Source organism: Haemorhous mexicanus, chromosome 8 (assembly GCF_027477595.1).
Source record: "Haemorhous mexicanus isolate bHaeMex1 chromosome 8, bHaeMex1.pri, whole genome shotgun sequence".
NCBI lineage: Eukaryota > Metazoa > Chordata > Aves > Passeriformes > Fringillidae > Haemorhous > Haemorhous mexicanus.
The window spans coordinates 17,946,395-18,090,573 of record NC_082348.1 but is presented as its reverse complement, the minus strand read 5'-3'; the positions used below and the strand labels follow the sequence as shown (position 1 = coordinate 18,090,573).

The following is a 144,179-nucleotide window of genomic DNA, read 5'->3' as shown; positions in this document are numbered from 1 at the left end:
TCCATTACATCCTACAGGTATGTGGATTTGGTTAGCTCTTCTGCTATATTCATACAATACCACAGAGCATTTAGGAGTTTCACCACTTACTGCTCTTTGTCCAAGGTTTCATCATTATATTGTCTCTATAAATCATATTTTTAAATAATGAACAAGTGAAAACGTATGGGGAGTTCATAGTTTCCAAAAGGATGTCAAAAATATTCTGCTCCTTGGTACCTAATAAATAAACTATAATCAGTTTACTGATTGTAACATTTCACACCATAACTAAGCCAAATACTTACATTGCATCATTCAAACACCAACTTCCTTGATCAGATTTGCAATATTTTATCTCACCGCTCTGCATAGAAATAGAGAGAAACATGAGTTTGAAAGTGGTCAAGACTCATAACTGGACAGGCAATTGTAAGGAATGCCAACTTACAAAAATGGTCCTGAACAAAAGACAGGAGTTTGACTAATCTCTGACACAATCATCTTAATTACTCTACATAAGTTTTGTCATGTTTTCATAATACAACACTCTATCACTTGATTCTTTATTTTCCATCCCTGATAAATCTTTTTGAGCACGGCAAAACGCCCACAACGGATTCAGAAGCTGCTCTGAGCACTTCTTTGCAGTTGCCAGTGCGTCGGCGGAAAGCCCTTCCCTCCCCTGCGGGGGCTCTGCGTGGGCAGCGCGGGGCGGCGGCGCCCCCGGGCCGCGGCCAGCGCGGTGCCGCAGCGCCCCCTGGTGCCCGGCCGGTGCTGCTCCTGCCGGGCAGGGTCTGGCCGGGGCGGCAACGCGGAATTGCGAGGCCCAGCAAAAGAGCTGTCCTCCTCTACCCTTGCGGGGTGAGCTCCTCGCGGTATAGATAGACATGGACGGTAAGAGGCTAGACCTGAGCAAGAACCACTCCATTATGCAAAGAGGAGTTAAAGCAAAGAACTTCAGGAAAGAATCCGTCTTGTGTATTAGGGATACAAGCGATTTGCATGACAAAAGATCAGGAAAGGGGTCTGTTGATACTCAACGGTATATTGTGTTCTAAACTAGAAGAAAAACGTTGAGTAAATTGACCTTAGTTTTTCAAATAAACCAGGAGCTTACCATATTAAGGGCAGCATTTTTATGCTACTACAAGTAATCAGTTCACCGTCCACTTCGGAAAATACAGAAAATATATTCCCTTAAAAGGAAGAGAATCATGCCATTGACTAGGATTTGTTCTGAAGACATTCAAGTATGAAAGAAGAAAAAGCACAGCTGAAACAACAAGCATGAGTAACAGAAATTAATACTATAACACCTAATTTAATCCTTTGAAAATAAAAGCACATAAGCAGTTATCAAGGAAACTTGGTTTACTTCTGGATAGGATCTGCTAAGGCACTGGAAAAATGCTATAGTGAAAGCTCTAGGATTGCACATGGCTTCATGTTCCCAGTGAATCAGTAACACCCAGCAGAATACCAGCACGTGCAATATTAGCAACTTCTGCTACAGATCAGAAACAGAACCGAATCAATTGGTAACACAGTGCCATTACACTCAGCATAAATCAATACCATGCATGAGGCAAAGAAACTACGAATACTTCACAAAAACACCTCTAAATATAACGTAAATATAAATATAAGCCCGCCAAACATGCATCTGTGGCCTTACCTTTTGTTCTCTGAACACGGAATGCCTTCAGGCAAGCTGATGGCGAGTAAGTTATCAGTCACTTGTGTCTTACTTGCCTCTAGTTCTACTACTTCTCTTTAGATCCTTTAATCTAAAATCTTTCACAGCAACACTTCAAGCAAATCCCAATTTTAGAAGCTTCCTCCTCACTCAAATTCTAGCTCATACCCAGTGAACAATCAAGGAAACACAACTGACTCCTGTTCCACCTCTTTTCTCCCCCAAGAAGGGTAGTCCAGCAGGTAAAAATGTGGTACCCCTTTAATCCTAGACCCTTAGTTACACACAAGCACAGTTAGCTGCTAACCCACAGGCTGTCACAGCACTCACCTTAGAGTAATTGGCATATTAAGCAACGATTTATTCTCTTAATTACTTTTTCAATTATAGTAAAGAAACAACAGTAGAGCTGCTGTGATTCAAAAGCAGACAAGGAAAAAACTTCCAAGCTTCTAGACAGATGAAAGAAACTTCTAGGAAAGAAAATAACCAGTTCTCTTTGAACTCATACACTTTAGCTGAAGAGTTACAGGGCATAACACAGCAAGGCAGTTCCCACTTCAGAATCATGAGTTCTTAGTATGGTTCTCCAACAGTAGTATGCCTCCCCTCTAGGTTTCATTGTGGCTATTTTGAACTAGAAGAATTTCAGTTTTGATTTTCCCAGCTACAGATCTCATAAGTTAATGAGTCAGAGAGACAAACAGTGAGTTTACATTTCAAATTTGCAAAAAGAAAAATTCATATGTAAAACTTCAATTTTTCCTAGTAGGTTTTATGTGAGACTTAAATTACATAAACAGTATCAACTAGTAAAGGCATAACCAGTTGGAATTCAAGATTTTGTTTTCCCTCCATGTGCTTCCTTTGACCATAATAGTGCAGGACAGGAGGCAGCAAATGCTATCACATAAGACTGAAGCCTCAGGATCCACAATGAGAACCATCAACAAAAGGTTACCAAACTGCCTACACAAGACTTATCAATAATTAGCTTAAAGACTCTGTTTCTCCAAAACAGATTATGGTACCTTCAACTTGCAGGAGAGGAAAAGCTGTACTGATAACTTCCAGGTCAGTTATTGAGCTTTTGTCCACTAATTTCACAAATACTACAGATTCTTATGAAGACCAGCTTAGAAGTTTGAGGATATAAACCTAAAAGGAGTTTAAGAGAGAGTTTGTTGCTCTAAAAGGAGTTTCTGAAACCATAATTCTTTTGAGTAGGTTCTGTAAGGCTCTATACACCCTTACAGGAGACCAGGTGCCTGGTATATATGAAGCTCATCAGCTAAGCAACACAGGCAGACTGCCTAGAGCTGTCATATTGGAGGTTGCATGCCCCTGTAGTCCTGATTGTCCTTGCAGGGGGCACAACATAGCCAGACAGTTTCCACTCATTGCTCACATGCATCACCAAACATTTCTCAACAAAATCTTTTTTAAAAATGGTCCATAATCTCTTTCTGGCAAACTGTTATGTATCTCACAACTAAATTAATTTGTTGTTGAAAACATGAGTCCTTTTTTAATATGTTTGCCTCAAACACAAAGACACTATTAAAAAGTAAAAGGTTACTGACCTTTTTACAAAGGACTAAAGCATCTGACATTAAAGTGTCATGTGATTTTAACAATCATTCCTTACAAAAAATGCTATTTTTTTCTGTTTTATTCCTTCATTTAGAGATAAAAGGAAATGTAGTCTTCTTTATATGTCAATTTGCATCACATGACTTATTTTTCTAGGCCTACTTTGTGTCTAATCTTATGTCTTTGATCTTACATGGTTTCAGATGATACAGACATTCTTGGAGTACACAAAGAGCTTATAGTATTGACTCTTCTTTGGTTTTTGTTAATGCCTTATTATATTTAATGCTTGTGAAAGATGACAATGGTTTCATTGGCATTTAGAAATCTAGTTCTCAAGCAGTAACACTGGCAAAGCAGAAGTTCCAACAGTGTAGGCTTCTCCACAAAGCTCTGCCAACACCGTTCAATGCCACCTCATCCTATTATTTATTACAGTGTGTTCACCTTGCCCAGTGGGGATGGCAGGCACATTTGTATGTAGTCTCCTAGATCATTCTTGGAGTTCTTTCAGGCATCTATATTCATGTAACATGTGCCATTTTCCAATACCACTAGTACCACTGACATGAAGCAAAAACTTAGCACTACCTTCCCCAGCCACAAATTAATTTATGATTTCAAAATGAATACATCTGATAATCCCAGATCATTATTGCTTATATTTTCCAGTCACTCTATTGATAATTCAATTTCAGGTATATTCTTTCTCTAGTCCTCCTTGTGGGAAGTGTTCTGCCATGGAAAATTTCCAGAGATACTCCCAACTAAACAAAAACCACCCCTGTTTACTTTGTCTGTTCTGGTTTTATTGTGATTACTCTTCCCACCCAGCCTCACATTTCTGTGGATCTCCAGGATTCTCTTGCAGAATTTCTGTTCATAAGTACTAAAGGTACTAATAAAGATTCCTTTGTGGTGTTTGTTGCTCTAACTAATTTTGGCCTCCTTAGTATGTTTCCGCATTTCACAAAAATTTATGGTTCTTTCTGTTTCCTTTTTTAGGCACAAATTCCTTTGTGCCTATCTTTTTTGAATGTGCCATCAGTTTGTTTTGCCTTTTTTATAATTGTCTCCTGTGGTTTAATTGTGTTGGCATCCTTCAGAGCTTGATCCTGCCCCAAAACCAGAGGGTAAACAATGGTACAAACTGTCCTACAGCAAACTCCCAAAGAACTTAGTGCAAACAGTGGATTATGGACTTGCAGTGCACCCTGGAATTTTATTCTCAATGTACTGCAAGTCTTAAGGCTAAGACTAAAACCAGTATTAAGCATTCTAGACAATAACCACATTCCAAAGCACAAGAAGCACAGAGCAATCCAAGAAATCAAAAACTACTCCCACAATATAGGAAAAGCATCTCTGCACAATCTTTTGGGAACGGTCTATTTCTTCCCCTAATTCACTGTTACTATACTGAATTAAAACTATAGGTTTATAAACACTACTTGGAATCATGCCAGTGTGACCAACAGAAGTAAAATTTTAAATAAGTGGATGCCACATTCAGGCACCAGCCCCCTTATGTACTAAGAGCAGCATAGTGAGAGCTTGACTTAATTTGTCAAAAAAAGCCTGAAGGGTATGTCTGATTAATTATAAGGTTATACAGGAGAAAGTATTTGCACAAAACAGAAATTATTTTCTAAGGTAACTAATACATACTCCAAACAAGAATTAAAACAAAATCACATTATTCAGGGCACTATTGTAGAGCATGTGGGTGTTAGATACAGAGGCCTTGTGAGGAAATTGCTGCAGTACTAAACATAGAGAGTCTGTTAGAAGACTATCTTGAAAACCTGCTATATGGTTTATTACACTCTGCTTTAAAACAGCTTAATTCTCCAGTTTCACACAGAATCCTTTGTACAGTCCAAGAAAGAAAATAACATTGCTAAAAATCACAGGAATTGCATCTTAGGCCTCCCAAAGTTTCTTTGCTGAGTCATGTCATCTGACTGACTAGTCACACAAGAATACATGTCAGTTTGTAGCTTGTCATGGAGATGATTAGAGATTTTTTTGAAGGAGCTGAAGCTAATGTGCTTAAGCTATTGAACAAAAATGTCATATATGCTCTTTATGTGCACTTTGTTCTCCATATTAAATCATATGCATCATAGATCTTTAAGGACAAAATTACTGATGCACAGCACATGTGCTCCTTTAACCACCACAATTTACCCTAGCAAAGAATTATCAAATATAGGAGTTCCTAAGACTATAGAAAGGAAATTAGCATGCTCTATTTTCTCTGCTATTTAGTTGTCATGTCTCAGGCATTTCTTCCCCATCATGATTTAATCTTGTTGAAAATTTTGGGTCCACATCCTGATGATGCCCTCCAGTAATTGGAATAAGTTCCTAAAGTTAGGTAGATTTTTTACTCTTATAGGCCCTATATTTTTTGTTCGGCAATACTTCACAAAATTAATTACTGCCTCCAATTTTTTATCAATGTCTACTACTTCCTATGGGTTTTGGTTTAAGATGTATGTTTCTTTGTGTGGCTTGTTCCACATTTCCAAAGCGTATTTCTGCTGGATGCTGCTTGGTTTCAGCTCGATATCTAGCAACTAAACTTTCAGCACTGTCATTCTGCATCTTTTCATTAGTTGGGCCTCTTCCCCTACTTTGACTAGAACCTCAGTATGTTCTTTATCGGATCACTCTTTACAGCAGATTACCCTCCCTGAGGAGAATAGCGAGGCCTCGCCAACAACACCGATATTGAAAAGCAACCACAAATTAGCAGCTGCAACATCGGACCTGGTTTTTGTTACATATCCCACCGAGAAAGCTTTATTGGCGCTCTTGGGGTAAACAAGGATTGAGTGAACTCGAAGTCTTGGAACTTGAAGGCAGAGAAACGCTTACTTTCTGGAATGTTTCCAGTGAAGGGGCCGCCCGGAGGAGGGGCCGCCGTCTCACAGCCCCCGCCCGCCCGAGCGAGCCCTCGGTGCTCCTCCCGCACCTGACCGCGGTCCAACAGGTCCCTGCAGCCGCGGATCAGGTCGGGCCGGGCGCGGCCGGACAGGCGCACGCCCGCCTTTCCCGCACGGCGGAGGCGCCGCGGGACCGCTCCGACCCGCCTGAGGGGAGCCGGTGCCGGGCGCGCGGGCCGGGCCGCACCGCCGCCCCCCAGCCCAGCGGCGCCGCGAGGGACGCGGCGCGCCCGCCCCGGGCCCGCCGGCCATGGAGCCGCCGCCGGCCGCCGCTCGCCAGGTACAGGGCGGACACTGGGGGCAGGCCAGGTGTGGGACTGTGCGCGGTTCAGCGAGCCCGCCGGCACCCGCCCGACTTCGCTCTGAGGTGGGGATGGGTGTGAGGGGCACCGCGGCCGGTTGTGGCGGCTCAGGACGACCGGCCGCTGGAACGTCCCCGCTCCGCGGTCGAGCGGGCGGCAGCGATGGCCTTTTCATCTCTGTTCAGTTGCCCCCGAATTCGTAGGAGGAAGAAAGAGCCCTAGGTACCACGCAGGGGGAGAAATGCGGTCTCGAGGACCTCACCTTGTGAGGCAGGGGAAGGGCGAATGCTCGGCACGGCTGAAATGCGGTGTCGCGTGAGCACCGAGCGTGAGCGCCCCATCATCTCCGGCCGTGCCCCATCATCTCCGGCCGTGCCCCATCATCTCCTGCCCTGCCCGCTGCTGTCGCTGCCGTAGCGGGTGGCCTTGGCTGGCTCGCAGGGGGCCCCAGGAGAGGACCCTGCAAGAGGCAGATGCCTCGCGTTCATGTCTCCCGCGTTGAACAGCTCTCTGGCCGGGCTCCCAGCTGGCATCCCTCCCTGTCAGCGGGCCAGGGACACTCTTGGGAGCTCTGCTCTTCGCACAGGAGCCGTTTCACCTGTGTCACAGCTTTTTGTTGCCTTTTCTTTTTGACAATTGAAAAATGTCCCTTCCAACTGGGAAAAGGGACCAGGGCTTAGCAGCGCACATTGTGTTAATTTCGTGTAACAACTGAAGAGAGGGAACTGGATTATTCTGTTCAGTGCAATTTCACCTGTACTGCACTGTTAGCAGAGAGCATTAGAATTTCAGGAGAGAATGACAGTGATGCTTCTGTTGCTGAAATCAGTATTGAAATAAAAATGTAGCACAAGTCTAGATAAGAAACAGCTGAGGGAGAATGTTACTTATGAATACATGTGATATGAAGAAGATAGGAAATAGTGGTTTGTTTCTCTGTGATGACACAAAAGACTTGGGGACACCCAAGTGAAAATACTGAATGGTAGGTTCAGAACAAATTAAATTACCTGTCTCTTTCTAGGATGCATAATTAAAACGTGGCATTCACTGACACATGATATTATAGATGCCAAAACTTATGCACAGTTTCTAAAAAGGGAAAAATCAAGCAGCTGTCCATTTAGAAGTGTGGTGCACCAAGAACACAACCATTTTGGGAAGTCCAAAATACACAAACTGAGGAAAGCTGGGAGAGGAAAGTTATTTGCTAACTAGCTATCTTCTATGGTCATGTGCTTTTCCCTAGGCACCTTTCACGGTCATCACTCAGAAATGGGATACCACACTCTACTGGGCTTTGATCTGGGACAGTATTATGTTAGTGCTGCTTAAGGATTAAAGGTTCCACTTAAATGTGTAGCCTTACTAGAGGCAGGCAGTCTTATGCTTGTCAGTTTATGTGTCTATCTACAGATGACTTAGATTTTTCTGTAATTTAATTTTTTTCCCAGGAATATTAGAGGCAAGCATTTGAGTTTGTACTACCTGCTATATATGTTAAACAGGCTGCTGCATCCATGAAATAGTGGTGTTACCTTCATACTTAGTACACAGAACACAGGCAAGCATTTTTTTAATTAAATGCTTGTTCCTCTCTTGAATTTCACAACTTCAGGTAAAATATGGTCTTTCTGATGAATAATTCTGAAATGTTCTCTGGCAGCATGGTGATGATCTAAGGAGAGGATTACTGCATGTTTATTAAAAAGTTCTTTTATGAAGATACAAACATTAATTTTTGAAGCTACTGGCTACATATTGTGCTCTGAGCTTTGGTTCTTTCCCACAGAACCTTTCTGGGACCAGCTGATTTTATAGTGTCATTAACTATTCATAATTAACTAAACCATTGAATGGCACAGAAATATTTAAAATGCTGGATAAAACCTTGGATTAGAGTATGTTAAGATGTTGGCATACTCTACTAGTAAGTCTTGAAATTAATTTAATTTCCCTGATTCAGGAACTTCTTTTACTGAACAATTGTATTAGCCAAAATATTTTCAAAAATAATTGATTCACATTTCTGCCTTTGAAACATGACTAAGAATGTCTTTGTTTAGCAGCCTACCTCTGAGTTTATATATATTTCTCTCCTTCCACTTACTGTTTTTCAGAGAATTACAGAAGATTATGGGTCAGACTTATACAGGAATTAGCTGCTTAATGCCCCTTTGATTTCTCACTGAAAAAAATGGGATTTATGTATCAAAATACCTCTGCAAATCTGACTCTCTGACAATTTCTAAAAAATCTTTAATAGACTATGTGAAAAATACTTGTTCTCACCTGTTTTTATCACATATAATGTTTTCCTTGTCTTCCTGAAATAGGTAGAAACAGATGACCAAATAGCCCTCCTTAGTAAGCCCAGGAATAAAGGAGGAAACAGTGATCTGGCATCAGCTGGGTTTAACATTATTAATTCAATCATAGGATCAGGCATTATAGGTAAATCTACTTTTCTTTACTGTCTTGTATTCAGCCTTGTTTATTCATGCATGACTATCCAGCTTGGACAATAACACTGATTCCTTACTTTCTGCTGCTGTTTTTAAAGATTTTTCTCTGTATTTATTTACTTTGCAAAAATGTTGAGGTGTCAGTTGAGCCCACACCTTAGCGATAAATACCCCTGAGTTTCTTGGCCATAATGGTCAGACAGGTTGGGCAGGTGCTGACAGGACTTCATACTTAAGCAACACTTTGTCCACTGAAAATTATGTTTTGGAGGTTATTAAGCATGCTGGTCCAATTTGGGAGATTACTAGCATTTTTTAAAATCTGAGTTTTTCTTTATTTTGATTCTCACAAATAAATATTTGGAAAGAGTCTTATAGAATCTCTCCTTTTCTGCTTTGCAGGATTGCCATATTCGATGAAGGAAGCTGGTTTCCCTCTAGGAATACTGCTTTTGTTTGTGGTTGCCTTAATCACAGGTACTCTAAAGGCAGTTTCTGTTGTAAAGATAAAATTAGCCATGCAATATTTTAGCTTATCTTGAGCTTAATGATACCTTAAACAAGTATATCTATGACAATAAAAATGATTAATTTTTTCCTTACCTCACTAATCTCTTCAGCAGATTAGTAAAAGTAGAGAATTACACTGTATGGCATATGAAGCTGCTTTTTGACTCCATTTATTTTCATGAAGCCTTAGTTTCCTAATCAAGGTTACATTTGAAAGAATGTTCTTATTTGTGCCCTCATAATCACCTGGTGGAGTCCACTGTTAAGACTGGACTAATTACGAGACTGAATCCTGAGAGGGTTGTATATGACTTTTAAAAATAGATCACAAAATGAAAACCTTTGATTGTACTATGATTTTAAGTATTTTTCTTCTGATGTGAGCCTATAGCTCCTGGGTTTAGTGGATTGAGAGATTTTGTGAGATTTCTCATCCCTGCTCTTCCTAGTGCCACTGCTTTTCTTCTTACAGCCTTTTTTTTGGTTAGAGAAGTGAAAGAAGGTGAAAAGTAATCAACCACAAGTTGGATCATGTTGTCTTTAACAGTAATTTTATGTTTTAACAGATTATTCCATTATATTACTGATCAAAGGAGGAAATCTGTCCCGTACCAAAACCTATCAAGAGCTGGTCAAAAAAACGTATGGTCTTGTAGGTTATCTAATCCTTTCAATTCTCCAGTTTTTATATCCATTTATTGGTAAGATCACATAAAATATAAATGTTTAAGTTTTTTAAGTAACAAGCTTTATTACATTATTTCATTGTTTCACTGATTGAATATTATTACCTATATAAAGAATGTACTGTATATGCTTCTTTGCTATTCAAAAAAAATTAAATTCATTTTGTGGGTTCTGAAGAATGACTGAGGAGTAATTCAATGAATTAAAGATCAGAATAATAGAAATGAACTGAAATGTTTTAGAGAAATTTATGATCACATGAATGAAAGTTAATGACAAAAGTAGCTGGAAAATAGCAAAGGAGATTCTGTTCTAGACCGAGTTGCAGAGCACAAAGTTGATGTATCTGAAAGAAAAGGAAAATACAAGTTTAGGAGTATACTGAATTAGTATATTTTCAGAGATGCAGTGTTACTGTAATTGGAAAAGCTGCTGTTTAGGTCTTGCTAGGATATTATGTGCTGTCATTGCTCTTCAAAAACATTAGTTCAGCCTCATACCTAACGAAGTACTAGGAAATTAGGCAGTGGAAGAAGAAATAGTAAATTAACCAAAAGGTATAATCTTGGCAGGAATTCATTAGACCAGAAGTTTGAAATAAAGTTCTGTTCTGAATCTGTCTCCTGCTGTAGCAACATAATTAAATCAAATCTTAAATAGTCTTGATATTTTCACATGTGGGGCTGCAAGATATGATGACTTGAGATATCAAGAGTCTGGACTTGGTGACCACAGAGTCCCAGATCAAAATTCCTATTTGGGTCTGGCTACAGATACCTGAGAATTTTAAGGGTGGCAAGTTGCTGTTAGTGCAAGCAAGTGTTACACATTTAATTATACTGCTTTGTAAATCAAGTACTCCCTTGATAATACAGAAAAAGAACTGTAAAGGTCTTACCACAGAGCAATGGTTATGCTCTTGTATGTGTTTGCATTAATGTACATAAGTAGAGTTTATGACTTAAAATTTCACAGCACTGAATATTTATGTATAGTTAAGGTCAATACCTAAATATGTGCTGTCTAAATGCTGAAGACCATGAGAGTGTATAATTGTATTTTGTGTATGTATATATATATATATATGTGTGCACAAATTTACGTGCTCTTGGTGTAGAGTTAGATAGGAATGAAATAGGAGTGTTAGGCCACAGCACTTACTAATGCGAGGGAGGAATCAAAGTCCATATCCAATATCTTAATCTATTTTCTCCTTTTTTCTGGTTTAAAGAGTTTGCTAGCTTCTTGCATGAGCTAGAAAGTTCTTTGCATTTAATTGCAGAACTGATTGTTAGACTAACACAGGAAAGATACTAAATAGAAACAAGCATTTGAAAGTAAACTGACAAAGAATTGCTATTTGAAACAAACAGTTTTAGAGAGCCTTTTTTATCCTCTTCTGAAGGAAGTTTATATGGCCACTCAGCACAATGGTCTTGCTTATCAGGCTTCATTAATGCTTAGGTTGTACCTGTTAAAAAAAAAAAAAAAAAAACAGAAAAGGAAGTGTTAAAAAATTATTTTTTTAAACCTGAAATTTTCAACTTGTTGCTGCTAGCAAGAATTCATATTAGAGGGCTAGTGGCATGTAATCCTGAAGTCTGCAAAATGTGTGTATTCAGTGTTAATCAAATATTTTGGATATGACTTGTACTAACAAAAAACTTATTTTCTTTAAGCTATGATCAGTTACAACATAATAACAGGAGACACTTTAACTAAAGTTTTTCAGAGAATTCCTGGAGGTAAGATGCATTTAAAAATTTTATAATTAGGGGATTATGGATTGGATAGAAGAGTAGCATAAGTATTTTGCAATTACCTGTAATATAGCTTCTAAATTACTCTTAAGCTTAGTTCAAATTAAGAACTTGAACCATATGTCTATGAGTGGGGATTTTTGAGTTTGTTTTTTTTTCTTTAATAAGCCTTTCCCAAATAAAAACTATGAATCCTAGTCCTTGGCTATCAGTGGACTCAGTGTCAGTGAAGAGACCAGATGCTTCAGTGAAATACTAAGCAAATAGAAGTGAGTCTTCCGCAGTTGGGTATTTAGAAGATTATTGGGTTTTGTACTTTTTATTTGGACACATATAATAATAATAATTTAAATAGTGAAACTGTACTTCATCTAGTGAAAAATTCTGGATAAGTTGCAAATAATATAATGAATATAATTTTTTTAAGTCATGGCCCCTTGTTTCCCTTCATGTGCTCTAAGTTTTCACAGCAGCATCAGTGGAGCAATTTATGTACGTGTTTGATATTTACTTTAGCACAAAAGCAGTTAAGTTAAAACATTCTTCACTGGGAGATTAAACTGAAAGAAAACATGTCTGTAATAAAGTGGAAATGTGAATTTGTATGAACTGTTTCATTTCCACAGGAGAGCTGTAATTTTCAGCGTGTGAAACCTGAAAGGTGTGGATGTAGTTTTAACTGTCACACTGTGTTGTTCTGTGAATACCTGATCAAATTGATAGTGACAGTGAATATCTAATACTTTATATATAATATGGCTTCTGAAACGGGGGGAATCCCCAGCATGGCAAATCTTAACTGTCCGGTAGAATACCTTCCTGGAAAGAGGTGGGAAAGCTTCATAATCTCCCAAAGAAAAGAGAGAACAGAACACTGAATTTTCCATGTCATTTGCCAGTCACTTACCAGCCATAATTTCTCATCAAGTCTTCATTCAAGCCAGTGATTTATGGTGGCCTCACTGAAGCTTGGAGATGTTTTATTTTAAGTTGTCATTGGCTTGAAAAAACCCACCAGTTATGCAAACAAGTCCCTCTCATTGCATGGAATATTATGACAGCATTGTTGCCTTCACAAGGTAATCTACTTTTCAAGTGGAAGCCAGCTAATGGCAGGAAAGGAGGTGCCCAAAAGAAACCTCAAAATTAACTTATTTTAGGCCATTCCTTAGAGAACAATGCTATCCTAAACAGCACAGTAATTGATGTCAACCCAGAGTATCAAAAAATTCTCAGGACTAAATGGCAGAAAGAAGTGGTAGAATTTTTTCTTGCAGTCTCCCAGCATTGACCCAGACATAAAGACGTTAATACCAATCTATATGTAGGAATCCAGACTTTGCAATTTTGATTTAATATATCCCATATGTTATGCGTTTGGTTTGAATTTGCTGAATTCTTGTGTTTATGCCCATGCTGTGCATGGCTTTCTCAGTATTAGTTAATGCCTAGTTTTCAATATTACTTAGCCTGAGTAAAGGGAATAAAAGCTTGATCACCAACAGTTTGTTACTTCTAACCTTTCAAATGTAGCTAATCTTTTCCTCAAGTTAGTCTCTTAAAGAAATAAATTATTTTCTTTTTTGCTTTAGTTGGGGTGGATAACATGCTTACCGACCGTCACTTCATAATTCTTCTTACCACCGTCATCTTTACCTTACCTATATCTTTATATCGAGACATAGCAAAATTGGGAAAGGTAAATCATAACAGCAGTTGATTTTTGGTTTATTGTTCTGTATGCCATTGAAAATAAGTGCCAGTCATAACTTTGTGTAAATAATTAACAACTGCATTATGCTGCTCAAAAGACCACCTTTCAGCAGCTTACTGACTGAAGTCTTTTTTTTACCTTTACAGGTATCTCTTCTTTCTCTGATTCTAACCATTGTCATCATGGTTGTTGTGATGGTGAGAACAGTAACCTTCAGTCCACAAGTGTGAGTATTCTTACACTTGCCACAAAGTGAACTTCCGCTCATATATAATCTGTTTTTTCCTTGTTGCATTTACCTGCGTAGCTGTGGAACATACCTGCTTTTGAAAAATCTCTATCAACAGCAGTACAATGAACAGCTAAATATACTTTATTCTTTTTAATCTTTTCTTCTATTGGGTATAAGCAAATTTAAAGAAAGTCTCAAACCCCCTAGAGATAAATGAGGAATTATGGATGAGCAGGTGGGTCCTGAATTGGCATGTGAGATTGTCAGTCATTTGGGTTTTTTTTATTTTTTTCATTATTGTCAGACTGCCTATATTTACAATCATTAAAATAGCTAATATCTTAGGAATATTTCTGATAAGATAAATATAATAATTATAATAATTTAATAATAAAAATAAAATACAAATAGTAGGAATTATTAAAAAAACCACATAATAAAATCTTTATTTTGTCATTTGAGAAGACTATATAATGTGAAAAACTCTTATGCATACTCTGAAAGTAGTATTTAACATCGGACATTGGAGTGTTCTAGACAATTTAGTGCACATAAGTATGTGTTGTAACAATATTTTTATAATTATATTGTAAGAAAGTGCTATGAATCTGTTATTTTTCCTTAAAGGCTTAGAAGGGCTGTCTTTTTTCTCATCCTTTAAATATATAGATATATTAATAAAGATGACAAATTCAATTCCTGAATGTGCCTTTTTATTTATTGGAACAGGTTTATGTGCTACTTCTTATGTTTCCCTAAGCAGACTCTTCCACCAGGCTTGTTTCATCAGTGTTAGGCACAATTGTTCAGTTGTATTACTGCTGTGATACATGGGTTAATTGCAGGCTATTCAGCTTTAATGGTAGGAAGATGCCTAGAATAGCACTTTCTTAAGTTGTACCACATGATGTTGTCTATCATCCACAAAATCTCTCTCTCAGGACAGTGTGGAACTTCCCTCCTCACCATATTTCTGGAGCAGCATGTTTTTCACACTGTGTGTCAAAGGGGTTTTTAAAAGGTTAATCTCAAAACTCCCTGTTAAAAAAGGAAGAAGCTATATATAATACTTACTGATAACCCTGTTACTATGGTAACATTTCTTCTCCACAGTTGTGATGCACTGAAAAATATGGAATGCATGGTTTAATTTTTTCTTACAATACATGCTGTTTGATTTTGAGTGATTCTTGAAGTTTTACTTCTTAATTCTTTAGAGACTTCCATTTCTGCCCTTATAGTTGTTTTCAAAAATGCATCTAGCAAGTTGATAAACAGTTGGTAATTTTTTTTTCCTCACCAACATTCTGTTAATGTCTGTTTTTACTGTCTTTGCTATTTTTATTTTACAGTTAGACATAGACATATACTTTAATTATTAAAGCTGTCTTCTATTTTGTTGGATAATGGTATGACTTTTTTTTTTTGCAATGAAAATAAAGAATAATGCTATATATTAATATGGGTCTCATCATATTACAAGTGAAGAAATTGAATGAACACATTTACTTTGAATGCTTATTAAAATACAATAGAAGTCAGAGCTCCCAAAGAAATTTTTAAAAATCTTTACTATGAAAGCACAGTCCTTGTATTCGTCATACAGGAAAAGAATTTGTACAGTCCTGGATAAAGGCTCAATGGGGACAAGAATATTTAATCCCTACTACTGTTATATGGCAGAACTGATTATGTGCCTGCCATTTATGACAGGTGATTGCCAAGAACAAACTAGACAATTCCATGGTTCCCCATCCTTAGCTAGCCTTTTCTTGCAAATTTTTCCTGTGTATGACTCCATTTCATATTGGTTGCTTCTTGGCCTAACCACAGTGGATATAGACAGCAAACTATTTATGCTTTTTCAAGTGCTTGAAAAACACCTCTAAAAAAGCTGTAATTTGACCCCCTTTGGGGATCCTTTCTATAGACTAAATAGGCACAGTTCCTTTAGGGTTTCTCTCTTTGTCATTTCCTGTGCTTCTAATCATGCTCAATGGCTGCCTTAAATCTTCTGCAAATTAAAGTGGAATTGTGGTGCCCCACCTGCCTGGGATATTCCCTCCGAGGAGCAGAGTGTTATAAGATCTCTTTCAACTGTATCCCTTGGGGATTGCCATGCCTCTGTTTATATAACCTAGTTTGATGTTAGCCTCTTTGGAAAATAGCATGATATCATGAATGTGCCTTGAGTTTGCAGTCTAGTGGAACTACCAAGCACGAGATACTCTGCAGAACTGTTTTCCAGTGATTTTTCCTTTTTTTGATACTCTTCTCATGAAGTTTGGGATTTTTTTGTTTGTTTGTTCTCTCTGCCTTGTTCTTGTGAAGCTTTTTTTATCCCCTGCATAACTGTAGAATTTTTCATTACAGAATTGAATGCTGTTTTATCAGAAGATTTCTCCATTTACTAACATATTTATGATTTTCTTTTTTCATCCCATTCTCCAGCATGATTGTGTTAATTGCACATTTCATGCCTTCTGTCAAAGACACTTTTTGCTTTTTGTTCCATATTCAGCTCATTGCTGAATACATTCTAAAGTACTGGACTCAGGTCAGGTTCCACTGGAATCCCATTTGGGTATCTTCCTGCTTTGATAATTACTTTCTGAGCAGTAATCAGTTTTCATTTACCTTTAGATTTTTCAAGGTGAATACTTCTTCCCTTTGAAAGGTTCAGGATCATTATGTGGAAATGATAAAACATTTTTTGCTTAACTGCAATCCATGCTCTAGTTGAAAATTAAATTTTACTTGGACAAAAAAAGCAATAAAGGATATCTTCTGCAATAATCTGAAACTTTCTGCAATGTTTTAGACCATCAAAGAAACAACAAGATTATTACTATTTTAAATAGGAATTAAAAGGTTTTGAATGTTGCTTCTTTTTTTTTTGTTTGTTTTCCTCTTTATTTCTTTGGGTGTGGGGCTGATTGTCCAAGGACATTTTAAGAATGTTACTGTCACATTCTGATGAGAGAAACAAAATGTATTTAAGATGCAGGATTACTTGTTTTAATTTATTTCCACTTATGACAAATATAAAACTGAGGTACTTCTTTTTTTTGGGCTTGATAACTACCATCCATTTGATTATTGTTAACTGAATGACACAATAAACCTGCAGATAGAATAAAGTGTTCTGGATTATTGAGAGTTCGTTCTCAGTATTTTAAAATGTTGGATAAAAATACATTTTGACCTGATCTCTATGGCTATCTGCTTATGGCTGGGTATTCATGTACTGTGATCAGAAAAAATAGGTAAGAGTTAACTCGAACTGTAACGTGAAGCATGTTAATACTGCATGAAGTAACTTCATGCTTCCAGCCTGAAAGTAACATTCCTTGCTGTAAAAAGAAATATTTTATTTAGCTTATAAAGAGGGATCATTTCAATTTAATTTGGTGTTCTTTAGCAAGAATGTTATGATGTCAGTGTCTCCATAATACATAAATGTCTATGAAAAACTTCAAGAGCATCTGCTACACATAAAGAGGATGTGAGAATTACTCAACTGGCAGCTGATTCCAGGAGTAAAACACCAAGGGCTCAGGAAAAAAAACTTGAAAGTAAAAAGCTGATTCCTTCCTTTATATTAAAAAATCCAGTAGTAAGCAAAGGTAAACTTAAATGTGTGATGAAATGTAAAAAAAAACAACTAAGCTACTTTATATTTACAGAACTGTTAAGTAATTCATTAAGGAAGAAAGAAGAGTAGACATAGCTGTATCTAAGTTGGGCTGACATAATAGCTTTGCCTTGTCTGTGTTCTTTCACAAGGTGACTTTGATTAATATGAAATCCAAGGCTAATGTGAGCTGTACTAATTTTCTTTCCATTATATTGATTAAAGTTATATTCAGCATGTATGAACTTTTCAGTATCTTTAAACTTCTAAAGTTCAAAAATACCTAGAAAGGTATTTTACTTTAGAATAGAATTAAATTTAAATGTTACAGGTAATTTCCTAAATGTTTAAATCATTGAATTCAACCTGAATGAATCTATGAGATGATTCTGGATTATATTGTCAACCACTTGTTTGCACCTAAACTTGGCAGTTTGACACTGATCTTCAATCCAAAACAATGGAAGTCTCTTGCTCATTCCAACATGTAGCACCTCTGTCAAAAATACGACTGTTCCTATCTAGAAATCACCTTTCTTTTTTCAAGTCAGTGTTGCATAGCCACAAGCTGGTTGAAATCAGGGATATTTCTTTCTCTTGCCTTCATTAAAGATGTTTTGCTTCTCATGCACTCTTCTACTGCCACATTTCTATATAAGTGACAGAAAAGATTTTTGTATAGCATCACTCTTAAAATGGGGACAATTATGCTGCAAGTGTTTTGCAAGTAAAAGAGAGGCCATCTTAGACTGCCAAACAGATTTGCTCAACTCTTACTCATGATCTGGATGCTTACCCTGTTAGGATGTCTTATCCTTTGCCTGGTTCATTTTTTCTTCTCAATTTCCCTGTTCTTATGTAGATAAACGTGAATATTTTCAAACCTTTTTAGGACTCATTAATATGTTTACTATGGTATATTTTCACTTACATATATTGAAAACTCAGTTCAGTCTTATTTTCTTACCTTCTAGGTCTTCTTCATTGCTAGGCCTCACTACCTTCAGTCTGTCTTGCTTTTGTCTTATTTTCAGCTAAGACTTTTTCCCTGCATGGGAACTCTCTTTGACTGTCTTTTTACTCAATCTTTTACTATTTTTGTTCCAAAACTACATGTAAATTACATCTCAGGTTTTGCTTTGGGTTTCAGCTTCTACTATATATGATAGACAGTACAGCTGTCAGCAAGTGCATTTTTCAAAATTGTATTTCCTCTCTTACCTTTCATTGTTTCATCTAACTAGTAGTTCTTCAGTGTGAAAAAACCTTCCCGTTCATGCAGGCATAGCCTATGCTTTTATACACTGAGTGAGAAGCAGAGCTAGCTGATTTTTTCATTCACGGATTTTCACAGCTAATACTATTCTTGTATAAGCAGCAGTTAAAATCTCCCCCTAGTAACTCCTAACAAGAATGTAGGTCAGAATAAAAGTCCCCTCAAAAAAAAAAAAAAAATCTTGAACAGTAGCAGCAGGATTGAGAAACCACAAGTTATCCTGTATTCTTGTGATATTCTTTCAATGTGTGCATGCATCTGCCTACAGAGATGCATATACTAAATCAATTTGTGTATGTTTACTTTGACAGATGATGTTTCCATTAGCTGCCCTTTGCCTTGTGAATGATTTTCTGTGGTTGTTCATTATATGACTCTTCTTCAACTAACACCTACTGTTTTCTGGCACAGTTTTCTCTTTCTGAGAAGTCTTTCTATGAAGTCTTATTATATGTAGACACTTTCAAGTCACCTGTACCCTTTCCCAGGAGCTTTTCATATGTCTGTTTGTTCTGCAGACTGAACTTGGGAGTAATTTCTTACTGATGTGATCACAGTTCTAGAACTGTTGACTCTCAGTTCCAAACACTCAGAAATGAAATTTCTGGCTGTGTGCTTTCACTGCATGAGGTCCCCATTTTCATATTCCCACAATATGAAAAAGTTTTTCAAAGCACATGCAGCAGTATACTAGTTACTGAAGAAAACAGCACATCTGTACCAGAATACATTGTAGGACATTACAAGCTGCTGGTAGTGTTCAAATCCGGGATCTGAAATTCTTCCTCTATTCTGCTACTAGAGTGGAAGGAATTTGTCTTATTAGGCTCTTAAATAAGCAGGATTTTGTTCTTTTGGGTTTTCCCCCCTAATAATACTCCTAATCTGATTTGTTTTTCATAGGTAAAGCAAAACAATATCTTGGTCTTTTGCATATTTCTAGTGCATGAGCTAACACTGTGCAAGGGAAAAACCAGCTCCTGTGATTTTTTAAAAACTAATTGGCCACTTTATTAAAAGTGTTTCAAGTGAAATTCATATGCTTTCTGAACTCCCTTTTTAAATCTGTATTTGTAGGACCTCATAATATAGATATAACATTGCACAGGATGTACTGTTTTTACAGAAATTAAATGTGTTTCAGGCAAAAGCATTCTTTATTTCTTTGCATTTGAAACTATTTTTGTTTATAAGGTATTAGATAATCTAACTTTATTATTAATAAGAAAGAGCCAAAGAAAACTTCTGCTGTCAAAGGAAAATAAAAACCACATTTTCATTTTGTATGTTTAGTATCAAAGCTGACCTCTAGTGGTTACAGAGTGGAGCAGATGGAGTGTTAGCTTCCTTTATACTCTTTTTATTTTGAAATATTATTGCAATTTTTCCAATCAGATGTGAATGTTTTCCTTAAAAACATTACATTCAAAAGTATTAATATTATTTTCAGACACATCTCTAAGTGTAGTGATTTGAAATCAGTGGCACTGTAATACTAAGGGAGTTATATAAGGATCAACAGCAGCTATAAAGAGTCAGAACTCCTATTTCTCAAGACAAATACCAGATAGCTCTGTTTCATCCATAGTACTTTTCATCTACTTCCTGAATCTGAGAATATTTTAGGAGGGCCATATTCAGCTGCAGTATGTTACAGCAGTTCAAGACAATATACTGTACCTGAGGACAAATAAAGGGAACTTGGTTTTATGTTCAGTCTCTATTAATTTCAAAGTTAAGCTTTGCAACCACAGCTTGAGAGCTGAAAAGCTGCTCTAAGTCTGAACTGAATGTGCATTAGTTACTTTAAATCTGGGTTTTATTAATATGAACAAGGAAGGATTGACTATTTGAACTCAAGAAACAGTAAGATAGGAGTTCTGAAAGAGGAAACTGCAACATTTTTTTACCTTTTTTTTTTTTTACTATTATTTTAATCTGTTTATTTTTAGGGGCTGGAGGTGTAATTTAAACATTTGAAAGCAATGAAACCTGGCATAGCATATGCCACTGCAGCTGTCAAAACCAGCAAGAGGGAGAGATCACCAAAGAGAGGGAGAGATAAAGCTGCCATTGTTACCTTCACAGAACTGGCCTGAGTGCCATACTGCTTCCTAGGGCAGTAGGAAAAGAGCATCTTAAGGCCTCAGGTGGCAGCAGCTTTCCCTCTAAATAAAAAGAGAGCAATCAAGGTTAGCAGTAGCCAACTTTTTAAGAGCAAGCTTGATTGTTTTTCATTGTCTGTGCTTTAATATTATAAATTCAATATTTAACTAGCTTGTGAATTTCATTTGATCTTTTTAGCAAATTGTATTTCCGGGAAAGATGTTTTGTGTCCTTCCCTGTTTTTTCATTTTGGCTCTTTATTCCGAGATGAAGTTTGTGCAGTAAATAGTTTTTAACAAAGTTTGCTGATGGTCCTCCTCCAAGCATTGCAATTACCACAGGTCCAAATCTGTGAGCATATCTGGGGAGGAGGTGTGGGGAGTATTACATTTTTGCCTGACTGTAAAAGTCTTAGTGTATTCTCTTAGAATTTCTTTTATGTTTTGGGAAGTAGCATAATTTCTTTACTTTGAGGAACAGTTGGAAGAGGTGTAAAGAAAGGCAAACTACCTCACTTGATTTGTAGCCTAGTAAAATGGTATCTCTAGACTGCATCAATTGCATGTTAAAATTCAAAGGTAGAAATTGCCTCTAAATAGTCAGAGGACATTTTCAGTTGAGATAACCTTAGTCAGAATCAGTAACAGCTTTTACCTTCCATCTTGCTGTTTCTTGGTATATGCTGACTTGAAGAGTTTAGTTAGAAAACTGAAACAGGCTGACATTTCTGGCTGTAAACACTCATTACAGAAATACTTGAATCAAAACAAGGGAGATGAGAAAGGTATCTCCCTGGTTTTAGCTCGTTGATAAACACTGGGGCTATGTCAGAGAGCAATAACTGATATTTGAAAAGAGGTAACCAATTTAAATGTCTGTTTTAGACCCAAATCAGAAAACGCATGGATATTTGCAAAACCAAATGCAGTACAAGCCATTGGGGTGATGTCATTTGGTAAGTGTTTTTTGCTGTTTGAGGTTTTTTTTCAATAATCAATTGTAGGAAACTATTTAATATTTTGAAATTAGATTTTTTTTTTTAGATTCATGTTAAACTGGTGTTGAAAAAAAAGAAATTGTGTCAATGATCCATATGAATATCATTATTATTTTGTAAGACATTAACCTCATCCATTGTCCATTTGGCCCTGGAGGCTTGCCACCATAGCAGAGACTGTGAGTGTGAGTGCAGCTCACCTGTGCAGGTCATCCTAAAGCCCCTGCATCAGTGTGTTTGTCTGACTGATAAACTCAGGGGGCTGGGATCATTGTGCATTCCCTTGGGTAACCTCTTACAGGAAAGTCCTCATTCTGAAATCTGTTCCTGCCTGCAGGATCTGCTATATTATTTCTTGTTAGCATTGTGATAATCTGAGGCCTTCCAATGATTGCTGCTGCCTAAAGTGGATGCAATATGAAGTCTGAAGGTAGCAAATGGCTCTGTAGATTTAAAAAAAAAAAAAAACCGACTTCTCAAATCTGCTGCTGGGTTCTTAAAAGAAGAGCAGGAGGAGGAAATAGCTGTGGAATGGAGATGTGGAGGGTGGGAAATGGCATAGCATTTAAGTATAATGTAATCAGAATCATCTCAGGATGAATATAAACCTTCCTCAAATCAACTAAGCAAGCAAAGGTTCAAGCCATTTATCTTTGCCACTCATTGCAAGATTAATGTTTGTATTTAATAATGAGTGAATTCAAACTGTGCTGTGTCTCTATGCATTTATGCATGAATTCATACATTTGCTTTAACTGTCACGTGTGTTTCAGCATTCATCTGCCATCATAACAGCTTTTTAATATATGGGTCTCTAGAAGAACCCACATTAAAGAATTGGTCTCAAGTCACACATATGTCCGTGGCCCTTGCTCTTATCATCAGTGTAGTGTTTGCTGCCTGTGGATATATGACTTTTACAGGATACACAGAAGGTAAACTGCTTGATCCCTCAATTTTTGGTGCTTGCTATAATCCTATGTGTCTGCCTTCCTGTCTGATGTTTTCTGCAAACATCTTGGTGACTGTAAAAATGCAAAAATCATAGTATATTTGGGCAGAAATAGGACATTCCTCATAGTTACCCAACAACCAAAACGTCAGCTACATGCTGATAGCTGTCAGATTCTTAAGCATATGCCTCACCAGTGGAAGTCCCATTTGAATACTTCCATCATTAAAACACTTTGAGGACTACACAGCTATGATTTACCCACATGATCTAGCAGCAGAGAGCAGTAAGAACAAAAATTTCCTACAGGGTATCTGGAATATATCTGTGTATATTTTCTTACATTTTTTCTTGTCTCTACTAATACAGCATCTTAGAGTTAGAGATATTTCCTATCTTTGCAACAGCTGTTCTGGTGTTACTAATCCTATTGTCCCCTCTGTGGGTATATGAATACACATAAATATATAACCAATGTTGCATCATGCTATTTAACATAATTTTGTTGAAGTGAAAAAGGCATATTAGAACAAGTTATTAATTGGTTTCGGTGCATTACTTTCTTCAGGGAAAATACACATTTCACAAGCAAGCATAATTTCTGTTACTTAATAGTGACATTCTGGATTGTAGGAGGAGGCTTCCAAACTTTTTCCTTTTCTGGTGAAAAACTGCATTTAGTTGAGAACAGAGAAATTGTAAGATGGGGACTCCTGGTTTATCTGTCCTTTTTTCCTGCCTCCAGTGCTTATTCCAGCAGAGTAAGTCACTGTCGTGGATGTACTGTAGGTAGACCAAATGCAGGCTGGCTGAGAACTTTCAGGTACAGAAAACTCAGCCTGCAGCTCCTCCTCAGTTTATGACTCATGTGTTAGCAGGTTCCATCTCACCTTCTGTCTCCCCTGCCAAAATCTTTGGGCTGTTTAAAGTACACTTTATTGCTTCTTCAGTGCCATTGTGATTCCTAAAGTAGTAAATCATGAGACACTGTCGTAACCACATAAAAGAGAACTGATAGGTCATCTGGTCACTGTCTTGCACTGTCTCTTTGTGCTTCAGAGATCATTGTTACAGATTTGTTGTGGTAAAAACCAAGCAAGATGATTTGGATTTTATAGTGATGCTTTTTTTTTCAGATACAAGATTATTTTCTAGGTAATAATCCATATGTTTATAATGGGCCTTTGAGGTCAGAATATTTAAAATTCTTTCCTACAGCTTGTTAGCTGTGATTAGATACTGTCAGGGAAATGCAGTTATCCACAGGTAACTCTCACCTTTTTTTATGTAATTGTTGTTCTAGGAGTTTTCAATGAAAATTTTATCTTCTACACATAAGCTTTCTTTCTGAATCTGTCACATACTTAATCAAACACCAGCATCTCATACAAAATCTATGTAATGGGAAAGAGATGACAAAATCTGATATGTATATTTTAAAATATTTTTTGAAGATAAATGCTACTTGAGGTAAAAACACTTCTTAACCAGCAGGATAAGCTGAAAGTTGCTCCCGGACATAACTTGTGACTGCAACTAGTTTCTAGTTACATGTCAGAATAGGGGATCAGAAAATCTCAATAACTCCAGTAACTCCAGTAACCTGCACTTCAAGTTGCAAATACAGGTGAATGATGTGAGGTTCAAGCTAATTGGTGTTTTGCTATGCCCCAGGAGATATATTTGAAAACTACTGTAGAGATGACAACCTTGCTACATTTGGAAGGTTTTGTTATGGAGTCACTGTAATTCTGACCTTCCCCCTTGAATGTTTTGTGACCAGAGAGGTAAGAATTTATTACATTTTCCTTTTAACACTGTTGTTATATATTAATAATATTGTCACATTCTTAATACATATTGTAGCTGAAGTCTATGGTTGATCTGTGATAAATAGCAGCGTATTTTATCCTGCTATGTTCAGTGAGTACAGGGGACTAGTTTTACTGGTTAGATATTGGCCATATAATGTTGTTTTACATTTACTATAGTATTAGTCAACATTATATTAATAATTACTTAGTAATATCAGGACTGCTTAAAATTTCTATTTTGGCATAAATGACACTGTTGTAATTGTGTTGAGAATAGCCAAAAAAACATACTTTTCAATCTTAATAGTTTTTCTTTTTAGAAGTATCTCCATCTAGGAAATTCATCAATTTAATGAGTAATTGTAAGTGGATTTATTCTGTAATAGGCAAATGGGAAAAGAGTAAATTCTGAAATCCTACTGGTATAACTAAGTCAATTTGGGAAGTATTCTGCAATTTTAGTAATGATTATTTTGAGTAATTTTTGGAAGCAGATGAAGATGTTTTCTTGAAGCCAGGTAAGTAAAATTACTTTTACTCACATTCTCACCCATTCCTTTAGTTTCCTAAGGTTAGAAGGTTTGGAGTAAGTTGTTTGATAACACAGAGAGAAAAATCAAGGTTTAAAATTGTGATTCTGTTTCAGGTGATTGCCAATGTGTTTTTCCATGGGAACCTCTCAACAGTTTTCCATATTGTTGTGACAGTAGTTATCATTGCTGTGGCGACTGCTGTATCATTAGTGTATGATTGCCTTGGAATAGTTTTAGAGCTGAATGTAAGTGAACCTGTCTACTCTTTTATTTAATAAATCACTTATTAATAAATAAGAACTTTTTAAAATCCACAGCTCTACTGAAAAATCTTATGTAATTTGACATAGTCAGTAGTAGTGTTAGAAGAGGGAATTACTGCTTCAAAAACAGATAACTAAGGGTGAAAGGAAGTTCAAGAAGTAAAATTCATATGGTTGGGAGAGGGCTTTAGAACTGTTTTATAGATAAGGCAAGTGGCTATGACCTACAAAATGTGTTAAGCTGCAGCAGAAATCACTGAAATACTCATCCAAACTGTATAGTGGTACTGAATTTAGCATTTCTTTCTCTAAGTCCCTGCTTCTGATTAAGTTGGCAAATTACTTAGCACTGGGGCAGATTCTAGTGACTGCCTTGTGTCACAGGGGCAAAAAACAGAGGAAGGTAGAAAGAAAGAACCAGTAGTAGCTGGTTCCACAGCTACTGCAGTAGTGACAACAGAGATGGTCGGTAGAAGTATACAATCAAAAGCAAGCAAAAAAACCAAGCATTCCATCAATGCAGTGTTTGGTTTTTTTTTTTCCTAAACAGTAGTCAAGCTGATAGCTTTATTCAGTCACAAATAGAAGGTGATAGCCAGGCGTTTGCATGGGTAGCTACTGTCTTGTGGGTTTTTTTGCTTTTCCTTTTTAAGAGAGAATTTGACAATACAGCTGTAGGTATTAATTGGATGTAATAATTGTGCTCAGAAAGATTGTTCACTCTTGATATCTAGCAGCAGGGAAAACTGAATAGACAGAGTATTTACATGTGAAAGAAAGGTGATCTATCTTTTCAGCTGGCTTTCTGTCCAGCAGAAGAGCTGTCTTTTGGCTCTTCTCCACAGATGGCATTTGATACTATTTCTCTGACCCTGCTTACTCTTGCCCTGCTTTCTGGTTTTAGAACAAAACACAAGCTATTGTGTTTGCCTGGTGGTAATTCCCCAGGGAAACTATTGGATCATATGGGAGTTAAAAGGCCAAAGAATTTTCTTTTACTGGGATGCTGGTTTATGTTACTTCACAGACTTAAAGCTTAATTTTCATGGAGGAGGTAGTCTGTGCTTGTACCTATTTCTGATGTCTGTACTGATCACTGTTAACAGGTTCTACCATACAAATGTTGGAACTTTTGTACAAATGATGGTGTAAAGTTATTACTTAGGCTGGATTACTATCTGGCCATAATTAAATTGAAACAGTGTTTGTTAACTATGTAACTAAATAAACATTCAAAATTTCTACATAAAATTGCTCCCTTTTGGCATGTAACTCATATGCTAATATGCAATGGCTTTACTATAAATAAAAAGAATTTTTGAAAGTGCTTTTTGTTTGTTCCTTTCTAAGAGGGCATTTAAAGAGGAGCTGAATTTTTAGTGTGAGGAAAGGTTCTACTCTGTCAAAAGGAGCTTTGGTTTCATAAGGAAGTCAACCTAAAGCAGGTTATAAATGTCAAAACTGATCAGAATTCTTTGAACTGCTACATGATGCTTCCACTTTTCAAAAAATTTTATTCCTTTTAAAGGCAGTGTTATATCTAAACTCCTCCAGGGAATTATCTTAAATATTTTAATGAAATTCAAGTATTGTAGAACTATGTTTGGACTTTTACTCTATCTCTTAAGCTGAGAAACTTTTGGTAATAAGATTAAATGCTTCTTGCAATGTTAAAATCTTATTCTGTATCAGCAAAGCAAAAGTATTTAAATAAACCTTAATTATTAGAAATAGTTTAACAGATATTTTTGCATAATTTTGGGACCTTTGTTTTGGAAAAAAAAGGTGTTCCATATAGCAACACTGGAAAAGGCTTTTATCCTCTGTTTTTATTGTTGCATCAGTCACAGCTGTTAAAAAATTTAGGTTTTTGTTCTTTACATCAAAATATAAACATGCTTATGAGGTTTTTTCTGTTGCTCTTTCCCACACACAGGGAGTTTTGAGTGCTACCCCACTTGTTTTTATCATCCCATCAGCGTGTTATCTAAGGCTGTCCAAGGAGCGGTGGAACCATTCAGATAACCTCATATCCTGCCTGATTCTTGTTCTTGGTGTGCTAGTGATAGCAGTTGGGTTTGTCATGACTGTCTTGGATCCCCAGGAATGTAGCCATGGAAAAGAAATGTTCTACTGCTCCCCTAGTAATGCTTCTTTACACAACAGCACACTTCCACCGTAGGTACTTATTTACATACTTGATTTTATGCTGCCATCCTTTTTCAGGTGAGACTTCAGTTTTAACTGTCGAAACACAAAATCTCAGAGGTGCCTTTCAGTAGACATTACTTGAATAACTTGCAAGCCTACCAAAAAGATTGCATTTTTTAACCTTAGTCTACAATGCTGTTTAAAAGCTATAAATTAAATGTTTTGGAAAACCTTTCCCATGTTTCATTGATTTAACTTAGTTTTTATTAATTTTATAATTTTTCATGTGTATTTATTAGCACACTATGGTATGGGGGTTTTTCAAAGTCCTGAGAAAAAGTATTTCTGGATCTCTGTGTACTACAATTCTGCCATTAATTCTTATTAATTCTGTCTTTGATTTTGCAGTGACTGTCCTTTAGAGCTGAAAGCTTCCCTTTTACTGGATCTTGAGTCAAAGGAAATTTTGTATTCTGACTGAACTGTAACAGATACAATTTAATTGTAACTGTTACAATATATGGTCTTGCAATTGAAAGATATTGCACAAATAAATCCACAAGAGTGGATTTCAAAAGATTCAACTAGGCAGTCTTTGTAAAAATTTCAAGATTGTCGAAGAAGGAAACTACATTGCAGCTCAATTCTTACATTTATAACATTATTCATTATTTCTGAAACTGAATTTAAACTAACATTCTAAACTTGATTATCATTCTAGTCCTTTGTTTCTTTTCAGTATATGACTAATGATTTTGACATGGTTTGTCAAATTTTGGTGATTTGTTACATTTTCCAAAATTTGTCTAACATCAAGGATTTATGTATATATATATGTATGTGTATAAATATACATATATACATAAGTATAGATAAAAATAGACTCACATGCCTATAGAATAGGACTAATTTGAGGTTGAGTAATATGAGTATCCTCAGTCATATCAATGCTGTAATTTTGAAAATGTTTTGTTACCGAATCAAAATGTGTACTTGAGTTAATTTTTGCATTATTGTGATCCTTGTGGTTCTTCATGCCAGCTAGATGTGTAATGCTACTTCATTTTCATGGTGCTTAATGAGGATGGATTTTGTCTTCATCTTGCATGACAAAGCTATGTCATTCAAGACTTCCAGCTAAACAAATGTGTAAGCAATGGTCACTAAATGATGGTAAGACTTGTACCATCACTCGTAAGAATAACACACTTTTAAAAAGTAGTGCTTCCAAAATAAATACTTTAAATATACTGGGGTTTTTTGTTGTTTCTTCGGGATTTTTTTTTAAGTTTTAAAGCAATTAGAGAGAAGCATGAGTATTACTCTGCTTTCATTTCTCTACAAAGTGTCAACTTTGAGGGTGATAGTTTATTTGTTCTCCAGGTACCTGATACTGTTCACCAAGAATATTTCTCACCAGTTTAGATTCAGTAATAGCTGATTTTGTCTTAGCTGTGGGTAAATTGTTACTGAAGAGATTCACTTTCTTCTATGCCAAATGGAGTCAAACTCAAATAATATTTCTTTGTGATAGCTAAGGAGATCTTTTTTGATCAATCATAATTCTTTCATGAGCTTTGTTGTTCTGTTGTTCTTTTTTTCTGATTTTTTTTTATTTTTTTTTACTTTTAAAGTAAGCTACCTTGTTTCAGGTATTAATTATAATCTGTCTTTGCTATAGAGTGTTACTGGAATAATTTCCATCTCATTCTACTGAGGCTGTGTTGGTATTAAATCATGTTTGCATGTCCTTTATGAAGGATGAGTCTTTATATGCTTTCCTACTTCATAAATTAAAATGTAAAGAATTTTTTTTCACTGTTTGTTTTATTTTTGAAGTGTAAAATCTGAAGTAGTAATGGTCAGTTAAATGTTTTCATTGCTGCTAAAGCTTCTCATGCTCTTAGAAGTTTCTTTTGCCAAAATTAATTGAATTCATGTAATCATATGCTCAATGGTTTTCATTTGTGAATTTCTCAGGTGATGATGGGGTTCTCTCAGCCATAAGTATATTGAAAACGGGAGGTTGGTGTCACAGAAGCCAGAATTTAAAGTCAACTGCTATTTGCCTAAATATAAAAAATTACAACACCCGTGATCCCTTCCTTTCCAATATTACATAGTGAAACTTACCTTTATTGAAATGACAAATAGCAATCTGGTAAATTCTTTCTTAGAACCTAGGAGGTCTAAATACAGAAAGATAATACATCTTGACAAAAATTGTGATAACCATTGTTTTTTGCAAACACTTAAGACTCCCCAAAATAGAATTGTAAAATCTATTGGGAACCTCTCACTGGCCTCAGCATGTGCAGGATCTCACCACAATCTTAGTGCTTCAAGCAGAAGTATGCTGGGAGTAGCAATATCCCCAAGTCCAAATGCTCTGTGGTGACAGAACTTCACAGAGTGCATGGAGGGAGAAGAATGTTCCACAAGCACTTGCTGGCAGGATTTTCACATCAAAAGCTGGTAGTGTGACTCACTGTTTCTCCAAATTCCTCTCTCCAGCTGAGAAGGCATTTCGGGACACCAGATGTACAATTACCATTCTCACAGGAGCTAAGCAGACAGTTTATGACTTTCTAGAGCAAAGTGCTTCTTACCAATCACAGAATTCTGAGCATTCACAAAATGCTTCCTCCTGAAAGTTTGTCAGATGACCAAATCCAATGTACTACCTGAGACTTCCTGGAGAATTTTCCTTCCTCCTCAAGTTTCTCTCTGGAGGGGGAAGCAAAATGGCTCAGGTTTGCTAAATGGACATATTTCTGTATATTTTTCACACACAAAATCTTTATAATCTCATATAATATACGTACATTACGTATATTTTCTGCATCTGATAGGGGAAGGATATGTATTTACTATATACACTATTTAGTATTTGACTGACTGGAGAACAAAACTTTAATAGTGTGAGGATTTTTTTAGAGTCTGGTGGGAACATGGGGTAAAAGGGAGAAAGTAAGAAAAGCGGCAGAGTAAACAAATGTATTGGGAGTGCAAAACATGAGATTGAACAATTCAAACATAATTCACAGAAGAGTTGTACATCTAGTAGTTCTGTTATATGAAAATCTAATTTTAAAGTTCTTGAGTTTTGGATTTTTAAGCTTTTTTAAAATTAATCAACTAAATGTTGATTTTAGGTGCTTCATAAGGCAATACCATATGGAAAAGCTATAGTTGCTGTATGGAATTCCAAAATAGCATTCAAGAAAAGTTCAGGAAGGTCTGAATTTTCACATGTGATTTCCTAAAAGAGACAGTATCCACTAAACACTGGAAATTCCCAGCAAGATTCATGGACTTACTGTATTAATACAAATACAGAAGTAATGGACCAAAGACAAAGAAAGTTAGAAACAAGTGAAAATTACTATAAGACACTGTAGGAATAAATGACAGATGTCATTCTATAAAACCTGCATTGAGATGAGGTCATGTAAATTATCTTTCAGGGAGCAGCTTATGTCTGCCACAAGAAACACACTTGGCAGACTCTTCAGCAGTGTCCTTTGTCTTGATGGAGGCAGGACAACTGACAGCGGTGATTTGTGTCTCGCCAAGAGCACCTGCCTGAGATTGCATGGTGGCATGTTGTAACCACCTCTTGGGACTTCTGTTTCTAGAGGCAGGGGCTATTTTTCTTTGTATTCATACACTGCTTAGCACAGTGGCTTCTGATTGGTGATAGGGCCTCCTAGGTGCCTCCTAGTTATTATACTATGGCCATATTTTGCTGTTTCCCTATCATTATATCCTGTTGCAGTCATCAGTTGATGACATAAGTACATCACTGGGTAACAGAGGGTCCCTTTGCTTCTAATTTTGGTTATATTTGGGAGAAAAAAGGTTTAGAAGATACCTTCTCAATGTTTGGTTCATTGCATTTTGTGGCTCTTCAGGAAAGGACATGGGTGTCACATGCCTTATCAGTAGTCAAAGTATTTGACTAGGTGCTCGCATTAAAAAAAAAAAAGAAAAGAAATTATAAAACATGGTCACATGCAGACAATGTTCTTGTCACCTAAATTCACTTCGGCTTATTTGCTCCTTCTCTTTCTAGTTTTTCTGTGGTCTGTTTTTTCCCAGGAAGGATGTCTGTCTTTTGAATCAGGTTCTTTTATATCACAGCTCAGTGTTCTGATGTGTGAAGTGCAAAATATTTTCTATTTTTTTTACATTAATATTCTTATAATCAGTGTACTATAGAATAATAGACATCTTAAAATAACAGGAGTTTTCATAAAAGGGTTATTATCTTTCCTGAACTATGTAGTTAGCTGTCTTCCAGAGAAGAGAGAAATCCCTAATGAGATGGATCCCTAAAATTAAATTCTGAAGGGGGTAGCATATAAGACAATACCATAACACAGTGTTTTCCAGCATTTTAAATTAGTGGCGTGCTCTGTGTTGGTAGCAAACTTTTGTGACAGTTCTAGTTGGCCTGCAGTGTGAGACAAATGGTGTTCTCAGACTCCCATTCACTTATTTAACAGTATATATTAAATCTCTTCCCCTTTACTGACTGGGCAATGGAATGGAATATCAACCTACCTCAGAGGACAGTAATTCTTAAACACGGCAAAATTATTATTACATAATTTGTTTTGTGCAGAAATCTTACTATCCAAAAACAATCTGTAGTATGCTGGTCCTTCCAGGGACTTCATAACCACCATGAAGCCTTCCTGGAAAAGTGGGACAAGTGTACAGTTTCCTAGTTACCACAGGATAACTGACATTTTCCATCCTTCAGAAATAAGATGTAAATTAATCCAGATTTTATAATAAAAGAGTGGGCCTCAATGGTGAAATGCAAATACAGAATTGATGGCATATCAAATTGTTGCTGGTGAGTTCTGTATCAAATTGTTCTGGTGGGTACCTGTCCCAGCTGTGGAAAAAGCACGTGGATGCAGTAATCTTAAACCAGCCCATGAGGAGAAAGGAATGGGAATCTAGATCATAGAGCTATGTAGCACAGTCAATTTTCTTGACTTCAGCTACAAAAGCAGTGGAAATCCCTGGCAAAATGTACATTTCTTCCTCACAGTCTCTCCCTTCAGCCCTGCGTTTCTAATCTATTGTGTGAAGTGATTTACAGGGCACTGCAATAGGAAAAGACCATAAGAGTGAGTAAGCTGGATCAGTATTGTGACTTTGTACGTAGAGAAGAGAGTGTGAGAAGCTTGAACAGAGGGAATGGTGTAGCTGTGGATCCTGTGGATCTGCAGGTGCTCTGAAGGCCCATGCCATTGTACTTATGGAGAAGTTACACATTGTGAAACTGAACAAGGGAATACATTTAATTTCATGGATGTAAAAAATACAGATAGCATGGCAGAGAAAACTTGTTATTTTAAATAAAGGATGAATATTTTTACCTACTTCCTGTGAATATCCAACCTTGTATTGCCTAAGAATAACAAAAGAAAGATAAAAATAATTCTGCTTGCTGTAAACAAATTCAAGCATCTGGGATTGATTTAGGTACCTCTGTCTACTCTGAAGTCCACTGCAACCATTGCCTAAAAGGGCAGGGAAATGCAGGAAGATGCAAGGAAACTTGAAACAAATCTTTCATTTTGGCAGTTTCTGCTGGTATTAAACACCAGCTGAACCAGGATATCAATATGAGCATTCAAAATGCAATAGAAAATAGACAGAAATAATAGATAGTAATACTGTTTACTCTAATGCACACATAATCTGTAAAACTAAAGAAGTCTGGACTTCTTAGAGCAGAATTTATTCTGTAAGATTTTCTGGGTTCTGTTGCATGCTTCCTTATATTATTAATTACTGGTAGTCTGTTCCCACGTTCTTTTATGAAAGTTCACTTCTTCCTTAGATGGATATTCTGTTGTAATTTTTTCCCTTGGAAGACTGAAACTTGTAGGGTGCTTCCAAAAGGGCTTATATCTTGGAAGTAAAGCAGGATGTAACAAGAAAAACATCCTGAAATTTTAGTAGGACATCAAAAGAAGAGTCTCCTGGAACTGAGTAAGGAACTTTGTTGAAAACTTGCAAGTAGTCTCAACTGATGGTTCAGGCGTTCAAAACTAGAGCAAAAAAAACCCCAATATTGTTCCTATTGTTCTTTAGTTGGATGTAAACTGCAGATTCAGAATGTATTTTGTAACTTCAGGCATTTTAAACTTCTCAACATGTTCTCTCTATAGCCATTCATTATTACATGAATTCTGCTGTTTCCTCTAGTATGATGCCAATGATTGATGATCCCACTTGTGGTAGCTTTTAATAAATATGTAACAGGTAAGTCAATACAGACCTGATGGTTATCCAGGTGTTACCAGTTGTTGGGAAATTTGGTTGTTGTTTAAGAAGCAGACCAGCAGATGGTGCTCAAAAATTAGTTGCATCAGAATTGAGTGGTGCATTTTCAGTTCATTTTTGTTCATTTGCTTTTGTTTGTTTGGGTTTGCTTTTGTTGTTTATAGAATGGCTATTACACACATTTCTTCATTAAATGAAACTGTAAATAAGGATGGAAGAACAGAATACCCAGCAATTTGTGGAATTCTGTCTCTGAATTCTTACTGGGTTTTTTTTTCAATAATTTTTGGGTTTAATTATTATCTTATTGTGTTACTTAATTTCAGTTCAAATGCTAACAGCTTTATCTGTAAACTCTGTCTTTTCTCATAATCAGACTGAGATGTTTTGTCTTGTAGATTTAAGCATAAATGTAATAATATTTGGAGGAGTGATGATAGATGCAGATGGTGGTTATTAACTTCTTTTAAAAAATAGAAAAATTCTCTGTTTGAACTGAAGTTTAGCTGTAATGATACACAGTATTCTTAAGAGCCTTGGGAATTTTACACACAGTCCATTAAACATAAAACTTTCTGCAAATCAGAAAATCCAGTGTTAATGTTGTATTCAGAAAATTAGCGTTGGCCTGTGTTAAAATGCAGTAAATTCAGCATACTCTGCCATCCTGCTAACTCTCAGTCCATGGCTGTGACAACCTGTTGACATGCTATATTGCAGATTCTGTGGATGGTATGCCCAGGTGCTTGGAACTTGGCAGCTTTACAGTCCCTGCTTTCTTGGATGTTTCATGTGCAGACACCTTAATAAATTCCCAGTTCAGTTTATGTTTCAGAGTGTGAAGATGAACCTAACTTGGGAGCTGTGTAAGCCTCGCCCAAGGCATATAGTCTATTTTTAATTAAATATATTGGCAAGTTAATGAAGATGTTTTGCTTGCATATTAAAAGCTTAATATTGGCAGTGACTGCCTTGATGTAGTTATAGTGGAGTGGAGAGTGAAATTTGATGAAAAATAAAACAAGTGGCAAGTGGTGTAGTGGCAGTGGCATTTAAGCAGGAGGGATGAATTAGATTGGTGTTTGGCAGGAAGGGCATGTTGTGTACAGTGCTAACTTGCATATCAGTGGAGACAGCTATAGAATTCACAATTCATGTGAGAAGTCTATGACATGTAACGAAGTTTGGGCTTCATCATTTCCAGGAAAATGCAAGTAGTGTGCACTACACTGGATTTTGGGTAGTACAAATTTTATATGGGCATACACACAAAATCAAAACCACCTGTGCATTCTTTGGAAAGCAGAACATGTAGCTTAGAAACAAGAAAAACCTGCAAAACAGCATACAAATAAAATAAGGTACTGGTCTTGTCTCTTGCTGCTAAGCCTATTGTCATACACTTAATCTTAAAAATAATCTTTCCATTAGTGTTTCAACAAATGTGTCAGAGGAGAAAAAGTAAGGATTTATCTGTTCTCTGTTAGGTTGCACATAAGAGGAGGGATTTTCAAGTAATCACAGCTCTCATAGTTGATCTGCACTCGCCTTGGTTAGTTCTTGGCACACCTGCAGCATCCATGAGAAGCATGTCTCTCTTAGGTTTTCTGATGTCAGCTATGGAGCCTGCTCTACTTCCAGCATAAAAAAAAAAAAAAAAAAGCTGAAATGTACATCAGGATTCGATTCAGAACTGTGTACACATACAGACAATGTGATTTTCATGGAACTTGAATGTGTGACTCAAGACCTTTGATAAACTGAGAATGAATCAGACTACCCAGAAAGTCCAAAGCAATGTTAATGGACCTGACTGGTAAGCTGTAGGTATAGACAGAAAAAGTATTTTTGTAACTGCCATGTCACAGTAATCCGGTTTGGAAGTTACATATGCTATGGCATGTCTTTGAACTCAAAGCTGATCAAATGATTTTCTGTTTCTTAGTTCTTACTCTACTGGCAACTGAAGCCCTGGTATGTAGAATACCACTCTGCTTTCTCAAATACAGGAATTAGGTAATTTATTCATTTTTAGTAAACAAACAGGAATTGTCGTTGTGTGTACTGATTTTGTGGACTGGATGAATTACCTGAACTTCCATGGCAGAGTTCAGCGACAAGTACAAGCAAGTAATTTGTCTGTACATCTGGAGTCTTTGAATACAGGTAATACTGCACATGAAGTTAGAGCTGCAGCTCATGTGCAGCTGGAAGTCAAGGCTATCCATTAGAGCCAATGTACCCCAAGGCAAGCTGTTTTGGGCATGTTCTTATAAAAGAGGTCAGAAGCTCCTGTGAAAATAACAAAAATTATGGTGACTGAGTTAAGCATAGCCATAAATCTTTCTCTTGTCACACTCATCTTTTTCTGGTTTTGATTGTTAGCGCTTTTGTTACTTTGTTACTCTTGCTGCATTTCACATTTACTGTGCTCCACATGATGTTCATCAGTCTTCTTGTTCCAGTAAAGATGGTGTTTAAAACCTTGTTTTCTGCTCTGATTTCATAATTGTCTTCAAACAGTTTTATTCACATTCATCTTTGGCTGAGTGATGAGATCATCCTTCTCTTAAACTGAGTGCATATATTTACATTTCTGTAGACCTCAGTCAGAAAACCAGCATGGATATGCTGAGATGGAGATCATGGGGCTGAGGGTCATGGAGTTCAGGCATGCAATTGTTGCTGACTGCTGTTTTCCTGTAAAGAATAGGAGATTGCTGTGACACAGGCTCTGAAACCTCTGGCAACATGTAGTGGACAAAGACAGCAGTAGGCTCAGAGCAGGCCTATACAAGCATGTTGGTTTAGCTTCTGTTTTGATAACAGCTTCAACAGGAAGCTCTTTTCACCTGTATCTTGTGTGCTACCTAACATATGCTGTCCCCCACACTAAATTGGCCTTTCAGGAAAATGCAGTATTGATTATTTCAAAACCTGGCTCTTGCAGTCAGTTATTGAGGCTTTAGAGAGGTTATATCCACAGTATGCATCGGTTGGCCCTTAATGTCACCTGGACAAAATAGAGCGCTGCTTTGGCTTCAGGCATAATTTATGTATGCAGATATTTAGAATTAAGGGAAAGATGCACAACACCTCCTGTGACTGATAAAGGCTTATAGGTAGCATTGTACAGAAAGTATGGGAAAGAATAGTAGCTGGTACAGTCAAACCACATGAGGGCTTGATCTGGCTCTATGTTCCTGTCTAATTCAGCAGTATAGGCACAGGCTGCCTTGGTGACTGGTGAAGTGTGTGATAGATTAAAAACGGCCTGTCAACAGTACCTGGAGATGTACCATTTAAAATTGTCAGACAGTGTCAGAGCAGGCTGGCAAAGACTAGCAAAGACCTGTTTATGTAGCTCCCACTTAAACAGGCAGATGCAAATGAAGTCCAGAATTACGGTGGTTTTGTGTTCTACCTGCAGAGGGCATTCATACCGTTCAGTACATCATTACTGTCCAGTGGATAGTGAAAGGATTGTTTATGGTTATCTCAGTTATGGGTGCATGAATCAGGAGCTTTATGATAATTGCTTTATTGAGCATACCTGTCTTTTGTGAAGATTCTGAGAACCTCTGGATGAGTACATATGAAACAGATCAAAACTGTGGTTGTGAGAAGAGTGGTGAAAGCTGGTCAGAGATTTTCCTAAGCAAAAATACACTTTGCTAGCTGAACTACTTTTTCATTTTAGTTATAAAATGTTTTAAATTAATATTGTTAATTTCTAGCTCTTTTCATTTTAATAATTTTTAGACATAGTTTGTGCACAGTGCAAAATGCTTAAACTCCTTTTCAATAAAGCTACTCCACAAAGCTTGTACCGAACTTGCAGAGAGTGGCAAAAGTTACAAATATGAAAATTTTGGAAAAGACATAATGAAATCAAGCTGGAATGGAGAAAGCTGATATTTTATTTTCATGGAACCAAGAAGTGTAAGAAGAAAAAGATAATTATATCAGGGCTATTAATCAAATACTTTTCAAAGCATTTGTTTCAGTTTTAAATTTAGTATGAAAGTGATTCTTGTTTTTGAAGGGGGGAGCATGCCCCTTTAGCAGGCTCAGGAAGTATCTTCATAAAGTATCTCCCAATCCTGGAAGTGGCAAGGACAAGGAATGTAGACTAGCTGGAAGAACAAGTCTGATAAATGGTAACCCAGGCCCATTGTATCAGACAATGGCAACTGCTGAATAAACACTGGCAGAGCAGTATTAGTCTGCACAAGAGACAAGCTGAAGCACAGAACACTTGAGAACCTATTCATAATATAGCTGTTGATCCTTGGATGCTTCTGGAAGTGAAGGTGACTGTTAGAAAGTTAGCAGTCTAACAGTTGAGAATAGACTTCCAAGAAACAAAGGAACAAGAGCGGTCTTGGCCTCTTCTTGAGACCAGGCATTCTATTTTTGGGGATGTGCTCTTAGGACAAGCTATCAGACAATATTCTAGGAAGTCTATATTCATTATGTCAAAGTGAATATGAAGTATGTAATTGAGAATCCAGGGCATTGAGATGAAAATAAGGTGCTTGTCAGGAGGTCATCCTTGGCAGAAAATGCACCTGGATTGCAGTACACAGAATTGCTAGAACTGCAGTTTCCTTTCATGTAATAAGTTAGTGTGTATTCATGAAACTAAGAGTGACTGAATGCTATATTTCAACTTCCACTGCCTGAAAGCTCTCCCCTTGGATGCATATATTTCTGTAGTCTCTTTATACTGTCACAAGCTGCTTGACACAGCTTTCTCCTCTGAACCCTCCTCAGCTCTCTGACAAACCTCATTGACTATTCCTTAGTGGAACTTCCATAATAAATATTTGAGTGTGATCACTGCAGATGGTGTGCTAAGACTTGCTGCTCTTAATCATATTTTTAATACTGAAACCTTTGAAACCTTTCTGCTTATTCACACTTCCAGTAAAAGAGTTTATGAGCCTTATTTGAGAAGTGACTAGGGTTACAGTGAATGCCAGGTGGAAGAAATTCAGGAAAGCTTTTATTGCTGACTGACATAGATAATTTTCTGTAGAACCTATCCATCCTTACAATGGGCTCTATAATACTGGGTTTATGGTGCCTAATGCATGTATTTAGTTATGGGAATACAAAAAATACTCTTAGGACTGCTGGATCAAATGTTGCTAAAGAGATTAAATTGCAACAGTTACCTGACTTTTGTATGCCTTTGGGTAGTGAAAGTGAGGACTGGAGGACCTGTTGGAACTTGCTGTACGTTTTCTAAGTTTGGCAAAGGATTCTACCCAGAATCTGTATTGCAGATTAAACATGGGTACTTTTCAGGAAGGATCTGCTGGTGAAGTAGATCTTGAAGCAGAAGAGGAATGAGATTTTTAGCATTACCACCCCAAGTTTTTACTATGAGTTCCCGTGCTTTTACTGCCAGTTCCATGGTGGCAACCATAAAAGCTAAATAGATTAGGTTATAATTCCACTGTTTCAAATAGGTCATATTTTTCATCGTGCCTACTATATAAATTTGCGACTTGACTTCAGAGGCTTTGAGCTGACTTACAATTCAGTTAAATAGCTATGTTTTTTCACTGAACAAGTTAATAATCTCTAGAAAGTATATTTGGTCTTGATGAAATTCTCATATAAAAATGATGAACTTTGCAAAGGCTAAAACATAGATATAATCAAGTCCTGTGGTTCCCCTATAATTTCCAGTATGCTTTTTTCATACCTTTCTTTTACCAGCTAATAATTTTCTCCTTCAATAATTTAAATCCTTTCTGTTAATCTGTAACTGAAATAGATTTAGCAAATGAAATGGTACAGTTCTAATCAGATGGAAGTCTGCTGTGGCATTTTGCTATGTGTGGTACTCGCTGCTATCTGGTGCAACCTGGAGAGATCTCTGGAAAGGCCAGATAAACACAAGATAGTAAGCTGGATAAGTATTTTAGCTGGATAAACACAAGAGGTAAGCTGTGTTGCACAGAAGGATTTAAGAAATACTATTTCACTTTCTTCTTTCTAGCATCAGGGTAAAGTTCTTATGGCTTAAGCACAGTACAGATTCCTAGTGTTCTCTGTCATATAATAGTCAACTTGGATACCTTTTCTGTGCTGTACTCTTGGTTTTTACTTGGATCATATTTGATTTCACAGTCATTAGTCATCAGGGCGAGCTTCTGGGTTTTAGTCTTTTAGCTACACATAATTGCCACAGCTCTTAAGAGAGGATTCTCTCTGCAGCGACTGTGATAATGAATTCTGAATGCTGCCCTCACTATCTCCCCCATATTCTATTTTGCTGAAGATTGTAAAGGGCTTCTTCTCTTATCATAAATCCCAGACTCCTAGGGCTCTTAAACAGAAGTAACTTTCAGTATATACCTCATGATTTAATTCAGAGTTAATAGAGACACAGGTAAAACTAGAAAAATGGACATCTGTAACAGTATTGAAGTTCAACTTCAATACATTGCAAAACTGTTGCTCTGAAATTCACCTCCTGGCTTCTTTCTCCTTCGATATTGTGATTCAAGTCTTTCTCTGAACTTAGAGTAAACTGTGGCATGTGTTCAAAAATTACATTGAAAAAGCCATCAGTAAGGAGGGATCTTTGCACTGATCAGTGACTTTTATCAGTGGCCTTCCAGGCACAGATATATTGCACATATGAACATCCTAGTGCATATTCACTCAGAAGACAGGACAGCAGTTTCCAGCTGTCTGCCTTGTGCAGGTGAACAAGCACAATTTTCTGGTTATAGTCTCAAGTCACAAACTGCATGAAAAAACCTGCTATATGTAGCATTAGGACATAAATCCTTAATAAAATAAAAAGTATGAAAGACAGTATTATGCCATATATAAAGCAAAGTACATGTTGTCCACAATAATAAAACTTATTAGGAAGAAGAAAGAAAAAATTAAAAGCTTCCTTATGAATTTAAAATAATTTTAAGGTATTTCCCCCTTCCTCATTATTCTCCAGGTGATCCTTAAGTCCAGTCTTTTACCTGCTTTTGTGTAATTTAAAGGGAATAGGAGATTTCAATATCTGTGGCCTTTGAAAAATCAGACTTTAAGCAACCTTGAAAACACTTCTGCACACACCTTGCAACATCAGGTAAATTTGCACCCTTAGGAATCAGATGATCTTGATCTTGCCCTTGAATCCAGTAGGCTGGAGTTCACCATGGTGTGTGTTTGTTCTGAATTGGTGAGTCGATGGAATAGCGCAGGTGAGGTTCTGGTTTTTTTTCAAGAGTAATTTCTATTATGTTTAACTGGAGAAGCACTACATCTTTCTGTGATGTGACTTAGAATAGAACAGATTCACTTTTGTTTGCTTTGCTTTCAACAGAACACATACTTAGTTTGATTTGCAATTCAGAAGCATCATAATAACTGCACAAATTGTATCCAGGTTAACTCTCACTGGTTTAAGTCTTGGAGGAATTAAAATATTTTATTGAAAGATACGGGGAAAAAATATATTCAGTAATTCCAACCAGAAATTACAGTTGTCTAGATATTAGAAATGTAGCAGTTTCTGCCATTTCATTTTGAAACACATAATTCACATTCACATTCAACACCTTTCAAGTTTACATAGGAATGATAGCTACTTGATCCAGCTGCATTGCCTTGCATCTGGTTTTTTCATATATTGAGACAGTAACAAATCTGGTTTTCTGAAGACTGTTGATCAAAGTCGTTGAAGCACAGATCTTGATGACTGCTAGCATTAAGATCTTTCTGTCTTGAAGAAGGATGAAGTTGTGGCAAAATTCAATAGCAATTTTCTTTATGCACTCAGCACGGACTCACTTTTTTTCATCAGTGGCACATGAAGTGGAAAAAAAGGTGATTTGAATAAGTTTAGAAAAGGAACAGATTATTATTATAGTTGTTATTGCTGCTGTTGTTGTTACTTATATAAATATTATGATAGTTATACAATCTGTCCTAAGAGTCACTCTGATCTAAAGAGGACAGAGTGACTTGGGAATAAAAGCCTCACCATGTGTCCTGCTCAAGGACATTACTCTTACCTGTGTCATGAATTTGTTCCTATACCTTTGTGTTCCTTAACCATGTAATCTGTCCTTGCCAGACATTTTAACCTGTTGATTCTCTCTCTTATCTCAGTCTTCATATTTTATGCTGAAAAATGTCATGTTTTCTTTTCTTTTAACCTTGATAGGCACAGTCTATGTTTTAAAACTATTTCCTTCTACCCTCACAGAAATCTAGCTTCTGAGCCACTGTGCAGCTTTATATTCCCATTCTTTTTCATTCACTTTGAATGTTTCCAAAATTTTCTGCCCTTAGGCCAAGGATTTTCTAAAGTGCATCTTGAATTACTTAAAACGGGTTATGGAGCAGGGTTCTGTCTGTAAAACCAGGAGACAAGAGTTCACTTTAAACGTGGTTGTGTGACTCAGCTCAAATTTATATAATTTTGATCAGTCTACAATTGCTTATTTCTCAAATGCAGTTTCGTAAGTGGTAAAATGAAAAAAAAAAATTACAAACTATTTAGGGTGACTCTGTTTACCCTTCCTTTCCTCTTTTCCTTATTCTACATCTGGGCAGCTCAATTCTGTTTCAGTCTTTTCTCTTTAACTGTTTGGCCTAAATACACTCTGATGCGTTAATTAGCATATACATGTTTATCTTTGTGAATCTTAGTCTGGAATGAAGCCCATGAACTTGTATTTGCCTATAATGGCCTGACTTTTAAGGTTCAGCCCAGTCAATAAGCATTTCATACACTGCTAGAGAGAGATAAAACGTCTCCTTGTCCTGGTGCCATCTCTCAGGCACACGGGCCTCAGAGTTGTTAATGAGGCCATTCAGCATCGCCACTTTACACAGCATCTAAAGTCAATACCCAAGTAAGTCATTCAGCAGAGCTGTAATTTACCTTCTAACACCACGAACTGCCTTCACCAGCTCTTTGAATGCTTAAGTGCTTGAAAGGTGTGGTGCATTACAATGTAAAAAATAAGACCGAAGGCAGAATCTTGAAATAATAATTACAGTAGGTTCAAAGAAACAGCCTACTTTAACTTTATTAAAAAATGAGGTCCTGCTGTTTTAAAGTCAGACTTCCAGATTATCTAAAGAGCCACAAAACGTGAGAATGGCCTCAGTGTCAGACTGAATGTCTTATCTAACCTGGTATCCTTTCTCAGGCAATGTCCAAAAATGGATGTTGAGGGAACACTAGAAAAGGAAGGGAAAACATATATACTCCCACAAATATTCCTATCATCGAGTACTCTGTGGTTCAGGAACTTCCTGAGCAAGAGATGGTGCTTGTATTTTAGAACTCTTGATGAATTTCTTTACTGGTAACTTTCACAGTCTTCTTCAGGAAGAGACAGAGGAGATAAAATGAGTGCTCTCTTCATTTTCTGACCTTTATTTCTGAGAAAAACATTGGCCCCGTTCCACAAAGTCAGAAGTAGCTGTAGTGCTGTTATAGCAGCTCAGTGGCCTATAGCTCGAGTTAGAATGATAATGGCAATTTCACATCTCCTGGCATGAATGCATGACACTGGAGCTACACATTGGTCATGGAGTGGGACTGACTGATGCATTCAAAATATTTTTGCTGTATTTACTTGGGTTTTTCTTTCAAAGGAAAAGCTTAAAAATACCTTTAATGAGCTACTTAAATGTTGAATCTTCAGTTGTTTCAATTGTGCAGTCATACTGCTATGAATAAAACATTGCATACTCTTCTAAATCTGGCCTAATGCCCGAGTCAGATTGGGTGAGCTAAGGGCATTTCTTTTGCAGGTTCCATATGGAGCCTATCCCAGCTTTATTTTTATATATATGATATTTTTATCTAATATTTTTATATTATATTTATATGTTATTTTTAATGAAAATATTTGGACAATTTCACGCAAGTTTCATTTCTGATTAGTACCCAATAACTGGAGTGAATTGACAGATGTCAATGTACAGTAAAAAGCAATGTAAATTGCCGCCCGTATATATAATAATTAGCACGTGAGAATTCTAAGCAGCATTATATTCATTTTTATGCCATAGTAAACAGAATAAATCCAAACTAGATTGTTAAGGCTTTTTTTCCATCCTGATTGTGGTGGGATACAAATTAAACGTTCCAAGCTATGCCTTACTTAGTGGATAGTAAGCAGTGATTTTAGTACAGCAATTTCGAGTGAAGGAAAATTGAAAGCACAGCATCTCTGGTGCCAGGAAGAGTGCACCCGATGGCACAGCCCCTCCGTTAAAAACAAATGGGAAAATTAGTGGTAAACAATGCTTCAAACATTTCTTCAATAAAATTAAACTTAGCTAAAACTTAACTGCTTAAATTCGAAGCATTTAATGATGCTGAATAAATACACTGCAGTTTGGTATATCAATAGCAAATAGGTATGGATACAAGTTATGTTTTTATACACCATCTCACAAAGGCAAGAGAGCTTTCTCAGTCTGTGTTGCCAGGGGCATATTGCTATACGCAAAACTGCTTTGCTGCTTAATTACCATTTTTTGTTTACAGGGCAGATATAGTGATATATAAATATATTTATATATACTGGTGGATTCTTACCAGAGAATATACCTTGAGCTATTCTATCCCATGTACTGCTGTTAAGCATAGCCAAGGAGAGAAATTATTTCACTTCTACATTCTCCAGAAGCCTGGCTCTGAAACTGAGCTGTTAGCTTGAGCTGAGCTTCACGCATAAGCTAATTTAAAATTGTCTTTGACATGCCTGCACAAGCTGTGTTGACTACACATAGGTGCTCTACAAGGAGACTATGGCAAACTGCAGAAAAGAAGCAGTCAAAGCTGGGCTTTGAAATTACTTGAAATTATTTATGCAAGCTCTCAAACTCAGAGCAGTAATAATTTTCAGATTAAAACCTCAAAGAATTTCTGTAACTAATGTTTCATCTCCCTGTGATGAATCTTATACTAGACTTAAAGCCATATTCAGTTGTAATACACAGCCTTGAACTCCTGTCCAGTGTGTTTAAAAAAGGTTGGTGAACTCTGTCAGGTACTCTAAAACCTTTGTGAAAGTATATATTCATGACTTCTATTCAAATGTTTATTGGGGGAAAAAACCCCAGCTTTCTCACAGCTTAGAACACTAATAATTTGTGGATCTATGAAGCAGAAAATGTGCCTACAATGTGACTTAAATGTAACTTGGTGCAGTGTTGTATTCTTGAAACTGCCAGCATATGAAAGTGGGATGAGCTTTTTCCCAACAAATACATTCTTCCAGGTCCTTAGAATTCACTGTGTGCAGATATGTGAGGAAAATGATTTTTGATTTGTCTGTGCTGAACATCTCAGTACTATCTTGTGTTTAAGATAGATGTGATGTGTCCCTTTGGAGCTCGGTTGTGGGGCCTTTTTCAGCTGTAGGTCCCTAAAGCACACCTGAATAAGCACACTGCGCACAGAGCAACTTCACTTTCTTAGCATTCCAGAGGAGGAGTGTCTCTTCCCTCCCTCCTCCCCATTAATTCAGTTGTCTAATCAAAGTACACAGTTCATATCATCCAAGTGAAGCATTTAACTCCCTCTCCGTGCTTCCAAAGCATCTTAATATATGGCATTTGATTCCACTCTATGCACATAGCACCTCAGGGGTTGTCCAGAAAGCGTGAGAGCTTTAAAGCTACCCAGGCTAGTTCTGAGCAAGCTGGCTAAGTACCAAGAGATACAAATTTGTGCAGCATAAGGCTTCTCCTTAGCTAATATATCTAGTTTTCATGACACAGTACAACCAATAGCAATACAGATTTTGGATAGCTTACCTATTCCTACATTTTCTCTATCTTTGTAGAAGAAATCCCCAATTCCCTTTGTATCTAAGTGTATTTTTCTAATATAAAAAGGAGATTCTGTTTCTTGTACTGTTATATGATACAACAATTACTAATCAATTGAACAGATATTTCTTTCCAGAGGTGATTTTCTTCAGAAATATTTTTTACTGTTTAGGCTTTGCAGACTTTAGTGTTAAGGATTTTGCACACTCTGTGCATTCAAAATATGGAAATTTAGTGCATGAGAGTAAAGTAATGAATTTGTAGTTTCTTCTAAACTCCAGCTAAGACTGACATTTAAATTAATTCTCATCTATCTTTCATTGCAACTACTGTGGCTAACATGATTTGAACGAATTAGACAAAAGTGTTTTAAAAGATAATTAACTTTGCAAGGATACTTCACAGCATATGTGATTCTACACCTTATATCACTCATTATTCAGCATTGTCTGAAGCTTTCTAATATTACTCAATTCCAATGTTAATCCAAATGAATACCTCACTAATTGTTATTTAATGCATCCCCAAAAATACTCCTCAGCAACAAAATAAATTAGAAATTACGACTTGTAAGCAGTAAAACATTTACTTTCGTGATCCAAAGGCAAAATAGAAATACTATCAGAGTGAAAACACAGTGGTAGTAATGAGAGTACATCACAGTATCATTATGCAGGTCTTAAATATGACCTAAAGGGACAGTGTATCCTTAAGGAAGTAAATGCCTGTAATACACATATAAGGAGCAAAAACTATTGGGGTAGTATTATGTGTAGTCTTGGCTACTGGGAAAACCTTATACAAAAAGCAGAAATTAGTCCTGTATCTGAAAGTATATGGGGTGGTTTTTTTGTAGCCTTATTTCTACTTTTTCTATCAGGCCAAAGCTGGATACGCCGCAGCACCTCAATGTTTTTCTCAGAGTTCAGAACAGAGCACAGTACTTGAGCTGTGTCCTCAGCAGAGCTGTGTACGAGGGACAGAGCTCCTCAGCTAAGTGCACAGCTTAAATGGCTTCCCAAACCTGTCCCTGTGCCTGAGCAATGCTTTCAGCAGCTATGTGCGTGTGTGTGCACGCTCCCAAAACCTAACCCGCATTCTGGAATGCAAACACAGAAACAGCAGCTGTTCAGCAGGATGCAACGTAGGCTGATTGACTACTCCATGGAAAAAGAATGACATATGGGTTTAGTTCTCATTTAAACAAAATGAAGAATCATTTAATATTTCCTTGGTTCATTTTTTATAGTATAAGTCATACTTAAAAAATGAACCAAGGAAATATTAAATGATTTAATCAGGTAAAATCCTGATTTTTATCATGTCTCTTATACATGATAAAAATCTCAGCTTTTTAATGTATTTAATTATGCATCAGAAAAGTAATTTTAAAAGCCTATTTGACACCTACTTTGTACAAGAATATTCAAAACAACTATGCTGTATACACAGTATGGTTTTCCACGTACAAAACCGCATTAGGAGGGCGTTCAGCTTACATCCTTAAATCACAAAATGTCACTATAACCTGTTATGTATTAGGAAATTTAAAAAGACCTTGTAAGCACACCTTCACAATACCAAAAAATACTGTAAGGCTCCTGTGGTCAATTTAACACTTCAAAAAGCTTTCACCTTATGCAATAATGGGCATTACCTCTTTGAAAATCATACTGTCCCCACTACATTTCTACAGCATCTTTCATTCAAAAATATTTGTATTCACATTACTGGCAACCTCTTGAACAGAGGAGAGCAACCAGAAGTACTGAAGCCATCTGGGACAACTTCTGACTGTTATGAAAAATGCCATGGGATATGGCTGCTTTTTTAGAACAGGCAAGGCTTTGTTTTTAGTAATTTAACTTGTATGAAAATCCCATAGTTAGTAATATACCTGGAACTTCATGTCTCTACCTAAGACAGAATTTCTCCTTCAAATATCAGTTGCAATTAGCAGTTCTCACTACTTACAAAATTTGAAGGTTATGCTAACAGCAATCAGAACTGGGTATTAATCTGCAAACATTTATACTAAATATACAATAGCATTGAGTACATTCACCAAGTGCAGTGGGTGGCAGCTTGCCACATGGATTAATGCCTCCAGATAAATGATTGTTTTACCTCAAACCATGGACAAAAGATGACATGATTGCAACAGTGTAATTAATAACCTACCACTTCATTAATTGTTACAATCATATCTTCATGGATCAGCTTGAAAAATCTAGGGAACTTGAAAGGTTTTGTTGTGGTTTTTCTTTTTCCTTTGGCTATTCAATAGAAGAGACAATGAATAGTGTATTAACTTGGTATTTTCTGATGCAGCCTTCTGTTTATTGTGTATGAGAGTTATGATTGATTTGTATGAACAATGTCTTGAGCTCAGGACTAAGCTGGAAACTTTATAAAAATAGAAAAATTTTAAAAACAGCATTTGATTCTGTCAACATCTTTTGAAACTCAAAAACAGAACTGATTTTCTATTGATAAAGAAACAAACTGCCATAGGAGAGAATCTGTCCTAAACAAAGTGCCACAGGGCAGAATCTGTCTATAAAAAACTGAGACCCCAAAGAGAAAAGGTATCTCCACTACCTCAAAACTCAACTATTTTAAGCCTAGTTGTTGTAAAGCTGCCACTGCAGAACACGGCCTGCAGGCACTCAAGTTTAGAGCCTACAGTGTTTCTAGTGATCAGAATTTCAGATGTGTTTAGTTAACAACTGAGATAAGAATAAGACATGCAGTAGTGTAAGACTATTATCATAACCTCTCCCCTCTTAAAGTGAGATTGGCATTATTCAGTGAACTGCTTTTTTGGATAATCCCCCAGGCTCTATTGGAAATTGTCACCACTAATAGTTTTTTTATAATGTTATTTCCCTAATGTCACTTTTCTGCCTGGCTTTGTGGAGTTTCTATTATGAGCACATGTGAGCTATTCAATAGATTGCAATCTTTGTGGCATTAATACTTGCCAAAAGAATTAGACTATAGCATATATTGGTTTCCAAATGAGATTGTAAAGGGAGTGGTACAACACCTCCTTATTTATTGGTGGTGACATGACATCAACGCCTGTAATTATTCTAAGGAATACAGTCAGCTACAGGGTCTTCAGCTGAAACATCATTATACTGTTAAATCATCTCACACCTTTGCAGCATGGGAGGTTCATTAGTTTAGAAGGTGCTGTCACATAATGGTTTGCCCATGAAGTTGCTGGTTGGAAGCAGAGAATTCTTTTGTACTTAAACTAATGCTACAAACTGAATGCAGAAAGTTACCGTGCCCTGATTGCAGGAACAGTCAACATATAAGAATTTATCAACCTTCATCCTAACCTAGGAAGTAGCCAAAGAATTTGAGGAGTGTGGGAATAGAAAGTGGACCATCAAAAGAGAAAAGGGTCCAAAACTTACTTAAGCTCCTCAGCGAAATTTTTCCCGAGAGTCTTAATGGATCAATTAATTGAACACTGCCTCTCTGAAAACTGGACCACGGAAAATGCATCTGACTCACCAGTGATTAATTTTTTGGTTTAAGAAACATACACAGATTAATGGGTGTGCCTGATAATGGCATGTGGTTATTCAGGGTGTGAATAACCTCTAAGGTCTGTCAAAACTGGTGGCTTCAGGGTTAGTATCCAGTGAAAAAGCAGAAAAAAAATCTTTATTGAAGAGGCACACTGTAGATGAGAAGGGCATATGAGGGAGAAGCAAAATGTTATTACAGTATCTCTACAATGCTGTATACAGTATTACACTAGCTATGAAGAATATTAATATCAAATGGTCAATTATATTAATTTTTCCAAATATATAATCTTAGAACTAGTCAGACAAAGGACTTTATACTTGAATGCAACTTTCTAATTTTTTTCCTAGGGAGAAAAAAAGAAAGGTATAAATGCTTTGACGATGGCTAGTTTTCAACTTTTGTTAAACACTGGGCAAAATATTACCGGTATAAAGAGTTGCATGTACTGGCCAACGCCATCTGGTCCCGCAGCACAGCAGGAACGGCGCTGTGTGCAGACACAGGTATGCAGCGCGTTAGTGCCCGATCTGCTCAGTTATTGCTGCATAGAAAAGCTGAGGTGCCGTCATGCTCAGCGAGCAAACTTCAGATCAGCCTTAAAACACTCTTGGCGGCGGGAGCTCGTCACCCGTGACACGGTAGGGCTCAGCCGAGTGCCGGGCGCGCTCGGCAGCGCCCGCATCCCGGCCCCGGGCTCCGCGCCTGGCTCTCCCCACCTGTGGGGATTTCGCCTCGCGCCCTGGTGGCTGGAATGGGAAAGGGCTGAGCCCGAGGCGGCCGCCGGGACGTTTCGCTCGGGGAGAGGAAAATTCCAGCCGAGAGGAGCGGCCCTGCCCCCGCTGGCCGCTGACAGCCCGCGGCAGAGGCCGAGCGGAGTCCCCGCTCCGGCCGCAGCTGGAGGGACAGCCGGGTGTGTGGGGACAGGCGGGTGTGTGGGGGCGGGCGGGACGGAGGGAGGCGCTGGGACGGGAACAGGGAATCTCTGTCTCCGCGCTTGCCGGAGCGGAGAAGGTTCCGCATTTCAAGTTTCTCGCCGCGAAGTTCGGTTTTGCCTTTTTTTTTTTTTTTTTCCACCCTTGCTTCTGTGTTTTTTTACTCCTACGGCCAAGGTGTGGTTCCGCGATCTGTAGGAGCCTGGCGCAGGCCGTGACCGCGGCCGCCGCCCCAGGCAGGCGCCCAGTGTCCGCGCCGTAAACAGCGGGAAATGCCCGGGCTCGGGGGCGAGGCGGTGCCCGGGGCTGCGGAGCGGGGCCGCCTTCCTCAGCCCGCCCCGAGCAGGTGAGGCGGGGAGCCGCGGCTGTGCGGGCGGATCCCCGGCTTGCGCCCGCCCTGCGCTCCCTTGGCCGCCGGTATGGACGGCCGCGCTCGGCCGGGGGCCGCCCCGCCACCCTCCGGGTAAGCACAGCTCCCGGCGCGGGCGGGAGCGCGGCCGCCCCCGGCTCCGAAGGGACAGCCGGCGGGAGCCGGGGCCGTGCCGGGCCGTGCGCGGGGCTGGGTGAGGTGAGGTGAGGTGAGAGCGAGGGGGCAGCTCGGGTCGGGGAGGCCGGGGCTGAGCGCGTCCGGCTGTGAGGTACGTTGCTTGGGACGCAGCCAGCGGCGGGAGGCGGCTCCCCAGCGCTGGGGGCGGGCGTGCTCCCTGTGCCCCTGCCCGGGGCTCCTGCGGCGGGGGGAGGCGGAAGCCCCGGGCGGGACCGCGGGCAGATGGAGCGGCGCGACCGTTAAACGGCTGCCTCGACGGCACCGGTGCTGCCGGCAGGGGCTGCGGGACCTGCCCGTCGGGCCGCCGCCGCCCGCCCTGGCCGTGCCCGGCCGAGCAGCGGCTGCAGCGCCAGCCCCGCGCCGCGGGCGATTCCCGCAGGGACGAGCCGCGACCCGCCCGCCGGCGTTGCCGTCCCGGTGCCCCTGCCGGGCTGCAGCGCTGCCAGCGCGGGACCTGCCGGGTGCTCGGCACTGCCGGCATCGGCGCCTCCGGCAAATCACTGCAGGTCAGCACTTGCCGGTCGGAGCATCCTCACGTTGCGGAGTCAACTTTCAGCTCTGGGTGAGAGTGGCGGCGGTTTGGGAGGGCTGCGCCCTCCTCGGTGCTCTGGGAACTGCCGACGCTGGGGAAAAGAAAACAAACAAGCAGCATCTGTTTGGAGTAGTAAAAGGGCTGGTTCTTTTTACGTGTTAGGCCCCTCCGTTTTTATTTTGCTTGTAGTAGAAAATCTAACTTTAAAGATAATATTTTTAAATCCTAAGTAAAACTATCCCAGTTATAGATCGGGAGGAGGAGAATTTTTCCTTAACTAGTCAGGTACGTTTGAAGAAAATTAGTTTACTCAGTGGCTTCACTAGGAACTGGAGTGAATCAAAGCACTGGTAAGACTGCTCAAGCTATCTGTAAATAGAATGGACGAAATACATGGTGGGTGTGTTTTTTAACATGAACATTTTTGTGAAGCTTCCATACTATTTGTAAAAATGGTTTGCTGGGATTGCTGACCAAGTGGCTACAGGATAAACAGGTGCCTATGATGGCAGTTTATTGTAGCATTTGCAGCAGTAATCGAATCAGTTTGAAGTCATGGCTGTAGTGAATATGGAAGACTCATAAAGGGTGTTTATTCACTTAAGGCCTTGTCACCATTCCACATTTATATGTAGCTGTTGAGAAATTGACTTTATGTTGTTAATCAGTGTAGAAGGTATAATTATAGTATAGATAATTATTGCATTTTGAAAACAGTAAGTACTTAAGCAGACTTGGAAGGACTGCGTGTAGGATATTAGGTTTCTTTTCCAGGTTAGGGAGTGGCAAAAACAGTATGTCTTGAAAGTCTTCAGTTTTACTTGTGAGTAGGAACCTAAAAACAAGCAAAAAGACACAATTAAAACTTTGGCTGTTCTGACAGTTCCTCTAGGGCTGTTGCCTGCTATAAAGCTGTTTGGTATAGTGAATTTTGGGTGCTGCTTGACATCTAAGTTCCCTTTATGTGACTTCAAGCATCTGCCAGCATCCACCTCTCAGTTTTGAGATACATGTAGCTAACAGTACTGCTCATTGCATTAGCTCTGCAGAGAGATTTTCAGGCCTTTTATTTGCTGTTCACGTATAATTTAGTACTTAGAAAATCAAATTGCCATGCCTTTCTTGCTACAAAAGTTCTTTATTGACAATCTTAACTATTTCTGAAAGATGGTCTCATTTGCTCGTGAAATGCTGGATTTGAGGAAAAAAATGTGAATATACCAGAAAAGAAGGCAACTCCCAGTTTTACTGAAAATAGTCCACAGATACATTTTTGAACAGTATGCAGTTACTGTTCCTTCTCTGTGATGATAGGAAAATGTGTGCAATCTGGGAAAAATTTCAGTTGAAATAGCATTTTTCTTTAAATGTATTACCAAATGATGTAATATACTGCATTACATCTCTCCTTTACTTGTTTAGCCAGGTTGAAAATGTTGTTAATCTGCAGCTGAAAACTTTACCAGCCAATGTGTTCTTAAATTGCTGTTTGAAGTTCTATGGAGTAATTGCTGGTAACTCTAAACAGCTGAGAAAGTTTGTTTATGCTAACTGCTAAGAAGGCAGTGGTTTGTAAATTTTCAAGCACTGATGTTAGTTAAAGCTTGGAACTCCTTTATAACTTGATCAGTGGTGGCTCTTTAATACAGAATTTTGTTATCAGATCTATGGGGACAAGCTTTGAGAAAGGATCCTGTCGTATCTTTTTTTTTTTTGCATGCAGGATTATGCTTTCCTATTGAAAAATTGTTTATTTAAACTGGATGTGGATGAAAATATTTGTGTGAATTTGTTGAGAAGCATGCCCTTGTTATTTTCTTTGTACATTCAGGGTAAATAAGAAAAGATTTTTTTAAAATGGCCTCTGCTGGATTTTTTTTTTTTTTTTCTTTATAATATAGTGAATAGAGACTGTGCCCAGCAACTGGCTGGAGTATTTTGGAATATGATGAATAGGAGGTGTGACCAGTAACTGGCTGGCCATGACACACAGTTTCTTCTCCTGGCAGGAGAAACTTGGCTGGACAGTTAGGGAGTTTTATAGCTCATCTGTCTTAGCCCGAGCCTGAGCAGCACTCACAGCATAGAGCTCCCGCCAGGCCGGTTGACAAAGTCTGCTCCTGTTCATCACAGAGCTGAATTTGCTTTATGAAATTATAGGAAAATGTGTGATTTAATACTTATAAATAAAAAAAAGGAGTGGCTGTTGTTGGTATCCTGCCTTCTGAACACAATTTTCCTACTGTTGCTGGACAGCAGTGCCATAACCTGGAGTAAATACTTTTTTTTCGTTACAAGTAGATGTCACTGGTTGACACAGGATTTTACCATGAAGAACTGTATTATGGCTTAATATGCTATTAGAATATTGGAGCAAATGTGAATTTTGGTAAATGTAATATTGATATCCTTTGAAATACTACCCTTCCTGTTGAGATCCACTTTTAATTCAATTGTAAGGTTTCTAAGAATTTTGTGTTATTTCATTTCTTCCCGTAAATCATGTTTAAAGCTGTATGCTTACATACAAAATAACAGCTTCTGACCTGCTTTACCCAAGCAAACAAACTCCCTTTGTTTTTATCATTGTCATTGTGTGTCTAACAAAAACATGCTTAGGAGGAGATGGAGCTGCTCTCCAGGGCTGAAGATAGAGCAGGTTGTGTGGGGAAAGGGGCAGGGCCAAACAGCTTTGATTATCTTAGTGCCAGAAGCTTCTCCTGTGTGGCTTCAGGTTCCTATTCACTGTTGTTTGGTGTAGTGGACGCAATCGAAAAATATAAGGAGAACATGAGAAATGTCTTTTTCACATGATTTCCAGGGCTGTCTCAGGTAGTAAGAGATGTTTTCAGAAAACCCAAGAACTTTACCTTTTCTCTTGCATGTAACTGAGTTTTTATCAAATCATTTCAATCACATTACGGAGACATCAGCTGTGGCGCAGGTTTGGCAAATGTCTGGTGTCAAGCTTGGAATACTGATTTGAGCTCTCTTCCTTCTCTTTCTCTTTCAAGTGTTCGTTTGAGTCAGCTCACAACATAGCCACAGGTTTGGTCAGGTATAAAGTCCTTCCCATTGTGGAGTGTGGGAAGGGACAGCAAGTGTAGCAATAGCTTCAAACCAAGCATTCTGTGCCTGAGCCACAGCCCCAGAGTGGGCGTGGGGACTTGGGTATGTGTGGGAATTTGCTCAGTTTGGTGAAATTTACGTAAGGGTGGAACTACATTTTTCTCTTGCAATGAACTGTCTGTTTCCATTGCTCTGTGTATTGTATACATGTGTTTATCCTTAAGTACAAGACCTTTTGTACTCGTGCTACTAAGGGGGTCTGTCTTAGATGTGAGTCTATCAAATGGGTCAATTTTTGATGTGCTTCATTTCTTAGACCTGGGACTTCAAGATAATACTTAGCATGTTCTTCTCACCCCCATGACCCTGGTGAAGAACAAGTAAATGAGCAATAACAAAATGGAAAGAATTTTGAGAATTTGGGGCCATAGAACTTGCTGGGTGTTTGAAGCAGGGAGTTAGCTCCTTTGTGGGTGGATGCCTGTCAGGAGCCACTTGGATGCTAATCATTCCAGGGGCCAGTTTGCTAGCTGAGTTCCAAATGTACTCCTAACATTTCTTGAGGTGATTATGTTCTTCTTTATGTATCTGCCTTTAGCAAGGCAACCTCAAATAGTGGAATGACACTGATGCCATTAACTGAATGTTGCATTTAAAAGCAGTTTACTCAAACTTTGTCAAGTCTGAAGTCATAGCTGGGTGCATATGGAAGAGTTACTGGTAATGTTCCCTGTTGGAGTGTGTTGCTGTGGGAATGAGATCAAGAAAACATTAGGGGGTGGAATGCGGATACTAGGGAGAAAAAATGTGTAGGAGGCTAATACACAAATAGAGATTAGCAGAGTTATTTCCAATCTTTGTCCAAGTGTGTTGGTATCCTGTGAAAAAGAAAAATGAGAGATAGTGAGGTATCAAAAGCATTTGAGGGGAAAAAGTTCTTGAGACTGGAAGGTGGGTTTTGGTGTTACCTTATGGTAGGTTCTTTTGTTTCTGCGGTTGCTGGATTTTTTTTAATCTACTTTAAATGGGACCACAGTGTTTTCCTAAACCTGAAGATCACTATTTGTTTTGACTAGGCCCATCTGTGTTGAGTGGAAGAAGAAAAGAGTTCATTGTAGTGGACCAAAACCTTAGATTCCAGAGGAAACTGAAAGTCTTTACTTTTGGGACTTCTGTCATCTGACAGACAAAATAATAGAGTAGGAATATTTTAAAGTCACAAACAAGTTGTTTCTCCTGTTTCTCCCCTTATAAAGTACAGTACCATTTCTGACTATCTACACTGTAGCTTGGAAAAAAATTTCTGAGCATGCTGGATTTTCTAGCCTGACTGCTGTTCTGGGCTGCCACTGTTGTAGTTTTATGTGTGCTGGGGAACAGCAGATGCCAGATTATCCAGCCAGCTCTTTGAGCTGTAGCAAGGTTAGCATGCTCAACTAAATATTTATTCTTTTTTTCTGGAAATTAACAAGTCAGTATAATGAGTTGCTGTGTTAATGTAGTGGGACAAGGAATGCCAGGTGTTCTCTTTTGTAGCTTCTTGCAAGTTAAACCAGATCTGACTGTGCACTTTCTTTTCTTCTCACCTGGCTCTCACTTGCCCAGAAGCTGCCCTGCTACTCTAAGTTCACAGAGCTGTCTGCAGTTTGGGGAAGTTGCTCTTCACTGTGAGTATCACTGTGTGCAGCTCTAAAAGAGCTGACGTCAGGGCATTAGAGGATGACAAGAGGTTGAGATGTTGGCTCCTAGATTCCTGTGGAGTTCTGTGGCTGTGCCCAGCGTTAGCACAATGAAGAGGAAACTGACTGTGCAGCTTGCAACAATGGAGGGCTCAAGGGGAAAACCACCCATGCTGTTCTGAGCTGTAGCAACCAATTAAAAACCTGGTGCTTCACCTGAATTCTCTCCTGAGGTAAGATCCCACAATTAAAAATGCAGCTCTTTATGAAGTAAATTTAAACACTAACTGGAGTTCCAGTAGATGTGTTCTGACTTAAAATCTTCATGTGGTAGACTGATGGATATAACTGCATTTTTTTCATGGCTTAAGAATTGGAATACCATGGGAATTCTTACAGAATTCGGAGTTCCTGGATTTGTTTTTATTTGCTAGTAGGTTATCCAGTTCAGAAGGGGCATGTGCATTTGTTTGGTTGTTGTAAATGATCAGAGTGCCATAGGTGGTTAAAGGATGAGTCCCTAATTTATACATCAAATATCTCCCTTGGGAACTTGTATTAATGTCAACTCTGCTGCATGCCTATGGTTGTTAGGATTACTATTTTCAGTTAAAGAAAATAGAGCATGTGAATATTTTTAGCTGGGCTTAAGCTCTCTTCTGTGAGAAAGCATTGGTTTTGCTGCAAGCTTTAGCTTTACAAAAGTTCTTATTGAAGAAATAGTACAAATTGGAAGCTTTCTTAGCTGTGTTTTAAAAATACTTTCTGCCTGCTTATTTGATTTTCATTTCTCTTCTGGAAACAGAGCTTGGTTTGGAATCTTATTTATTATATTAATTATCTTAAATTATTTTTTGATAATAGACAAACAAACCTCTCCTTCCCAGACAATGCAAACTGTTGCTCTATGTTAAACAAAATTGTTGTGAGGTTGAATTTTCCTCCAACAGAAAGAGACAAAAAAATCTCCAACAAGGAAAACAGCATCCTGTCTCAAAAGCAGAGCATTAGAAATATGTTTATTTTTCTTTAAAATCAAATCTATTTTCAATCTAATATTCCTGAGTTATTGATGTATTAATTTAACAATGTTCTTTTTTGTTTTCATGGGCCTTGGTTTTCTGTTGATTAGTTTTCCCTTTTGGTGTTTTACCTTACTTTAATGTCAGGCCCTCAGATTTTTCTTCCAAAGCTTTTCTGTACCCAGGGTTTGACAGGTGACTTTTAAACCTTGTGCAGTGGGAAGAGCATAAGCATTTTCAGCTCTGCCCTGAATACACTTACAATTGACAAAGCTGTCTGGAGGAGCTGCTTCTTCTATTTTTATTTATATTTTTTTTTCCACAGAACAAATTACATTTTTTTGTTTCATTCAGTTTGACTGTTTGCTTGTTTTGTTTGTGTATTTTGTCAGTCTGAGTCCCCCTCCTCCCCACCGTTTGATGTGCCGGGATCTTTGCTGAGTTAAGTGAGTTAAATAAGAAGGTACAAGGAAATGGGACCATCAGTAGAGTAGTGTTACTTTTGCCCAGAAACTTTTTATATGTAGGTGTCAAAGTCATTTGAAGGGTATTAGGGAGGAATATGGTGTGCCAAGTTTGGTTTGTGATTTGTTTTGTCTTTCACTAGTTTGCCATTTGTTTAAGTATCATTGTATTGCTCTTGACTTTTGTAAAACCAAGCTGTCCTTCTGTACTGTCAGACTTGACTGACAGAATAACTGGGCACGATATTGCAGGTATAGGATAATCTACTGAGCTGGCTATTGTTTAACTATTCTTGTTACAGTAATGTTGAAAGCTCTTTTTATGTGGGAGGAATAATGCTATGTCTCTGATCTAAAAAAAAAGAGGAGCCAAAATATCTGTTAGTAACAAAGTTGAAAAAATGTTTACAACTTGTCTGCTAGGTGTAACTCTTTGAGGCAAAGATGAAGTACTTCTTTCTTTACTAGTAGCTGCAGACTTCAACATTCGGTCCTTCTCATTAAAAAATAATGTTATGTAGAATTCAAAATGTAACCATGCTGGCTTTGAGAGCTTGGAAATTATTTGCATGGATGGATGAGTTTTTTACTTCTGTAGTTAGTAAGACAAACAAGGTATGTGTTAGTTGATGACAATAGTGTAGTAGGTGGAATTTCTGATAATTTTAAGGCAATTGTGTAAAATCAGAAATTCAACCCATGCCAGCAATTCAGGCTTTGATTTTAAAAATTTTAAATTAAAAAAAAAATTAAAATTCGGGATATTTAATGCCTCCTAAGTAAGGTATCATTATATGTTGAAAGTTGTTCCCAGGTTCCCAACTTTCATTTCTGAAGAGTTATTGCTTTTTCCATTTGCCCTCTGAAGTCTCCAGACCTAAGCTTTTCTGTATCCTCTGCTGGTCTCTAATTCATGGTCTCTTACTTCCCCTTGCCTGCAATTTTGATTCTCTCCTTCCAACCACATTACAAATCAGCCTCACTAATTCCATCCTTGGCACCCTTCTTGAGCTGTATTTACCTCATTCACTTTTTAAAGTACTCACTGCTTGGAGGAGGTTCTTTTTTACTTAAACTTAAATAAGTTTTAAAGTCTACAGCTACTACTAAAGAAAGATGTACTTTGTTTTTGCCTGAAGGGGTAAGAACCCAGCAAGTTGAGAGGATCTTTTAGCATTCTGGCTTTTTACATTCTTTTAAATCTTCACATTTAGAAAAAAGCCTGGCCTTGCAGCTTGGTCTTTCCTATGATTTTTTTTTTTTTGGTGGGGTCTTTTTTTTTTTTGTTTGTGTTTTTTTTATTTATTTGTTTTTTGTGTTTTTTTTTGTTTTTGTTTCCCCTCTATCTCATTCTGCCTGTATCTAATTTCTCTTCCCCATCTTTGCTCTGAAACTATAAATTCTTCTTTTTATAAATAGTCCTTTGTGTTTAAAAATTATGTTTTCCTAGCTCAATGCATTCTTATTCCCTTATACTTATATAGGCATTGAGGATATTTTTCACTACACTGTTGAAGGGGAGAAGGGTTTCCCAGGCCCTTTTATGTGGCATTTTAAAGTGGGGTTATTGACTGTCTTTGCAGTTGCTGATCTCATCTGCTCACTTATCTGTGGCTTAGTAATGCCTTGGACATTGCAGGACTTGAAGCTGAGGTCTCAAGGCTGGCAGTGATAGCTACAGACATGAAAACAGGATTTTTTTTTTCTTTATTCAAGCAAGTCAGAGTTTACCTATGACTTTGTTGGGCTAGTAGCAAAGTTTTATTCATGTACTACATGCTGTCCTTTCTCAGAATTAGATTTATATATATATATATATATATATATATATATATATATATAATTTGACATCTCCATGATAGATTATCAGAAATTTGTTGTGGAAATGCACTGGTGGAAATTGGTCAGATGTCATTACTCCTTCAGCTTCTTCACGATTCTCTCTTGTTTCCTGATGGTTGATTGGGGCTTTTTTTTGGAGTAGGGAGATGGATCTGGTTTTCTGCCAAGTGATATGTGCGGGGATCAGAGGATTTTGAAATCTAGATAATTTTTGTGATTTGTTTTGATGGCTCTTTTGCAGGGCAGGGCACAAAATTCCCCCTATCCTGTCCTAGGTATTGTTGAGATATTCTCAATACACCAGGCAATGCTTGCTCACTTTTGTAGAAAAGCAAGGTGAAAATGTAGAAGATGAGGAAAACCAAAGCATTTTATAAGCACTTCTTCAGAGCTGGTTGCCAATAGTGAGGGCTGTAAGAGAGTCTGAAGAGGCTTATTTTGGAAAAGTAATAAGGATCTGACATCACTGTCTGAACTGTTGGAATCTCTGTCTGATTTCTAAGCATCTTTCTTTGACTGGTCTTATATTTCTGCTGCCCAAACATTCTTACAAACTTTCCAGTCTTCCTCCCAAAATACACTGCTGTAATGCATCTTTGTCCATAAATCTTGAGTTAATAAAGGAGGAGAGAAATGCAATGAATTGTAAATGTTGGATGAAGCCTTAAAAGTATACAATGATTTATTTTCGAAAAAAAATAGGGATGTGGTACTATGATAGTTTTAGAAATATTCAAACAAATAAATTGGTTCTCATTGGGTGTTTTTTGGGTTTTTTTTCTGATGGTGTTCTATAAGATACTGCTTATGGGTTCCTGTTGTTAGGTTTTCTGCCTGCTTTTACTTGCCCCGAAATTTTCCTGGATTTTGTAGTTATAATATGTAGAGCCTAGCAGCTAACAGATTTACAGGATTTTTTTTTTATTTTTAAGACTGCTTGCCAGTACTTAATCCAGAATAAGATTTTATGTTAGAATTGAGACTGTTTGGAAACAATGACACATAAGATAAGTGCTGAGATTCCATCCTATACCATCCTACTCCTATAGATGGAGTCTTTGAAATGGCTTGGTAGCCTGACTGAGTGCTCTTGTGGAAGGATCTCTGTAGTGTTGGTCAGCACTCTGCCCCTCTTGCACAAGAGGCAGCTGTCCTGCATTCTGTCTCCACTAGAGAAGAACAGCTTGACATTTCCTGAATGAAATCTGTGTGTTCTCTGACAGGCTGATGCTGCCTCTTCCTGCTCATGGTGGACATGGACAGTAGGAAATGACGTGTCCAGTGAGTTGTTTATTTTGTAAAAATGTTTGTCAGGGCCACTTGGAAGAGCTTTAACAACTTAATGTAGAAACACTCTTGCAGAATTCTACCCTAGTTCATTGAGAAGAGTGCAATTAATTTGCTGGCAACATACTCTCAGTAGGGAAAAATGGTTAAGTAATCAAGGAGTCCTTCTGGACTCTTGGAAAACAAAAGCTCCAAGTTTAGAAGTACTTTATAATGTTTTAACTTTCATTTAAAAATAATTTTAAAAGCTTAATGATATCTGGAAACTTATTGGCCTTTCCCACATCCTGTCACATCATATTTCACATCTCAGTCATACACTGACTGTTTCCTTGAGTCAGTTTGTGGTATCATGTGAATAAATGCTCAACACGGTCGAAAGATCTCCCATCTGTCTGTAAAAGACCATGTGATCCTTTATCAATGACAAAAGGGCATGGCTAAACACGGCATAGCATTGGTTGGAATTGTAAACACTCATTTGACTGAACTTAAAAAGCTTTTGGCTTCTCATGATAGAATGAGATCCATCAGAAAACGTGAGTCACATTCTCAAGCTGACGTAGCTGTACCACTACTGTGTACCATTGATTAACAAGTATTTTTAGCTGTAGCTGTACCACTACTGTGTACCACTGATTAACAAGTATTTTTACTTAAATATTTAAGTGATAGCAAGGAAGAAGTGGCTTGGTCACTTGATCTATGAGAGAGGCTGATTCAAAGATCTGATGCTGGATGTGGAGATTATTTCTTCCTCCTCCCCCTGTTTTTTTGTTTCTTTGTTTGGATTTTGAATAATTGACAGAAGTTGCATACCTCTCTCCCTCCCTTGTGGACTCTCCAGGTAGAAGGAAGTTTCTGTGTCTTGTTCTCAGCTGAGTTTGTTTGCTGCTGCTGTTGAGCTGGTAGATTCAGTTTGTTGCAACTTCATGTTCTCTTCTTCAGTCACTAGAAGCCTGTGATAAGTTGCTGGTAATCAAATCATGGAAGTCTGGGATAGTTCTTTTTTCTGTTTTTAATGTTAGATAAGGCTTTTGTTTCTTTGTTTGTATTCACCTTAGGATATTGTAGTTTGTGACGTTTTTGAAGTGTCAGCTTTGAATTTCTGCATCCAAAGAGCCTTTCTGCTTTAAGCTAACAGCATTATGCTAGTGACTTTATATCTTATTCTGTGTAATAAGAATTTCTAAAATTCTGATCATTGTCATTTTATGTGTGTCAAAAGAACAGTGGGATGGCCATTAGTCACAATTTCAATCTCTTCTCTGATATGAAGCCAGAGTTATTTTCATGAATTTCCTCTTTTGGGAGGCATTCAAAACTCAACCCATACTTACTGGGAGAGAGAAAATGTGGTACTTGGGGGAGGTCCCCAGGCTTTAGGTTACTGACACTTAGTTTTACTCAGCAGGGTGAGGGTGAACTTCGGAAAAGTTCACAGATTTGCAGCTGAGTGCAAATTAGTGCTCCCTTATGTATGTCTTGTTCTGCTTCTATGATCTGCATAGAGAGTTGCTCATGAACTTTTTCCAAATTGACTGTTCTGGTTTTCCACTTGTTAAATTCAGTTTTATGACAATGAGTGAAGCACTGATATGCTGCAGTTGGTTAATTGTGGGCAAATAATGACAAATTTTGGAGATTTTAGCAAATGAACTATCTGCATCTCATCCTTGACTTATCTACTACCACTAAGGACAGGAGTAGACACTCTGCTCAAGGTGATATTCTGACCTGCATTCTTGTCGCTTTGTCTTCTGCTGCACAGTGCTGGCAGTAATTTTGCCTGTTCTTTGCCCCTAACACAGGCTGTTTTCTGGCCAGACAAATCCAAGGTTCTCTATTGCTCTTGAATCAGGGCCATCAACTTCCAAATAAGAGGTTTGCCCTATACTGGTACTAGTAATTGCCTCTTTGTTTTCACTGCAATTGTCCTGATATGCAGCTTACCACTTCACTTGCTTGAGCATAAATGGGTAAAAAATGTGGATGTCTTATAGCTAGAAGAAGTGTCTTCATTTTATAAGTTTTTAGTGATTTAATGTATTCAATAAGCAGCAATTTCTTCTAAACTTTTGAACAAATAAAGTGGTAGAGTTAAATACTCTTGGTCTTTCTATTTCTGGAGTGTGACAATATGTGAATGGCATGTTCATCAGTTACTGCATGGTTACAGAGTATGAGCATGTAAATAATTCAAAATGCTATTGGCTGGTTACTTTCATGGGTAAGAATGTGGAAAATACTGCATTTCTGTCAGGATTCTGACTGTTGTGATAACACAGGATACAGAATTATTAAATAATCCATGCTATGTCTGATCAAATGTTTTAGACATATATTCTATTAGGCATTTTACAGAGATTTGCTGTTATATTCAGGGAAAATTTCTAAATCCAGGATGAATTTACGGAGTTGGTTTCAGATATCAGGAATTTATGTGTTTTACAGGCTTTAGGAGATCTGGCAGCTTAGATATTTTTGTCCTTTCCTTTGAAATCCACGAAGTAAGAAAACCCTTTTTGTCTGAAATTTCTTGGGTGGATTTTTTACATGACTTTTTGGGTGGGAGAAGTGTGTTACTGTATTTAGTTAACATTTATAAACTTAAGTCACATTGTGTCGAAGTTAGCAGTAAAGCTCTATTTGCTCTGTAGGTCAGGTTGGTACTATGTAAGAATTTTCATAAGGAAAAAGCCAGGAAGATAAAATACTGCTAAGCTGAAGGGTGCTGTTTCTTATAATGACAAAGCACTCAGTTATGGGGACTCTGATAAATAAAGCCTGTAGACAAAGTGCCCAGCTGTACTTTAAGATGAAAACAGGATGTTGGTTGTATTGCTGCAGGACTGCTGTATAAATCAAAGGATATGCTGTTATTGCTGTTTAAGGAAGCTGTACTCCCTTAGAGTGGTTCTGTATATAAAAGAATGGTAATTGCTGTGCTTATCAAGGACTGGCAGTTCTCCTTTTCCAATTGTGACCTGGTGAATCCACCTCAAGCTCATGACTTAATGCCTTGCTAGTTATTTTAATCTCCTATTCAACAGGACAAACAGAATGGGGTTATTTTTACCTCTTTATGATTGCTTAGAGCAAGTAGAAAACCCCTTTGCTCTATTTAAGTCAAAGGTGATTTTACTGAGGAGAATGTGAAATATTTCCCCCGTGCCTGTTAAACCCTGTTGGTTCAAGCTGTGTCCAGTTAGTCATGGCATCTGGAAATGGCCAGGTGGCTTTTTCCCTGTGCCAATGTCCTTGCTGGGTTGTTTGGTTTTTTTTTTTTTTTTTTTTTTTTTTTTTTTGCATTCACTTGTAGCGTCTTTAAAGTTTTGTTTGATAGCCTAAGCCATTTTTGCTTTGTTCTCATATTCTCTTTTAGAGGACTTCTTTGCTCTGTTTGTATGGTTCTACTGTTTCTTAATGCCAGCTAGAATGGTGTTGCCTTTGTTTTTAAATTCAATAGTTTTTATGCTTCTAAGCACTACATGCAGTTATACTTTCCCTCCTCAGGAAGAAGGTATCCCAAAATACTTTTCTGCTTTTGATTTCTACCAGTTTATTTTTTGTCTTCAGGGAAATCATAGAATTATTTGGCTTGGAGGCAACCTTTGAAGACCATCTATTCCAGCCTGTGGTAGATCTGTAGTGCCCTGTAGAATGGCCTAGATTGTTATTTAGGAAATATAAGTAAGTTTTTCTTAGGCAGAAACAGTTTACACTAATTAGTAGGGTGTTGTCATCCTCTTAGCATTTGTACTCCAGTGCAGAGTTAGCCTCCCTGCAGTGAGAATCCTGAGCATGAATCAGATGGGAAACCATGGATGGAAGCAGAGGAACAGAGGAAGAAAGAAAGAAAGGGAAAAGGCAGTACTCTAAGGGAAAGCAGATATTCACTCCTTAAAGAATATTGACACAGCATAAACTTAATATTGTTTTAATATCAATTGTGTTTTTTACTGGAACATAAATTCATCTTTCAAATGCATATTTTTCATGAAGTTTAATGTTCATAATGACTATTCCATTATGTACCATCACTTAGCTACATTTCACTGAAGTTCTGTGAGGGAAGGATATTGCAGGAACTCTGTAGGCAGCTGTGTTTAGGCTCTTGATACCTATTGGTATCTCTTTTTCATAATTCCTGATTCTTTATGGTACTCACTTTTCAGTATTTTTAAAATTTAAAATGTTGATAAAATAACTTGATATTTAAAACTAGGATTTGACTATATTCTAATAACAAGTCATGGTGTGTTCTTGAAGAAGCAAGGCCTCTCTAATCTACTTCTTTCTGCTTTTTCACAGGGGAAGCAGAAGTCTCAACATCTTGACTATGTCTCATTTCTTTACTAAGCAGTTGTAGAAATAAATCAGGTGTGAAGTCTTTTTTTGAAACACAAGGAGTTTCTGAAATACTGATCAAGTTATATTGGGTGTACTTGGGAGGATACAATATTACATGCAGAGATAAAAAACTTCTGTGAAGGGGAACTTTTTCTGGGGCCAGAAGCTAATTTTTGAAAACATATTTGTCAGTTATCAGATGTCCTAGTGTCTGTAGCACCAGTTCATTAAACAAGGATAATGTTTTAGGGTTGAACAGTGATTTTGGAAAATGCGCATGATATCTAAGGAGCCATGCTCTCTGATTATTAAAGATAAACTTTAAATTGTACCTGGCCATATAAATATGTGGTTCTTTAACAAGCCAGAAGCATGGTTATCAAGAGCCATGCTGTGGAATTACCCTGGTGTGACCTTGTAACTGATGGATTTGAAAAGCATTAAGCATTATTTGAACTGGTTCAATACTCTGAAGGCCTCTTAATTGTACTGCTAGTATTCTTTTTAAAACTTGTAATGAAGGGGGATGTATTCTGGACTGCTTGTCTCAGTTACACACTCACACAGGCAGCTCTCACACTGCACTTGTGTTGTACCTTAAAATAATTGTGATTTGTTTGCTTGTTTGATTTATTTTAATTTTGAGCAAGTGCTATGACTTTTCATCCACAAAGCAAATAGCTGTTGCTTTTGATTAGTTACTTAAACCTTGGCAAGTACGTAAATTCCTCAGCAGGGCACTGGTTTTGAAGAGCTGCTTATGTTCCAGGGGAAAACTTTTGAACAGATTGTTTCAGAACATGTGATTTTTATTTTTTTAAATTTTTTTCCTGCTTCTGTACTACATTATCGGCACTGATTTACTCCTTTCCTCCAGGAAACACATTTGCATTAAAGATCCGGTCTTCTGTTTATTTAGTTCCTGCTGCTTATTGCTTCCATGGGGTCCTCTTTGACCTTACAATTAACAGAAAAATAACTGATATCCATGAATTAAATCAAGAAGAAATTAAGTACAAGGAGCTGATTAATTCTGATGGATTCTTTCACTGATCAAACTTCTCTTTTGACATGCTAAGATACTCAGTAGTAAAAATAAAGAAAAAGATTAAAAAAAAAACATAAGGAGAATGTTTTTCATAGAACCTCTGATGCTTCACTTAAGGCTTTAAACTGCAGGAGTCAGGGATATCACTGGTTCCTATTGTTAAATGTTGGCTTTGTCATCAGAAAATGTCAGTATTTTCTGGAAGGTACTCTAACATGGCCTGAATCAATTGTTATTGATCTGAGCTGTTTTCACTAACTGACTTGTAAGTAGAATAGTTGCATTGCACCATAACATTTCATAGTCCCAGCTGATACACCCTGAGTTCTCTTTTAATTTGGTCAGCAGATGTAAGGACTCCTGCTGCAGTTAGTGCAATACTGAAGTAATAGTGAGTATGAGAGATCACTCAGTTTGCTTTTAAGCTTAATGGTAAGCAGCAAATTCAGTGAAATAACAGTGAGGGTTCTCCTTTGTTGGTTTATTTAAATTGTATTATGTTATTATAATTTTGTTGGAAATAAGCAAGATTCATGAGAGATTAAGCTGTCATCAAAGAATTGAAAGGCTTGACCCCAATGTTGTCTGCTTAATGTCACTTTAAATGTCTAGGCTTCCTAATTTAGTCTGATTTGAACATAACAGTGTCATGTTAGGAGACACAGGATGCCAAGAAAGGAAGCAGATGATTTACATCCCTTGAGCTTCCCTAAGTAGGAGTTTCAGATTTGAATTTGGCAATAAAATGATGAGATTTTAAATGATGAAAGGTGGGGTACCAAGGCCTGCAACTGAATGCCTTGGCAACTAAGCTGGTATGTACTTTTACCAAAATGGAAGGGAGGATTACATTTAGTCTTTTTATAATTAAAAAAAAAATTAAAATAATATTAACAGGAGTGGACAACATGAAAAGGCAGTTTCATCCCTCCAGTGGAGAAGATAAGAACCTGGCAGTTTTAAGTTTATGACTGGACTTCATGATTTTAAGGGTCTTCTCCGGCCTAAATTATTCTATTCTTCTCTTGTTTCCTTCACCCAGTTACTTAGCTTCATCACTTAACATCAATGGTGATAAAGTTATGTAGTCATGTAATTGTAGAAAGATAGAGAGAAATGACAGCTTGGCCTAGCTGTAGAATTTTTCTTGCAATTTTTTCAGAAGTTTTTGTCATTGCTACTGTTCTTTGCTTTTGACAGTCACCTGATATCCTTATTAGCCACCTTTGACACCAGAATACTTTTAAAGGCTGTTGGGTCATATTTGCAGTCTGAAAAAATGTTTCGCACAGTCTGCAATGTTACCATGGCAGATGTATCCCCCTTTCAACCCTGTTTCACATCGAAAAATATGCAGAAAATGGAATTGTGGGAATATAGATGATGGTGAGCTTGAGAAACCATGTGACCTTAGGCACAGGAATAGTGCATTGGTGTCAAGTGTTTGAAGAACATCCATTTTTTAGCCAGGTTAGGGTTTTTTTTGTTTAGCAAAGAGATTCAGCTGGGCTGCTGGTCAGTATTTAGAAGATGTGGTCTGGTGATTTGCATCCTGATTAGCAGTGGGACCCAGTGAGGTTGTGTAGCCAATGGCTGGTCCTTAGATCGAGAACATGATGAGAGGCTGGTGGACCAGCCTGAGAATCGCCCAGTTTCCTCTGTCTTTACCTACTCTAACTCCTGATCTGACAGGTGAATTCTGCTATCTCTTAGCAGCAGGTCATGCCTTGTTTGAGGCTCTTTACATAAATTAAGTGACAAAGCAGTATCCTATCTTCTGCTCCCTATCAAAATGTCTGATTCAATGCTAGACCAGCTTTGTCCAAAAAAAGTCATTTGTGGCTGTCCCTGAACTTTAAACACAGAACCACTTATGTATTATGGTAGTGGCAGTAACATGATGGCATCAATTTTCCATCCACCATCACTCTTCAGTCCTACTGAAATTGTTAAAGAAGTGGTCAGGACTTTGGGGTGGAAACTGGGACAGGGACAGGATTGTCAAAGTGTGATGGGGCTTCTGCATCGTAAGGTTTGGACTCCTCCTGGGAGGATTATGATGATAAAGGTCAGCTGTCTTAAGTTCTTAATTTGGCAGAGTTGTAAGATGGTTTCACTGAGCATTACAAAACTGGCTTTGCATGTGTGGTTAGCTTATGCTGTAAAGCATGCCATACAGATAGATATTTTTATCTCTTCTGGATTTTTTTTTAATCATGTAGTACTTGGTTGTTCATTCAAAAGAAAATATTTGTGTTCTAAAAACAAATGACACACACACAGCTGTGTAGCCAAGTGATCCAGAGAAAATGAGTTCCCATGATCTATGTGCAAGTGATGGGGACCAGAACTTGTTCTTTGTCCAGTGGTTCAGTTGTGCCTGGCCTCAAGGGAGCATGGAGCCACGCTCCTCATCCTGTTAACTTTCCATGGGAATGTAAGAATGTGCCTCACAGTGCTGGCTAGGAATAGTTGTGTGCAGGGTTTTGTTTGGCTTTTTAAAATTTCTTCTATCTAAATTCTTATGGGTTGTGTAGAAATTTGGACTCAATATTGATTTAGGAAGAGTGTTATATTGTGTTATACTGCAGTTTTTAAGAACTGGACATAAATGTTTTGCATTGCAATGACAAGAGCTATACAGCCATTTATTTTCTGTCCTTTATGTTCTTGATAAAATACTTCTGTTTAAGGATAGTTGAAAAATGAAGGGAAGTATTTAGTCATCTGCATAAATAAATAACTTTGAAGTTCTGAGATATCCAAGATGTGAAAACATACATTATATTTGGTTGGTTTTTTTTTTTTGTTCCACATTGGGTGAGACAGGACTAGGGTTGGTAGAATCCTTTCTTTCATATTTGATTTTATGAGTCAAAATTTGGCAATCTGTTTTTCCTCCCTTGGTGGGATTGTATGTGTGTGTGACCAAAATTCTGTACTGGCACATCAGAGACCAAGTGCTGTTCCAGTTACTAATGTCCAACTAGGAAAGCTTAATGCATTGGCTAGTTTCTGCTGTCCAGAAACATTATTCCAAAGCTGTGAAAAATAGGTACAAGTTAACTATGAGCACTAATGTGCCTTAAATAAGGAAATTAAAAAGCAGAAGAAAACATAATTAAAACAAAAGATGGTTACTTCCATATGTCTTCTAAGACACAGCTTCCTCAAAGTTCATACTTTTAAGGATATGGCCTTGATGAACAATGAGCCCATTTCCCAAATTTGTCCACTTTCATTTAGCTATTAATAATGGCATAAGTGTCAATAGAGGGGCACAGAGTAATCTATTGGAAGCATGTTAGATTTCATCCAGTGTGTCTGTTTTTTGCTTAAATAGTTACTTTATTTAGAATTGATGAAGTTTGCTTCCATTAGTTGTATTCAGCACATGACCTTGCAGTGCTATATGTAAACAGTGTCATAGTTGATGTTGAACTGATGAACTGGGAAGTTATTGTTTGAAGTGTTGGAAGTGCAGTTACTCTGTGTAGACACCAACAATTCAATAGAAGTCCTTGCTCTCCCATTCCAAGTCCAAGCAGAAGAAATAATAACAGACAAATCTTGATAGTAGCAAGAATTTTCCTTTGAGTTTTGTGGTTGGTTGGTGGTTTGTTTTGGTTTTTGGTGGGTTTTTTTTTGGGGTTTTTTTTTTTTGTGTTTCTTTTTGGTGTGGGTGGTTTTTCTCTTTTTTTTTTTTTTTGAGAAGGTGCCTTGATTACTTTTGTATTAAATACATGATTTTTAAGCAGTATTGACACCAGGCACTGATGTTTTGGTACCAAAATTAATTTATTTTTTCCAGGTCACTAACTTTTTAATTTGGTCTTTGTCAGGCAGAAACCCTTTATTAGCATGCAGAGTGCTACACAAAGTAGGCAAATATGTGCTCAAATCAAATTTATATAGCTTTGGCAATCTGTGCTTATCTCATGTTAAAGTCACAGCTATATCGGCATATTTCTTTGCCTATATATTAATGTTATGCTATCTAATAGCAAAATAATCTCAATATACAAATAGTTTTAAAAATACAGGGGGCAATCTCCTAGCAGTAGGAATGTCTTGGCAGTTGGAATAATTGCCAGTCCACTCTTGAACTTCTGTCTGAAGTGAAAAAATTAAAACTTTCTCTTTTTTTAGAATTCTTGTCATCTGGAATAAGAAAAATCATAGCAGGTGAATTGGTGTTCAAGTTTATGTTATGATGCAACTGAACAAAAATACAGCTTTGTTTCTTTTCGTTTGTTACTGATTGTACTTTCCAACTGAAAACTTAAATTGATCTAGGACTTCAGCAACTCAAATGGTTGTGCATAGTCATATAGTGTCTGTTGTTCAGAATCTACTGAAATATCAAATTTATACCTTGAAGGGACTTTTTGTTTTAGAAAGTAGAAAGTAACTTGTGATCCTGGATGACCTCCAACTCTCCTTTGAAAATTGGTTAGTTCACCAAATGAACAGGAATAGCACTTTTTGCAAATGTTTCTGCTTTAACTCAATGGCAGAGATTTGAAATTTGGGAGAGAAGAAGCCAAGAAAGCAGATTAAATAGACTTCTAAATTTAGCTGTGAAATACTACTGTACTAAGTCATCTAGTTTGGATAAAATGAAGTATGATTTTTTTATGTATGAGAAGGAAAGTGTTTTAAAGGCATATGATAGTATTGAATGCTGTGTTAAGAGTTTTTCATATACTTTTTTAAAGTTAATACTGTCCTTCTTTTCAGAGAGAGATCTGTTTGAGATTGTGCCGTCTTAACCTTCATAAAAAGTCATGGTATGAAAAAAATTCTTTGGCTTTTGTATGAAACTGCACATGCTTTGAAAAGATTTTTTTTTTTCTTGAATTGTTTCAGAATGAACTGACAAACCCAAAATAGGTATCAATTCCTAGCCTGTCTTTACAATTCCATTCTTGTGTTAATACTCTTAAATACTATTTTATTAATTTATAAAATACCCTGACATTTCTGAAGTAGGTGCCTCTTTTATGATGTGATTTGTATTCTAGGGATATTTGTTCGTGGAAAATACAACGTTTGAAGAAAAAGTACAGAACCACTCCTGTTTTATACAGACGGGATTAGATATGCTCTGATTTGTCTGGAAAAGAATTAACAGCCAAGTAGGTTCAAAATACAGCCTACATGCAGTGCCACCCTGTGGCTTTCTTCTTCATGGCCTCTATTAAAGCAACCGGTTTCTGTTGCCTCATCCCCAGCGGGAAAGTTACTTGTGAACTTATAAAAAGTCTGCAGCTCCTGGCTGCAGACCTGGTCTAACCAGGATAGTACAGCACTTTTTTTTTTTTTTTTTTGCCTATCTTTAGCATTATTTGTCCTTGCTAAAACCTGCTTAGATTAAGAACCAGAAAGAGAATTTCTGAGCAATACCAGTTCATTCACCTCCTGGATCAAATCACTAAGCAATGTCTGGTTTGGTCATTGGAAAGGAAAAGACCACACTGGAGGTGGAAAGTAAATGTGTCACTTGTCAGCAGTAACTTGAAGGACTATGATAATTGGTCTTGTTCAGTTCCAGCAATGTTACATATGCAAATATTTTATTTCCAGGTAGTCAGTTTTCTAGGCAGGTGGTTTAACTTTAAAATTAGATTGTCTAGGTAGACACAACACTGTTTATGGAAGTAGTTGATTTTATTTTGTATTCAAGATGTCTGCATTTTTGTTGACTAAACTGAAGGATGTCAGAGAGACTGTTTTTTTTTTTACAGAGTTGCTCAAATCTTGGTGGGATAAGTACTTGAATGTTTAAGACTGGTTTTCAAATACAGGAAGTAATATAATGTGGAAGATATTTCGCAGCAAGCACATACATAGGAAGTATCTTTTCAGCACTGCACCTGCTTGGCATATCTTGGAGAGGAAAAGCTTACCTTCCTCACAGCCAGCTTAGGTCTAGTAACATCTCTGAATGAAAGGCAGGGTTTTACCTGTCTGTGTTTTCTTACTATTATTCTGGCAGGGAACAGCAGAACAGCCCTTCTGCCCAGGTGGGAGCAGTAAGATCCCTGCTCAGTTGGGCCTCAGCAGCATTCCCAGGTCTTATGGCCACTGCCCACCACCTCTCCCCCATACCGCAAAGTCTGGCCTGCCACTCCCTAGCATTTGGATACGTATTTGAGTCAGTGCCCTTAGTGTTGTAAGAGTTTTTATTGTAGTACTTTGACCACGCTTTCAGTATTTTCTTGCAGCAGAAGTGTTTGTTTTAACAAAAGACACTTCCCACGCGTGCTCTGCTGCCCAGGTTTCCTGCCTGCCCCAGAGCCGCTCACTCCGTGCGGAGGCAGGGCGAGTGACTAAGGGACAAATCAAGTCTGGGCTAGCAAAGCCTCAGCAGGCATTACTGAGGCACCTCTGGGCTTCAGCGTCCTCACTGAGGGCTTCGTATTTTCCAGCAACAGAAATGAAAAATGTGAGAGCATGGTAAGTATACTTACTGTATATACTTACTGTGTCTAGGCTTTTCTGATAAGCGGGTGCTTACATTTACATTTGTCTCCTAATTACAAAAGTTATACTTGGTCTTTTTTGGGAAGTGGATGCTTCTTTTTCCAAATTACCACATTTTGAGTGTAAGTTGTAAATAGAGCTGTATGAACGTGGTATCTGAGTTCTTGCAGAATCTTAAAACCAGCAGTGGAAATGTGTGATGCTACAGTCCATACTTGTACTGTTTGTTGGAAAGTTTTGTAGTAAAAGCTGGAAAGTCTTACATAGTGAGAGATAAAAATGCAGTTTTCTTCTTTCAGAGTTGTCAGCATGATTCCATTCTTTGTCAAGCAGGTTTGTGCTTTTTTTATTTATTATTTTTATTATAAATGCAGTGTGTATCTAAGCAAGATGACGAACAAAACGCTTACAAAGAAACAGTTTAAAACTGAATTTTTGTCAAACAGTTTTGAGTGCTGTAATACTTGCAGTTAAATACACATTTTGGTAAGTCTAGATTTCCACACGGGAACAACCAAAGGTAGAAGTGGATTGTGAGTAACACGGACAGAGAAGTTTCTGATTACTTGTCTTTATTTAGGAAACTTTTTTGGTCTTTTTACTGCACATCAGGCTTCTGAGGTACTGGTAGTGTGTAAACTTAAGTGTCTGTGATTGGAGTTAGTTATAGCAGAAATCCTTCAGGCTGCTCTAAATTGCAATGAAAGGAACAAGTTAATTGTACTTTAGATTTTGGGTTTTGTTTTTAAAATGACTCAGGTATAAGTCATGGACAATTCTGATTATTCCTTAAAACAGAAGACAGACTATGGAAATGTACACGTAAATGTACGTTCTTTTGTATCACACGTCCTCACTTGAGTCCTTCCTGTATTAGAATTTTGCCTGGCACAATGTTTCCTTCAATACCACAGATCACAAAAGAACTGTAATTGCATCTTAAGAAAATGTATTTCAGAACTTGTATAAATGTATCAAATTCTCATTAGTCTTCAGCATTTTAAATAAAAGTCTGTTAGTGTTGCTGGTGGCTTTTTGCTAGGAAAGAAAATTGCTGCTTGCTGTTGAGAAAGTGAAATTCATGACTGTACTGCAAGCCCTGCCATATCCTTTTGAAAGGTACTTTTGTTTTTGTCTTTCTTTAAGATAAAATTTAGAAAATAGTCTCAAGAGCTCACATCTGAAACTTTCTGTCTCTAGGAACCTTTATGAAAAGATACATTTTGGATTGTACACACAGCCAACAAGGGGAAAGGAAAACAGCAAAAAACCCAAAGAAAAAAATTTTATACAATCTGTTCCTTGAGTTCTGGGATATGCTGTCTCTAACTTGGACTGTTTGGTGTTTTATAGGAAAAAATATTGCCAGAAATAGTAACTTACTGTAACTGTTTGCCTTTCTGTTGGAGGCTTGCAATGTTTGCAGGGCTACAGTAAAACACTGAGTCATAGAAACTTGGTATATTGTATTCCTAAGTTTAAAAGTAGATAATGCAGATAAAGCAGACCAAATGTTCTGTGACTGTAACCATAATAATGTAATGCTTTTCTAGCAGCTCATCAAGACAAAACTCCTAGAAACATTGGTGAACTTGCTAAGGTATTAGAGGCCTATTACTGCTACTGAGTGAATATATTCCTTTCTCTCTATTTCTCTCTTCTTTTTCTTTTTTTTAACATTTGGTAGAATTTCAGTGTTTGTAGTCCACACAAAGAGAAGTGTTTGAATATTTGTATCAGCTCCTCTTTTAATCTTTTCTGGGTAGGTAGAAAATCAAGGGCATGGTCCAGTTATGTGAAGAGCTTTTTAAGAATTTGGAATTTATTAGTATGCAAAATTTTGTTAAGCATTTCTATGCTGTTATACAGAGCATACTGCTCAGGCAGAATGGCACTGTGTGATGAGCTGAACATCCCATGCAATGAGGGAAGGTTATGGAGCAGATTATCTGGAGTGATACCATGTGGTATGTAGAGGACAATCAGGGGATCTGTCCCAGCCAGCATGGTTTTGGTAAAGATAGGTTCTGCTTGACCAGCTACTTGTACTCCTATGACAAGGTCTAGTGGATGTTGCTTGCCTGGGCCTTAGTAAAACTTCTGATACTATTTCCCATGGCATTCCCTTGGAGAGTCTGTGGCTTCTCATGGCTGGGATGCGTATACTCTGTGCTGGGTCAAAACCACATGTAATAGTGACTGAATGCACTTGCAGTTCTGAATATTAATCTAGAGTTAGGGTTTGAAGCAGAGAAAACCTAATGAGCCTTTTAAAATATTTTTTGGTACAAAGAACATTTTAATCATACTGACCTGTTACATTTGACCTTCTTTTGAGATATTTTAAACTGTTTTGTAATGGTATCATATAATCTCTGCTTTATCTAGAATAAAGTCTGTATTTTGGAAGGCATATTTCCTTATCTTATATTTTTTTGGCTTTCTTGATTTGAGCTTTCTTATACAGAATGATAGAGAGAATCCCCAAACATAATTAGCTGCCCCTTCCAGAAGCTGGTGTGATACACTCCTGGTTCTGTGATACAGATTCCAAAGATAGATGCTTATCTGAATTAAGAAGGTTATGTGTGTGTGTGTTAAGTAAGAAAGAACACTGTATTGTTCTTCCTCATTCCTGTCTTGTGGGTAGCAGGGAACCTGAGGCATGTTCCTTCCCACGTGCCACCTTGATAGCCATGGACTTTTGCTCCCCAGACAGCTTCTTACCCTCTGGAATGAAGACCCTCTTTTAAGTGAGTTTAGTTTCTGTAAAACAAAACCCTTATCTGAGTTGTTTGATGTCATTATTAAAAATGGGAGGACTTTCTATACAGATTTTAGTACTTATCCTTGTAGTACAATTAACTGTATAATTTTTCCATTGTCTTGTGTTTACTCCACTTTGAAGAAGTACCTGAAACTTGCATGTTAAAGTTTATAATTGTAGTATAATAATCTATTCTTTTCTTTTTTTCTTTTTGTCATCTGATAAGCACAGAAACTCAAAATATTAAGAGAACTGTTGCACCAGATGCACTGTTCTGAGGAATGAAGTGAGAGAGTGCTGGGTGAAGCAAACACAAGGTGTCCTTGCTTCACAAACTGCCATTTAGGATTGAAACAGTGCAGTTATTTTTAACATTTTCTTTTGGAAGGAGATGAGCGAGTGTTACTGAACTTGACCAGTGTTACAGGTTTATAAAAACCACATTATACCGTGTGTAAATATTCAGAACAAGAAACTTGTTGAACTTCTTACTAAAGCTACATCTAATTTTTTCACTGCCATAGAAAGATCTGTCACAGTACAGACTGTTCTGTCAGGGAATGGATATGATTATGGAAACTGGATCTGAAATTTTCTGAATTAAAATACAGGATTTTTCCAGAAGAAAATCATTGCAGGAGCTTTATTTTTTCTGTTATGTATTTTATTGGCTTTCTAGGCCTCTGAGAGTGATGTAAGTAAGCACTGTAACTCTGTTTTTGGAGCTGTAATTCTCAGATCTCTAAATACACTGTGGATTTTTTCAGTTGGTTTCTGGGTGTACTTGACTGTTGAAGCCAGTAGTGACATTTAATGTTCCAGAAAGTCTTTGCAGTGCATGACTCCTGCTGGTTAAGGAAGATAATAGTGCTTCAATTCTCCTTAATGTCAAAATAGGTTTTGAAGAAATGTGAGGGCTGAAAAATATTAATAACGGCAATAACAATAATAATAATGTGTTTCTTAGAGAATCCAAATTCTCTTTCCCTGCCGTTCTTTGTCATAAGTCAGTTTGCTGGGCTTAAAAGATATTTTTAGCATTACAACTTTTAAATATTTGGGTGCTGTCTCTTTTTAACTATGTAACTTCAGTTACAAGTCAGGTTTTCCACATTATGTTGCTTTCATGGTGGTTTGGCAGTGGCTATCTTCTTTTGAAGCTCTAGCACTTCAAAGAGCTGTATGGTTATTTCCATTTTACTTGGTAACAAGGGTGTGACAATGTCTCCATTTAGTTTTTTGGTGATGGCAGTTAAAAAGGAAAAAAATCAGCAACACCACTCGATAATATTTGGGACCTAGCTGTGGCAAGGCAGCGTGTTCCCAGTTGTGCAGCTCCGTGTGTGGGTGTGGGCTGCCCGGAGGTGCGGCTGCTCCGCCCGGCCAAGGCACGGCCGGGCCAGGGCAAGGCTTTGGCTGCAGCCTCTGCCTGTCAGCGTGAGGAGCGCCGTAATGAGGGCACAGTGGCACCAGTTTGTAACTAGTGTGCGGTTGCTGAAATCCACAGGGGTTTCAGGGCTGATTTCCACGTCGTTCACTACTATTTTAACCATACTGATGAATAGCACAACTTACAGCTGGCAGCAGCTTAACTTGTGGAAGGAACCTGAGCGCAAGATTTGTGGTGGTTCTGTTTTATTTTTCCTCTTTCTAGACCAGAGATTTAGGGATAGCTCAGTATGCTGTTCACCATATGTCATATTTCAAGCTTTGATAGATGATCATAAACTGGGATTTAAAAAAAGTAATTATTTAAGCATTAATCAATGATCTTCTGATAACATTGTAGCAATAGATCCATAGTTGTTGATCCTACCTTTTCTGTAGAGGGTGTTGGGTGTAATGTGTATTGGCAGAATTCTATAAGTTCGTATCTTCAAAATAAAAACAAGTTGAAACTTCCCAGAGGCAGCTGAATTAAGTCTGTTCATGGCTTTCCTGCCCATAAAATAATACAGTTGTTTCACAAAACAAGGTAGCTTTACTGTGATCTTAAATCTGTCTTGAGAGCTTTCCCAGAAATGTGAATATAGTAATTATATGATTAGAAAATAAGGAAACTTTTTGGGTTGTGCACTTCCTCAGGCTATTAACCTAACCACTAATTAACCAACAGGAAATTCCAGACCTGAAAGTTTCATTATTGCTATACTGAACTGTGAAAATATAAGTGTGTTAATGAGGATTTCATTATAGCCATCTGTAACTTGTTTTTAAATTGTGTTAAGGCAGGAAAAACATAATATACCATCTGTTACCTAGCTATATCAAATTGATATGAAAAATATTGGGAAATAAAAAAATAAAAAAATCCCCCAGTTTACAACCCTGGTTGTCTCTTATTTCTTATCTTTTATTCAACCATTAATCCTATGTCAGTACTACCTAGCAACGTGTAGTAACATGTCTTTTACTCCTTAAATGATGTATTTGGTTCACTTAGACATTTCTGTAACGTGTGTACCTGGGGGGAGGAGATGCTGACTTCCCAAAATTATAATTTCTGCACGATTAATGACCTCTTTATTTTAGTGTCATGTTCTCTCAAGTATGTCTGAATCACCAAAACTCAGAAGTTGAGAATTGTCTTGCAATTTGCAGTTCTTTTTGATTTTAAGTGAACAAAACTTCTGGATAACATCTATTAGTATGCTCTTATTCTCTGACCTAGTGAGCATGAATTGAAGCATTTTGCTTATCAGATGCTGGGGGTTTTGCAACTTTTACCTTAACCCTTGTGTTCCTCTCTAGAGCTTAATTGTCACAAGCTACCCCAAGTCCCTTGATTTCTGATTCTCTTTGACCTTAACAGTGAGGGAAGTTGTCATGTCTTACCTTGCACTTATGAAGAAATATTATGGATTCTTGATTGTCAGATGTTTTTCTGTGTAATGCAAGTGGAGCCGTAGGTGAGAAGAAGGTGGTGGTCCCATGGAAAAAGTTACAGAACTTGTTCTTGGAAGGGTGGGACAGAGAGCTGGCACAGAAGAGAATACTGAAACAATTTTGGAGTAGTGAAGCAGATCCTTTGCACCTGTGACGAAATAATGACTCAGTAAGGTCAAAAAATGTGCTAGTGTTTGCATATTACCTTTTGTGTTAGTTGGATCTATAATGTTAAAATGAGGATAAAAAGTTGTAATAGAGGTAGAGAAGTGAAAAGGTCAGGCATGAATTTATCAAAGTCATACTGTCAACAGGCAGCTCAAAATACAGGTGTGTCCTTTGGTCCACAGGTGTTTTCTGAGTAGGCACTCTCTTTTTTTGTTCTGGGTTTGCACAGCAGCTAGGACAGCTTTGTTGCGGGCTCTTACCTTATTTGGGACAAACTAAATTTGGTGGCTGAATTTAACCATAAAAATCTGTTTCTCTGCAGACTCATGCAACAAGCACTGTTAGAATAAAATGAGGAACTCTTTGATGTAGCAATGTATCTACAATGTAAATGTCTTAAGGCTGTGGAAAGAGAAAACAGTCTAAGGGCTGTGCTGACCAAATGTATGGGGAGAGGCCTGCTGGTACAGTCGTGCTTGTCCTTCAAAAGGCTTCTCCTGGTCTCTACCCCAAAGCTTTTTAGGAAAATAAGCAAGCATGGCATAAGACAGTAAACTTTGCATGGTTGTATAATTTGCCCCAATAAGAACAGTGAGATGGGAGGTGTTCTGCTGTGAAGGTGAGGCCATGCCACCTTGGAGTTTCATAGAGATTTGTGCTGGAACTCCTAGTTCAATATGTTAATAATCTAGGAAACCAGCTGAATAGTAAGGTGACACTTTGATGACAGTAAAAAGCTATTACTCATTGCAATAGCAGGAGATACGACTCTGAAGACTTGCAAAAAGGTTTTTCAGAAGTAAATAAATAATAAAATGAGATTAAATTCACTTTAGATAGGCTTACTACAAATCAGTTTGCCATGCGCATTAGCAAAGGAACAGAGAACAAAAGGGAAACCAGGATTTTGCCAGTGTATAAATCTCTGATGACAGTAAAGTGCATGGTTCTGGTCTCTGCCATATCCACAGGGATGCAGTAAACAGAACCTTCAGAGAGAATCAAGAGAGATGGTCTCAGCTCTCATGTTCCTTAAGCCATATCTCACCTTTGACCATGTCAATGTGTTCTTGCATTTACCTTTTGTCCATGTGCCAATTTGTCATGTTCTAACTGTTCCCAGTAAGTGAAAGGAGAACATGCAGCAGAATTTTCTAATGATGATACATGAAATCCTTAAACCAAATGTTAACTAATGGTAAAATAATTAAGTCCCACTTATTGTTGAGTGATGATACAATCTAAAATCAACTTTCCTTGCTGATGTATGACTTGCATAAGAAAAAGAAATTCTTGATTTGTTTCCAAGTCTTTTGGAAGCCTCTTGTCTATGTTCTCTTCTCCAATTCTTTTTGATTTAACAAAACTCTTTGCCTTTCCCTGGAGACTTGACTGTGTTGGTCCATCACAGATGAGATGTCAGCTCAGTAGGTACAAAGCAACTGAAGAAAGAGAGTATTTAATAAAGCAAGAATTTAATCTGGAAGAATGCCATTCTTACCCTGGTAGTCTGTGTTTCCTGCTATTCTTGCTGCTTTCAGACTTCAGTTTCTCATGGATATTATTTTAAAAAAATAATCATTACTGTTTCAGGATTAGATGAAATATCAGATAGTTTTAAAAAACGGTCTTTTGTTTATAGCAATAGAGACAATAGGTTCAAAGAGGTCCAGCTTCACAGACACATCCCTATTGGGCATTTTTAAAACCAGATAATTCTGGGAAGCTTTTGCATACACACATTATTGATACACATCCATTGAGTTCTAACAGTGCATTGGGCTTCTGGAGTTGTAGTTTGGGGTTTTTTTTCCTCCCTATCGCAAAGATACTAAATGTTCTGGGTAATCACAGTCAGATGAATCTGAAAGTATTAAAGATCTAAGAGTGAATAATGGGAAGGTTTTGGTTTCTTTTCCTCACTAGTACATACGAGTCTTAACTTTTTGGTCTTGGAAATAATTCTATGATTAAAAAGCATGAAAGATCTGTACTCAGATGTGGCCTGTACAGGGACCTCTTTGGGAAGTGTTTTGTATTTAGCCCTATACTGTCATTCTATTTAGCAAAACAGAATTCTTTTGCCTCTTTTAAATATACACATGAGAAATTATAAAATAAATTGCAGTTTATGGTGCATTCACATACCTTGTCTTTCATTGCTGATACTGTTCAGTTGATGTTTGCTTAGGAACTGTTTTTACACAGCAATGCCAGGATTTGTAATTTAAGTAGATGCTTCATGAAAAAATGAGAAGCACTTTAAAATTCTAAACCAAACTCTTACAAAACTTTTAAATTCCATTCCTTTATATGGTAGTTTTCTTTTTTTTCCTAATACCTTGTATAAGCTCTCCTCCTTCCTCATCTTTTACTATTCTTCCAATTTTACCTTCAACAAGTATTCTGGGAACTTAAAAGACAAAAACAAAAACCCAAAAAGCAAGTAATCTATTCTGAGTGATACTGGGGAAGAAGTAAAAGTAACCTCTGTCAGATGAAGGGAAAATGGCCAGGTACATGCTCATAGAAATGGGAAACCCTTCTGTCCTTTCAGGTTATCTGAGATGTTGGGCACTTGCTTGTCGTCAGTAGTATTAAAGTATTAAATTTTGTTGGTTGCTCCCGGAATGAAAGCCCTATGATTTTTCAGCAGTCATAAATTTACTGCTTAATCTACAAAAGCCATAAGGAGCATATTGCTAACTAGATAGACTGCATGTAAAATAACCACAAGCTAACAGCAGGAACAAAAAAAAAAAAAAAAAATCAGGGGATTTATTACTGTGAGTATTAATTGTATATTTCTAGCTGTAGCCCTTAGACCCAGATAATAATTAAAGCTTCCAAGTGAGCATCTCAAATGCTGTGTCCTGTGTGGGACATAGCAGCCACAGGAAATGTGTTGATTTAGCCAACACTGATACCCTGTATGCACCAAACCTTTCCTATAGGCAGTCTTGTCCTGCAAGCCTGCCTGCATCTGCATTGTTGCCCTCTCCAGCTTATCAGTCAAGTGAAAGGATTTTTATTCTTTTATTGTTAACTATTGAAGTTTGGTTGCAGAGTGCATTGGACTTGGAACACAACTGATTCATCTAATTGTTTCATTCAACCTTACACACATTTAGGCAAAGCTGACTTACATTTCTGTTTTGTCTGGCATCAGTGTGGGATGGATGCTGGTGATAGAACTTCTCAGATAGGAAAGGTTAGGTAAGGAACTGTCAGTAATGTTGTTTACTCAGCACACAGGCACTCACACAGGTGTTTTCCTCTCATTGAAACACTACTCTGTGGCCTGATACCGATCTGGAAGCAACATTTACCAATGATAGAAACCTGCAGGATGTTGCCAGTGATGACAGCACTTGCCCTGAGAGTTTGTTGACTGCATTCCTTCCCAGTCCCTGGGCAGACTCAGCTGCAAGCAGCCCTCCCATGGCTGAATACATTAGGGCTGACTTAGGGAAGAGGGAACTGAATCAAGAGTTGCTTTTAAGCTGCTTTTAAGCAGCTTCTGGTTTTAATTGACAATGAGGTCAAGCTTCTGTAAATTATTCTACTTTAAACACTTCTGAGTTGTTTTTGGTTTTGTGATAGCATAAATATTGTACTTGGCTTGTGAAATTGATTTGTGAAAATCTTAAATTTCAATAATTTTGTAGGTAGTACTGATGATGAAATTAACTGGATGTAAACGGGTATTTGTCTCTGTTGTCTAAAGGTTCCATTAATCCCTAGAATATGCTTACCTGAGGTGTTTAGTTGCATATCTCACATGCAGAGAAATGGGGAAGGCTAAAAAGCAGGGATGGAAGGACTAGTCCTAATTCTAAAAATTACCATTAAACTTGTTCTGTGCAAATAAAAGGGGTGCGGAAAACAGGATTGGATTCTTTTTATGGTATAAAGCCACAGAAGACATAACAAAGCTACTTAATACTCTCTTTTGAATTGGCTGAAGTAGATATGTTGGGATTACAGGCTGTACAAATCTCTAGATGTACTCTGAGGGCTGTTTGGTCAGGTGGTGGGATTATAAATAGGTAGGCTTACTGATGTCAGCAGTAGCAGAAGGGAGCAACAGAGAGCTTGCCATGCACACACACACACCCTCCCTTCTACCTCCATATGCTATTGAAGGAAACTCACCTGATATTAATGGGGAAGAACCACCTGTGCTATCTTGGAGGTAAGCAGAAAAGTAGTGTAATCAATTTTAGCTCTTATTTTTCCTTCTTGTTTAGAGGCTGAGCAGAATGGCTTTAAAGTAATATTTGTGTTGTGTTGTCCTAACACCTGCTGTGAGGAAAAAATATTTACCAATAGTTATATATCTTCAGTAGCATGTAAGTCCTTGCTCTTGGAGGGAATGCAGAATTCTGGTGTAGGGCAGTTCATAAATTGCCAGAACTTAAATATAGGCCTGTACGAAGGAAGAAGAATTAATGTCAGTTGTAATTTTTCAGATAAAGTATGTAATAATTCTACAAATGCTTTCTAAAATCCCATCTCTGGCTAAGAGGTGAGGGTGTGTAAAGATGTTTATCCATGTGGGCCCACTGCTGAAATTTCAGTGGTACATTTCTGTGTATAGAAGCTGTTGCCTATTTTCTTTTAAATTGATATTTGGTACTTAGAAACTCAAATTAGGTTTTTGAGATTATTTTAAGTGAGGAGTGCTTTTATTTAATGCAGACTGTAAGGCTTTTCTGATTTCTTTGAATTGCATCACATTTGATCTAAAATTTTGTTGGGGAAAAAAGCCCCACTACTTGCTTGTAATACCTTGTAAAAGTCGATTCTTTTAGTGTTTAATATGTCAGAGTCCTTGCTGTGTATTCTGTGTGTTCCTTGTATGTTATATACTGATTTCATTTGCCAAGGAAAGAATTAAAATATTTTTTAGTACCTAAATAGACTAAATTCCTAAATAACTGCTCAATGCCAAGATGGACTTCACTTACAGCAACAAAGAAAGAATTTAAGAAACAGTGTTCAGTTGAACTTCTTGTAGGCACAGTGTGCTGCTGGCACTGTGTCATCTGTCAGCATGTTAAAAACTCAGCAGTGGAGTATACTGGCTGTAAACTGGCTGTGGTAGGGAAGGTTGGAAAGGATGCAGGGGTGAATACAGAAGTGAATTATAGTAGTTAGAGCAAAGTATTCATTAGGAAAGTTTCTTTACACTCCCCAGAGCACACTGATGATGATTTTAGTCATTATTATATAAATAAGAATTTTTCCCTACTTTATATTTAATGCTGAAGGCCTGTGCATTTTTACAGAAAGCACAGAGGCTTTCTAATGAAAGTGGTTATCCAAAAAAGCTTTGGTGTTACCATCATGCAGGGAGCCAAGTTTCTTCAAAGAAATATCTTCTTTCTTCAAAGGAATATCTTCTATTTTCCTTGCCTCTTGCCCGTTGCAAGAATCCAGAAAGGAGTGGATGCAGGGGAATTTGAGTGTGCAGATACAAGCAGAGAAAGGGGATAATGACAGCTCTTGTGTGTAGATGGGGATGAGTTGGGAGACAAAATAGGAGCATTCATCTGGGGCCCTGAGCTGCCAACCAGTGAGGGAAGTAAAGTTAAAGTAGGACAAAGGGGAGGGAGCTCCTGCTGTCAGTGGCTGCAAAGGTGGCTGTGAAAACTGCTGGTCGGGTTTATGCTGTGCAGAGAGCTGGGATGGGACTTGTGGCTCTGCTTCGTACCACACGTTGCCCCTCACAGAGTGCCTGAGATGAGGCTGGGGCTCCAGCAGCAGCACTGGCATTTGGGGAGGTAGTAAATGTGACCCTGTTCCTGAAGGTAAAAGGTTTTTCCACTTTGCTTTCTGAGGAAGATGTAGGCAGGAGAGTGAATGTTGAGGAGGCAGCTGTAAAGGATGAGCAGGAGAATCTGGTGGCAGGTGGGTGCTCAAAGCATTTCTTAGTTTTGCAAGCAGTGTTAGCCAAAGAGGCTTGGCGTTTGTTTGGGGAACTGTAGCTATAGTCTTCAAACCTCTTCATTTCATCAATTTTTTCTGGATATTAACTGCCAAGATGCTTCTCTTTAAATCTAGTGAAGAAAATGCTTGTTTTAGTACAATTTCTCAGCCTAAACTTAACTCTTTTTTTCTCTTTCTTTCCTGTAATGAGCAAGGGTGCCTTATTTGCTGACAGACCTGGTTGTCTGTGTAGGAACTCTCTTTACATTCACCATGTGTCTCATAGCATCTGTGTATAAGTGCATACACACAGATATTTCTATTTAATCTTGCTCAAGATAGGAAAATTTTCCTGTGTCCCATTCCCTTCCAATTCTTAACATCATCTCTGTTCTTCAGTTTAATAAGTTCTCCTATTTTTGGGGTTTGTGAATGTACAAAAGATTTTAAGTGTTACCAAACTCCAGATGGATAAAAAATATAACTGCTAAGAGAGAGTTTTTGGTGACCGAAGAACTTTCTAAAAGGGAGAAAGCTTGTTCTATTCAAAGCATTTGCAGGAAAATGAAAATAAATTGCAGTGCTTTCTGAAGTTGCATTGCTCTGCTTTCTCAATTATTCTTCCTGTATCTGTGTTTTCAGCTGGGAAGTGCAACTGTTGTAGTTGAGTCCAGCCTTCTACAGCAGGTAAAAGGAGAGGGGTTGGATTTTGTCTTCCCTGTTAGTGGAGAGCTTCTTGGCTGCTGTCCTGCAGCACTTCATCTGTTACCCACCTACACCTACACCCACGTACCTGTATTTGAGGCATGTGTGTCTGTGAGGGAAAAAGGAAGGGTCTGTACTAGCCTCTTTCCTGGCTGCTGTGAAACTGAGCAGCTCTGCTTTTCTCTTCCTTTCCTTTCCCAGCCTCTGAATCTATCCAGTCCCTGCCTCCAGTGTTACTTCAGAAACATTATTTTGAGCAGGAGAAAAAAGCACCAGCAGCAAAGCTCAGATAATTGACAATTCTTACTTCTACTGATGTTCAGAATAGCAGCTGGAAAAACCACGAGCAGAGCTAGGTGCTTCATCTGCAGGCTTTGAAAAGACAGTGGCATTTTACCTGCTTTCGTGACTGGGAGTAACGACCAGAAGGACAGATTCAGGTTTTGTTTTGTTTGAAAGCCCTTAATTGAACTTTCTTACTAGTGATGGAAGAAAAACAGCTGTTTGAGCAACCTTTTTAGCAGTTCTTGACAAAGATTTGAGGGTTTATTTTTAGTGGAGATAGCATACGTTTGCTCGAGTTTTAAGTATTTGTTAGATTTATTAGTGTATCAAAGGTTAAGCTCCCAATTCAGATCAAGCTGCTCTTTGTTTTCTTTTCCTGTTTATTCAGCCAGTTATATATTACTCAATTACTGTTACAGATTTACTGCTTTTTCTTCCCTGCTCTCCTCCTTCTCTGTCAGGCTGTTTTCATAACTGTAAATATAATAAAGGCTAACTGAGCCGTACAAGGTTTTAATAGTTTCAAATTCTGTTCAGATTTTTTGTTCTTGCTTTTGGTAGCAAATCTAGGTTACTTTTTTGCATTTTTTACTTTGAGAAAAGGTTGCAAAAATAGATATAAGTATCTGTTCTCTGTGGAGGTGTGTCACATGTGGTCATGCCGGGTTTGTGCTTGTATTTTGTGTTAGCCCTATTTACCTCAGGAGTCTTAAGTTCTCAACCTCTTTAGAAGTAATGTCATTGGAACTCATTCTCCATTTTAATTTATTTGGTAGTTTTGGTTTGTGGGGTTTTTTTTTTCCCCCCACCCCTGGAGTAAAAGAAGTACTTCTCTTGGCACAACAGAATGTTTTCTAAGAAAATTTTGTATCAGAACACATTTCTATAATCCCTCAGTAATAATAATAGACTTTATGCTAATTTAGAGGAGAAGGTATTTTTTCTTGTTCTTTTATCCTCTCTTGCCTGCTAGGATTCTGAGCTTTTGGCTCTCTTCCTAAGAGCAAAGTGATTCTTATGCCTAGAGGGGAGCTAACTGTGTTTTGTTGGATGGTACAAGACAACACTGTCAGCAGCTTTCTGTTCTCAGGAGTTGGCTCTTTCGTAAGTTTTAAGTGAGCTTGAATAGATCATTGTAATATTAGTTATGATTCGGCTTTGAAGGGCAATGAATTAATATTTTTTTCTAGAAAAGTTTTAAATTTGTTGTTTAATTAATTAAATTATATGTTTATACCAGAGTTAGTGCCCCTTTAATGCTACGAGGGGCACAATTAACAACATGCCCATAATACAGATTTGTGTTTATGTTGTCTCAGAATTGCCTCTTTTTCCTTGTAGTGACAGAAAACTTTTAATGAATTATAGCTCAAATACAGTCGCTTCTCTTTTCAAGACTGTCACTGCCATGGGGACAGATAATCAGAGGGGGCAAGTGTCTGTTCCAAATGGTCTGGAGGGAACTGAAGGATTCATTTGCTGCTTTCTTGCTTTTAGTATGAACTAGACACCCAGAGATTCCATTAAGCTTTCACCTTACTGTCATGGTTACCGTCCCAGTCCTGTGATTTATTTCTCTCTAGGATAAGACTGAAAAAAAAAAATCTTCAGAGCAATGAGGCTAGCTAGGGGGTAAATCCACACATCCCATTGACTAGGGAAACTTTTTCTTTCACAATATCTTTGAAAATATGTCCTGATTCCAGGGATGCCTCCTTTTCTCAGTCCACTGTATTTATTGAAAGAGAGTGAAAATGTATTTCACTTTCTTTTGCTTTCTTTATATCAGAATAAAGGCATGAGTAAGAGAATATCTGCAGATGATTTGTTGTTTGCTGGAACCTCACTGAGTGAATCTATAGATATAATCTTCAAAGATCACTTAATTAGTAACATTATCATCACCCATAGCGTTACTACAGCCATGTCAGTTGATATACCAGTTACACTATGAATTACTGTGTTGGCAGAGCTATATGCCCAGTGCCTTATTTTATGCCATATTATTTTTCTCTATTATTTTTGAAATACCACTATTATTTACAATATTTGTATTCTTTCAGTCTTGGGAATTAGTATAGAGAAGTGCCCTGTAAAATAACCTGTTACCACAAAATATTTACAAACTGTTAATGTTTGTTCCTCTCTTGGAAATGGAAATTAAAGCGTGTCTCTGAACTTGGGGGTTTTTTTGGTACCTATTGAGCCACATGCTGGACTCAATATTTGTACAATATGACCTCACGTTCTTCCCGAAATAACTAAATGGATGAGTTGAGAATCTAAAAGATCTTATTTCTCCCTGGAGCAGATACAGCAAATATTTTTCCTTTATATCATCCTACATGTATCATAAGAGTGGCTTGAAGGGATAACCTAAGAATGGACATTGTTTGACTCTCATTGATCCATACCTTGATCTTAACATCTGAGTGGTGCTTTTATAGTAGAAATAAAGAGAGAGATTGTATCTCAAACAGTGATATTGATGTTGAGATGAAAGCCCAGTATCAAGGCAGATAGTCATGTTATATAGATGCTCTGGGGCTAGCACAGCAAATATTTGGGCTGCTTAGCCTTAAGGAAAAATATTAGAATACTACCATACGTCTAACTTAAAAGTAACCTTTTTTGAAGCACTTTGTGGCACCTCAAATTTTGTATGGAAACCTGTGTGCCTGGTAATAATTTAGTGAAGATGAATAGAATTTATTTTTAAAGTATTTTTCATCTATACTTGTGCCTGAAATATATAGGAGTGATTTTTTTGAGTGACCTGCCTTGTCAACTTCAGTCATGTGCTGGACTATGAGCAGCAGATCAGATAGTAATGCTGCACTTGTCTCCAAGCTCTTTCCTAGCAGGTAATGTTTGATCTTGAAGCCTTGCAGTGGTGATGCTGTGAGACCATTGTCCACAAAAAAGGAACAGAATAAACTCAGTCTAGAAGACAAATCTGTTCTGTGACTGTTTAAGATGAGTATTTGGCTGGGGATGCTTATAGGTGAAACTAGGAGCCTAAATATTTTGTATACCTGTTGGCCAAAACTGATGGATCGTTGTTAAAAAAACCAAATCAATGCTTTTTTAATATAGGCCCGAAATCTTGTTCAACTGTTCCTTGTTTGAGAAGATTTTGTGTGAGGTTTGTCTGCTTCTGTGACACAGCAGTGAAACAGCATTGTTGTAATAGGAGAGAATTAGGATACTTGCTTAGGATGAGAGGTTGAAGACAAGGAAAGATCTAGAAGAAGCTTTGGTACAGTGGACTTTTTCGTCTCATTATATGATCTTAGTAGAGTTAAAGCCTTTTCTGACTCTGAGTGAAAATAGAACAAAGTTCTGCTTGTAATTTTGGCAAATGTAAATTTGTAAAGTTTGATCAAAAAAAACCCCAAACTAGTTGCTGTTTGAATAAACCAGTGTACTTCATAGTGCCCTAAGTCAAATAACCAACTGAAGTGTATCTTTTGTGCTTAGAAGCTTTTTAATGCACTATGTTAAATGAACTGTTTCAGTACCCGAGAGATAACTGAACTGCAGGTGAGATTCTTATGACCTTTTCTGTCCTAGGTGAATGCTATAGAAAATCTGAGAAAAGGTTTTGATGTTGGAGTATAGATTCAAAATAATTTTGGTAAGAGTGCTGTCAAGCTCTCTTTGTATACTCTCATGTAACAGTGTTCCAAATAGGAAGTGCTGTAAACAGTAATATTCCTTGATGCTGTAGCATTTGATTGCACACTAATCTAGCAGATAGATTTCCTCTTTTTTTTTCCCTTTTTTTGGGAAAGAGGTTCTTCTTGAAAGGAAATGCTGGTGAAAACTGGACTACCCAGGTCACTGTAAGTTCAAGTATTTCTCATTATTTTATGTGCCTTTTTCTAGTTCCTGACAGTTGAAAATATTCTGCTTGTGACTTCCTAACAGGATTTTTTTGAAAATCAAATAAATAGATGTGTTATTTATTTACTGTGTCAGACCTTTATTTCAAAAAGGCTTCTATGCATGACACATCTTTTTTTTCTTTGCAAGCAGGAAAGTTGTTGAGATACAGCATTGACATTTTATTCTGTTGAAGGAGGATCTGAAGCACATAAAATGTTGACCTAATGTCTTGGATTTGATTTAAAGATGCACTGTTTTTCTTAAAAAATGATAGCCTTCTATTTGCATTTGGCTGAAAGAATTCTTTCATATAGGAATTGTATTGTCACACAGACTGGCAGGAATTGCAGGTGGGACTTCAGAAATTTAAATTTCTAAGAGATATGAGTCAGTTCTCTGGGGAACAATATAATCTCAACTAGATAAAAAAAGCTGAATGCCTTGGCATAAGCAGTGCTCTGGTACCAAGGGAAATAGAAACTTTGCCTAAATGGCACCACTTTGTGTTTGTGGGTCTCTGTGAGAGCATTGCAGGTGTCCCTCTGATAGCCTTGTCCAGGGCTAGGAAGAATCAGAGGAGAAACATGGGTTTTTTTGTTTGGTTGGTTGTTTTGTTTTGTTTTGTTTTGTTTTTATTTGGCTCAAGCAGCAGTTTAAACAGAAAATTTATGTAGAAGAAAATATGTTGGTGGAATTGTTTGTCTGGTGATAAACAGTGGGGAGCACATCTCTTGCAGAGAGTGGGGCTTGGGCAGTTTCAGTGCCTGGTGTGTAGGGAAGGTTAGCCAGTTGATGGGACTGGGCCCCTTGGGGATAAGCAATGAGTGAGGACCCACATCGTGTAGGATACTGCAGCACAATTTCCAGAGGAGTTCTTATTGTTATTGAGTTGTGACCTCATCTAGTTAAAATTGCTCTTTTAATTCTCTCTGTAGTAACTAATTCATAGCTAAGTAAGCTGCGGTTTGGTTTATCCTGCAGCTTTCCTGCAATTCTACAGTAGCCATGAAAATGAAAAGCATGTTTTTGGTTCTGACTCCTTCTAATGTTTATTTTGAAAATTAAAACAGCTTGACTGGAAGCTGCCTGAACATGAAAGGTGCTGTAGGACCACTTACTGAGCACTTTTTTTCCTGGCCTCTGAAGTGTTCTTTTTTATATGATGGGGAATTACTCTCTTTGTTATGTTTGTATTTTGTTTTACTAAAAATAACAGGTTTGGTTTTCAGGAGAAGAAGCTAGATTGACATCTTTCTGTCTTTTTAGCTAAATCATTACAAATCAACAGCTCTCCTAGTTTGCTGAGTACTTGGTATAGGTTAAGAGGCTAGAGAGAACCAGGCTTTTGTTGGTTCTTTATGATGAAGTATTTGAATTGGTGGTATAGACTTGGAGTTTTGGTGTTGGGATAAAATGATGTGTGGAGGATGCCTTGGTGAGAAAAGCGCTTTCATTGGCTTCTTGAATTGCAGAGTAGGAGAGGAGGGTTTGTATGTAAAACCTACCTCTACAAGTGTATTTCCACCATCACCTGCTTATTTAATCATGGCCATCTGAATTGTTCTTGCTGTCCAGCCCCAGTTCCCGGGCTGGGAGTGCAGCCCAGTCTGATTGTCAGGCAGCTGCTCCCCTGATGAGGTAGAAACACAGGCTGAAATAACAAAAAAACAATGAGACCAATTGCAAATACTTTGGGGCTGAGAAAGAGAGATGAGAGAAATAGTGAGAACTGAAGAACAGAAACATGGCACCTGGGAACAGAAAATGAAAGCATTGGGATCCCTCTTGTTTAATAAGAGGTTGTCAAAAACTTGGCGTGACTTCTGAGAAAGTACACTTGGGATTTTTCCTCCTTTGTGTGGGGTGGGACAGGCAAGCATAACTACCCATAAAGCACATTCAGATTTCCTAGAAATGGGTGAGGTACCTGGCTCTGCAGTGGGGGACACGAGGCTTCAGCGACGTTGTTAGACTGCCTGACCCTGTGTGTGTTTGTGTGTTCTTTATAAATAGGTGGAACTTCAGCTGTTGCACACGTGTTTTGATGAGAGTATTTGGTCAGTTTTTGTTGGACACTGTATAAATAAACCACATTTATTGCTGTGTGTCATTAAGTACTCTGGTGATAAGAGTTCCAGTGATAAAATTGCATTTTTCTACTTAATAGAAAATCGAGTCCCCTAGCATTTGAAAAGAAATCTTTCCGTAACACTTCTTCAAAGAGTAAACTGTATGATAAATAGCTTTTAACAGTCATTTGAAGTTAAAGATGTAAGAAAGAGTAAAGAAGGGAGGACAAGCATTACTAGTTCACGTTGGGCTTTTTGGTATTACTGTCATAGGGTAAGTTTTTATGGTTTTGGGATTTTATTTATTTCTAATAGTTGTATTGATGCTCTGTACTTGCTAATAATTTATATTTGGCAGTTACATGAAAGCTAAAAATCTTTCAAGAAAACCCCCAAAGAAGCTGGGGAGGAATACAAAGAAGTTTGATTTATACATTTTGCAATGTTCGTGTAACCCTGAAACAACCCAGACAAGCTGCTGTAGAGACTCAAGTCAAATTTTCAGCTCATGTTGCACATCATGAATGGCATAGAGAGCCCACCAAACTAATTTAAATCATTGAGAGAGGAGGTATAAATTTTGAATGTGGATCCCCATTCAATGTTTTTGGAGGCCTGTGAGCACTCCCGATTAGCTCCAAGGGGCTGTGAATAGTTAATTATTCAGCACAGAGTTCTGAAGTTCAAAACTCTAAGCACTTTCAGCAACAGATCAGTCATGTGATGCCTCGTTACAGTTGTTTTTTGCAATGCTGCTCTGGACCTTGTTTGCTCTTCATTGTGAGTGACTTTAAACTCTGTTTTCTCAAGAAAGATGTGTGTGTCTAGTTGTATGCTAGGTTCTGTTTATTTTAATTGTGTAGGACAATTGTAGGGGTTAATTTATTTCCTTAGGTTTAAAGTTAACAAACTTTGGTACAGCTCCATCTAAATGACGAGCATATTTTTGGAGCCTTTGTGTATTATGTTGAAATGTATTTTAACTTCCTGGTAATGTGGCTCCATTCAAGAATGTGTATAAGAAATTCAAAATCTGTCATTAGGTAATGTGTTTTGACTGTGTCTTGGTCTTGTTTCTAATGGTAAAATTCTTAATTAATAGTATCTTTTCCTTCTGAATATATTGGTTAATTGTGGAGAGTTTTTTAAATAAAGGGTAATATTGGACTAGATGTTTTAGGACATGAGACTCCTGCATTCAGAATTTGCTGTAAGATACATATGTTAAGAGATATAGAGGATTTTATGCTGTTTTAGAACTTTTTTAGTGAAATAAGTGCAACTTGTTTAGTGATCAGTCCTTGTATTCAAAACTAAACTGTCTGGTCACTGACATGGGAAATGGTATAGAGAAAATTAAAACAGATCAGCATAGGTGAGGGGATTATGTAAGAGCATATGGTGAATCAAATGTCAGGAAATATTAAAACACGGTAGAATTGGTTATACTGTTATTTTATTGCTGTATAGAAGTTAAATAATGTAGAACTGGTAGGATTTCTTTAAATAATTTTAATAATCAGAAAAAAATTTGGGGAGGAAAAGTGTCGCTATTTGCTCCAGTATCTATCCTGTATCAAGTACAATTGGCTTCATACTGCATGGTACAATATTTCTGTTTATACTAATCCAGTAAATCTCTTTGGAGAATGTACAAATAGGGTCTTTGCATAACCCAATGGAGGAAAAAACAACCAACTAATTTATTCTTTCACGGTACATTAAAGAATTCTTTTTGGCTTGATGTTTATTGGGTGATGTCTTTTTTTTTTTTTTTTTTGTGATTAATACCTTAGCCTGTTTTGTCTTCTGTCACCACTGATAGTATATTTAAGATATTCTCCTATGCCTTTGTTGCACATATTATTTTAGAAAATATTAAAGAGTTGTTTGTTTCTGTTTTGAGACTTGTTAGTTTGTCAGTTTAAAATCATATGTATAAATGCAACTTGATTTTTAACTTTTATCTGTTTTTCAGAAGAAAATCTAAGGCACCACCTCCTCCATCTGAAACAAAATCCATTGCTGTTTCTCCATTTGATAACACAGAGCCAACCAACCTCATCATGGAACAGAAAGAGAATGTAATTGATAAAGATATTGAATTATCAGTGGTCCTGCCAGGAGATGTGATCAAGTACACTACAGTGAATGGGAGGTATGTTGCACAGAATGACATTTTGTTTAATATCATTTTTTGCTCAAGTGTACTCCAACCTTCATCCAAGTTATAATCATCTGGTAAAATGCATGACTTGTGTAAGGCTGAACATAATGTGTGTCCAAAGAAGAGCATCCAAGTGCAGTGTCAAGATGACAAGTCTTAGGAGGGTTGGGGTTTCTGAGGAAGCTGGGGTTGTGTGGCCTGGAGAAAAGACTCAGGAGGGGCCTCATTGCTCTCTGCAGCTACCTGAAAGGAAGTAGTAGCCAGGTAGGGTTTGTCTCTTTTCCTAAGTATCAAGTGATAGGATAAGAGGAAATGGCCTAAGGGGAGCTTTAAATTGGATATTAGGAAAAATTTCTTCATGGAAAGCGGAAGCATTAGAACAGGCAGCATTAGGAAGTGTAAAAAGATGCATAGATGTGGTACCTAAGGACATGGTTTATTGGTGGACTTGGCAGTGCTGGGTTAATAACTTGGTGATTCTAAAGGTTTTTTCCAACCTAAATGATTCTGTGATTCTATTATGATTTTTGGGTAGATATAGAAACATCTTCTTTGTACATTTACCTACCATTTCAGAAGACTGTTTTTTAAGATTCGGAAATTCTGCATGGTACCTCTTAATAAGTGTAGCCACATCTATTGCTTTTTCTAGTCACTAAAAATCTCTAAAAAATATCAGTTTGTATGATTCAGTGAATTTTCCCACATAAGTTTTGCTATTTAAAGATGAGTTTGTTCCTCCTGTTTGGGTACAAAGTAATGTGTTCAGCACTTGCTCAGCACTGCTACCTGTAGACTACTAGCAGTCATCAAAAAACAGGTCATCACTTCAGACAAAATCTGTAATGCTTCAAAAAGAATTTATAGCTACAGCTTTGGATTTGTTTTAACAATTATGTTTTCCTTAAGCTGGTTTTAGTTTAAAATGCATATTTCAGACTTTTAATTGGTAGGGTAGATTGTGCATGTAGCTCTCAAGTCACCTTTTGTTCAGAAAGACCTGCACATTTACTGGTGAGCTGAAATCATGAATCCTGGGACCTAAAATGTTGCTCTACTAAGAAGAGTCCTGTGCAAGGCTGTGTATGGATTACAGCAATTTGGATGCCAATTTGTTGCTATCCTAAGCTGAAATAAGACAACCTATTTGTGTATTGTTCTTATGTTAGTGTATAGCCCATGTCTCTCCTACAGAAACCAAGCAGGCTGACTTATTTATTCATTCAAACCAGGTACTGTAAATGTGTGCCTATACTTACTTCATGAGAGATGAAATCTGGCTTGAGTCTGTTTGCACACTGTCATTTGCTGGAGTTCATGAGGTTGTTGCTTAGACATCAAATATCAGCCTGTTCACCAGAGCTGTAGTGGGTCTTTTTACACCTCTCCCTGACTCTGTGATTTTCAGAATAACTTAAATGTGAGATTTTATTTCTCAGAAGGAATTTTCTGAAATAATGGGAGTACTTGATGCTTTATACTGTTTTTTTTCAGCACATTTATAGCAAGGAATATTGCAGTCTGTAAATATGATGCCTTCCTCTGTTTTTAAACCTTCTTAGACATGAGGCTCCATGTGTACACTGTCAGGAGCTTCTTGTTCTTTTTGCTTCTTTGGTCCACACTGATGAGTGCCATGGGCCCTCTTTCATGCTTTGCTCAGAACAAAGTGCCAGAAAGGAATGTTGCATCTATTTTCACTTGGTCAGATTACATTGTGTATGATTACTCTGTATTCAAGACAGGCCTTACAGGCTTATCAGGAATTGCACTCGTTTCCCAATCAGTTTTATTATCCCATAGTTACAGGATTTTTCAATCAAGATACTGTATGTGGTTGATTTCATAAGTGACTATCTTGCAAATAAGAACCAGTATTAGCACTGCTAGGCTCATCTCAGAATGAGGGAGATGTGCAGGACCTGCAGTCCACTATGAAGTATATTTCAAACTATCTCTTGTTCTAGCTTTGCTCTGGCTTTAGAGTTATTTCTCATGATCAAATAGGCATGACCCCTCTAGGAATGACACAAACAGAAAAAATTGTTACTTTGCTTCTTTTGTCATTCATAATTAGAGGTGAGCAGCTCTGAAGGTCCTGAAGAGAGAACACCTTTTAAATCTCATAGTAGAAAAAGCAAAATGGTGAGTTTTAACAGCTGTGTGCTCAAATTCCAGAGTCCACTAGAAGAAACTTTACTTTTTCAGATTAGTTTGGGTTGGTTTGCTCCCTGCTTTGGCATAGTGGGCAGCAAGGGCTATGTAGCACAAAGCAAGGTGTTAGTGAAATGAAAATCCTGATTATGGAGGAGTTGGAATACGTAAATACATTTATGCTCTGAGATTTCCTTAAAACGTAGAGTAATTTGATGAAGTTAAGTTGCAAATAAATATTTTACTGAAGTTAGATAAAGGAGGACATGCAGACCATGTACTCTGAGTTAGCTGATGGCCCATCTTGGTGCTTTGCTAAACATTAATTGTGGAAGCTGTTAAATGTACTGTGATATATGTATTCTTCCACCTATAATCCTTGAAGGCTTTAGGGAAAAGGAGTTTTACAAGTTTTGGGGGACATGGTTACAAGAAAAGCTTCTTGGTTTTTTTTTTTATTGCTGAAGGAATATCTTTCTAAAGCCGTTGTTGAAGATATCTTGCTTCCAGTGGAGTGGGGGGGTGGAAACTTAAAAGTCCATCATCCTCCAGTCAAGCAGGTTGTTTCTGGAAGTACCATTGGAAAGCAAATTTGCTCTGAATCACTGTTCTCCTGTAGTAATTTGCATATACCTGTTGTTTGTTAGCAGCTGTTTCTCACTTAATCAGTCACTTACTGTGACAATGGTTAATGTGAGGATGTGCCCCTGTCACTGTGGTGCAAAACCATAGGATGGTTTTCTGGGGTCCTTGCTTGTCAATTCTTGTTCTGGTCATCTTTGATACTCTTACTCCTCTCCAATAATTTAAAAGTGCAGCTTTTAAAGCCAGTCAGTGTATAAAAATTCACCAGGAAAATGGTAACAGGTAACTTATTGGATGCACTGGTAAGCAGAAAGGTCACTACAGAAGCAGTGTCTGCAGCCTCCTCTGGCTCCCTCCTCGCTGGCCCTGCCCTGCCCTGCCCCCAGCAAGATTATGGGCCTGACGAGATTTGCCTTTGCAGCCCTTTTCTTCTTACTGTGAGATGCACATACTTGTTTTATTAGGGATTAGAAGTACAAGAAATAAAATATTCCCTCTTTCTGTCTTATAACTGACACACGTGCTATATGCAGGAGATGCATTGAAATAAACCTTCTGGTTTAGCAATGTGAAAAGGGAGGAGCAGTTATTATTCTGCATTTTGCATGGTATTCCTCAGGCTCTTATACATCATCTAGATGAAAGCATGGAAGCATATTGCATTTTCCTTTGCCTCTTCAGACCATCTGATAACTACTTTTTCACACATTGGAGTTTGGGTTTTTTATTTAATTGTTCCTCCTGCCTTTGTCTCCTGAGGCAAGTGTTCTCTTGCCACTTAAGCAGGCAGAAGCTTTCCTCTAGAGAGGAAATATCTGTTAGCTTTCAAACAGTTATCTTCTGCAAGTGCAGCATATGCACCAGAGAGTCCAGCCCTGCTGCTAGAAATCAGAAGACAGTTTGCTTATGGGTCATTTGTCCTTTAAGATGAAGGGAAAGAAGAATGATATTCTAGAGTAAATCAAATGGGGAGAATTCAGTGCTCACAATAACTTCTAACACTGAGTCATTCTTAATTATTTTTACAGAACTGTATAATATTAAAAGTCTGCTTTAACTTACTGCTTAATAAATTTATACATGATTTATGTTAACTAGAATTCTGCTTCATCTGATGATTCTTTGTTGAAGCTATTTCCACATTTGGCTGTGCTACCAGAATACCTGCCTCTGTTATGAGATTACATCTAGAATTTAAGATTTCTGATAAAGCCATACCAGCCTAACCCTGTATTAATTTTCTCAGAGACACTTCAGCATTTTTTCAACATACCATTTGATTGCTTCAGACTTTTATTTTCATAATATCCTTGTGAGACAGAGCAGGTGATGGATTTCCTTGTTCATAGTTGTAACTGAGAGATGCAGAGTGTGTTGCAATGAAATTGTCCTTACCCAACTCAAAAAAAAAAAAAAAATTGAGGAATGATCTGATAGTGCTATAATTCAGTTCCATAACATGCAAAGTTAGTACATTCTCCTTACTTTTGGTCTATTTAAACATCTATAATATTTCTGTTTATAGTAAATGTATTTCAGTAGCAGCTGGAAATACTCAGCCTATCTTAATACCCTGTTCTGCATGTTCTTCATTTAAGCACTGAGGGAACACAGACATACAGGTACTGAGCACATCTGACAAATTCTGTTGGCCATTCTTCATTGTGGGAAGGACGTCTTGCATCACAGAGAGCTTCTCAAGAAATGGCATTTGCCTACTATATTGTCATTTGGCTTATTTCTTGCTGTTGGTATTAAGCACCTAGATAATTCTGGAATCCAAAATGCACAGCCTGCTTAAAATTTGACTTTCTCAAACTTCGTTTCTCCTGCATCTTCCAAGTGGCTAATGCACAGAGTTTCTGAAAATAAAGTCCCTCGTAACTCAAAATGGATATAAAAATGCCAAACTTTGCAAAAGAGCTGTTCTTAATGAATAACAGAGTATTTATCACCACGGTTAGAAGTTCCCACTAAATGTCAAATGAGGTAACTAATCCACATGTCCCAGTTGACCTCAGGAAAAGCTTCACACAACAAGAAGTTCCCACTCTGTTCAAGTACTTGGCATACTTTTTTGCAAACTGGTTTTCATTTTCTTTTTAGTGGCTTTTCTGGAGGTTTGGCTTTTTTTTAAATTGTGTTTTTTAAAACTCGAAGATATTTAAAGTTGGTGTCTAGCAGTAATTATTTCGTCTTGGAAGGGAAAGGACGACTTGAATTAAATGTTTGTTTAAGCAGCACATCTTGTTATAGCCTGCTAAATTGTCATCTGTTGTGACAGTTCCATTTGTCTTTTACAGGAAGCCCATGATGGACTTGCTGATCTTTCTGTGTGCACAGTATCATTTAAATCCATCAAGTTATACCATAGAGTTGGTATCAGCAGAAAATAGCCAGATTAAATTCAAACCAAACACACCAGTGGGAATGCTTGAAGTTGAAAAGGTGATTTTAAAGGCAAAACAAATGGATAAGAAGAAACCTGCTCCAGTTATACCAGAGGTGAGAACTAAAATGAAGCATATTGAGAAATTAGAATTACTGCTGTATTCAACAAATTGATCTGGTAGTTCATCCTCTTGTTTCAGTATTTCCTGTTTCTTTCATCCTCTCACCTTGAAGCTCTGTGAAATGCTTTAGTCTGTTTTTGATAAGCTTCTCTTAGGTAAAATACATCTCAATTTGTTGCAGCAAACATCTTTGCTGCTGAAAGATCTTACAATATTATTTGAAACCCATGCTTCATTGGCCTTTTGAAAGATTCTGCAGATGAAGTGTGGCTGAGGACAGCCTTGAACAAACTGAAAATCAAGATCTTGTACCATCTGTCATGCTGTGATATATGTACCCTTCTGATTGTATGTTCGTGTTCTTTCAATACATACTGTTCTTTCTTGGCTTTTTTTATAAACCTTGAAGAGGGCGGGAGCTTTAAGAAGTACTGAACTAATTTCTGGGTGTTGCCTCAATCCTTTCCTTCCACCTTTGTCATTGTGCTATGTAGAAGAATACTGACTTTTAATTTATCTAAGCACTTACAGAGGGCCAGGAGAGCTCTTCTGCTGCCCTTCTGCTTTCCTCCTACACCCATGCTCACGGGCACATCACCTGCTTCTGCAGCTGCCCAGTGTAACCCTCCAGGCAGGTACCCTGCTGCACAGGCAAATGGCACTGCTGAGGGAGAAAGCTGTCTGCTTCAGGTGTCCTGTTCTTGCATGGGAGGGAATAGAAAAATAGTTTATGTAATGTTTCTGAACCCGCAGCACTGGGCAAGTTGGCCGTAAGTGGAATTCCGGTGATTATTGTGAGGCTGTTGAAAAAATGCCATTTCTTTCAGAATTTGTGGTGGTATTTATTGGAATTTTCTTCTCTTTAGCAAACAGTAAGGGTAGTGATAAACTACAAGAAGACACAGAAAACAGTAGTAAGAGTTAGTCCACATTCACCCCTTCAAGAGCTCATATCAATTATCTGCAGCAAATGTGAGTTTGATCCTTCACATACTCTACTACTGAAGAGTTACCAGTCTCAAGAACCCCTTGATATGACAAAATCTCTTAATGATCTCGGACTAAGAGAACTATATGCCATGGATGTCAGTCAAGGTAAGATAACTTTTGTAAATTGCTGTTATATAAAAGATAATTACTTAATAATTGTAACATGTTGTTACAATTTACTTATGAAAATAATTTCTGGAAATTATTTTCATAAGTAAATATGAAAATAATTTTTCATATTTACTTTCTTTACTTATGAAAATAATTTCTGGAAATTTAATATATCTTTAATTGGTCTTCCACAAAATTGAAACTGACTCATGTGTACCTGGAATTTTGTTTTCATAAGTGCTGTATAAAAGTTTTATTTTCTAACCAAGTGTTCACTGCCAGCAGAGTTAGCTGAGTACAAATCCTCACTTAAATTAAAGCCTTCTTTTCCTTCCCTCACACCTTCCCCAAAAACTCCAACAACACCTTACTTCCCTTAGCTCCTACATGACATGATGATGACCTGAAAAGAACAAATGTTAGAGAAAATTAAATTTTCTTTAAAATAATTAAAAATCTTAAAAGCATTAGAGTATTTGGATGGTCTTTATGTCTATTTCTGAGTGCTGCTTGCTAATTTTATAGATTGTGAAGGAATAATAATTGTCTTTTTCATTCTGGTCCAGCAGGTACTAAATTTCTGATATTTTATACAGATATTCCTAGGCCAGATTTTAACTTCATCTGAACAGGTGACAGGTTTACTATACTGTAATTAAAAATTTTGTACAGTGTGGTTTGTTCCATTTCAGACATTTCTCACAGGAAATTTTACCTCAGTGTGGAAAGCAATAATATTGATTGACTCACTCCTGGTATTGACCACTGGTTTATTTGCTTGATTTTATTTCTGCTTAAAACTTGTGGGCCTTGTTGGGGTTTTGTTTGGCTTTGCCCCTATTTCTACCTAAATATGGTAACTGTACTCTTTGGTGGTTACCGTTTCAAGAGTTCTCTTGGTTTACTTGCTAAAGGTCAGAATGACAAATTTGGACAGTATTTTATTTTTCCATAGAGAAAACAAAAATGAAATATCTCTCTTCCACACTGGAAACCAACATATTTTATTTTGCCTAAACGTGTTACTTTGAGTGTGCTCCCAAGTGCATTATTTGTTTTTTGTCTGGTTATTTACTGCTTTCATCTACAGACTGGAAAAGCTGCTCTTTGCATGATATGATGTGTATTTTACTTGAAGCAGGAGCTAAAAATCCTTAGGTGGGCTCATACCAGGGTATATATGCTTTCCACACAGCAGTGCCCTGCTAGGAAAGTTAGATATTCTTCAGTTCTCTTAATATGAAGTAGTTCAGGACTTCAATTTTGCAGGCAGGTTCAAAGCTCTGAATTTTCCTTTATCTTTATGAAAGTAAATGGTGAGGTGTATCTTTTACTTAAAAGAATTTAGGTCAAATATTTTAGATATTATATTTTAATTTTACATTGCTCTTTGTTTTCCAAGTTTGGACTGTCTAACCATCCCAAACAGAGCAAACTATTCTACATACTGATTTTCTCTTTGCCTCAGAAGTATAAATGAAGCCTCCCTGCTTATGTACATAGCTGCAGTCTGTGTTGCATGTCTTCAGGCTCAAGTTCTGGAATGATTTAAGTATTAGGCAGTAAAGATGCACATCCTTTTACTTCTGCAAAGTACCCAGTTAATTTTTCACTAATGTTGAAGGTCCTGCTTGGCTTTCTGTGTTTGTATGTTACTACAGCCTTGATTCAGATTCACATTTTCTGTCTTTCTTTTTGTCTTTCTGTAGCCACATCACCAGTTGATTTAAATTTATCATCTTTTCAAGGTATGATTTATTGAAATAGGCAGTGAAACTTTGCACTTACAGGACATTAGCACCTGCTCCTATTACAACATCTGCTTAACTGTGACATGAGTAATATCTCTGTCCTATCTCAAATGCATATTGCAAATGATAGTGCAGAATTGGATATACACAGCTATATAGAAAGTATTTTTGTATAGTTTTTACTCTAGATCAATTTATTCAATTTAGGGTCATGTTTATATTGATACTTTTACCAGACTTGCTGATTTCTGTTGCTCATTACATGAGATTTCTTTCTGAAAGTTCATTTTAGTAAAATTTTAAAAAGTCAGTCATAAGATTTACAAATCCTCTGTATGAATAAAGCAATTTAGGGAGGATAAATTTCACAAGATAACAAGAATTGATTTGACTGTTGTTACTATGACTGCCACGCAGTTACAGTAACTGCAACTCCAACACTGATTGAGTGTTTGGGTGATCTCTCTCCATAGTTACACGATGTGCAGGCTGGGGCCTGGTTTGTCCCACTTCACACTTTGCCATAAATTTAAGCCAGAAGGAATGGAGAGCTGAGAAGTCTGATGCTCTTTTCCCCTTTTACTACCTTTGTGATATGAACCATAGCATATGACAAGGGGCGGGGCTGGATTATGTGCTGGTATTAAGAGCAGCTGAAACTCATCTGCCCTGAGAAGAAGAGGAAGAGCATGGATGCTAGGCAAACTGTTCATTTAGCCACACCTATACAAATTATTAATATAGATGATTTATAGTGTGTTTTGTGTATCATTGCAGGAGGTTTGTAGTAAGAATGTAGGAGAAATAATCTCTGCATGAACTAGAGCTATTGTTTTCTATTTTAGGGTCCTACCAATCTGAACACATAGATGTTCTGAAGGAGAAAGAAAACAAAGGGTTTTTCAGCTTTTTTCAACGAAACAAGAAGAAAAGAGAACAAGTAAGGTGTAGCTTTGCATGAGGAAAACTCTAGAAACACATTCAGATTGAGCAATCTGAATTAATTGATTATTTTCCAGAAAATATGTGCAACTCGGGGTTCTTTTTATTTCCCACACCTCAAGGCTGCTAGTGCCCCAGCAACTCCATTGATGAGCAAGCCAAGGCCAACGTCCATCGTGAGAGGCAGCACTGTCAGCAGGCAGTACGACTCCAGCACTCTGCCGGCGGAAATGCCGAAGAAGCGGAGAGCTCCCCTGCCGCCCCTGCCCAGCTCCCAGAGCGCTCCCCAGGAACTCGCACGAGCCCAGGGCCGACCTGCGTGTGACATTGTGAAATCCAACAGCTTCCATAGGCACGAGCAGGTCAGTTACATTTGCTTCGCTTCTCTTTAAAAGTACAGACATAACAACCCTGCCGTTAATATATGGTGAGGCTTGAAATAAATGGAAAATAAAAATGAAGGAATTGCTTTAAAAATTGTAGCAGGAAAATAACTATAGAAATTGAAAGATGCGTTCCTTTTAAACTTTGTAACCAAAGGTAGCTGCTGTGTTTTGAAAAGGTAACACCAACTTCTTGTATAAATTGGTCTTGTAAGCACCTTTTTGTCCTTTTAGATGAATACTTATTAAATTTAAATATAAGAAGGTGGTCTCACTTTATTATAACTAGTAATTTGGGTTAATTATTCCTGTTAATTTTTAATATTTTAGATACGTGAGATAATGACTAGTTTGTTCTTTACACTATATTGTAGAAAAAAGTGGACATGGGGAGCAGTCCAAATATTGTTCCCAGCAAGTTAAAGTAAGATTTTTATTTTAAAAATTGAGCTGTGTTTTGTTTAAGCAACAAGACCTGGGCTACATATTTGAGTAACCTATATATATATGTCCCAGGACATGCAGAAATTATGCCTACAGAATTTGTGAGAATTAATGCATTAACTGCTATCCTGGTATTGCACATATTGTCAGTTGTGAATTCCAATAAAAGATCAAGGTTAAAATTTTTGTTATCTATATTTTTAAATTTATTTCCTGCTTTGCTTTTCATACAGTATCTAAAGGTGGTCTTTGGATATGAGGTTATTGGCATGCTAGAAAAATTAAATGCAGAACTAAATGAAGTCCAAGTCTGAGGGATTAATTTTGGGTTAGACTTGGCAACAAGAAATTTCAGACTGTGATTACCTTTATACAATGATTTAGTCTTTCACTGATACACAGAACCACAAGAGAGCACTGTTTAACAGAAGTTCTGCTTTTGTGTATTGTGTCCTGCTGAAAAGCTTTATCATTTGAAGAAGATAAAGGTTTCTTTCTGAATTTCTCTTTGGAGAGAATGAGAAAATCATGATTTTTTTTTTTTTTTTACTTCACCATGTTTCTCTTTTAATTGAGTTCAATTTCTTAAAAAATAGCTTTTTAATGGTAACATTCTTTAAATGATTAATATCCTATTGTGTCTAAAAGTAATGTATGACTGCTTGGCTGTCACTCAAACAATTGCTTAGATTTATTATTTTGTGCTGACATTTCTTAGTGATCTAAAGTGATACGACTGATGTTGAATAGCTTACAAAGAGAGGACATCCTGATCAAGTTATATTTTTGTGGTTTTTTTCTATTTTGTACTACTTTGTGCAACTCACTTGAAATTTAGAGGCCTTTGGCATGCCTTTTTTAAGGTGACTTCTCACTCATTTGGATTTGAGTGAGTGATTTATCAGAAAACGTAGCGCTTGGGACTTCAATGTGGACAAATATTTGCTCCTTCCTTTGAATTTTATTAAATCAAATAAAATATTTTGTGTTGTGGTATCTGCCTTCCTATCATCTAATGAATGAATTTGGCTTAGTACATATTGCTCAACTTGATCAGGGAACTCCTGATAAGGCTCCCGTGGGAGACTTCCTTGGAGAATAAATTTGCTGCTTGGAAGAGTACTAAGACATTTTCAGAGACAGCCTTCCTGCAGTACAAGAGTAGTCCATTCTCCTAAGTGGGAATAGGAATAGACATAAAAACAAATACTTAAATGTTTTGACACAGTCTTATTTAAATTTGCTACTGAAAGAACTCAAGTTCAAAAATAAAAGGGGGCAGAACAATTCCCAGAAAGAAATACATAGGTACTTCTTGGACATGCAGAGGGTACTCTTAGGAATGCAAAAGCAAGCCTGGTGCTACAAGTGGCAGAAGATGTCATGAGCAAGAAATTTGTAAATTAGTGGCAAGCAGAAATCCGAGGATAAAGGATGAAGTCCTCTGCCTTTTATTTTAGCAAGGTCTTCATCACAGTCTACCTCAAATTTTTTTCTTGAAAAAGTGAGCTACAACCCAGACAGATGAAACACAAGATAGGAAAAAAAGTGGCTGCAGTTCAAACAGCGGGGGTAATGTCTCCAAGTCAGGCTGGTTGTAATGTGGAGTTCCTAAGAAGTTGGTGGTATGGCCAATAATGTTAAATATCTTTATAAACAATCTACATCATGGAACTGAATTCACCTTCAACAAACTTGAAGTTGGCACCAAAATGGGCAGAGAGGTAGGTACTCCAGCCACCACTCAGGGAAGCAGTGATAGGCTGAATGAGATTTTAAAGAAGATCTGTATGAAATTCTCTTTCTGGATTGAAGTACAGCTTCAGTAGAACCAGTAAAACACCAGTACAGGTTGGGGTCTGGTCATGTCATCCACCTTGAATCCAGTGTACTCAGTAATTTTATGCTACAGCTGCACTACAGTGTCCAGATTTGTTCCCTGTAGTTCAAGACAGAGACTGAAAACAGGCCACCATGATGTTTAAAGGTTTGGAGGAAATAAATGTTTTAATGGACAGAAGGCTTGGATAGCATCTAATCACATTCTTCTGATATCTGGATGGTACTACAGGGAAATCTGAAGTATATTCATCACAAGGGTGCATGCGGCAGGATGAGAACCAATGGGCATTAGCTTCTCCAGAGGACATTCCATTCAGACTGAAGAACAAAACTCATTACTGTGAGAACTGACTGTTGGAATAGGTCACTTCTAAGAAATGGCAGAAGCTTCTTTGCTGGAAATGTTTAAGAGGTTCCTTGACAGGCTGTAGCAATAACAAATAAAAAAGTGTAAGAACTTGTTTTCAACAGAAGTTGGACCAAATTATCTCAAAAGGTCTCAGTTAGTCCAGGTCAGCTCTCAGTAATTGCAGCCAGTACAATGGTCACACTAAACCACAAGTATTTCATTGTATACAGTGTAAGAATTTGGTCTGTCATATTCTCTGCTGTTGAAAATATGTGTCCTGCTGGTAGGACTCAGTCTCTCTCAGGTTGCTCACCAGGCTGGTTGGTGTGTTCACTGGGATATTTAGCATGTCTGGGAATTTCACTGCAACTTCCGTGTCCAATGAAGTTAATTTACAAAAGTGAAGATACACTTTTTTTCTTTAAGGGTTTCATTTTATCTCTTTTTTGCCTTACAAAAAGCATTTCTTTGCAAATCATACTGCTTTTAACAGAGCCTAAGTTCCATAGCCTGCCCTTCAGTTTACTTGGCAGACTGGTTACATACTTTATTTCTTCTATGGTCCAGGATGACCATTTGCATGGGCCCTATTAGGGACAGATCTCTTTTGTAACATCCACAAGGAAGACACAGTGAAATGTCAGTCAGATGAACTGTCTGCCTAGGTTTGAGAGAAATGTATCAAAGTAGTAACATCAGACAACAGTGAAATGAGACAACTTTAAGGGAACAGAGTCCTCACTGTTGTCTTTCTTCAAATTTTCCACATATTGTAGTCCAGTTTCTCACAGTATGAAAAAGGGTTTTAATGTTTACCTCCTACAGCTTCTCCAGTAATTTTCCACTAAAGAAACTGCTTTCTCTTTGTGTGAGTAGTTAATATTCAGATAAGAGGTTTGGAATTTTTTCTGCCTCCATTTCAAGGTGATTAGAATTAGTTTTTAGGGACATGGTCCTATTTTTAGGGGAGAAAATAGTACAGTCGATGACAGGGTACCTTTCACAAGTTATTACATTGCATGATTTGCTTATTTTTCTGCATGAGATTTGGAAGATGCCTAGTAAGCTTAAATGGTTAATGTTTATCCAGCAAATTTCTATTTCAATCAAGTGGGAAATGAGCATGTTAGTCTCTAATATTGACATCTCTCACTTATTTGTCAGTTCTAGTTCTGGGCAAGATGACTTTTGTCAGAAGTATGTTTAGAACTAGCAAGTTTAAATACTCTTGCAAGTAGAGAGGACTCTCAAGGGTTTTTGCAAAGTGTTGTTGTATAATTTAGTCTGTGTATCTTCACAGTTTTCATAATAGTGGTTACAATTTTTTAGTAATAACACTTCTTTAAAAGAAAAGTATTTTCTTATGCCCAAAATGCCACAACTGATTTTCTTCCTACTGCTTTATTTATAAAAGCGAGACTGATACATCTGCATTTTATCCCATTAATGTTTCTCTCCTTACCCTGTCTACAGTTATTATTAGGAGCATGTGTAACCTAAGCTTGGTTAGGAACAAGTGAAGATTTTTAGTTAAAACTTTTACAGTTTAAAATAATGAATAGAACTTCTCAACTCTAGAAATACAAATTGCTGTTACTTACACAACCCTGGCTCTTAAAGAAATCTAAATTTCCAAGCTACCTCTTAAAAAAGAAAGGGAAGAAGATGGGAGAATGGGGGAAGGGTGGGAAGCAACTAAACTATAACGTATTTCTAAAAAGATTCTTTTAGCCATTGTCACAGGGCAGCTTAGTTAGGGTTTCTGTGAGGGGTGAGTTCCATGCTGAAGAAACTACACCAGAGGCTTGTTTGCCTGCAGCTTGGTGGTCAGCTCTTTAAAGGAGAAGTTGGGCAATGGTGCATTGAGCACTATGGGCATCAGGGAAGTTTTGGGTAGAACCAGGGTAGAGAGTGCTCAGGACTACCTGAAATTTGCATGAAGATAATCTGATATTTTTCTTAAATGTTTCAGAATTGGTGATGAATATTGAATGCATCCACTTTTCAGTATATCAGATGGATAACTTTACTCCTTTACTGTATTTGCTTCTCTACCAGCAAGATAAATCCTAGGAGAAAATAGTCATATTGGTTTTTTGGACAGAATATCACCAGCTGAGTTTCTTCAAATATATTCTCTATGTCTTTTCTTTCCAATAGATCAGGGGTATATTACTTCCTTTGTAGTACTTAGGATAAGTTTAAGTATTTCTCTGTTAAACATAGGTGTGTATGGAGCAAAAGAGGTAGGATGTGGTGATATGAAAATCTCTGTCTAGTGACCCTTGGTATGAGGTAGGCTTTCCAGCACACTGAAATGCCCCATACCACTGTATTCATTTTCAAATGCTTTTTGGTTTTTTGCTTCCATTGCAGCTTCAAAATTACTGTGCCTTGATTACCTTTATTTGCTTTTTTTGAAATAAAAAGAAGGACAAGGCACTATGTCTGCCGCTGCTTACAGAGGCTGGAACTTGGGAAGTACTGGCATCCACTAGTGTTAGCTTTGGGTGGGATTTGGTGCCAACTTTGAGACTAAAAAGTTTTCATATCCACCCTTGCTTGTTGCAGGATGAAGAGGGTGTATGGTGTTAAAAGCAGAACTCCTGCATATGTTATAGAAGTTACAACAGAGTTCACTGGTGTTTCTGCATAAACACTGTTAATTACTTTTGTGATCCTAACAAGAATTTTAATTTAAATGTAACTGATAAAGCACTGGTTATCATAGGCAGTTGGTATGCCACATGAACACCCAGATGTATATTCCAAAGCTTTGTCAGATATGTCTTAATAACATAATTTTATTTTTTTTCCATCTGTTTAAAGTACTGTTTTCACATTACAGCCTTTGTTAGGATTTGAAAGCTCTTAATATTCATATGTTGAATAATTCCTGAGAAAATCTGTTCAACACTTGAACCTTAACTGGAACATTTAGTACTTTCTTGAAATCTCTCTTTGCAAATTGTTTCTTTGGATGCAAAGGGCAGTAGAAAGGCTTATAAAAATCTTCTAGTAGCATTTGTGCTCTTATGCTGAGAACATTTCCCCCCCTCCCCACACACACACTTGTTGTGTGCAGAAGGGAACTCTGGTGACATCTGCTCAGCCGAGCGCGCGCGCAGAGCTCAGAGCCAGCCGAGTCGCTGGGGGAGCCTGCGTGCAGCACGGGAGGTGCAGACCTTGGAACAGGGAAGTGTGGCTTTGTGCAGAGCAGAGGGGCTGCAGCCTGAGCACAGCTGCCAGAGAGCCGACAAACACAGCTGCCCAACTCTAAGGAGGAAATACTTCAGCAAGAAAAAAAATCCTCATTTGGGGAAATAATATTGTATTTGATATCCCCTCCTGAATAAAGGCCAAATACTATTAATTATTTTTACTTTTGAAGAACTATTTTGGAGTGTGAATAAGAAATTATAAAAGTCTAAAGTGTTTTTTGTTGTGTGACATTTTAATCTAGAAACTGACTTGTTTAAAAGCTACTCAAGCATGCAAGTATTTTTAATTAGGAGCGCTGTGTTCCTATCCTCTGGTGTTCTTAAAAGAAGATTTCACTTTGTGCTTTGTGTTTTCTCCCTTAAACCCTGACTCTTGCTTTGCTGTGAAAGGTTTGAGTTACTTGCTTTGGCATTCGAGGGGTGGGTAGAATTGTGTGTACATTTTTGGGCAGTGGTGCTCCTTATGGTGCAGTGGCTCTGTTGTACCTGGTATTGGGTGGGACAAAGCAGATGACTGAGGGTGCCCAGGGTGGCTCAGAGGATAGTTTTTCATTCAAAGCCCTGTTCATCCATTCATGTATTTTACTGCAATCTCATGGGAGATGCCAAACACTGCCTGACGGATGACACCTTGTGACAGTATCTTTTCTGTTGTCTTTTTCTTTATAGATTTGATTGTATACAAGCAAATGCTGTAGCTTTTGGTCTTTAATATCCCACTTACTGTGGAATCTTTGGATATTTGTTCAGTGGTAGCTTTCTAAATGATAAGCTTTTTCCATGGAAATTGACACGGTCAACAATTCTTTTGTCTGATGTTTTTTGAAAGGATTGTCAGTGAAACAAGAATATGTGGGCGTCTTTATGCCTTCTCTGTTCCTTGATATTGTGCTTTGTGAAGCAGGCTGGTTAATTGAAGCATAGAGAAGTTCTCTGGAGATGACCCCACACCCAACTGCTGTGTGGATCCTAGACAGAAATGAATGTCACTGCAGGATTTTATTTTATTGTTGAGTAGACAAGTGATAGGAATCAGAATTACTACAGAAACAGGCTGCTGAGACCAGTTCCAAAATGCATTCCTTTATTGCTGAGATCCTGAACATTTTCTGTCCAGTAGATGTGGATGTCATTTTCTTCAGCATAAGGCAAACTGTAGTTAAGAATGGCAGGCAAATTTATAACCACTGTCTTTCTGAGACAGAGAACGTGTTTCTAAAACCAGCTTAAAATGCAACTGGACTGCTATATCATAAAAATATGAGGTCTTCAGCAGGTATCTTTTGTCCATTTTTATATTGTTTTGATTACTTGTGAATTAAGATTTTTTACTTTTGCTACCATAATGAGGACATTACTATGCTGTAACATCAGTAGGTACTATAATTTTTTTTGGAACTTGCTAAATTTAACTTTGTTAAATATTCTAAGACAGTTGTACTTGATAAGTTTTGAAATCAGGCATTCTAAAAATTTTTATGAAAGTTCAGGTATATCAAGGAGGGAAAGAAATTCATATTAATTATGCATACAGGCCAGTTAGGACTTCTGTTGAAAGAATGGAGAAGGAAACACTGTGTTATGTCGTTGTAGTAGGAAACTTCTTTCCACAATGATTTTAGCTACTTTTAGAAAAGATTTATTTTGGGTTTGTAGAATAGCCTTTGGGCATAAAAAATTCAAATTATCTTTTAGACTCTGTGTAACAACTGATTTTCTTTTATTGCTCTACGTTGCACATCTGTGAATATATTCAATTACTCGAGAAAATCTTTTTTTTAAAACCAACTCCTTGGAGGAATTAAGATGAAAAACACAATACATTTGGTAATGCGTTCTCTCTTTCCCAAATGAATATTATAAATACTTTTGGAGAATAATTACTGGAGCTATTTCACTGTTTTCCACTGACTGCTAATAATCTTCCTGCCCTGTCTCCCTCGGCAGGGCGCTGCAGGATTGGTGCGGAAAGGTTCCCTGCCGCTCAGTGACACCGCTGCCGTGAACTCCTCGCTGCGCAGGATGAAGCGCAAGGCGCCCTTGCCACCCTCCAGAGCGCCAGAAGATCAAAGTGAAAGCAGTAATGAGCCTGGTAATCTTTTTATGCTGTTTAATTGGAAGGCAACAGAAAGTATAGCTGGCTAAGCATTAAGGTACCGCCACCTTGTGAGATCAGAACCTCAAGTGAGCAACCACAAAAGTGCCGACGCAAAGAAGGCATTTATTTGTGTTACCTCACCAGCCAGGGAAGCCTGGGAGCAGCGCCCAGGTGGAGGTGCCCAGGTGGGAACCCAGGTGGGAACACCGGCACCGCAGAGCTCAGTCCGTGCCAGGCGATTGCCAAACCTGCTCCCTTCCTCTGTGTCAGGGATTCACACAGGTGTATTAACCACAGTGCTTTGATCTTACCCACAGCTGGGCAGGAATCTCCAGCAGGTCTCATAAGATGCCTTGTAAGTCTAATCACAGGCCTATGTTATCTGAACACAGGTGTTCCACTTGTCAAACACACAAGATTAAAAAGCAATTAATATCATATATGTGGCGTTTTGCATCCCTACTGCAAGTCACTTGAGTATGTTTACAGTCCTCCTCATCAATCTTCAGTTATTTTCCCGTAAGTGTGAGAAAGAGGGGTATTTAGAGCATGCAGATCAGAGAAAAAACCCCAGACAACACCAAATTAATTATAGTTAGGTTAAGTAGAGAATTGGGTTTATGTTACTCAGGTGGACTGCTTGGGGTGGGGAGAAAAGATTAGCTACTCTGGATCAGAGAGAGTATAACAGCAAATGGAGTGACTAGAAAAATCATAGAGAATGTCCGCTTGTTTTTTTACAATTCTTCTGTTCGATCAGAAATTCAGTTTTCTGGTTCAAAAATACCTAAGAGTTGAGATTAACATATCTGGAAAATGTGACAATGAGAACTAATTGTTTCAGAGGAGTTTCTTGAAGAAATCACTTTGTTTATATGACCACAATCTAACATTTTATTTAGAACTTTTTTTGGTGCTGAAACTGAGAGGTGGTAAAGGTTGTTGCTTCACTTTTTGCAGTAACAGAGTCAACAGAATCAGCCTCCACTAAAGTGGAAGGAAGAGCCACTGAAATGCAGCCCGAAACAGGTTGGTTGTTTCTACAAAAGTACTGATAAAATTTACTTCATAGCAAGTTACGATAATTCATAACAATAAACTACTGTACTATAGATGTGTCATAAATATAGAACTAGTTTTAGTGCTTCAGATCAAGTAAGTTTTCCTTTGAAGTAGAAATGTGGCTTTCTAAAATAAGAATGTTTTACCTTTGTGGTCTACTAACACAAAAACAATATATTTTGTATTGCTGTCTGTGCTTTACATTTAATGAACGAAACATTATCCCTGATTTCTCTCCTTCCTTACAAGTTACAGAAAAGAACTATCCAGAAATTCTGTGATTTTTTTTTTGGTACCTTGTAACAAGCTTTTCAAAAGCTTTAGCCCAGTGTTGTTTTTAGAACTCTGCCTTGTGCTGCCCTTGACCTGCATAACATAGGGGCAGGAGCAAATCTGTGCCTGGCTTTTGGTTGGCATCTGAACAGCCTTTGAAAACATAAGTTGTAAATCTAAACTGAATGCATAAATAGTGTTTGTACATTAAATTATTTGTTGGGTGTTATGGCAAAAAATGTGATTTATGAAAGTATAACTGTTTAAAATACAATTATTTAGCTGCTGAACATAATGCTTTTTTAAATTTATGCAGTTTGTACTGTGAAATACTGTTGTTTGTAAGCACCAGACTGTGGGGTTCAGTTACAGTATACAACATCTAGAAGTCTTCTAAAATTTGCAAAAGTTTTTAGAATAATCAGTGCCAGTGCAGTCTGAAAAAATAACTCTTCAATGAATTTAATAAGAATGAAGTATATAAATGCTAAGCCTTTGGAGTGCCACTGTCATTATATGAGGCTAAGTACTCAGTTACTGTGCTAGTTGACAGGAATTTTTAAGCAGCTTTCCAGCTGTTTTATTCTGGATGCAGTCAAATTGTTTGGAGTGGTAAAACAAAAATGTACCACAAGAGCTGAAAGTCATCTGCTAGGATGCTAGGTCTCTGGCAAAGGGGGAGGAATCAGTAAACTTGTGCTTGGTTTGTGTTTAGGGCAATTTTACGTAAATTATTGAAAAATACATTAATTAGAAACAATATGTAACGTACTAAATGGGAGTGTGAACCTATACTGTGGAGTCTTGGGTTGAAGATATCACAAAGCTGTAACCTTTCCTTGTCTTAGCTGTTGCAGCAGATGAAAGAGAATAATCAATTCTGAGTGAGTGGTTTGTTTGTTTGTTATCACTGAATTTTGTGTGTTGAAAACTGTCCATCCAAATGCAATGGGTTTAAGATGAGCAAGTTTATCATACTGTGATTTTAAATCAAGTTTTTTGTTTTCTTGTACTTGTTTGTCTTAAGATTGTTGATCTGTGCTAGAATTTTTGCCTTTCCCATCACAGTAATGAACAAGTGCTGTGTAGATAAACAACCCTGAACTTCAAAGAAATGGCTTGTTTATTTTTCCATAGATTTAGAAATTTCTGCTTGAGGCATTTGAGTTCTGTAATTAAATATTGTAATTTAAGCTGTAATAGAAAGAAATAGTAAAAGGTAATCATCCTTACTGGGCTTAGGGCAGTCTATGTTGAGCCCTTGGATTTACCTTTGCAGGTAAACTTTGCAGGAAGTGACAATCTTCAGTCTCTAGTTTTCCTCGTGTCTTCATGCAGTGTCCTTTGCTGAAGACTTAATGTAGTGCAGTTTTTTTTTTCATGTACATATAAGTCACATAGCACAGCTTCATTGCCTCTTTTTTTTCTCATGGGATACTGCTGCTCTCTGGTGGCATCTCTGAAACTGTCATGAGGCCTGTGTATAAAGGGTCCTTTTAGCAAAGCCCCTCATGCTAAGAGGAACAATATTAACCTGCAGCAAAATCAGATGCAGTGCACCTGTCCTGTTCCTAGTCTGAAAATTATCTCTGTTTGGGTATTGTTTTAAATGGATAAAATAGTTCAGTATCACTTAAATTGTAAAGTTGGACATAATTTTAACTTTAGCAAAACCCAGGAGTTCTTCCATTTGGATTAATCCTGCTTTGATTGTCAGGCATCTGGGAAGCATTGTGAGTTTTTGTTCAGCTGTGACCACTGAACCACTGCAATGTTCAATTTGGTGTCTGTTAGCCATGCACTACTTAGACACATATACATTATATAGTATGGAATAGGCAACATTTCTCTTGTGAAATGACAGTTTTCCCATGGTGTAAAAACAGTGTGCACCTTGACAAAAGTAGTTTAAAGACACACATCTACTAGAATAAGCATTGATGGAGAAGTAATGTGAACATTTGGGACTATAAACAGCAATTCTCTTTATCAATTATGATTTTTGTTCACCTTCCCAAAGTTTAATTAATGCTTAGTCTTTATTTTTCTAGGGAAGACAGTAAAACAGTATTCAAAATGAATTTTGAAATCAGAGATTTTTAGAAAAATTTCCATCAAACAAATCCCTTGATATAATCCTATTGATTTCAGTATTTCCTAAGCACCTTTTTAGGGGCTGTAGAGTCAAGAGCAGATTTGCATGATGGTAGTCAGGCTCTCCAGCTCTGGTGCTTATGAGAGCTCTGTGCTGCAAAGCTCACAGAGTAGCACCAGCCTGTTTTCTGCTGGGCATGGGGTATTCTTACAGCTCAAAGGAGACTTGGAGTTGGTATCTCAGTCATCAGGGTGGTGTGTGTGTGTGTGTGTATGTATATACGTGTGTGTACTTATCTATAGATCTGCCTTCACAGTGACACACTGTAACTCTAGCTAAATTGGTTTAGGGCTACGTAAAACCCAGTGACTAATGTTCCAAGAGAATAAACCATATGCTGGTAGAAATGCAATTTATATTACATATGGAACTACGGATAAGGTGTATAAGCTGTAAGGCAACAGTATGTAGCCAGTATTGCTGTAAGTTCTTCCTGGCAATATGTTGCATGTAAAAGCTATAGAGTGAGGGTTTGGAAACAAATCAGAATCTGAAGTGCTTCCCTAGGGATTTACCTGCATGACGTAAGTGAAGGATGGCTTTTAAATGTTGTTTGTGTTCAAATGTATTCAGGTTTTATTCTCCTGCAGCAGTGATGGCCCAGGCCTGGAACCAGACCCAGTAACAGATGAAAATCCACTAGCAAGCAGGGCTGATCTTATGCTGACAGATGAGGTAGAGCATTTCTTAAGAAGTGTGAGGGCTGTTTTTGTTTGGTATTATCCATTTGTAGGTCAGGTTAGTTGACCCCAATGCTTGGAAGTGTTTCTAGCACAGCAAAGAACAGACTTTCACATAGCAGGAATGTCAGGAATGTCTCCTACCAACCCAGGCTAAGTTTCTATCCCAGGAGTATAGCTACAACTCAGCCTTTGTTGCACTCCTCTCCAGAGGAAAAGCAGCAGAGAAATGCCAGCAGTGCCTGGGCACAAAGCCATAGCAGCTCCAGAATGCTTCCATTTCTCTTGTCAGAAGTCCTGTCTCTTCTTTGTTGTCTATTTCAGGTTTCCATAGAGCATTTAGTCTGAAAATCTCAGTCTTTGTTCCTGTCGTCGGTGATGGCTCAGGCCCACGGCATAATAGGTGTCACCAGTGAAGGAGGCAATGTTCTAGAGAGCCCCTGATGGGCTGTGGGATAATCTCAGCCAGTTCAATGTTTGCTCACATCCTGTTACGCTTTGTTTTTTCATTTTGGCAGATGTCTGTTTAACTTGTCACACATGAAATGATACTGCCATCACCAAAATGATGCCCCAAAGTAAGAGGCTGCTGGGTATGAGTGTTCCCTAGGTGGAAAAGAGCTTGATGGACAATGAAAGGAAGAGAAGGCCCTTATGACTAGTAAACCTGTAGGAGTCCCTGTAGTACACTGATTTATCTGTGTTGTAATCCAGCAACTCAACCTTTTAGTTGAACTGTTCTCTGGCTGCAAATGTCAGTATTTTAACGGATTAGCACTTTTCTATGAACTTTATTTTTGTACTGTAACATGAAGCACTGCACAGGACACTTTAATACACTTAGGATGGTTATGGGAAATTTTTCATAGTGATGGTAAAACTTGTTCAAACCATGGGCAAAATTGGTATTTTGGTTACTCTTTACTTCTTGAACGTTTCTACTCTGATATAGAGGAACTGTGTGTTTTAAAACTCACTGGAGAGCTAATGGAAGTACAAGAAGTCTGGGTAAAAGCAACTGTCTACCTCCATGAAATTTGGGGTTATGAGATAAATGAAAATATATGTAACAATCTTAATTCAATACTTGGGTTAAACCTGAAAAATGTTTTACAATAGGTACAGATACCGAACCAGATGGACAGTAGCATGGTGATCAGCATATTCTTGTGTCAATAGAATTGAAAAGAACCAGAGAATTCTGTGAAGATTGAATGGATCTCTTAAATTTTAAATTATTTTTTAAATTTACCAGAATTGTGTGGGGGGGTGGAAATCTGTTTTCCTTCTTCAAACTATTTAGACTGCCTTAAATAGTCCCTTTTAATCTATAACCTCCATTGAGAGCTGTGGGTTGGTTTGAGTTTTGTTGGTTTGAAGGTATTTTTACTTTATTTTTCTTTCTTTTGTGACTGTAGATGTAAGGAGCTCAGAACATAACCTGGAGGAGATTGATGAAAGGGAGGAAATAGGTGTGCAACAGGGAGAGGACAGTGGAAGTACCAACACCTCTCCTGGGATAGGAGAGGTTACTGCAGCCTTCATCTCTGCTGAGGTATCCCTGGGAAATGACAAAAATGATCCTGCTTCATCAGCTCCTGCTCCTGGCAGTGTTCCCACAGACAACTCGCAAAGCTTCAGGGAAGAAAAACAAGAAAATATGAGCACAGATGGCAAGTAAGTACGTTTTGTGACAAAGAAAGGAGCATTGGGGGGACAATGGGGGTGGCAAATAAAATGCAGAGTGCTGTTTCATTGTGAAGCACAGAATAGAGAATTGTGAGAGAGGAATGAGCTTTAATATGCTTTGCTTTCATTGTAGCACTCTTCTGTGCACAGTAATTCATGCAGCTTTTCAACAAAAATGACAATGAAGTGTTCTGCAGCTCTGTTTAATCTTCCCTTTCCTTACTACTCAAACAGCTGGAGCCCAGAAAACCTGAACCCAGTTCTAAAATGCCCAGTGTATTTACTAGAGCAGAATGCTGAAAAAAAAATTGGATTGATTAGTTAAATGAAAATGTACAAATTCATTCTTGCAGATGGGGAAAAATGGATACAGCAGCCATTTCTGTTCTTTTGGGCATGATTCTTATTGCTTGCATATTTGTTTTGGCTTTAATTTTTATTTTTTCTTTTCCTTACATGTGGTCTTGACCTGTCTCAATCCATTTGCTCTCAGGAAAACAAGTTAATTCAGCTTTTTTAAAGAATAAACACATTAGTCTCCTTAACTGCTCTTTTTCCCTTCTGGTGATGCTGTACCTTTGCCCTTCAGCATGTTTGTTAAACTACCTGACTCAGCAGGTTTCCAACATGAGTTAGTGCCTGCTTGAAATAAATGTTGATTGTCCAGAGAAGTCCCATTGTGTTAATGTAATTCACTATTTCTCTGTTCCCTGGGGCAACTAAGCTGGCTACTGTTCCCAAATTAAATTGAAAGAACTATTTTGATTATTGTACTGAAGCCAAAATGTGTGACTGCCCTGGTAGCCAAGAACTTTCAAGGTAGTAAAGAGAGATTTAACTTGTATTTGAAGGGACGTTTTTGTCAGTCCAAGGCCAAATGTGGCTTTGCAAAAATCTGTGATACTCTGTCCTGGTGAACATTGTCCCAGTTGCTTGGGTGTTTCTGCTCTTTATGGATCTAATAAATTGTCTTGAATTTGCCATTTGTCAGGCCTGTTTTATTAGGCCAGTTTCCTAATTGTCCAGGGGATTTTTCTTTCCCTTCTACCCTATGAGTTGGTAGGAACCTTTCATGTCTTTCATGCCTGGTGATGATCAGGTAGAAGGTACTGCACTCTGGCTTTAGAGTTTGGCAGTTTCTTCCTGAAATATCTTGGGAATTGAGGAGTGGGGTTTCTCTGACATTATATTTCTGGAAAACTTCAGATAATTTTGATCTTACGTAAAAAGATCTATTTACTTTGAGAAGTGTTTCTTTTTAATCCAGCCTGGGATACATGCAAAATATTCCAGTCAAAACCACTAATTTCTGTAATGGTACTCCATGGTGTTTTGTGGCTTTTGAGTTTGGTGGGTTTTGATTTGATTTTTTTTTTTTTTTTGATTCCTATTAAAAATCTAGTTCAGCCTGTTAATAGTTTTAGCTCAGTCACCCAGCTCTGTTAAAAGGAATGGAGCTAAGCAAGAGAACAGAGTGCAGGACTGAGCTTTAACATTCTTCTAGCAATAATTTTGAGAGCACATGCTCCTGTTCAGCAGTTTATGGGACACTTAGAGTGTGTTTGGGACTATACAGACAGCACGAGCACGGATGGTTATTGAGAAATGTATAATTTTAAATGATTCAAAGCAGTTTTGTCAGCTCAAGGCGCTGGTTCTGACAACTAATGCATTTGATGTGGTAAATAATTTGGAATATTCATAATGCCAGTAGTTCTAACTACATATTATAAAAATACCTTGAATAAAGTTTGGAGTTTTAATAACATTATATCAAGAAATTTTTAAGTATTTTTGCCTTTTTCATTTACCTTTTGAAGCCAAGGACTTAATATTCCCCCCCACCCCCAGAAATACGACGTTTTTATTCTGAATTTTTGCAGTTCTCTTGTCCCCCACAAAATGAGGAAAATAGATATTGCACATTTTCCAAGATGTTTAGAATGAAAGTAACATGTTGTATATGTGTTTCTTTGCTGTTCTCAAGGTATTTCTTGAAAGGGACTACTGTGAGAAGCCTGTACTGCTCAGTTCATGTGTTCATACTCAGTGTCTCATGCAGCATGGTGGGGACAAAGTCAGGGACACATTTTAGATTGGGAGTGTCAGAACACTATATGAGTGAAGAACCATTGTGGCTTCACTGGAATGGAGTTGCTATTGGGAAGTGGGTTGTTCAAACTGCACATGTAAACAAAAGAAGGGGGAGAAGACAAGGGGAGACTGATCATCTGCTTACACAGAAGCAAGTGGAGCTGCATGTCATTTTGGTAAAATATCATGGCAGCATTTCCTCTTTTTTTTTTTTTTTTTCTTCTTTTTCTTCTTTTAATCGATTCTGTTGAGTATTCCAGTGTTTGGCAGAGCAATTCTGTTTTGTCCATCTGTGTTTGGAGAATATTGCCAGTTCGCTTGGAGAATATTGCCAGTTCTCTTGCATCATTCCTTGTGTTTACTGAAATGAATGATACCAGCATATTTAATGTACTGTTGTGCTTTGCAGAGGACTACAGACTAAGATAAGCAGTGAGGATGCTGGATTTCAAACAGACAGGAAGCTTAAAATTTTAGATCAAAATAAAACTGTTGGTGAGTAGTTTCTACTTGTCGTTAATACTTGAAGCTTGAATTTTCCTATTCCTTTGAAGAAATGACTATATAATCAACTCTTGGATTGTTATAATCAGATTATTTTCTTTACACTTCCTCTAGCTCTAGTGTATTTTCTTTGAGATGAGGTGGCAAGAATTGGCTGCAGTTTGGGGTTTTTTTGGGTTTGTTTTTAATGTATTTTTGTTTTAGCAGTAGTCAAAGCTGCATTGTGCTGTTATAGGATGGTGTGGGTGGGATAGTGCTGAGGAGGGGGAAGGCTGGACACAAAGGCAATCCTGCCCTGGGGTGACATGGCTGCCACATCCCACTGGGGAAGAAGAAGAAGCCATCAGTTGTTCTTTGCTTATGAAATTAGGGTGAGTTTTCTGCATGAAAATGCAAATATTTTAAAGCACAAATAAAAGAAAGTGACACACTGATCTGAAACAAAATGACGACATCCTGTGCATCTAATGGGTCATAAATTTCTCTGTGGATTTAGTGGCCTGACTGATTTATTTTGCTCTTTTGTGACACTGATTTTCAGATTTATATATTAGGCCTTCTATAGTCTTTTATACTCAGTGCACCTCTGTTAATAAATCATAACACAAGTCCTGTTTATATGTGATATAAATTTTAACTACCATTTTATAGCATACATGAAATGAAGCTTTTTTTCCCCCTACAAAATACCACTCCCCATGACTATTCCTGAAAAATTTAATTTTTACCAATATTGTGTTTAAAACAATTTGACTAAAATATTCACGTGTTTGGGAGATGATCACATGTTTAGTCCAGGGGTAGAAAATTGAATTATCAGACCAACTAAAGGATAGGAAAAATAGGTTTGGCAAATTGCTCACGTCCATTGCTTGTGTTTTTTGATTGTTGTCTTGTACAAATACATAAGGTGTAGTTTACAAGATTTGTAACATTTGTGGCTTCTGTTCTTAAGTTTTAATGTGTGGAACTAAATAAAAACTGCATCATTGAATAGTCCTTGAGCTCTTGAGTCACTGATGCCCATAAAATGAACTGTAATTCATTAGCACTTTTATAATTGTTGTGGAATAGTTTTTTCTATTAAGTCGATGCATGGCATCTGTAACCTGTTTATTAAGGAAGAATACTTGAGTTAGGATACAATTATTTGACAATATTAGTCAAATACAAATATATCTTTAAAAGGGTTATGGGAAATATTAGCATCAATGAGAAGCTAGTAATTGTTACTAAATACACTGGATGCAGAGCTTCATGATGTAAAAAGGAAGCTTGAATCTTTTTGGCATTTATATTAATTTTGGAATCTTTCTTTAACTTAAAGATCGCAGTGATGCACAACTCCTTCCAACAACAGAAGAAGGGAAAGAATTTCAGACAGCCGAAATTCAAACAGTAGATTTTGGAGGGAATAACAAGCTTGAAGTTGACAGACTATCAAACTGCCAGGCATGTAAAAATGACATCTCTGTAAGTCATAGGAATTATCCTCTACTGATTTCAGAAAAGCAAGATGGCAAAACAAATGCAACTGGCTTGGACACAGTAAAAACTCAGGATGTTGGAATCCAGACTTTGGATAGCAATTTGGGAAGGACTGCACAGAAGGAAATTACTGATCCTCAGGGTGTTGAATCATCCACATTTAGTGAACTGGTTCCTCAACACCACAGAGATAAGAACAACTCCCTTGCTCAAGTGATGCATGGAATGCATCAAGAGAGTGAAGATACTTCAATAGAACAAAATCTTGAGACACAAGAAATTTCTCATAAAAAAGTAATTCCAATAAAAGACCAGAGTCACATCTATATAAATGGCAGTGATTTTGCTTCACCAGAAATAACTGCTGAAACTCCAGATGATTCTCCTGTAAAAGGTCAGCCTTTTTATAGACAGGACACCAAATCTAAACCCAAACCTGCTAATGAAATTACAAGGGATTACATACCAAAAATTGGGATGACTACTTATAAGATAGTGCCTCCAAAATTCTTAGAAATGATGAAGAGCTGGGAATCAGAAGTTCTGTCAGATCATAAGGATCAAGAGGTATCTACTTTGGAAGGCCCCAAAGAATTCATAGTGCAAACTGAAATTCCTCATCTGTCAAAAAGTGTGGGTCCTTTACAGGTTGGGTCACAAAATGAATCTGCAGCAGCAAATGGTCTGCTGCAGAGGGTGAACAGCATTTCTGAACATACTGTGACCTCTGGAGCTGAGATTGCTACTGAGAGCAACCAGATGGAAAGAGAGTCTTTCAGGCAGCCTGTCCCACTGATGCTAAACTTGGATAATACAAATGCTTCTTCTGAGACAGAGGACAAGTCAAATGCATCAAGTCCATTAAGTCCTACAATGAAGCCTAGTTCTTTTTATCTGCAGATGCAGCGAAGAGCGTCAGGTCACTATGTGACATCTGCGGTTGCCAGAAGCACAGTTTGTGCTCCTAATTCAATTCAAAATGAAGTTAAGAATACAGAGATGGGTAAAAAAATCTCATCACCTGATTTGACTTCTTTGGCTTTACAAAAAGCAAGTACTCCCTCTCCTCCTGCAGATCAAGAAAAAGTTGATGATGGAAAAATCACTGAGTCTTCCACTTCTCCTGTTAAAAGCAATAAGCCTTTAAATGTTCCCTCCTGTCCTCCAGCACCACTGAATCTAAGAACTCTCAGAAATTTTGCAGTTCCAAAGCCATACTCCAGCTCAAGACCATCCCCTTTTGCTCTTGCTGTCTCATCTGCTGTCAAAAGGTCACAATCATTCAATAAGACGCGTACGATCACTAGCCAGGCGCTGAGAGAGGAATTTCCAGTGGAACACTCTTCTGTCCCTTTGGCAGCTGGATTCTCCTCAGCTACCTCCATGCCTGAAGTGAAAGGTCCTTCCTTACAGACCATAACAGCGGGGTCACAAAATAGTCTAATGGATAAGGTAAACTTTATTTCTAATACTAATTGACTGTGGATCCAGTGCAACTGATGTAAAGGCTTGTTTCTGAACCGCTTCCTGGCCAGAAAGTGATGTATTTGTGCAAGGAAAACACCCTGTCCACCTGGTGTCCACCAGCAGCACAGCATTATAATAAAGTGCAGGAATACACAGGGAATGTTAAAAATGAAAGCAACATCATTCAGATGATTGGAAATAATTATTTCCTGCCATAATTAGCATCCCCTACTTTAAAGAACTGTAAATTAAATAGTCACATATCCTGTGTAATACTTATGTTTGGAGTGCTTACAATTTGTTCTTTATAGTTCTTTGTGTTGGTTTCTTAAATGTAATTCTGAGTGGTATGATCCATTTGGCTTCAAGTGGTCATGCCACAAGCACACTTGAATGGAGCTAGCATAATTACTTGAGAGAGAAACTGTGTGCTGTGCTGGAAATGTGGCTGATGTCAGAAATCTCGAACCAAGCAAACACTAGAATGGCAGCAGTTTGCTATGCAACCTTGTGCCAGGTTGTTTCAGATTTCCATTTATAACTAATTCAGATGAAAACTTTTTGGCTTCTTTTCCTTCCACTTCCTCCCTTTATAGAAAGGCAGCCATGTGCATAGTGAGCAGAAGAGTCAGGCGCAGTCAGGTGCTTCCCCTGACCACCCACGCCCTGTCACCAAGAGACAAACCGCGATGACGCTCCCGCGTGTTGACCCCGAACAGATCCACCAGAGCCTGCTGGCTGCAATCCGCTCTGGAGAAGCTGCTGCCAAATTGAAAAGGGTGAGTTTTCATCATTGCATCCAAAACAAAGGACTCATGGTACTTCCTTCAAAATTACCATACTAATGCCTGATTCTAAAAGCAGTTAGTTTTGGCACAAACTGCTGCCAAGAGGTCTCCTAACAATGGGAAGGGAGGTGGGGAAGAGGGTCAGTTTTGCATAATAATGGTGAATGCACCCACAGAGCTTCAAATGCCTGTATTTTCATACAGTACAAATGTAATCAAAACCTTCCTGAAATGAAATAAAAATCTTTAGGTTATCATTAAGTATCTTGTCCATAAATCTGACTTGTTTGTGTTTACATGGTTTGAAATGGTGTGGCTTTAAAAACCTCCTGAGCAGCTTTCTTCTAGACCATGGCTGCAACCTTTTGCAGGCAGACAACGCACAATTCTGAAGACAATTTTCCCATTTATTACACTTTATCAGGTCCTTAATATGTTAGGCATCATAACTAAGATATTTCTCAATGTTTTGTCAACAGTCCTGGAAGACCTTCCTTACCTGGTTTAAAACTTTCTCTCCTAAAATTAACCTCGTTATCTCTCATTGGATAAAACAGTCTACATTTCTAAAATCTGTACTGTTTTAATTTTGCAACCAGAAAATCATAGTCTCACAACGTTTTCTTGACTTCACATTAGTATTTTGCATTCTGTTTTGAGGAAAAATTTTTCATTGCAGAAGGTCAAAGAAATTCAGTAGGTTTTTTTTTTTTCTTCCCTTTTCCACATGAAAGAACGTAGTCCTGTGTGGTAGGTGGATACAAGGGACATTTTTGTTTGTTTGTTTGATGGAGGTCTTTGATTCCCTCGGGTCAAAATCTCACAGTGAACGTTCAGATAGTGGAACGTTCTGTTTCATAGGTTTTTGTTTCAGTGTAGTAGTGCAACAGCCTCTCTGAGGCTTGTAAATCTCCCATCCTTTCTACAGTGAATAGGAAGACTGAGTTTCCTAGAGAAGTTGCAAGCATGCTCAAGTAGGGTTTGATCTCTAGTCAGTAAAAATGGTATATAATACACTGTAGAATTGCTTCTACCTACATGTCAGTAACCATATTAAAAACAGGATAAGATTAAGGTAACGCTGTATTGCTCAAAATCCATTAGAGGTAAAATCTGTTCTACCAGAAATACTGTTTGGATTTCATTTGCATATATTTTTAGGATTTTTTTTTTCTTCTAGTGCATAATTGCATTCTGAATAATATGACACTTCATTCATTTATTCATTCTTTTTAATAGAAATGTTCTTAGTGTAGAGTTGGCCCATATAGTCTTTATCAGTCTAGGTACAAGAATGGCATGGGGAAGGGGAGAGAGATAATGACTGAAATTGGTTTTCCCCTGTTTTTCTCTTCTGTGGGTGGGAGATGTGCTTTGTCAGTAAATTACATGTTGAGACTGGGGTGATAAAAGGACTGTACTTTTTAAGAAGAAATTATAATAATGAAGAAGCTGTAACCATAAAGAAGAGCAGTCTGCAGCACAGAAATCTGAACCAGGCTTAAAAAAACCCCTGGAACACAAACAAAATGCAGTGAAGAACTCACTGAAGTTTTGCCAAGCATAAAATTGTACATGCTGTTCTTTCACTCCCAGAGTGCATATGCTGTGGTACAGGTATGTCTGACAGCAGAAAGAGATTTTTTTGGCCTACAGCAAATTTAATAAAAACATGGTCTCATTTTATGTTTGACATGGAGAACTGGCAGTAGTGGGACAGAGAAATGAAGCATTTTGTATCAATAAGTTATTTGCACCCAAAAGTGCTTTTGAGAATTGAGAGGATTTCTAGAATGCATACACCTCGTAGCTTCCAGTATCGTGCTGCAGTCAGGAAAAGGAGTAATAATCTGATCCATTTGAACAATGAGAGATGTCTGTCAGGTACTTGCTTTTCTATTTACCTCTTACCATAATCTCTCTTCTTGCACCTCTGAGAGCAACTTAAAAAATAAAATCCTGGCACGACTTGCCAGGTTCTTTAATTTTTTTTCACCTTCTGTTTTACTTAATATGTTGTGAGTATGCAGTGCTGAGATCTGTGGCCTTTTGTGTTGCTGGTCTTTCCTGTTCAATAGGGCCCTCAGTAATTACTGACCTAAAATGGGTCAAGTGAGGTTTCTTTCTAACGATTTTTCTCTTGAGAATGTTTTCATTGTGTTTAGTAAACTGTGTGCTGTGGTATGTGGCTCTCATGGCTGTGGAGCATCTACAGCTCCCATTAATTCCAGTTGGAGCTGTGCACTTGGGTTATGCAGTTCCACTGAAAATCAGGCTTTGGCTACCTCTGCTAAAAGTTATGGTTTGCTTCTGATAAAAGAAACATTACCATGGTATAAAGTGTTAGAACATTTAGTAAGAAATCAGGTGTGTTTCATATTTAATAAAAATGTTTGGTTTAGTGGCGTTTTCCAAGTACTTCTTTACAACCAGGTGTGGAGAAGGACTAAAAATTATGTGTCATTTGAATAATTATACATGAAATTTTTAGTGAGGAAAAATATGTTTCTAAGTAATGTTCTGTTTCCTATTCTGTGTAATATATGCTTAGTTAAAAAACCATATAGGAGGTCTTCCATTGCAATGAGAAAACCACTAAATTAAATAACATTGTGTAACATATTAGAGAGATAAAAATCTGGAAATTTAAGTTAACGTTTCTCTAATATGTTTTTTCTTTATTTTTTTCCCCCCACCCTGCCTCCAGGTTGGTCCTCCATCAAACACCATAGCTGTCAATGGACGAGCCAGGCTTAATCCTTTGTGTTCCACAGAAGCTAAGGCTAATCCCTAGATATTATACCAAATATTTTGCACTTTACTACTGCTTCATAGGCCACCTTAATACTAACTACAAATTTTTGAAAGTGTAAATGCAAGTATATGTTAATATATTTTTGTCAATGGTAATAACAATTTCAAGCTGGGTCTTTTGATGCCTTGAAAAGATTATTAGAATATGTAAATTATAGTAATATTTTGCCTTTTTATCTTTATAAAGCTGACTATGCTGCTAAAAATTTTTAAGACAAGGTGTAGGTGAGCTTTGCTTATGACAGAATGAGAATTGAAGATTCTTGATTTTAGCCTTCAAGACTGAACAATATGTAGCACTATGCTGAAATTACAGATTGGAAGCGACTTAAAAGGTTTAGATCAAATCATTAATATTCGACTGTGTATTACTTTAACAGATTGTATGAACTTAAATATACCACATGCTGCCTCCATATTACTTTATTAAATTAAAATTGTAATTAGTAGAAATCTTAATTCAATGCAATACTTTGTTCCTGTCTAAAAAAAAAAAGATGTTTTTGTTCCCTTAGCAGACAGTAATTGGGATATGTATTTGGATTATTTTTTTTAACTTTCCTGTAATTGTTTTTCCTGGTAGCACACACACAAAAAAATCAGGACATAAATGATTGGAAACTTTTGTAATACTCAAAACCTTTTCTTAACAGTAGCATGACATGATGTTTCTCAACTACTCTTTAAATATCTGTATATAGTATTTACCTAGCACTCAGATAAGCAATAATTTTCGTGAACTAATTATATCTTTTAGTAACCATCAACATATAGTCACTTACTAATAAAAAACAAATTCCAGTTTTGATACTTAATGAAATAGAATATTTTTTTCACTAGAGGTATAACTAAAAAAGGAACTGCTTTGGACTTATTAATATATTTCAATCTAAAAACAGCACGAAAACACATAAATCATGCTTATGTCAGATATCATATTTATAGATGAAGCATTAAATACAAAAATAGGAATATCTATTAAAAGAAAATGTTTGACGTTATATTTTATCTATTTTGAGTTTCTTGTCAAGATTATACATTTTGTGGGAGGGGTGGAAATATGATCACACTCATGATGAAATAGCTATATTATGGTATTATGGATGGATGCATGCAGCAAGTCCTGGGGTATTTGCCATATTAAAATATTTTTGTGCTGGACTTGATTTAAAATTAAGCAATTGTATTTAGGTATTTAGTTTCTATTCCCTAACTATATATATATATATATATATATATATATATATATATATATAGTATTTTAGAAACATTATGTAACTGTTTCAGAAACTGATCTATATGTGCATTTTCAAATTGTTTGCTGCCAGGTTTTTGTGCAATAATCTCAAAGAGGTCTAATTACTTTCCTAGTACAGACTCAATTACCAATTATAAGTTATGGTGTTAACTTAATGCTGAAACCCTTTAAGGAATGTTTGAGTAAATAGAAATTCATAAAGAGATCTGAAGAACATTTTTTCATGGTTGTTCTCTCCTTTTTTCTCTGCTGTATCTTAGTCCCTTTTCAATGTGTGTTACCACTTCCTTGTTCTTGCCTCCAATCAAGAGTTCATTCTGAGGGTGGGGGAAGCTCACAGGGTAGTTCAAAAGACCTGTTTCAGGGTCTCACTGCAAAAGAAAGTTTCAACATTCACCTGAAAATAGTGAGATAAAAGATATAGGGGCTTTTCTAGTTTCTAACTGGGGCTTACATTCTAGATTCCACAGTGTCTTGAGGGACAGACTTGAAAATTGCAACTTGCTCCCTGGATTCTAGTCTGTGCTCGTTGTGATATTTGAAGTCTGTGTTTTAGGCATTCCTATACACCATGCTGATCTGAAACTGCCAGAGAAGGGGTTGCATTGTGAAAAGAGTCTTTTCCTTGTACTTTGGATGTGTGGGAGTTACAGGGTTTTTTTCAAATGTTGATATTCTCTGCCAAGGTGACCAAAGTTATTTAATAAAATAATTGTAATCTCCATCTGTGCTAGTACAAATATATATGATGTTTCACTTCTTCGAACAAATCAACGTAGTCCAATTTCTTATTTTGGGGAAAGTTCAAATAACCATACTTTGTTCTTTTCTTTCGTTTTGACAACAAACTGTACTACTGTATGTTTCTTAGTCCCATATATTAAAAATAAACTGCCTTTTCATGTGAACTCCTGAAGGCAAATATCATCTTATGTAACAGAGATTAAAACCACCTTGCTTGAATTTTAGGGTTTCTTCTTTGTGTAACTGAACTTGCTTGATAACTAGCTGAAATGTCTACACATGCTATAGTACTGTGAAACTCTTCAATGAGACTTGTGACTAGCTGGCAATTTTGTTTAGCTAAACTTTCTCTTTCCCTCTTCTTCCAACATGTATATGTAAGACATTTTTAAATCTTGCTCTTGTATTTCTACAGATGCTTTTTTTTCTTACACTCTTTTATTAAAGTCTACTAGAGGAACTCTTGCTGATGAACTTGATGTGTTTATTCATTATTCAACCATAAAAACTTTTCTGCTCAAGTAACAAGTAAGTGTTTCTAGTAACTGCAAGCCCAAGCTAGACAGCATTTAATTTTTGTTGTGGATACCTTACATGCAGGGTAAACAGACTATTTTTTGAGCCCAACAATGCTTACAGTTTGGACAACATGTATCACAGATGTTTTCCAACAGGAGACATCTAGTTACACCATACTTCTTAGAGTCTCCTTGCTTTTGCATGGCAGTCAAAATGTTTGGGAATGAAAGGATAGTAAATGAAATGTCAGTGTAATTGTCCAGACAAAACAGCAGGCCCCAGTGAAGGTGCGTTATAACCTGCTGGTACCAGTTCTTTGAAGAAGCAGCAGGTATCCACATAGCACCACCATGCACAGTTCAGACTCCAGGGCTTTCTAGTTATGGAGGGCTGGCAAAGCAAGGAGTTAGGTAGCAAAAATGATCTTGTTAGCTATTATAGAAGACATATTTTTAAGTTTATTCTACAGAAGAATAAAATTAAGACTACAGATGGAGAAGGGAGCAGTTTTGCTGGGACAGCATCACCAGACAACTTTTGGAAATATTCTTGTGGCTAAAGGCTATAAGTCCAAGGTAAAAGCTCTCATACTTTGCAGCTGCAAGGTGCTGGGCCACTCAGTGTCTCCATTTTTGAGATGTACATTAAGTAATCAGTGCCTGAGTTTTTCCAGCTACTTGTAATTGTAACATACGACATGACGATCTCCAAGGAAGACATGGAAATTATGTGGGTGTGGTCAAGAAGCATGGTATCACACATGACAGCACCTAATACTTTTAACTTTGTTTATTTCAGGTAGCTGTTACCAGCCAAAGCAAACATTTTCAGTTGGAGCCACTTAGAATCCTGTTTTAAGTTGACAAAAGGTCTGCAATGCTTCTGCTATACCGAAACAAGGAAAAAGTGCTATTGAGCAGTAGGGTGTACATCCTTGAATGCTTGGCCAGACTGCATCTTATGAGGTGTTGGACAACTACAGCAAGATAAAAGACTAAATGTAAATGACAAAGCAAGTGGGTTGGGAGCCAAACAAATAGAGTTCCTTGCAGAAGGGATCGTGTCTTAGTTTTTCTGTCTGGGTTAATTGCGCGGCTGAAGTCAAAATCATGTGTTTGGACTGGAACTGCCACAGTCATGGGCCCAAAACTGTTTGTGGATGCTGTGAAGGGTCTGAGGGTCTGGAGCTGTGGGGTTCTCTTAGTGCTGCTGATGGCATAGCTGAAATATCACTTGTAGACAGATTGCTTATGAAGTCTATTTTGGTGATAAAACAAAGCTGTAGCAATATCAATGGAAATGTTTCACAGCTTCTAATTGAAAAGCTTCCTTCTATTCCTTCTAAATAATCCTTCTATGGAGGTTATTTTATACAACCCAAGTGAAAATCACGGCTAGGATGGATGTTTTTTTCTTTAAAATTTCTGATTTGTGAGAGGGGAGATGTGATTGCTGAAATGACATGAAATTTCCAAGTATGGTAAACTATGCTTGTTAAAAACTTAAATACTTAATTTTGTTTTGTCTTCCTTGAAAGAGTTATTTGGTATGGGAACTAACACAGAAACCCTTAATCAAGAGTCTATTGCAATATATTTTACATAAAGTTGCATTACTTTTTGTCATCTGTTCCTACTTATTAACACAAGAAATTTACATTTTTGGTGGGTTTATGTCTTCAAGCAGCATATTTGGAAGAGATGTATAGTTTTCTCATTTTTAGCTGTTTGAAACCTCACATTCACTAACAGTACAACAGCTAATGTTTAAGTGAAAGAGGAGATGAACACTTCTCTTTTCACATCCCTCCATCACCATGAAAAGATCACCACAACTATTAATGGACTAAATAACTCTTAAATTATTTCTGACAGTTAAGAGAAAAAAAATAATGGGAGGGGGAAGGAGAAGGGATGAGGTAGAGATAAAAGGAATTTTGCTTTTTTTCATCTGGATGCGTTTCTTGAACAGCATGTTCCACATTTGCTAATATACTGATGGAAGCAAAACTCTTATCATTGGGAAAAGGAAAAATAAATGTATCTAAAAAGAAAATGAATAATTTTAGGAAATTTCAACTTAGTAGTAGTATTATTAGTATTATTTCAGAGTGATTGTGCATGTATGGACCTGGAAGTAATTAGGGCTGTGTCATTTCCAGCTGAAATACATCTCTAGTCGCAAAAAGAATCCCAAAGAGTTTAATTGGAATGTAAATTGTTCACATAAGGAATGTAATTCCTCTGTGAACTTCCCAAACTTTGAGAACAGTCTTGTGCCCATGGCATAGCAGTGTCATTATAAACAAACACCAGTGATGTTTGCTTGTTAGCAGTTTGGGATTGTACAATGAGTGTATTTTTAGTGGCTGCTTTGTTGATAGCAGCTGTTCTGGGTGAAGAACAACAGTCTTCTGTTTCAACAAATCTGCTTGGTGATTTCTGAAGCATTAGTTTCCATGAGTATCTAGGCATTCCCAAAGAATGCTTATAACAGGGGTTTGAGGGGCAATGTGGAAAGCTTATTCTTAAGTTTACCCTGAGTCATTTCAATACTCTCAGAACTACTGGTACACTTTTAAATGAGAGTTGGGTCACTGTTAATACAAATAACAAACATGAAATGAAAGCTGTCCTTGTTAAGACAATACTAGAATGCATTCTTCAGAAATTCCTGGTCTTCCAGACTGATGGAATAAATTTTCTTTAGCCTCCTTATCTATTTTACCACTTGTTCTCAGTACTAAGCAGGGCATATTTTGCTTTGCCTGTTACGTTTGATGTCATCCCAGCCAGAGCAACAAGAACACGCTAAAATACTGGCATCCAAGGAAATCTTCACAAGTGACTCAATAGTTTAAAGAATGCAAATATGAAAGACTAGGTTTGTGTATTTGGTGATGAACATCCAAAGGAGTAAAGGAATTGAAGCATACAATCAGCACAGGGCAGAGGGAGAGTTAAGTCCACAGAACCCCTAACAGCTGTTAAAAAAAAAAATCTGGCCAACAGTGGCTGTTTGCAAGTGCTGGTGTACTCAGTGTGCTAGTGCTGGTGTACATTAACCACTAGAGTACTTAGTAATGGTTAGAATATTTCTAGTTAAAAAATATTTAATAAACTACAGCTGGACTCAGAATTTTGTACTTTTCCCTCAGCTCTATGTGTCTCTCTGTCTGTTTAATGTATTTTTCCTTTTTTCCCCTCTATGTGATCCTGAGCAAGAAAGACTGCAATCTAACAGGCTATAGTCACACTTAATCTGAAGTGGCAAAGCAAGAAAAAATGAATTTATTTCACATTTGCTTAAGGTCTTATATAGCTCTGATTTATCAATAATACAATAAAAAGAACATTTTAAGTAGTTAAGCTGATTGCAGTTTTCTAAATTAAATACTTGAACTAAATGAGGAGATGGAATGCAGGAGCTGAAATTGGTCACCTTTGGTTAAACAGCATGATTGGTCTGATCAGCAGACAGTATTCCATTGCTCCAGTTGCTAAAAGCTAATTAAACCCTTGCATTCTGCTAACTGAAGTGTATTTGGCCACCTGCAGTTTCAAAGTGCATGTACCAAAAAGGAAATCCCTACGCTATGAACGCCAAGCTGCTGCAATTCTAAACTTCAGCACCTAAGTGAAACAAGGACATGAAGCAAAGGTTGAAGGAGTGGATTGCAGAAAACTTCCTTTTTAAATGGCAGAGGACTGGGAGCAAGCTGGCCACCCAGGCAGCTGCACAGGTAGGTGCCTCACGGTCAAGGATTAGGGTGCTGTCAGCCCTTCTCAAGAGCAGCATTAGTGCCTGAAGGCAGTGAGCTGCTGGTGGCCCCAGCTCTTTAAGCATGTTTTGACCATCTCTTACACATTTGTGTAACCTCTACCTGAGCTCTACTGTGAGCTGTGTTAAGAGCTTTAACAGAAGCTACCATGAGATGCAGGCACAAGATCTGTGTATCAAGTTCACCTAGGCTTGGCTCCTGAGGAAAAGGAGCCACGAGGGAGGGAGGTCTGGGGGACATGGGCTGCAAGGCCCTACCTGTAAATAGTGACTTTTTTTTTTCACTTTATTTAAACTCTGCTATTATGTTCTTTAAAAGAAAATTTCTGAAGTAAAAAAAATATTTTAGACTGTCAGGTGTGCTTGGAAGTTCAGTAGACATAAAAGACATAGCCTTTCCTGCCAACTAAAGATAAAAGGCTGAAAAGGTGTAAGGAAGAGTCTGCTAGACCATATTGTCAGGAAAAGGAAGTAGGAGTGTCTTGTGTAACTATTAAAAACTTTGAAAACATAATTTGGAGGTGATGTGAAACATGAGTTGCCTGATCATCAGTGGGAAAAACAACATAAGCAGAAATCAAACAAATCTCCAAGTGAAAAATAAAGATGTTAAAAGCAGCAGAATTTCAGATTGAATTCTGACTTTAAATAGCTTATCTAACAGTGGAAGGCAATTTGGGTGAGAGAACAAAACAAGACCTTTGGAAACCAGGCAAAGAGAGATTAAAGGAATGGGGTTGCTTTTGTTAAAAAAAAAAAAGGGAAAACTGGTTAGGATGACATAACTGTGTTTCAACACAAAAGACAAAAGTTGCTACATGAATGCAAGTGATTAATCATTGTACCTTCAAGCAATAGGCTGCTCTAGCTTTAGAGCATAAAGGAAGAATAGTTATGCTGGGTCAAACTGAAGGTTTATTTAGCTGGCTATCTGGCTTTTGACAATGATCAGAAGTATATTCTTAGGGAGAAACATAAGATTATAAAATACACAAAGTAATACTTACCCCCAAGTATGCTAAACCTTCAACAATTTTTAGCTCTGAGAATGCCAAAGTGAAGATGATTTCTATGTATTTAATAGTCCTAAATAGTCTTGTTCAAGAGCTTGGCAACTTATTCTTTCAACTCCCATACATTTTGAACAGTGACACATTCCTGTGTGATATGGAGTTCTTCAACTTAATGATACACTGTCTGAAAAACAATTTTTTGTTTGTTATGAACTTCTACTTGCTAGCCTAATTTAATCCCCTCCAATGCTTTTTATGAAAGAGATGTTAACTCATCAATCCCCATTCACACTCTCTGTGCCACTCATATCCTTACATAACAGCAGGAGTTGTGCCATAGGCATTTGAGGCTTGTATGCTTTTGCCATTTTATTAATTATATATCAGCAAGGTTTGCCAGAACAAATATCCAGGTCTGAGCATGCCTATGCTTTATTTCTCTCAATATCTTGGGAAGAGGATTTTTTTCCTTAGACACATTGTTTTTTTTTTTTAATCTGTCTCCTTTTGCTATAGCAAGTCCCCTACAGGATATACCTATTCTGTACAAGAACAAAGTTTAAGAAAAGTTTGTGTGTCATGCTTCTAAAGCACTAAACATCGAGCTGAATAGAATCTTGTGAATCCTATTTATTCAGAGATGTGATCACTACATTCACAGGTGATTTTTCAGTTCTCTGGTCAGTGAACAAAAGAGCTTAAAATCTTAAGGATATGATATATACCTAGTCATTCATTTCAACTTAAAAGACTGTACTTGCATGCTACGAATACAAGCATCTGTCCAGAAATCTGGAACAGGGCAAATATATTGCCTTTAGTTCAAACACTCTAGCCTGGATTACAGGCTATCAAACGCTATTTTTTCCTGAACTGTTTCTGCTGATTCATTGTTACCTTACTTTGAATTGCAATGTTTAAGTGAAACACTGCTTTAACTGTCTTTAAATGAACTACCTTTGTGGCAGTGTTTTTAGATGGGTCTTTTGATGCCTTTTTAATGGTGCATTAAAACTTAATGAATGCTGAGTAACACTAGAATCCCCATGGAAGCACATATGGTATCTACATTAATACTGAATGAATGCATAATGATCAGTAGAATTTCAGTGATTTCCACATGAATCAACAGTGATGAGCCACTTAGTGTTACACTCAATTACATCATGTTTAATTTATGTAGCATTGTTTGGACATTATGTTTAAAACGTCTTTAGTAAATCATTGAAACTCTAATTGAGCCTCCATTTCAGGGACAAATTGCAGTGTAAACATAAAATTCATTTTTTTAACACAACAATTAATTTATGTTGGAGCCCACTTGCAAAGGGTCAGCAATTTGATATATTCTCACTGTTACTCCCTGAAAAATGGAATCCTAGTATGAAAACGAATTGCAGTAGCTGTTAAATTGTTTCTGTTCCCTTATGCAGCCACCGGACACTGGAAATGCATTAACTCCCTGAACTCTGGAAGCCGTGGCAGTACTTCACCTGCCCTATCTGACTGCTGCCAAGCAGTTCCAATACCTGACTAGCACCACACCACCTCTGGTGTTTGGGAGGCCCTTCTGGCACATCCATGACTCCCTTGCAGCAAGGTGTACCAAGAGCATTTGACCATGCCATCATCTGCCAGAGCTAGACAAAGAGATGGTGAGGGAACCTACACCAAAAGCAGACACTGTCTTTCAGCTGTTCTCCCACCTCGTGCAGGACCAGGAAGCAAACGTGGTGTTGGTTGCCTGTGCAGAGGAATATAGTTTTGCCTCACCTCCAAAGCGTCACACAGGTATGAGGACCTACTGCCTCCCTCCTGTTCCACGTGGCAGCACACTGAACCTGGGCTGTTGGTTGGCCCTGGGGTGAAGGCTGGAAAAGCTGCTCGTGGCAGCCCTCCACAGAAGTCTCCACAGTAACCACTACAGCAACAGTATTTAAACAGGGTCCAGACTTACCAAAGGATGCCGTGCTGGACTCTGCTTTTCCAGACTGACTCCTCATGGAAACTACAGATACATATATATCTGATCGTAGCAAAAAATAATACAAATAAAGGTGCTTTGTAAGATAAAATAGAAATACGATATGCATACTTCAAACCTCCCTAGGAACAGTAAACTTCTTGGCTTCCACTTTTCCTGATACTTTTTAGCAGATAACACACTGACACACTGTTTCTGGGGGTGTCTGCTTGAGCTGGTTTTGGACAGGTTCCATAGCAGGTCTGTAAAGATTCATTCATAGAATAAAGCTGAGTTTGTCTCTTTCACTCAATCAGCTCAGTTACTCAAAGAGCCATCTAAATTGGTCTGACGTGTGGCAGAGAAGATACTGCCTTCCACCACTCCAGAAGGGATCTTGCACACTGTTGTCTATCCTTCTCACTGGTAGTTCAGGCCAGCAAGGTCTTATCAAGGGTCGTTTTGACTTTTATATTCATCCTCAAATCCCTGTTCCAAATGCAGTGAGCTGGAGAGGTCTAGGCGAGTTTTAGTTCTGTGAGGTTGATCAACAGCTGTCTTAACAAAGAGGACTGGAGGGAAAGAGGACTGTGTTAGGAGACAAGATTCTAGCAGCTATTTACAAAGAAATCCATTAATTTATTTTTAGCTTTGGCAGTTTTTTCTGTGTTGTCTTCTAGCACTGGGCACCACATCCAGTTACTTGAGTTTATAGAGGATTTAGCAGCTATGTGTTCACAAAGCTATAACTTTAATTTGCTGTTCTTTTTAATCTAAGATTATCTGATCACTGGCAAGGCATCTGACAAACAGCTGACCAGCAACTTTGTTAGAATATCGACAGAACTTTATAATGATAATGATGATAACAATACCTGCTCTCATGTCTCTGGATTGCTGAAAAATGCAAATTCAGACCTTTAATGATTGCAGCTCAGGCTTTCATTTCTGACAACAAAGTGAGAGAAAAAAGTCTTTCCATCCTAAGAAACTGTAAAAGAGGCTATCAGAGGTGGGTGGTTTTTTGTTGTTGTGTTTTTTATTTTTTAAAATTATAATTCACTTCATTATTGTTAAAAGAATGTATTAAATGAAGTATAAGACAAAAAAATTCTTATAGAGAGCCTTTTTATTTTGCTTTTAAAAGTTCGTTTTAGTCTTATGTTGATTTCATGATTCAGGAATTCTATGCCATATTAATTTAATTCAATTTTAATCTGAATTGAATAAAATATATGCTGGCTTGCTGGCTATGATGATGAAATCCATGTACTGTTTAAAGAGAAAGTGTTTGAAATATACCCAATAATCTGAAATTCACTCCTTTTCAATGTATGCCTAATAGATTTCAATAGATAATGAAGTAATTATTTTTTAATTTTTTTATGTTACTGTATATTTTTAGAACCTGCCAAGTAAGAATATTTCTTAGAATGAGATGCAGCAAGGTTATAATACTACTATAGCCTTTGGAATAACACCAATATAAGGAACAGTAGAAAAAACCAATTGAATGTATGCCTTGAGCTACATGGTGACTGTTCAAACAGACTTCACAGAAAATTAGATTTCCTTGACTAGTGTTGTGGTTACAGTGATATAATTCATGTTTCATAACTCTGAAGAAATAATGAAGACATTATAACCAGAAATGTGTCAATTTGAATAAATTTATTATGAATTGCTTTGGTTTAAAAGCTCCCAATATGTTATAATAGAAGCCTACGTTCTTGCTTGAGAGCCAGCCAAACTGGGGTTTTAATATTTTAACAAATCACTTAATGGTAGATTTTTCTCTCCAAATAAACAAAAGGAGAAATGTTCTGAAGGGACTGTGGTAATAAAAGATATTAAAATATACCTTTCTTACTCCCCATGGAAATTCAAACAGCTTTTGCCTGAATCCAAGTTGCAATTAGGCAAAATTCAGCCCATGCAAGAATTAACTCCCTTCACCTGCAATTACCTTTGGATCAAATGCAATATTCAATGGGCTACCTCCAGCTACTCTGCAAAGTACCTTCTCCAAATAAAACCATGCAGGCTGGGAATGTTAATTGGAATTTGGTTAAGGGACTTGCACAAAGTCCAGTATATCAGTCAGTAAGTTTCATGTATCACCCTCGGCGATACATCTTGGCTTTAACAGGATTAACAGGTGGTATTGGCTCTGTGGCCAGGGCTTGACAAAATGCTAAAATGGGCTTGAGGCCTTGAAGAGCTGTCACAGGAAGAAGAATCCTCAAACTCACTTTGTCAATTCCAATTCTTTAAGAGACTTTCAATGGTTTGAACTTTTACCAGTAGGCTTTTTGCCAGATTAGTTACTGTCTGTCCTCCCACAGCCCATAATGAGAACAGAGAAACCATAAAGCTGCTAGAGATTCTTTGTCGTGTGCTGTGGCAAATTTGACAGGACTGTGCCTGTGTGCTTAGTCCATCTGTGGGATGGATATGTCATCTTGAGTGATCCAGTAGCACAGAAATCCAGTCGTAAGAAAGTATACCAAGTTCAGTGTGGATGCATAAAGACCCAGACCTTACAGAAAGGGGATGCATTAGTCCAGCACTTCTTCCTGATGGATAGGATGAAAGCTCCAGTGGACTAAAGTCTGAAAACTTCACTGTCACTGTCTTATAAAGTAAGTTCAAGTAGTGTAAAAAAAGAAGAAAAAACATTCTGCTTTCTTATGTTATAATTCTGAGACAAGTATAATGGGTTGGGATAAATTTATGAACGTGGAGGAGAACACTGAAGCTTGAATTTGAAAGGACTGAGTGGCAATAATAATTTTCCTAATTTTAGATATGATCTCAGTTTGTACTCCTTCTTTCCAAATACTTCAGATACACCAAATGTTAAATATCTTTGAAGTCAGGTGCAAATTATTTACGAACTTGTTCAGTAGCCAGCATTTTTCTCACTCTCCCCTTGCCTCCCCACCCCAAGGGAAATTCTGTAAGACTTTTTAACTGTTAAACAGAATTTATAAGGTCACTATGTGTAACATAATTGTCTGGAATTATCTTCTGTGTTGTTTTTCATATATTGTGAGAGTATCTCCTTCATAAATACATGAAAGCAAAATAGGTAGTTGCTTACATTTTGTGTTATGAAATTGTTCTACTTGTCATGGTAAAATTATGACTATTAGAAAAAAAATTAAATTCTAGTAGGTACTTAACTCCAGAGCACAGCTTTAATAAGCATGAAATCAAAGGGAAAAGGTACTTTTTTCTCCAGCTCAAAGGAAAAATGCCTTTTGGACCAGATTTAAAGCTGATTTATTGTTTGAAGTGGTGAAGTATTAATGCATTTTACCTTTTTTTTATTTTTAGAAACAAGAATCCTTCATTATACAAAGAAGGACAGCCTGATTGTTAGAGTACTAATTTTGGACTCCGAGTTTGCATTTCTTACTGAGCCACAAATTCCATTAGATTTTGAGAAAATCACTTAGCAAATTAATTGCACTCTCTAATTTTCAACAGCAAACAGAGATGTTTAAGTAAGAAGACAGTTCTCCTAAGGTTTTCTATGTATCCAGAGGGAAAAAAAAAAGTTTTTCTGGGATGGTTGTCAGTGCTAAACCCTCTGGTTTTTTTAGTTGGCATCTGGAGTGTTCTGTTTCTCTTTTGTAATGGCCAATCTAACATGGTGTAGTTGTCTAAAGTCAGGTACTCTGAAAACCCTCTCAGGGTTAATTTTTAAACCTGTTCAGGCACATAAAGATGCAAACACTTACTCATCCGTATGAAGGGAATAAATACATTAAAATGTTAGGTGCACTGATGTTGTGATAATTAGGTCTGTAATAAGTGCTGAGATTGGCATTGTTAGATAGGGTTCCTGAATTACAGAGATTTGCATTAATAACCTTTTAATATAATAACTTCAAGTAGTCAGCACAATGCTTTTAAAATATGAATGGTAGGTTGGTTTTTCAAAGGTTTGTTGAATATCTCATTTCCCAAATATAGATTTCTTGGAATAACTCTTGAGACAGAGAAAATGACCTTCTCTGTGTGATTAATTCATTCCAAAGAGTGCTAAATGTCCTACCAGGTGATGTATTAAAATGGTGGCAGGTATGTTATCACACAGTGGCACTACATCCAGAATTCCAGCTGGACTGATGAGCATTTGTTTGGTTTCTGTCATTTGGCAGAAACATGATGACTCCATCATCAGGGTTCAGCAGAGCTTTCTGTTTCAGAGCCCATTTTCAAGGCATTCTAAATTGCACATGCACAGGTAGATTGATTTGGAAATTGCTTTGCTCAACCAGGGCTGGTGCAAATTTGGGGGTGCAAATCTGGGCTAGATTATTCCAGTGATTTTGGAAGAGAAAAATTCCTCCTTCCCTCACATGTATGCCAATATGCATATGAACACATTTCAAATTTCTTACTGTTCCCAGAATTAGAGAAAATCTCCTTAGATCTGATGAAAGCTTTCAAAATCCAGTTTCACACTGCAGTATGTCTGATGTTCCTAGACTTTGTTTCTTAAAGCCACGGCTAGTTTTTTGCAAGCTGCATATTACAGAAGCAGAAAATAAATAATATGAGTGAAGTTTAGGCACCTAAATACAAGTGACTGGTGATATATTTAATAGCCAGTGATATCTGAAACATCCCCACAGGACAGACCTGTGTGCCATAGGCTGAACAGGAACTTTGTGCCATCTTAGAGCATGGTAGAGTAGGGATCTAAATTGGTATGAAATGTCTGCATTTAGGCAAAAAAATCTCTTAACATCAATTACTCCAAAAACAAAATTCATTTTGTCTTTCAGTTGCACACATCAGCCTTGTACTCCAACAAAAGTGGAGTGCTGCACACCTTGAGTCTGACCAGGTAAATTGTTTCTTTAAGACCAAAAGAAGTTTACATTTGCCTTCCTTTTCGCACGTATCTGGAGACTCTTACTGTGCTTTGTCTGGTTCTACTGTTTCAGTGTCCTTGGCAGCAGCTCAGAAATGGCTGAGACTTATGAGTGGTGTGGCTGTTTATGAAAAGTCATTTTAGCTCTACATGTCTTGTTTTTATCTTTTTTGTGGTTGGTTTGGGTTGGTTTGGGGGGTTGGGGATTTTTGTTGTTTTAGTTTTGGTTAGGGTTTGGTTTTTTTTTTTAATGCTTGTATTTTGTTTCCCACTCTACAAAATGACTAGTGTTAAAGGATCTCAAATCTGATTTCCCAACAACTCACATTACGGAAACTAAACTTCTATGTGCTGGATAAACACATGGAATACTAGAAAGCACAGCTGCCTGCAACCTTTCCTTCCATAATAATTACATGTTTTTGTGCAGTACTCCGAAGGCATGTGAGGTCAGAAATTACATTTTTTGTGTAAGGTGGAGTTCCAGAAATAGGGCTGTAAAAAGTATCAGCAGCACTCTGCTGTTGTGAAACACTGCCTGTTTAATTTATCTAAATGGTTAATAATTTATGTGATGTTTAAAGTCATCCACTTGTCAATTCCCTTCCAGAAGATTACATCTAGTGCAGTGGCTGCTGTGGTACTGGGGGGAGTTATGGCCAAATGAACCACATAATGCCCTGCTGCAGTTATTTCTGGAAGGGAGAGCACCGCCTCCAACTACCATTAGATGCAGATGTAGCCACTGTAACCCCCACGTATGCAACACTCACCCTGTGCTATTACAGTTCTCTCTAGGAAGGAACTTTAGGCCTCAGTTCAAGGTTGGCCAGTGCAGATTGCATCACCTAATGCATTGTTTATTACAGACGTTCTGTGTGACTGATTTCATGCAGCCCTAGTGCGAGGGAGCAGAAGCCAGCATGTCACATGTCTGACCTGCAGCTCACAAGTCCTACATGCCTCTCAGTCAACCCTGCCCTGAACCTCATTATCTGCTCTTAGCTACAACAACATTTCAGAAATCACAAGCTCTTGATTTCATTTAATTTGATAGATTTGAAGGGTATCATTCTTATTCTAAAAAAACCTGCACAGGATTTCATTCCAATCTTGTGTTATAGTTCAAGGCAAAATTCCATCAGAGGGATGTTCTGACAGAGCTATCACAGGGAATCACAGAACTTGCTATTGAAATAGCAAACACTGTTGTCAAAGCTGGCAATAAAATCCATCTCTCTACTCAAGTTTGTTACAAAAGTATGCTAAAGTATTCATGCTTTTCAATTGATAAAAAAAAAGTCCAAAACCAAACAACAACAGAAAACAAGTGCAAATCTGCTTCTTGATAGTAAGTGCAGAAAAAGGGAATGTAGTCAGGGGAAACACTGGATTTTTACTGTGCTGTGGTTTGTGTAGCTATGCACTGAGTTTCAGATTAGACTGAAAAGCAGCTTGGAGAAATGACTGAGACTTGTGGTACTGATTTAATCCCTTGGAACCTTTTCCTTACCTGCAACAAAAGATACACATTTTAACAGTAACTGTAAACTTAACATTCACTTCAAGCCCTAATAATAGGGAAGACTCCTCACAAAACATTCAACAACAGATACTTTTCAAAGGCTTATGCACTACTGCCAGGAAGTTGGCTAGTGGTATCTCCACTTGTGGTCACTGGATAAATTTGGCTCTCATGAAGTACTTGAGCCCATTTTCAAAGTTATAAATGGGCTTTTGAAAAGCTCAAGAAGGAACTAGAATGCACAGCTCATTGTATGAGGTTCATTTGTTCAACACATTTTAAGTCCATTGAGATAATAAATGCACATAAACTGGCACATGCCTTTTTTACTGAACAAATTACTTTTTTCTTAGGGTGATCCTCTGTATTCTCAGGGTGATCCTCAGCATTACTGCTGATGCAATTTATTTTGGCGGGCTTTTGGAGAGAATGTATGGGGAGACAAGACATGCCTGGTTGTAGCCTTGTACTGGAAAAAGAAGCTATTTCTGTGGCTTCAATCTAGTACTTGAATAGAAATAATTCCTTTCTCTACTACTGCAGCTACGACAAATGATGGTGTAAAGGTAGGCTATTAGCTCTCTTAGGGCAGTGAAGCTTTTTGTGGTAAAACTATTATACATATATTGTGAGTATTTTGATAAAAGCAAAGGAGGATGTGTGGAAGGGTGACAAAAAAAACCCCAACAAAAATCCTCTACAGTTTTCAAAGATAATCAGAGGTAGTTTGGATTTTTTGAACCTCCACTTTGTCAGTAATAATTGAGTTTACTCTAATTAAAGGCATAATTTTGTCACATTAATCAAGTGTTGTGATTCTAAATAGCATACAGGCTTTTGAGAACTGGAGAGCTTGATTTTCTGGAAGTGGGGTGCATACTGAATAGTTTGAATCCGTTGCAATTTTTCTCAATATATATTTTAATTTTACTTGATAAACACCTGGATGTGATTATGACTAAGAAAAGTGGTAATGAAAAGATAGGGAATAAGCCTACTGAGTTGAGTATTGAAGAATACACAGAAATTTAGTTTAGTCTTCTCTCCCCACTTTGCTCTCAGAACCAGTCTTAAAGGTGCAAAACTTATTATCCAATATAAACAGAACAGACAGCTGGGGATACAAGCATCATATAGCCAACCCAGGACATTGGGAAATGGTAAATCTTACAAGAACTGTGCTGCACAAGCATAGCAATTATCAAAAAAAAACCACACTAGGCAGCTTAAGTGTGTTTATGATGAAAAGGAAAGCAAGTCACATGGTCAACAAATGTCTTGGTGTTGGGTCTTAGCAGAAATCTGCACAGTCTTTTAATATCAACTCTATTAACTGTTCAGAGATTACTGGGTTTGTACTTGTTCAAAGAAGGAGTTAAAAAAGGTTACACTTGAACAGATTCTAGGTCAAATGCTCTCAGATATCTTTAGCCAAGCTCAGGAAACCATTTTTATTCTTACAGTTGTTTGCAAAGAGAGACAGTAAGGCAGGAGAACCTTCAGTTTCACATTCTCATGCATGCAACAATTCCAGTGCTTACACTGGAACAACCACATAGGTCCTTCTGTGCCTCAGTATTCCACTGACTGCATTTCCCTCATGCAATGCTATTGCCAGAGAAAGCACTGACAGCAGCAAGCATCAGGACAGGCTATGAGATATTTAAAAAAACAGTTTAAGGAAATTTGTTTCTTACAACATGCAAATGAAATTATAATAGCATGACATTTTTATTGATTTTTTCTAGAAGTGGCATTGCTGCTGTCATAACTAATTAGACTACCACCAAAGTTATTTTGAAAAATAAAGTATTTATTTGCTGTTATTCATTCCAATTGTGGTTTTTATTTGCCTGGCATTTTAAAACAATTACATGACTAAGCCAGACACAAAAACACACCATGTATGTCAGGTTGCAGCTCTGTAATACATTGCACAGAATAGGTGAAAAGTCAAAACATATTTTCTTTTTGTGGCTGAACTTTTTAAATGCTGGTGAATATCTGCATACAATTGCCACTTGCAGGTTTTTATCTCTTTACATTCTCAGATTTCTACCTAGAGCACCTGTACCATTTGTCCTGCCTTCTATTCTTCTGAAGACAATGGGGTTTAACATGTCACAGTTATGCCTGTGAATCAACTAGGCAAAAAACCCCAGCGGCCTGGTCTCTGCAGTTTTATAAAAGGATAGCTGCTCAGAAGAAACGAGCAAATCCAGTCAATTATCTGACACTATAAAATTCCTGATATATTTGCCAGACTTTGTATATAAGAACTGTTAATCAACTCAGACTTCGACTTCTGCTCTAAGTGTAACACAATGAGCTGTTCAGAGGACAAGGAATCCTTCATTTCATTGAAAATGAATGTCCTGCAAATCATCTGTGACTCAGCCAAAATGAAAACTGCGAGTATTGCTTCTATGACACAAAAATCCTATTCCAGAATTGAAATCTTGGTTTGCGTGCGATCATTTTTTCAGCAGATTCTGGAAAACAGCAAAGGATTTGCCTCAAAACATTCTACATTTTCACCAGTCTCACATCTCAGTTACAGCCCCTGACCATGCCAAGGACAGTCAGAGGGTTTCTATATGGTGCTGCTTTCACCAGGGGCTTTCAGTTTTTGACTATCCAATTGACTGACCTAAACAGTATTA

At 37.6% G+C, this 144,179-nt stretch overlaps 2 protein-coding genes across 13 annotated transcripts; both read left to right on the top strand.

The window, feature by feature from the left end:
* The first annotated feature begins 8,842 nt into the window (after nt 1–8,842).
* On the top strand, nt 8,843–28,868 carry SLC38A11 (solute carrier family 38 member 11). The gene is made up of 11 exons (XM_059852969.1): nt 8,843–8,978; nt 9,392–9,466; nt 10,066–10,200; nt 11,866–11,931; nt 13,539–13,645; nt 13,807–13,886; nt 21,793–21,863; nt 22,679–22,840; nt 24,532–24,644; nt 25,318–25,449; nt 27,404–28,868. The coding sequence occupies exons 2-11, from the start codon at nt 9,406–9,408 to the stop codon at nt 27,647–27,649; spliced, it is 1,173 nt and encodes a 390-aa protein (XP_059708952.1). The 5' UTR covers nt 8,843–8,978; nt 9,392–9,405; the 3' UTR covers nt 27,650–28,868.
* Nucleotides 28,869–50,423: 21,555 nt separating this feature from the next.
* Nucleotides 50,424–128,302, top strand: COBLL1 (cordon-bleu WH2 repeat protein like 1). 12 transcript variants are annotated; one of them, XM_059852965.1, is made up of 15 exons: nt 55,994–56,049; nt 56,132–56,294; nt 93,241–93,420; nt 98,472–98,673; nt 99,548–99,776; nt 101,492–101,530; nt 102,379–102,473; nt 102,598–102,837; nt 110,662–110,806; nt 111,773–111,841; nt 116,401–116,659; nt 119,175–119,260; nt 120,591–122,209; nt 122,821–123,003; nt 125,720–128,302. In XM_059852965.1, exons 3-15 carry the CDS (start codon nt 93,329–93,331, stop codon nt 125,804–125,806), a joined length of 3,345 nt encoding a protein of 1,114 aa, XP_059708948.1. In that variant the 5' UTR covers nt 55,994–56,049; nt 56,132–56,294; nt 93,241–93,328; the 3' UTR covers nt 125,807–128,302. The 12 variants fall into 12 exon arrangements, with proteins under 12 accessions (XP_059708941.1, XP_059708943.1, XP_059708944.1 ...); XM_059852958.1 differs by lacking the exons at nt 55,994–56,049; nt 56,132–56,294 and adding an exon at nt 50,424–50,580; XM_059852960.1 differs by lacking the exons at nt 55,994–56,049; nt 56,132–56,294 and adding an exon at nt 50,561–50,697.
* Nucleotides 128,303–144,179: the final 15,877 nt, after the last annotated feature.

Coding starts and splice junctions, on each gene's coding strand:
- SLC38A11 (XM_059852969.1), top strand. CDS start 9,406: ATGAAGGAAGCTGGTTTCCCTCTAGGAATACTGCTTTTGTTTGTGGTT. Junction 9,467..10,065: donor TGTGGTTGCCTTAATCACAG/GTACTCTAAAGG, acceptor ATGTTTTAACAG/ATTATTCCATTATATTACTG. Junction 11,932..13,538: donor TTTTCAGAGAATTCCTGGAG/GTAAGATGCATT, acceptor TTTTTGCTTTAG/TTGGGGTGGATAACATGCTT.
- COBLL1 (XM_059852956.1), top strand. CDS start 89,461: ATGATAGCCTTCTATTTGCATTTGGCTGAAAGAATTCTTTCATATAGG. Junction 89,544..93,240: donor CAGACTGGCAGGAATTGCAG/GTGGGACTTCAG, acceptor TCTGTTTTTCAG/AAGAAAATCTAAGGCACCAC. Junction 111,842..116,400: donor TGAAATGCAGCCCGAAACAG/GTTGGTTGTTTC, acceptor TTGTGACTGTAG/ATGTAAGGAGCTCAGAACAT.